The sequence below is a fragment of the Phascolarctos cinereus genome, unplaced genomic scaffold (assembly GCF_003287225.1).
Source record: "Phascolarctos cinereus isolate Bilbo 61053 unplaced genomic scaffold, phaCin_HiC Scaffold_4;HRSCAF=312, whole genome shotgun sequence".
NCBI lineage: Eukaryota > Metazoa > Chordata > Mammalia > Diprotodontia > Phascolarctidae > Phascolarctos > Phascolarctos cinereus.
Window position 1 is genome coordinate 119,682,380 of NW_027555847.1, and position 144,179 is coordinate 119,826,558.

General features: G+C 37.9%; 2 protein-coding genes and 3 pseudogenes across 4 annotated transcripts in view; 3 read left to right on the forward strand and 2 right to left on the reverse strand.

Moving 5' to 3' along the window:
• Positions 1-4,522: 4,522 nt before the first annotated feature.
• Positions 4,523-80,808, forward strand: PLGRKT (plasminogen receptor with a C-terminal lysine). Of its 2 annotated transcripts, none has more exons than XM_021006315.2 (5): positions 4,523-4,625; positions 9,796-9,882; positions 76,193-76,323; positions 77,958-78,067; positions 80,403-80,808. In XM_021006315.2, exons 2-5 carry the CDS (start codon positions 9,802-9,804, stop codon positions 80,522-80,524), a joined length of 444 nt encoding a protein of 147 aa, XP_020861974.1. In that variant the 5' UTR covers positions 4,523-4,625; positions 9,796-9,801; the 3' UTR covers positions 80,525-80,808. The 2 variants fall into 2 exon arrangements, with proteins under 2 accessions (XP_020861974.1, XP_020861973.1); XM_021006314.2 differs by lacking the exon at positions 4,523-4,625 and adding an exon at positions 4,919-5,063.
• On the forward strand, positions 50,513-51,413 carry LOC110221608 (F-actin-capping protein subunit alpha-1 pseudogene; annotated as a pseudogene).
• A 21,754-nt stretch (positions 80,809-102,562) lies between the features above and the next one.
• Positions 102,563-117,156, forward strand: LOC110221609 (prorelaxin-like). The gene is made up of 2 exons (XM_021006313.2): positions 102,563-102,964; positions 116,517-117,156. Exons 1-2 carry the CDS (start codon positions 102,736-102,738, stop codon positions 116,849-116,851), a joined length of 564 nt encoding a protein of 187 aa, XP_020861972.1. The 5' UTR covers positions 102,563-102,735; the 3' UTR covers positions 116,852-117,156.
• LOC110221629 (kinesin-like protein KIF2A pseudogene) lies at positions 107,818-110,745 on the reverse strand (annotated as a pseudogene).
• Positions 117,157-129,860: 12,704 nt separating the features above from the next.
• Positions 129,861-144,179, reverse strand: part of LOC110221638 (tyrosine-protein kinase JAK2-like) — a 47,009-nt pseudogene continuing 32,690 nt past the window's right edge. Inside the window, exon 12 of the transcript XR_013485590.1 lies at positions 129,861-130,238. The product of XR_013485590.1 is annotated as a tyrosine-protein kinase JAK2-like (transcript). The remainder of the gene's footprint in view (positions 130,239-144,179) is intronic.

Here is a 144,179-nt window from a genome sequence, read left to right on the forward strand (position 1 = left end):
TTTTTTTCCTGTTCTGTCATTAGCCACACTGATAGGTGTGATGTGGTACCTCAAGAGTCGTTTCGATTTGCATTTCTTTAAGCAATAGTGATTAAGAGCATTTTTTCATGTGACTATAAATAGCTTTAATTTCTTCCTCTGAAAAATGCCTGTTCATATCCTTTGACAGTTTATCAATTGGGGAATGATTTGTATTCTTATCAATTCGACTCAGTTCTCTATATATTTTAGAAATGAGGCCTTTATCAGAGACACTGGTTGTAAAATTTTTTTCCCAGCTTTCTGCTTCCCTTCTAAACTTGGTTGCATTGGTTTTGTTTGTGTAGAAACTTTTCAATTTAATGTAATCAAAATCATCCATTTTGCATTTCATAATGTTCTCTATCTCTTGTTTGGTCATAAATTCTTCTCTTCTCCATAGATCTGACAGGTAAACTAATCTTGTTTGTTTATAGTATCAATCTGTATTTCTAAATCATGTACCCATTTTGACTTTATCTTGGTATAAGGTGTAAAATATTGGTCTATGGGGGCAGCTAGGTGGTGCAGTAGATAGAGCACTGGCCCTGGAGTCAGGAGGACCTGAGTTAAAATCCAGTCTCAGACACATAATACTTACTAGCTATGTGACTCTGGGCAAGTCACTTAACCCAAACTAAAAAAAAAAGTTGGTCTATGCCTAGTTTCTGCCACACTATTTTCCAGGTTTTCCCAGCAGTTTTTGTTAAATAGTGAGTTCTTAACCCAGAAGCTGGAATCTTTGAATTTATCAAATAGTAGATTACTATAGCCATTAACTGTTGTGTCTTGCATATTTAACGTATTCCACTGATCCACCACTCTGTTTCTTAGCCACTACCAAGTAGTTTTGATGACTGCTGCTTTACAATACAATTTAAGATCTGGTATAGGTAGGCCACCTTTTTTTGCATTTCTTTTCATTAATTCCCTTGATATTCTGGACCTTTGGTTCTTCCAAATGAATTTTGTTATTGTTTTGTCTCTTTAACATAATTTTTTGGTAGTTTGACTGGTATGGCACTGAATAAGTAATTCAATTTAGGTAGAATTGTCATTTTTATTATATTAGCTCAGCCTATCTATGAGCAAATGATGTTTTTCAAATTATTTAGATCTGACTTTATTTGTGTGAAAAGTGTTTTGTAATTGTGTTCATATAGTTTCTGGGTTTGTTTCTGGAGGTAGACTCCTTTTTATAATTTTATAATGTCTACAGTAACTTTAAATGGAATTTCTCTTTCTATCTCTTGCTGTTGGGCCTTGTTGGTAATATAGAAATGCCGATGATTTATGTGGTTTTATTTTATAGCCTGCAACATTGCTAAAATTGTTTATTATTTCAAGTAGTTTTTTACTTGATTCTCTAAGTATATCACCATATCATTTGCAAAGAATGATAGCTTTGTTTCTTCTTTGCTTATTCTAATACCTTCAATTTCTTTTTCTCTTATTGCTAAAGCTAACATTTCCAGTACAAAATTGAACAACAGTGATGATAATGGACATCCTTGTTTCACCCCCTATCTTATTGGAAATGCTTCTAGCTTGTCCCCATCACATATGATGCTTGCTGAAAGTTTTAGGTAGATGCTATTTATTATTTTAAGGAAGACTCCATTTATACCTATGCTCTCTAGTGTTTTTAATAGGAATGGGTGTTGTATTTTGTCAAAATCTTTTTCTGCATCTATTGAGATATCATGTGGTTTCTGTTGGTGTTGGTGTTGATATGCTCAATGATGCTGATAGTTTTCCTAATATTGAACCAACCCTGCATTCCTGGTGTAAATCCTACCTGGTCATAGTGTATTATTTTTGTGATAAGTTGCTGTAATCTATTTGCTAATATGTTGTTTAAAACTTTTGCATCTATATTCATTAGAGAAATTGGTCTACAATTTTCTTTCTCTGTTTTGACTCTTCCTGGTTTAGGTATCAGCACCATATTTGTATCATAAAAAGAATTTGGTAAGTCTCCTTCTTCACCTATTTTCCCAAATAGTCTATATAGTATTGAAATTAATTGTTCTTTAAATGTTTGATAGAATTCGCTTGTAAATCCGTCTGGCCCTGGAGATTTTTTCCTAAGGAGTTCATCAATGTCTTATTCAATTTCTTTTTCTGAGATGGGGTTATTTAAGTATTTTACTTCCTCTTCTGTTAATCTGGGCAATTTATATTTTTGTAAATATGTATCCATTTCACTAAGACTGTCAAATTTGTTGGCATATAGTTGCGTAAAATAGTTTTTAATTATTGTTTTAATTTCCTCTTCCTTGGTGATAGATTCACCTTTTTCATCTCTAATTGCTAAAGCTAGCATTTCTAGTACAATTTTGAAGTGTCACACATCAGAGTCACACAGCTAGTGAGTGTTATGTGCCTGAGGCCAGATTTGAACTTAAGTCCTCCTGACTCCAGGACCAGTGCTCCATCTACCTGACCCTCTCTAGCATTTTTAATAGGAATGGGTGTTGTATTTTGTCAAATGCCTTTTCTGCATCTATTGAGATAATCATTTGATTTGTTAGTTTTATTGTTGATATGGTCAGTTATGCTGATAGTTTTCCTAATATTGAACCCAGCCCTGCATTCCTGGTATAAATCCTACCTGGTCATAGTGTATTATCCTTGAGATAAGTTGCTGTAATTGTTGTACCGAGAAATCAGCGAGTGAAACCCAGATGTAATATAAGATGTGGATTTATTAGTGCGCGGCTGCCAGGGGAATGCACATCCAAATCAAGCAGCCCCCATCAGGGGTCGAACTAGGGTTTATATAGAAAAGAACATGGGAAAGAAATGTGAGGAACACTGATGAGGTAATCCAAAGATGCAGGTGTCTTTGGAGGCTATGGATGGGAAAGTACAGGGAGTATACAGGACAGGGAGGGGGATAGATCTTTGAAGTCTGGCAAGAGGAAGAGTTCTTGGGCTGGTCAAGGACACCCCTCTCCCTCTGTCTTGATGAGAGAATGATCTGCAACAAGGGAAAGCTTTCTTACAACACAGGAACTTACTGAGGAATTGGGAGGCTTCCAGAGACATGATCTGAGGGCTGGAGCCTGAGCAGCCCCAGCTCTGTGTAGCTGTACCAGGGAGAGAGATAAGGATCATGCTGAGGCCCATGCATGAATAACTGCTAGGCACAGTGTCCTTGGGCTGGGGAATGGTTGTTAGAGACAGTGTTTCTGAGACTAGGGAGAAATTGGGGCACAAGTACAAGCGCAAGCACCTAAGCACCCCATTATTACAGATCAGAGATCACACAAACCAGACCAGGTGTCCTGGTCTCTGGTATAAACATAATTATCTAAAGCAATTATATTGCAAGCTTTCTTATCCATTTGCATTGGAGGTACCGGCTATGCTGAGCTATGCCAGAGTACATTTCACTATTGTTTAGATTTAGGAGGAAAGAGGTCTGGGGTAAGATTAAGCACCAACTTTTGCTTTCTATGGCTTAAAGGGCCCTACTACCTAAATGGCAAAATAATGTTCTGTATTACATAATCTCTTTGCTAATATTTTATTTAAAATTTTTGCATCTGTATTCATTAGAGAAATTGGTCTATAATTTTCTTTCTCTGTTTTGGCTCTTCCCAGTTTAGGTATCAGCACCATATCTGTATCATAAAAAGAATTTGGTAAGACTCCTTCGCCTATTTTCCCCAAATAGTTTATATAGTATTAGAATTAGTTGTTCTTTAAATGTTTGATAGAATTCACTAAAATTTTAAAAGTACTTTAATCACAGTATGTTAATGTTGAATAGTAGCAGAATGGTATAGTGGTGAGTCCTGGGCTTAGAGTAAGGAAGATTATTTAAGGATCCCTGAAAACCACTGCTCATGTTACTGGGCAATAGGATTTGGAGCAGAACCCAACCTAAGGCCCTGATTAGATCAAATTTTGGATTTCTCTGTGAGATTTTGATGGAATGGAAGGGCAGTAGACCTATTAGCAGGGGATCTAGGTTTGCTTTCCACGGGGGGCAGAACCTGTGACCTTTGAACAGATCTTGAACAGACTGAGTAATACGACTTTCCGGTTTCTTTATCTGTAATGTGGTACAGTGAAAAGGGCAAGAGTGAAAGGTCAGCATTATAAAGTAGATAAGACTTCCAGCCAAATGACCTAGGTTTGAATCTTGACTCTGCTAGTTGTAACCTGTTACCTCTGGTCAGATACTTCAATGGATACAGTGCCGGGCCTAAAGTCAGCAAAACCTGAGTTCACATCCCACCTTCAGACACACGCTAGCTGTGTAACCCTGGGCAAGACAGTTAACCTCTGTCTGCCTCAGCTTCCTCAACTGTAAAATCCAAGATTAACAGCACCTACTTTACAGTGTCTCAAATGACGTATTTGTAAAATATTTAACACAGTGCCTTGACATACAGCAGGCACTTAATAAATACTTATTACTGCACTACTTTCTTTAGGCTTCTCATTCTGTCTATGCTTGCCCTAGATCAGGACTTCTTAAACTTTTCAGTGTGATGAACCCTTTTGGCAGTCTGGCTAAACCTACCGATTCCTTCTCAGAGTAAAAATTCCAAAAGCAAAAAAGAAAAGACGTGGGACTACAAAGGAAACCGAAGGTTAGTGAAAATAGAAATGTAATTTTTTGCCCATCCATGTTCACAGACTCGTGAAATCCAAAAGCCAAGACTCTAGCCCCATCTCTCTTGAGCTCTGGGTGCTCGTATGCCAGTCAGCTCCCCTCCTCACCACCACCCCAGGTGTGCTCTGGTGGAGGTGGCAGTTACAGCCGCCAGGGGAATAAGGGGGAGCTGGCAGCAGGGCTGGCAGGCTATAGCAACAGAACTGGGTCCAAGAGGGTGCCTGTTCCTTTAAGGAACCCCAGGCTGCGCGCTGATTGGCCATGGGCTCACAGAATGCCTTAGCCACTCACCGGACCTTGCTCAGGCGGGGCCCGCCCGACTCAAGGCCGCCTCGGAAACTCGTCCACAGCCCCGCAAGTGCCCTAGCCACCTTCCCGAACAAGGAGAGCAGCTCCTGGGAGCCTCCTGTCCTCTGTAAGCGTGCCCAGAAGCTTTGGGAGGGCTCAGGGAGAGGGCGGGGGTGAGAAGGAGCAAGCAGGTCCGGGAGCTCCCGGCGCGGGGACTGCAGCGCAGCGCTCCCCCTAGGATCACTAAGGGTCCAGTGTCGGGGCACGTGCCCTGGCGGGCGGGCGGGTGGGTGTCTGGGAGCCGGAGCGCGGGCTGGAGTGGGGTGGGGTGCGCATGCTCCTGCATGTCCAGCGGAACCTGGCCACGCCTGTGAGGGACTGGCTAGGCTAAGTAGTGGCGTGGCAGTGAGGTTGGAGGTCTGCTTGGGTTAGCGGGTGACCCTGAAGAAGTCGCTTAATCCCTCTGAGCGCCCATTACCTCCTTACCCAAACAGAGGGGTGCAAGGGCACTGGCCTAGGTGACCTCTAAAGGCCCTGTCGACTCTAAATCCGTGATCGAATGTAGATTACGTGGTACTGGTGGGTAGTTTTGTTTCAGCATTACACTAACTACCCTCTGAGGTAGGGAAGGCGTTTTGACCCAGAGAGCTCGGATCATATTCAAGGTTTTGTGGCAGAGGAGGGACTCTTTTAACACGACTTCTGACAAGTGCTGTCCCTTACAGCTCACATAGAAAACAAACACAATAGTTAGCATTTATAAAGCCCTTTATGGTTTTATAAAGCACTTTACATGCATGGTGTCATATTTTATCTTCTTAACAAACTCATAAAGTACTTTGCTGTTTTACAGGTGAGCAAACAGGAAGGGGGTCACTTAAAGTCACAGAAACAGCAAGTGGTGTAGTTGGGATTCAAGCCTAAGGCTTTTGACTCCAAATCCTTTATTTTAGTTTAGTTTATTTCATGCTGTTTTTATTAACAGAATAAACAGTAGCTCTCATTTATGTAGAGTTTTGCACCTTCCAGAAGTACCATTTAAGTAAAAGCTGTTTGGTGAATGTTTTCCTGAATTGAAATGGACTGAGATTAGTTGGAGAATGCTTCCTGGAAGCAGTAATTGAAGGAGGAAGAAAGGAGACACCCAGGTCTTCTGACTCCAAATGCAATGCGGCCACCCATGCTACTGTTGTGTTGTCTTTCACTTAAAGACCTAGATAGCTCAGACTAATCTTGAGCATTCTCCTCTCCTTAGATCAAGGCAAATGGGTTTTACCATTAATAGGCAATTTCCTGGGATTGTCAGTAGGACTGGGGCTGTTACTCTGTCTGACAGTACCTGCCCTGGGCCATAGTAGAACTCAATTCTTGTACCTTCAAAATGGATTTTAGGGTACTCAGGGCAATCCCATCTACATCCAAAAGGAGAAGGGAATGGAACATGCATTTATAAAACTGCCTACCTGCCACACACTGACCTAAGTACTTTACAAATATTATATCATATGATCCTCACTACAACCCTGGGAAGTAGATGATACTCTAATCCTCATTTTAGAACTGAGGGAACTGAAGCAAACAGGTTAAGTGACTTGAGTAGGATCACACAACTATTAAGAATCTGAAGCCTGTTTTGAACTCAGCTCTTCCTGACTTTATGCCCATTGCTCTACTGACTGTGCCATCTAGCTGTGGGGAATCCAACAGTGTAGATCTGTCTTCCTTTTTACCCAGTCACTTTGTAGGCACACAACCAAGGATCCATACTGTTACTTTTCACTTTCATTCCTGGATCCAATAATAGCCAGTCAAGACTGAAATGCCCTGTTCAAGGGTTCAGAACCCCCCAGGTAGCCCACACTCTTGCTTTCAAAACTAATCACTAAGCATCCACACTGGAAGGCATAAATTTACAGGTCAAGATTATCCTGCTTACACGGAAGGAGGCTGTTCTAACTCACACATTAAGCAGTAGAGATGGCTTTGACATTCCATATTCAGAGGCATTTTCTGCCTATATTTACAATAAATAATCAATGCCATACAATTCTCATTGTCCACAAGCCCCTTCCACCTTCTCAGGGGGTCAGCTTGCAATACCTGTTCAAACTTTAGGTAGGGAGGCATTATTGCCATTATAGGACAACCATAATAGTCTACCTCACCCATCAGGCCTTTCATAACTAACTCTTTCCTATCATATTTATGCCTTCAGAAGAAAAAAGGGGAACAGTTTCAGTTTTATACAATTCACTCATTATATCCTTAAAAAAACAAACAACTTCATATCCATTGTTTCATTTTTTAAAACTCACACAAGCCTAAGGACAATGAACAATTTTTAAAAAATTTCTTTGTGTTTTTAAAACAATCAATAACAAAAAATGGCAGAGTGGTTTTGTGTTTTTTCCCCAAAGTAGTTTACTCCTTGGAGCAGGTTGGTGGCGCAGTAGATAAAACACTGGGCCTGGAGTTAGGAAGACTGATCTTCCTGAGTTCAAATGTGGCCTCAGACATTTACTAGCTGTGTGACCCTGGGCAAGTCTCTTAACTCTGTTTACCTCAGTTTATTCATCTGTAAAATGAGTTGGAGAAGGAAATGGCAAATCACTCTTTGCCAAAACAAATCTTTGCCAAGAAAACCCCAAATGAGGTCATGAAAAGTAGGACCCAACTGAAAAATGACTGAAAGTTTACTTCTTAGTTGTATCTATGGTTGTGTTTTCACATTTGTGGGCAAAGCCACTTACCTACATGATATCTTTGGGAGTATGATTCCCATGGAGTAGAGTGTGAGCGGCATTACTTCTTTCCACTTATTACAAATCATTCCCATCTCTTCTTTAACCTGTTAGTGCTGTACAGTATAAAGAATCCTAGAATGTTAGAGCTGGAAAGAACCTTAGATTATCTGATCTAAACTGTTGGTATTACAGATAAGGAAACTGAGGCCCAGAGTGGTTAAGATATGTGCCCATGGCCATGCATCTAGTTACTGGCAGAGCTAGAACTCAGATCTTTTGACACTGCCCAAGGCGCATGGGTAAGACGATAAAACAAGCATATGATAATACCTAGGAAAATTAAGAAAAAAAATCTTTTAAACTTTTCTATTTTTTGCCCTTTTAAGAAATCATTTAGGAAAATCTCCAGTGTTCCAGGACTCAGTACAATCAGCACAATATCATCTACAAACAGAATAATCTAGCGAACCTGACCATTTCTGTTCTGTTCTGTTTGGAATGCTTGTTGGAAGCATTCTACTAAAATGGCAAACACATATCTCCTTGGCTTATGCTTCAGTTGATACTAGTAATCATTGGGTCACTGAATAAAAGTTATCCTGTCTGTTGCATCTCTCAAGGAATCTACTTTGATTTTGTCACATATATAGGAAACCATCTATTGGGTCTTTAAGGCGTGTTTTGCTCTTTGGAATCTCATGCTTTAAAAAAAATCAACAAGGACATAGGAATTATATATTCTCTATACCTTTGGAGCAATTTTGTGATTCTTTGGCAGAGTATCATTTTCAAAAGACTTCAAGTTCCCTTTTCAAGCCTTCAGCAAAGTGTATTTGTAGATTATGTAGAAATGGGAAAAGTAAGACGTCTGAATTCATAGTCATTAGCATCTTACTTCCTTGGGCAATATTATGCCAAATGAAGAATGGCTTATTGTTCAGATTATGGTTTACATTTGGACAGATTGCCCACTAGTTGGAACAGACACTGCAGATAGAAAATGAACTAAGCCCAAAATTGAACACAAAGTAGAACATATGTGTAGTTGCCTTTGGGAAATTGAGTCATGTTTTTCAATGATCCTGAACCTATCCCTGAAAACCTGCCACATATACTTTTTATAATATTTAATATCATACAGTGATGCTGTTTGGGAGAAAGTCATGTAATACCACAGTGTTCAAAGAAATACAGTGGCAAGTTACCCAAAGAGCAATGGAGAGACATATGGTAGACATGAGCAGACTGCAATATATTCTTAATGAAGAATTGGGAGAAGTGCCTCCCCCCCAAAAAAAAAGTCATACAAGAGTGCATGACCTGAAAAAGAGGTGAGTCATAAACGAAGAGCAAGGGATAATAAATGGACAAGCCTTATGCTTCCTTTGTATGCATGTCATATGCATAGATTTTAGAGGAATTCCCCCTACCCAGGATGCTGAGCAATCCTCCTATGGAAGATGTGAAGGAGCATTATATAGAATGAACATGAAAAAGTAAGGATGAGTTGGAATATACCATCGGAAGAAGCATCCAAATCAGTGAGAGCATAGATCCATCACAGTTATTTTGCTAGGACAGCTAGGTGGCACAGTGGAAAGAGCTCTGGCTTTGGAGTCAGGAGGACCTAAATTCAAATCTGGTGTCAGACATTTGACACTTACTAGCTGTGTGACCCTGGGCAAGTCACCTATCCCCGATTGCAAAAAAAACCTATTGGATATAGGGAGAGAGGGAGAGGAACAAGCATTTGATGAGTACCTGCGATGTGCCAGCTAAGTGCTTTTTACAAATGCTATTGCATTTGTTCCTCACCACAACCCTGTTAGGGAGGTGCTATTATTACCTCCATTTTACAGTAAAGGAAAGTGAAACAGACAGAGTTTAAGCGACATGTCTAGAGTCACATGGCTAGTGAGTGCCTGAGGTTGCATTTTAACTTGGATCTCCCTGACTCCAGGCCCAATGATGTTGAAAGAAACCCAAAAGATTTTTGAAGTTCTTCGGTTCCTTAATGTACATGGAGGAAAAACTAGAAACCAAGTTTATGATTAAATGCAAGAAATATATAATGCTAGAACAATTGAATACTAAATAAATATCTTTTCATTTTAGATCAAAATGGGATTTCTTTTTTCAAAACATATGAGTGAAAACATGAAACAGCAACAGGAATTTATGTTCATGAATGCTCAACTTCAGGTATGATTTCATGTGTCAACTTCATTAAATCATTACAATTTAAAATTTTGCTACAGAAATGGCTGAATTGCTTTACATTCTGTACTGCTTAGAAAAAATTAAAATACACATGTGGCCAATCTATCCAACTGAAGTGAAATGGATAGTTAGTTATCTGGTGACTTTGGGACTTTCTAGATACCTGATCTAGAGAAGTAAGTAAAAATGTTCGTGTTGGAAATATGCTAAACATATATCTGTTTCTCAGAATTTCAGAAGTTTCTATCATGTTTCTACTGTGGCCACATCTAAAATATTAAAGCAAAGCAACCATAAATAAAGGTTGTCAAGATGCAGAAGAAAAAAATTAGGGAACAAAATCAAGTGTTTAAAAATAAGACCAGAACCATAGCTTCATAAAATCCAGCTCACTGAGCCTTGTTAGCCCTCTGGCTTTAATAGGTGGGCACTCAAAAGAGAAGACTGTTGAAAGTGAAGAAGAGCAGGAGTTGAGGGGATGGGTAGATATTTATTTTGGAAGGAAAAAGAAAGTTGTTGATGTAAGAGAAAAGTAGATCAATTTTACCAAGAATAAATTAAGGATTTAAAACTGAAAATGAAAAAATGGAAAGTATTCCATTTGGTGGGGAAATTTGGGGAGCTATTCATTTAAATTTATAATCTTACTACAGACAACCCATGTTTGTCAAGCTGATAATCTTTACTCAATGAGGAGTGACGTGACAAACTTGTGCCCCTAACACAAACCCAGAACAGGTTTGATTTTGATTTTAAGTAAGTCCGGACTGCAGCCAATCCAAGGAATGCATTTTTGTCTCCAACAATCTGTTGAGTTCTTAACCTAAATTCTACATCATTCTGTCTTACAGACTCTGTTAAGATCCGGTAAATTTCTCAGCCTTTTTGGGGATTAGATATGCTTTTGTGAGGTGAATTCATTTTGGTCTAGGTTTCGATGAGTCATATCCCATCTGAGAATAAATTTAAGCTGCTATAGTTAGATGGGAACCAATCCTATCATGCAGAGGCCATTAAGATTCGGCATCATATTTGGAATATAACTGACATTAGGGACAGGCCATTGATTTGTAAAATGAGTTGTCCTTTTCCATATTCCATTCTGATATTAGTTTTCCTGGTTGAGTAGAGTAAAGGGTTAAGACACCCACTTAAATCCTACTTCATTATTCCATGGAGGTAGCTGTGGTCATTTAAAGGCAGTATCAGCCAAGTGCCATCCCTGTCGGGAACTACCAAGTTGAGCCAGTAAGACTTTGTGCACAGGCCTGTTGATGGAATACATACCACCGCATGGATAGTGATGAGATTCGACCTTGCCTGAATTCGAACCAGAAGTTTGGCCAAGAGATCAGAGTGGTTTTTGTTGTTGTTGTTGTTGCCGCATTAACTCAAGAAGACTGTCTGTTAAGTGGCAGAGATCATATTAGGATCATAGCCTAGAGCTGGAAGGGACCTCACAGTAAGGCTGTCCAAGCCCCTCATTTTATTGATAAGGAAATCAAGGCATAGGGAGGTTCAGTGACTTACCCAAGGTCACACAAGTAGTAAGCATCAGAGAAGGGATTTCAGTTCACATCCTCTGACTCAAGAGCTCATGCTTTTTCCAGCATCTCATGCTGCCTTCCTAGATGTTTTATTCTTCATCAATTAAAGGGGCAATATCTACAATGATGAAATCATCCTTAAAGTATTGAAGAAACTATAAAGACTTGGTTACCCATTCTTGACTTGTGAATGTGCCAGTCAATTTTCCCTGTCATTAGCATTTCCATAAGGAGGTTAAGCAGAATAAATGCAATGGTAAAACTTTGAATAATTGGAACCAACTTGAATCTTCTCCACCATTTTTTTCCTGTGCTCCAATTTTAGACAAATCTCACCATAACGCTGTCATGCTAAAAATCTTCTTTTAAAACATCGGCTTCCAGAGGTGGTCTTGAGTAACTGTGTGCTCTGTGCTAGTCATAGAGTAGATTGTTAAATCAATAGGTATTGGATGAATGACTTCTGCCCAGTCTCCTAAATCTTTATTTACAGTGCTACCCAATTACAGTTATTGTTATGTTATCATGACTTTGGGATACTCAAAGATCCTGAGCCAAAGAAAGATTCAATTATATTCAAGATACTTTACCAGTACTTTTTAGAATGATTCTCAGTAAGGTTTGAAACCAGAAGAATTTTCAGTTAGCCCTTACTTAGCAACAACAATAACAACAACAAATTAACAGACATTCTGATTAATTATGACTTTGTTAATAAAAGAAAATAAATCTGAAACTATTCAAACTAGGATCAATGGGTGGAAGTCATAGAAAGGCAGATTTCAATTCCTTGTAACAACAATACCAACAACAAAAAATACTTTCCCAATAATTAGAACCGTCCAGAAATGCAAAGAATTTCCTTAATAGTAAGATGTACCTCAGTAGAAGTTTTCAAATAGAACTTGGATGAAAACTTGTCAGTGATGTCATATTCTTGTTCAGGTAGGGATTGGACTAGTTTGCCTCTGAGACCCCTACCGACTTTATAATTCTTTGATTCTATGAACTTACATTTTTAAAAAATATCTTTGGTAAAAGATTTTAAGAGAGAGTAGAGTAATATTACTTTGCTAAAATGCAATGTTGAATTATCTACAAGTATCAGTTTCTCATGCTGTCTACCTCCCTGCTACCTATGGATAACTAATTGGCTGTAGAAAGAGGTTCCCAAACTTATTTGGCCTACTCCCTTCTTTTAAAAAAAATTACTTAATACTTCCCTGGAAATCTACTTTTTTTTTTTGGTCGAGGCAGTTGGGGTCAAGTGACTTGTCCAGGGATACACAGCTAGTAAGTGTTGTGTCTGAGGCCAGCTTTGAACTCAGGTCCTTCTGACTCCAGGGCTGATGCTTTCTCCACTGCACCACCTAGTTTCCCTGAAATCTACTTTCTTTAACCCCTTTAATGGCTTTTTAAAAAATTTACATCATTTCAAAAAATATAGTTTTTTTAAAAAATGATGCATCTTAAATTTAACAATTTATTATAAATTTATGGATTTTTTCTTGCATTGAAATTTTGATGACACCATATTGCACCATGTAACCATACAGTATTGTATTATAAACAAGTTGTTACACACACATATTCCTGCTGATGCACGCTGGACTTCCTGACAATGAGTGACACACTTGCCTGCCAACACTTGCTTATTAAAACCTGTTGGTGCACTTGACCGCTAATGAGTTACAACTTGCATTTGTCTGTTTATTTGGAAAATAATGTAATCATTACAACTTTGACTATGTTACACAACAGATGAAACATGTACCAATGATTTTTCAAAATTTTCTTATAGTTTCTTCTTTTCTTATGCTTCCACTGCCCCATTATTTTTATTCAATACCTTCTGCCTCAGTTGCACTGAAGGCTACTAACACTCCCCCGCATTGTTCCAGCGCCCCTGAGAGGGCAGTATCACCCACTTTGGGAACCTCTGGGCATACTCAAGCATTGAGCTTGATTTCACTCAGTTAAAAATTAGTACTTTCTTCCACTGTCACTAGAGGGCACCACTATCCTTTGTTTCTTTCTTTCTTTTTGGTATCTTGATGTCAAATGACAGAAATGGATTGAGAATTCATTCTGGTATTATAAATAGGATCAAAACTGGATTGTAATAACTGGAAGAGGAAAGTGAAGCACAAAGAATGAGCCAGGAAAATCCACAAGATCTTAATGTGTTACAGTGCTTTATAGGTTTCCTTCTTCTATAAAGGAGAATTCTTATTTCCTTTTATAAAGGAGAATTCTTAACCAAACAAGGAAAAGAGGCAATTATGAAAAATGAAATCAGTCATTGTGACTACAGGAAATTTAAAAGCTTCTGAATGAACAAAAGCAATGAACAAAAAAAATTAACTTTTATTGAATGAATATTCATTGTATGCAGAACAGTGTAATAAAAGTTGAACATTAAACAGAAAACTACTCCTTTTTTCTGTATTCCTTGTTTTATGGCAGAGTGTCAATCAACTTATGACTTCTGGTAGAGGATATAATTAAGGTAAATGAAATAGGCACATTTTATACACATAACTACTATTGTATATAAATATAATATTATGTATGTGATTAATGAATTTGGTTAATAAGTAACCTTGAATTAGTAAACGTTTCTCGTATTCTAAACATCTTAATCTTTAGATTTGTGAGGACATGTAGAACATTGAAGAACTTTTCATTTTTTTTAACCACAGACTGTATGGTGCTGTAGTATAAGCTTTTCATCTAGGATTTCAAGGTAGGGAGTAATTAACAGTGTTGAATAGTATTCTCAGGTTAAGAAAAATGAGCACTGAGGGAAAAAATTGATCAGGAGATGACTGGGGAGAGAGAAATTTTCAGTATTATTACAGGGGCAGAAACCATAACGTAAGGAATTTAGAAATGGATTGGTGATAAAGAAATAGAGGCAAGGTATATAAACTAGTCTGTTCAAGACTTTGGTTTTTAAGGAAAGGAGAAAATTAGGATGATAGCTCTAGAAATAGAAGAGTTAGGGGAGGTATTTTATTTATTGGTTTGAGGGAGACAGACTCCAATTTGGTTACAGAGAGAAAAGAAAATATAAGATAATTAAAGCCTCATAGAGGAAGCAAATGGTGGGCTCATGTTCATAGTTAGATGAAGATTCAGCCCAAGAAAGGAAGAGGAAGACCTCTTCCTGTGTGATGATAGGGGAAGAAGAAAGGATGAATGAGTTACAAAGAAATTTATTAAGACTAAAAAAAATTATTGACTGAAAATGAAGTCATGTCTGTTTCATTTTTCAATTTCTGTGGGCTGGTGTTATTGCCAATGTAGAAAGTACATAAACTTTTCTAGTAAATATAATTTTTTAAAGGTGAGAATGCACTACTATTTTTTGACATAGTTTTAGAAGTTTTAAAGAGAAAAAGAAGTCACCTATTAAAAGGAAGGCCCCATAAACACCAAAATACTTATAGCCACATTTTTTTTGGTGGTATCACAGAATTGGAAACAAAGTTGGTACTACTTGATGGAGGAATGGATAAACAAATTATGGTACATGCATATTAAAGTAACATTACTGGATTGTAAACAGAGCCAAAAAAATATTATAGCCAGTAATACTATACCCAGTACATGTAAATTGAAATAACAATCACCACAAACTAATCAAAATTAATGTTGCAAAGTGACAAAGAACAAACTTGGCCAAAAAGAAGAGATAGGAAAAAACCCTCCTCCTCACTCCTTTTCTTTTAAAAATGCTTTGCTGGGGGGCAGCTAGGTGGCGCAGTGGATAGAGCACTGGCCCTGAAGTCAGGAGGACCTGAGTTTAAATCCAGCCTCAGACCAAACATTTGACATTTACTAGCTGTGTGACCCAGGGCAAATTGCTCAAACCGAATTGCCTAAAAAGAAAAAAAATGCTTTGTTAACTGGAATGGGAGAAGGGAAGAGATATAGGGAAAGTTAGATTATGAAAAAAATCTATGATTTATTTTTTAAAAAGAAGAAAGACATTAAAAACATAAATATTTGAAAAAAGAAACAAAATTATTCTTGTTTGCAGATGACATAATTGTTTATGTAGAAAACTACAAAGAATCAGTGAAGAAACTGAGACAATAGTTTTGGTAAAATAGCACATACGAAATAAATCCACAAAACAATTAGCATATCTAAATAGCAATGACAAAATCAAAGGGAAATGATAGGAATAATCCATTGAAGATACCTACAACATGCAGAAAATATCTGTAGTTAATCTGCCACAATATACTTAGCATTTATGTACATACGATTATAAAACATTCTTTTAAGAAATAATGACTTCAGTAATTGGAGGGATATTAACTGTTCCTGATGATATTACCTAAATTAATTTACAGATTTAATGCTGTTCTAATCAGATGAGGTACTGATTACTTATAGAGGTATTTCATAGAGCTAAACAAAATAATAATAAAATTTATTTGGAGGAACAAAAGGTCAGAAATTTCAAAAGAAATAATGATTTTTTTAATAGTAGGAATGAAGATGAATAGTGAGCATAACCATACATGGAATATTATAAAGCAATAATTACATCAGAACTATTTAGTACTGGCAAAAAGGCAGAAAAGTAGACCATTGGAACAGACTAGGCAAGCAAGCACCAGAAACATTCAATAATTCAATGTTTCATAAACCTAAGAGTATAAAATACTCAGTGAAGTGTTTTTAACAGGAACTACTGGGAAAATTGAAAACCAACTAGGCAAAAACTAGATTTAGACCAACATTTTATACTGTTTATCACAATAAGATTTTTAAAAAGTATCCTGACTGTAAAAGATCTCGTGAGAAAAAAATTGAAAGGGAATGATATCATGTAACTTTCACAAGTATAGCTGGGGGTGAGTTCTTACTCAAACAAGGGAAAGAAGCAATTATGAAAAATAAAATCAATCATTTTCAGTACAGGAAATTTGAAAGTTTTTGAATGAACAAAATCAGTGCAATTAGGACAAAAAAGTGTACCTATGTTTTCCTGGCATAGCCTATGAGAATCCATAGCCACCTCTATGCCGTGATGAGGTATCTGAGTAGTATTTTGTAGAGAATATTTAGTTATATAATAAATTCAACTCTCACTAAGAAAACTCAAGGTATTTTTCGTTTTTCTTGGTGGTTTAAAAAACCCCCCACAAAACTTAGGTAATATTAAAATTACGCATAACAGATTTATTCATGTTCCTGTGTAATGCTATGTAAAGGTCCAGTATAAAATCGGAAGGCGTCACTTTTTTATGTACTCTAGTTGTTGTACTAATATACTGGGATGGCAGACACTGGAAATAATTATCTCAAAAACTGTATTATTGAGGCATTTTTAATTTTATGATTTGTATGGTTCTAGCAGTATTAAGTTTTCTGGTGACAAAAGACAAATATTACCTAATGTGGCAGCATATGTGTGATTGTAAGGATCATAAATTATTTGAAGTCAAGAAATACATGTAGGATAGTAATTCTGGTGAATTACCAGTTTGTTCAGTAATTCAAATAAGATCTCCCTCATGAAAACAGAGTTGAAGTTATATATAAAAGAATTTTATGTAAAGTTTTTAAATCCACAAAATAATAATTACTACTAAAAAAGTGCTGGGGATACAAGAAGAAGCAGAGACAATCGAGGGTCATCCACTGCCTCCTGCGCCATCGCCAGTTGTCTTGACTTTTGTCTTACCACTGGACTTTGATGACTCTGTAAGAGAGAGAGGCTGTGGTTCTGCAGCTCTACCTCACTCAAATCCAGTTCACAGACAAGGCAAGATATCTCCCATACCTCAAAATCATGGTGTCATTGGTGCTCTTTGAAAACAAAGGACAAGCAACAAAAGACAACACTTGCCCTCAAGGAACTGACAATCTAATGAGGGAGACAAGAAGTAAACAAATACCATACAAACTATATGTAGGATAAATAGGAAATAATAGAGAAAAAGCACTAAAATTAAGTAGAGTTGGGAAAGGCTTCCTGTAGAAGATAGGATTTTAGTTGAGACTTAAAGGAATCCAGGAGAGCTAGTAGGCAGAGATGAAGAGGGAGAGCATTCCAAAGTAAGGGGAGATAGCTAGAGAAAGTGCCTAGAGCTGAGAAGTGGAAGGTCTTATTTGTGGAACAGTAAGGGGGCTAGTGTTACTGGATTGAAGATTGTCGATAGGGAGTTAGGTGTAAGAAAGCTTAAAAAACTAAGATGGGGTTAGGTTATGAAGAGCTTTGAATGCCAAACTAAAGATTCTGTGTTTAATCCTGGAAGTGATAAGGACCTACTGGAATTTATTGAGTGGGGTGGGGGTGGGATGTGTGTAATATGATCGGACCTGAACTTTAGGAAAATCATTTTAGTGACTGATGGGAGGCTGGATTGGAGTGGTGAGAGACTTGATGCAGGCTGACTGTAGGCTGTTGCAGTAGTCCAAGTGTGAGGTGATGAAGGCCTGCACTAGAGTGGTGGCAATGTCAGAGGAGAGAAAGGGATGTATGCAAGAGATATTACAGAAGTGAAATCAACTAGCTTCAGCAACAGACTGGATATAGGGGTGGGCAGACGGTGTGTGAGAGATAGTAAAGAGTTGAGGAGGACTTCTAGGTTGTGAGCCTGGAGGACTAGGAGGGTGGTGATGCCCTCTACAGTAACAGGGAACATATCAGGTATTGAGGAGGGGAAGGGAAAGTGTTTAGTGGAAAAGATAACGAGTTCAGTTTTGGACATGTTGAGTTTAAGATGTCCACTGCACATCTGCTAGGCAGTTGGAAATGTGAGATGGGAGGTCAGCAGAGAGGTCAGGGCAGGATGTAGATTTGATAGTCATCAGCATGGAGATGGTAACCATGGGAGCTGATGAGATCACCAAGAGTAGTATAGAGGGACAAGGCCCAGAGCAGAATCCTGTGGGACACCTAAGAATATAGGATCACCTATTTAAAATCTGATAGAATCCTAGAAAGTCTCTAGTTCAATCTATTTTATAGATGCACAAACAGGCCTATAGAGGTGAAGTGACTTGGCTAAAAACACACAGGCAGTAACAAGTGGGATTTTTGCCTATCTCTTCTGACTTCAATCTAATGTTCTTTCCACGATGACATGCTTTTTTTTTTTCTAAGGCAACATTGTATAGTAGAAAGAGCACTATGTTTGGAATGAGACGTTTCATTTCCTGGCTCTGCCACTTAATTAATTGTATGAACTTGGGCTAATTACCTAATCTTTCTGGTTTGCACGTTAATAAAATGAGAGGTTAGACTAAATGTCCCAGTCCAGCTCTTTAATCTTGTGACCTCTATGATACAGTTTAACTGTGGTCATCATATACAGCTGTTCTATAATGCTGTCATGTTCCTCCTCCTCCCACTAGAACCTTAGACTCAGCCCCTGGGATCTTTGACCTTCATAAGAGTAACCCTACCTTCTCTTGTCTGGTATCACTTCCCAGCCGTCTCTGTTCCATGCCATCTAGAATAGATGAAGATAGATAGACATGCCACACGCTATATACATACATATGTAAGTGTATATATATGTGTGTATGTATGTTCCTTAAGGGAAGGCATTACCTTGCTTCTGCTTATATTCCCACTGCTTAGTACGGTGTCTGACACATAGTAAGTGTTTAATGAATTCTTGATCTATCAACCTACCTACCTATCAACCTCACTTTAGTGTAGTATGGCATCGTATAAGGATTTTTAAATGAGTCGTGCTCTGAAAGGCCATTGTAACTAAGAAGCATGAGTTGTGCATCTGATGACCAGAGAGAACCACGGAACAGATGATTTATCTGGCTTTGTTTTTATTTTTAATTTTTATTCAGTTATCTCATTTCCTGTCAGCATGTTACAAATCTTCATATTCTTTGTTCTAGTTAATGTCAGTGCTTCAAACTTAATAAGTAGATGTAATTTATGTTTTTAGAATTCGCATTAGTTTCTAATTATGACTTTCCAACTATTGATATCTACCTTAATTTGTAATATTGATCCTATACAATTTCATTGATGCCATGTCCTTGAAAGAAATGTTTTGTTTTAATTGAATAATTCACATTACATTAATTAAAAAGCCAGAGGAGACAGAAAAGTAGAATTTGGGAACAAATTGGTGACTCTTCCCCAGGACCACCATTTTATAGGCTGATCCCAATCATACTGTCTCTTACTGTTACCTGGATTGTCTCTGTGCTCCTCCTTTTTATCTTTACCTGCCAAATTTATATGTGAGAAAACTCCACCCTGGGACCCTCCTCTCTTCGTTGATGACTCCCCATCCTTTTTAAGGTTTTATATACACATACACACACAGACACAAATGCACACATATATGTGTATATATACACATATTTATATATTATATATACACATATATACATGTACATGTATATGTATATATATATATATATATATATATATAGAGAGAGAGAGAGAGAGAGAGAGAGAGAGTCTTCTCCCATTATAGTATAATCTCCTTGTCTTACTTAATATTTGTATTTTTATTGCTTAGTAATGTGATCCACAGGAGGTGCTTAATAAATGCTTTATCCATTTGTAACTCTACCCTTAGAGTGACTGAAGCTGATAGGGATCATAAATTTAGGAACTAGAAGAGACTCCACAGATAATTTTGTCCAATAAACTTCATTTTTTTAGATGAGAAAACTGAGACATAAAAAGTTGAAAGCTTACAGTTACAGCTGGTAAATAGTGAAGCTGAGATACAATCCCAGTTCTTCTGAATCCAAATCCAGTGTTCTTTCTACTGTACCATGCATCTCCCTGTAACAGTTTAGAAAACTAAAGAAGGCAGTGGGTCCCCCAAACTGTTCTATCCGCTGAGTTTCATGAGTGTTTTTTTCTGTGCTATGCATCTCTATTCAACTTTTACTATGATGGTAAAAAAAAAAATTCTGTACAGTGAAACTCTGAAAGTCGTCTCTTCCTCTGTTGTAATATTGAAAGCAGGCTGCTTTTTGTCCATTGACATGAAGAGTTTTTGAAGAAGCATTAAAGCCAATACCTTTACATGAGTAGCATTGATGACACATTTTAAGTCTAAAAGAAATTTTTGTTTGAAATATGCTGCTATTTCTTTAGCAGCAGAGAGTGTAACCATTTATTTACATGGTGACTTCTCAAGTAGAGAAGGTAAAGAAAATAGAATGAAAACAATGAATAGGAATTAGAGGAAGTGATGGGCAGTAGGTAGAGGAAACAGCTATGAAAACCATATTGCTGATTCCTAGGCAGCTAGGAGGCACAGTGGATTGACCAGTAGACAAGGAGTAAGAAAGACCTGAGTTCAAATACTGTCTAAGACACTTAGGAATTGTGTGACCCCAGACAAGTCACTTAACCTCAGTTTGCCTATCTGTAAAATGGGGATAATAATAGCACCTACCTCCCAGGGTTGTTGTAAGGATCAAATAAGATTTGTAAAGCACTTTCCAAACCTTAAAGCACTGTATAATTATTATTCCTGTTGAGAATAAAAGGCTAGTGTTCCCATCTATGACTTCCCTTCTGCACCTCTTACTTATAATGTCTTTCCATAAGCAGAAGTACACAGAAACATATACATGATTATATACCTAGATGTACCTATACACAGATATATACATATATGTGGATGATATGATTCTGGTACTTGATATAGCAAGGGAAAGGTGACTATTTCCACTTAATGACTTCTGCCGCTATTGTTTTTGAAAGATCTCATAGAAATATCTATATGTAAATATAAATATGTATGAATAAATAAATATATAAATAGATGTATGTATGTGTGCATGCATGTGCATGCACACGTGCGGGCGCGCACACACACACACACACACACACACACACACACATTTAGAACTGGAAGGGACCTTAGAATCATCTAGTCTAAACTTCATTTTGCAAATGAGAAAACTTGGGTCCCAGAGGTGATCCCACTTCTCCAAGGCGCACAAGTTAGTGGAAGAGCCAGAACTAGCACCCAAGTTTCCTGGTTTGTTTATTTTCTTCTCCTACCTAGACTACCACTGCTATGTGCAGGGTGAAAATAGGTATCTTGGTCACTTGACTAGGATGGTGATGTGGATGTTGTATTGGCCTAATTTTCCCTCAGTACCCTCACATTGACTGAATGGCATTGTATAGACCAGTGTCCAAAATGGAAATCACCATTTTTCCCTTTACGTCTGTGCCTTCTGCAAACTTTTTTTTTTTTGTCAAAGGCATATATCCTTCTGGTTCATACTTTTGGAGTTATCATTGATTCTTTGCTCCTTTTTCTCCTCACTATATCCAGTTAATTACCAAGTACTGTTGACCCTACCTCCATTGCATATCTTCCACCCTTCCTGCTTGCCACCCAGGTTCAGGCCCTCATTACCTTTCACCTATGAATTGCTTCCAGTCTCTCCCATTTTTGATCTGTTCTCCATACTACGGCCGAAATAATCTTCTTAAGGCACAGGACTAACTATTTTACTCTTCTGCTCAAAAAATTGTCAGTGGTTCCCATTTGCTTCTGAAAGAAAATACAAATTCCTTAGCCAGGTGATTTTAGGGCCTCCACAGTCTGGCGTTCTGCTTTCTTAGTCTTATTTTCTCACTGTATATACCACATACTCCCAGATACCACGTTCCAGCCCAAATAGATCGTTAATTCTTGTACGTACAAACTTGACACTTCCATATCCTGCCTCTTGGTACTTGTATCAATCAATCAACAAGCATTTATTAAGCACCTGCAGTGTTCCAGTACCTTAAATGTATCTCCTACTCATCTCTACCTCTTAGAAAAGACACGTTTTGTGTGTGTGTGTGTGTGTGTGTGTGTGTGTGTGTGTGTTTGTTTGTATGTATGTATCCTTCAAGAGCTCGCCTCAGCCTTTAGGCTGAGCTGTGATATGATGTTAGCTTAGAACAGTAAGTTCTATGTTTAACAATAAGGCCTATATTTGACAAAGGATGGAAACAGCCATAACTACTAGCTAACGAATATGCCTCTAGCAAAATGAACTATGAAATACGTTAGTAGCAAGTGTAGGAATTCAGTACCCAGAACAAGAGGGGGAAAGGAGATGACTTCAAGGTTAGTACAGGCCCACCTGTATTAACCTTGTAAATGGTAATGTATGGAAATGTAAAGAGCACTGAGTTTGAAACCAGAAAACATGGATTCAAATCTCTGCTCTGCGGCTTACTACATGCAAGACCTTGGGCAAGTAATGTAACCTCCCTGCGCATCAGTTTACTCATCTATAAAATGAGGGAGTTAGACTAGATGACCCTTCAAGGTTATAATCCTGTGGTCTGTAAGATCCCTTTCAGCTCTCAATACTGTGATATCTATGCTCTCCTCAGGGGTTCATGGCAGGACCCACAAGTAGCAATTGAAAGGACACAATGTGCAGCTTATGACAAGAGGTGCCAGCCTGGAGACCACATCCTTACATAAAACTAGGAAGCATTAATTAATGGTCTGGAAAGGATTAATTGTCCCTTAAGTCTTGGAAACAGTGTGAACCCAAATGTATATACCTTGGGCTTGAATATCATTGTTGATCCTAGAGGCTAATTCAGAAATTTATAGTTAGCAAAACTCTTCCTTGTTTACTGCTTTTATCGATTTGGTTACCTTTTTTTTTCCCCCGAGACTGGAACTTCCAGCCTCATCTGGGCTGGGAATGCAATGGCCTCTCATTGGTCCCAACCCAATGTAGAACAGGATAGTAACTTTAACCTGTTCTATTTTTTCCAGCCTGGGCTGATTCTCCCTTCTTTAAGCATCCTGGTGACCCTCTACTCCTGGGGACTCACCATACTGATACCAGACTTAGTTTTGACACTCAATCCAGCTTTAGCCCTGCTGCATCACAGAAATCCCAAACTCAAGAGATCCACCAGCCTTAGCCTCCCCCATTATTTGTCTTTCTTAAGAGTTCACATATTGGGCAGCTAGGTGGTGCAGTGGATAAAACTCCGGCATTGGAGTCAGGGGGACCTGAGTTCAAATGCAGCCTCAGACAGTTGATACTTACTAGCTGTGTGACCTTGGGCAAGTCACTCAACCCAGATTGCCTCACCAAAAACAAAATGGAAGAAAAAAGTTCATATATTAGAAATAGACTTGCAAGAAATAATGAAGAGCAAAATGAGCAGAACAAAGAGAATGTTGTACACAGTAACAGTAATATTGTTTTAAGAACAACTTTGAGTGACTAAGTCATTTTGATTATTATAAATACCCAAATTATCTACAAAGGACATATGAAGGAACACACTACCAGCATCCAGAGAAAGAATTGATAAACAGAAGTATGTATAGAATGGTTTTACATCTATACGCATATTTGTATCTATTGGCAGCCATCTCTTGGGTGGGATAAGGTGGGGACAGGAAAGAATGAAAAGGAAAAAAAAGAAAGTTACATGATAACTTTATTTATATTTAAGAGAAATAGCAAGCTGTACATAATAGATTTGCAGTTTCACGTACAACCATCTTTTCTATATTCTACTATGTTATGAAATATTTGTTTTAATTCTTAAGTTCAGAATAAAATAAAATCTTAAAAATACTAATCTGTTTTTTGGGTTTGTCTGGAGAAATAGATGTTTCCTACTTTCATAAGTATAGATGTGGAAGCAGGACTCCTGGTTTTCATGTGTAGGGTGGTGATAGCAGTGACATTGGACCAATTTCAGAGCTCCATCAAGATTCCAGGAGCTATTATAGAGAGCGTATGGGAACAAAAGCGGAAAGTAGTTAGGGTATAGCCATTCCTGGAACATTTTTCTTTCTGGGCCATTCACTCACAGGGCCCACAAACCTGGACTTGCTAAATTACCTTCTTTGTCTTCCCATGTTATAACCTGGTATGTGATTCTGTAGCTAACCAAATCATGCTTCTTTGTTCCTTTCATTATTTCCTATTCAAAGCTGCATTTCATGCAACTCTCCACTCTAATATCATGGCAGCTTGCTAGGGGGAAAAATCCATTAAAATTCCTAAATTTATAAAATTACTAAATGTGTGAGGTTTTTCCTGTTTGTCAAGAGAATCTCAGAAAATTGGCAATTATAAAAGAATGGAAATTTCACTTGGGCTGTTGGGATGTCAAATGTTTCTTTAGTCCATGATTTGATAATATTCTCCCTCTACACTAAGTAGCAAGGCAGCAAAATATATTTTTTTAAAGCACGTAAAAATGGTGGTGTCCCAGTTGTTACAAAGGACACTGATGAATTAGTGGTGGCCAAAAAGACTTTTGAAATGTGACTACCATAGAGTGTTTTCAAGTGTTTATGTATTAGATTTATCTAGAATCCTTGATTCCTGACGTGTTTTTGGGTGATGCCGTTTCTAATGGTATTTGATATAACATATTACAAATTGAGTAAGACCATTTATCTTTGAAAGCAACAGCAATATATGAAATGTAATCATTTATTGTTCAACAAAAAAGAAAGTTATCTGAATGTCATTGCCTGTAAGATAAAGGCTGAGCCATTTGAAGAATATTAAAAGGTCCTGTAAGCCTAAATTCTGTCAAGTTATCATGACTGTTGAAAGTGGAACATATCTTGTTCTCAGGTCAGAAAGTCCCACAAAGCTATTTAGAAATGAGCTGTCCTTTTGTGGACAAAGATGACAGCATTGACCCACAAGTTGCAGAACACCAACCTTAGGTTCATGGTAAATTTGTAAGAATCCATCTATAGTTTTTTTCTTGGCCCCCAATGGCACAAATTTTTGGAGGCTTGAAGAATTGGAGAATAAGAAGGTATGTGAACCTGATGAAGATGATGTACAAATTCTACCAAGGGAGAGGTAGAAGGTAGTGAGGCCATATGGTCTGGGGAAGAATTTTGACAATTCTAGAAATGGAAGTGCCCTAAGTGATAATGACATTTAAGTTGTGTCCATACTGATGGGGGTTTTTTTGTAAATTTTCAAATTTTATTTTAAACTTAAATACAAAATAAGAAGAAAAAAATTGCCATGTACACAGCAGACCATGAGAGAGGATTCAGTAGAAAACAATAAATTCCATTTCAAGAAATCCTACATAATAAAAACTACACATTGTTTTCAAAGCTGCCCAGCTTTTCTTTGCATCCTTATAGGTTTTCTTTTGTTCTCTGCTGTGGACTTTTTGCTTTATCTCCCTCCCCCATCACTCCCTAAAAAAGGCTACAATCAAGAGCAGATATAGATAGATAGATAGATAGATAGATAGATAGATAGATAGATAGATAGATAGATACACACATGGCTGTCTAGAAACATACATATATACACTCATACACACACACAGACACACACACACACAAGACTGTGCTATGCTTATTTCCACTTGTCATCTGTTTCTCTGAAGGTGGATAGCATCTTCCTTCATAAGTCTAAGTCCTTCCATATTTTTCTAAATCAACTAGTTCATCATTTCCTACACTAAAGCAATATTCCAACCCAGTCACATCCTATCTGAGAGATTATCTGTGAAAGTTTTCCCCCCTGTTTTCTGCATTCCTTCTATTCTTGGCTGTATGAGGTTTTATTTATACCAGAAAATTTTAATTTAAAGTAATCAAAATTATCTGTTTTGTACTTCAACAATTCTCTTACCTTATAATATAATTTAAGGTCTGATACCACTGAATCTACTTCCTTTACATCTTTTTCCCCTGGTTTCTTTGAAGTTCCTGACCTTTTGTTCTTTCAAATCAACTTTGTTATGATTTTTTCTAACTCAGTAAGATAACTTCTTAGTAGTTTAATTGGGTGGCATTAAATAAATAGATTAGTTAAGTAAAATTATCATTTTTTATTATATTGGCTTTATCTACTCATGAACAATAAATATTACTTCAGTTATTTAGATCTGACTGTATTTGCATAAAAAGTGTTTTATATTTATGTTCATGTAGGTCCTGTGTCTGTTGTGGCAGGTATACTCTCAGGTATTTTATACGGTCTAGTTATTCTAATGGTCTAAAACAATATTGAATAATATTGTTGATACATAATATAGTTTCCCCATTTTTCTCTTTTGATTAAATCTATTTTAGCTTTAACTTTGTTTGAGATCATGATTACTACCCCTACTTTTTTTTACATAGTAAATTCTACTCCTGACCTTTATTTTACTGTTGTATGTATCTCTCATTTTTATAGCAGTTCCTAAAAGCAGCATGTGGTTGAATTCAAATTTTTAATCTGTCAGTTTCCATTTTAATGAGTAAATTCATCCCATTCACATTCTCAGCTTTAATTGCTTGTGTATTTTCCTCTTTTCTATTTTTCTTCACTTTCTCACCCTTTTCCTACCCCGTCTCACCCTACTGCTTTACTTCTAACCACTATCTTGCTTTCCTATTCCTTAACCCTCTAAAAGCCCCACCTTTATCCTTTCCCCTGTCCTATCCCCTTGCTCTCTTATTTCTTTTTGAATTTAGAAGACTTTTATACTCTTCTAGATATATATGTTGTTCCCTCTTTAACCCATTCCTGATGAGAGTAAAGTTCCAGCATTACCTGACCTTTCCCTTACTAGCTTCTTCTTTATCAGTGTTTTCTTTCTTTCTTTCTTATTTGGTGAGGCAATCCGGGTTAAGTCACTTTCCCAGGGTCACACAGCTAGGAATTGTCAAGTGTCTGAGGCCGGATTTGAACTCAGGTCCTCCTTCCAGCCGCCCCCCAATGTTTTTTTGTTATGCCTCATTTGTAAGAGATAATTACTCCTTTTTATCTTTCCCTACAGTTTTATTTTTTTAAATCACCACATCATACTCAGCTCAGTCCATGCTTTTCTTTCAAAGTACCCAAATAATGATGACGGTGATAAAAGTATTGGTATTTTCACATATGAGAAGTAAACAATTTGACTTTATTGAGTCCCTTATAATTGGCCTTTAATGTTTACGTTATACTTCTCTTGGATGGTATATGTCAAATTTTCCCTTAAATTCTGTTGTATTTGTTACAAATACCTGAAAGTCTTTCAGTTCACTAAATGTCCATTTTTTCATTCAGGATTATGCTTAATTTTGCTGAGTAAGTTACCCTTGGTTTAACCCCAGTTCTTTTGCTCTACAAAATATTGTATTCCAAGACCTGTAGTCCTTCAACATAGTAATTGGCTATGATATTCCTATATATTTTCTTCCTGGGATTTCTTTCAGGCAGTTATCATCAGATTTTTTTCTATTTCTGCTTTGCCTTCTTGTTCTAGAACTTCAGGGCAGTTTTCCTTGATAATTTCTTATAATATTGTATCAAGATTTTTTTTATCATAATTTTTAGTAGTCTGACTATTCTTATATCATTTTCCTCAATCTGTTCTCCAGATCAGTTGTTTTTCTGATGAGATGTTTCCAATTTTTTTCTATTTTTTCATTTTTCTGTTTTTTGTTTTAATTATTTCTTGGTGTCTTAGAACTTCCTTAGTTTCCCTTTGTTCAATTCTAATTTTCAAGAAAGTATCTTCTTCCTTAAGGTTTTGATTCTCTATTTCTCAGGGGTTGACTTTCTTTTCATAATTTTCTTGATTTTCTTAGATTGCTCCTATTTTTTTTCCTAATTTTTCCTTAATCTCTCCTATTTGATTTTTAAAATCCTTTTTAAGTTCTTCCAAGAACTCTTTTTGTGCTCGGGACAATTTGACGTTTCTCACTGAAAAAGAAGTAGCTTTCTTAGCTCCATTATCTTCCTCTGAATGTGAATCCAGATTTTCTCTTATCTATCTATGGTTGGGTTTTTTCCCTTTTGCTTATCCATTTTTATTATTTTGTTTTTAGCAGCTATTAGTGTAATCAAGTTCTACTCCTGAGGTATGAAGAATAATGCCCCAAGCCTCAGGTCTTCTTTTCTGAGGCCTGTCCCTGGTGCTCAGCTTTATGCCCCAGCCACACTGTCCCTCAAATGATCTTGCTCCCTGCAGTCCATCTGGTGGCTGCAAACAATAGCTGTCATCTCTGTCCTGGAACTGAAACCGGGGACTCTGAAATCCTGCAAAGTGTCCACAACCAGCAGGGTCCCTGCCCCTCTGCTATCGCACTCAACAGGCCTGTGCTAGCAGCTCCTTCTCCCCCTTAAAGACAGCCCAGCCTGGGAAGCCTCTGGTTAGCAGAGCTGTGCTTGGCATCTCTTGACAGTGGAAGGCCCTTTAATCTTCTACTCAGCAATCCGACCCCTACACTGTCAGTGAGATGAAAGTTTTTAAGAATGAGACTGCCTCCAAACCCCAGATGCCCCAGCACTTGTTGTTTGTTGATTTGGCAGAGTTGGCCTAAAGGGGTTTGCACTTCACTCAGGTTGAACCTCTGCTCCTGGAGGTCAGGTCTTTTCTGGGGTCTTCCTACTCTGTCTTAGAAGACCAACTGCCTTACCTGACTTTGTTTATTTCCACTGCTCTGCGTTCCCTCTGAGGTGATGTTCTACCTTTTTTTTGAGGAAGAAATTTGGAGAGCCAAGTTTTCTGACCTACTCCACCATCTTTTAGAATCCTTTTGTGATGAATTGTTGAGTGAAAATGGATCTGGGCATTTGAGGAATTCTGAGGGAAATTTGAAGAGTAATTAACATAGAAAACTCATCAACGACGATGACAGGGGATGGCGTAGAGAAGACTATGAACTATCTTAGAGCACCTCAAAAGAGATGTGTTATATTAACAAATTATGATTAATAGCTACTGGGTTGATATAGTTTCAAATGAAGTTTAATCAATAACCAGGCACAGAAAGACATGAAGTGTGTTAAAAACCCACAAGATGTTTCCAAATTTAATTTCAAAAGTAAATTGGTATAAAATTCCTCTTCTCTTTAGTGATTTTATGCACTCTATCATTATTGTAAAACTATAATATACATTTTTCAAAAAATCTTACTTTATCAATACCTATGTTTTTACTTTGCCTTCATTTCCAGATATATCACTCTCCCACTCCTACCCAGTGAGCCATCCCTTTTAGCTAAACATTTTAAAAAGAGAAAGAGCATTTTAGCAAAGCAAACTACCTGATCAATGGTGTGTAATAGTATGATATGCAGTATCCCACATCTCCACCTCTGCAAAGAAGACATGTGCATTTTCTTAACTCTTCTGAAGCCAGGGTTAGTTACTATCATCACAATGCTCAGGGGGTTTTTGGTTTTTTTGTCTTTCCATTTATAATGCTGTAATTATTATGTTAATAGTTTCCTGAATTTTACTTACTTCGTTCTTATCTGCCAATATAAGTGTCTCCTTGCTTCTCTGAATTCTTCATAGTTGTCATTTTCTTACAACAGTGCCATTATAGTCATGTTGCACAGTTTGTTCAACCATGTAATGTACATAAACACAGATATTCATAAGTAGAAACCACTTGTTTTTGAAGACTACACAGTATTTTTAATGTTTTGAATTTTATATGTGCCTGTTGGTTAAGTATTTGAAGCTGAGCAGAATTAACCTTAGAGAGAAACAAAATTGTGAAGTGGAAAGAGCATTGGACAGGTCTTTGGAGTTTGAAGGTTATCTAGTTCATCTAGTCACCTAAGTCATCTAGTTCAGCCTTCACATTTTGCAGAAGAGGAAACTGAGGCCCAGCGTTGAGGAGTGACTTACCCAAGATCTTCAAGTAATAAATAGAAAAACCAGAATTTGAACCCAAGTCTTATGATTTTCCACTTTCCACTATGGTACACTGCTTCCAGGAATGAAAATAAAGAAAAGAAGGAAGGAAGAGAAAAAGAGAGGGAGAAAGGAAGGAAAGAAGGGAGGGAGAGAGCAAGGAAGGGAGGGAAGGAAGAAAGAAGGAAAGAAGGAGGAAGGGAAGAAAGAAAAAGGAGTAAAGAAAGAGGAGAGGAAGGAGGAAGAAGTTTTCTATGTTTATAAATAAAAAAGAAAGAAAATGAACGAAGAAGAGAGGAAGGGAAGGGAAGGAAGGAAAGCAAAGGAACAAAAGGAATAAGGTAAGGAAGTGAGAAAAGAAAGAGGAGAGGAAGGAAGGGAAATAGGAAGAAAATTTTCACATCTCTAAAGAAAAAATGAATAGGAGAGAAAAAGAAAGAAGGAGAAGAAAAGAAAAAAGGAAGGAAAGAAATATGAAAAGGACAGGAAAGAAGGGAGAGAAACAATGGGGAAAAGCATTTCTTTGGTGTTTACTGTATGCCAGGAACTGTGCTAAGCACTGGTGATAGGGGAAGACAGCCATAGAATTGGAAATGGGGCTAGGGGAGGATGGAAGGGTACCTGAAAGGCATCCTGGTTTAGGATTAGTGAGGACATGTGGGATGGTCTGGATCCCAGGAAAGGTAAGGCAAAGGGCTATCAGAGCTCAGGGTCTCAGAATCCCAAGGTCACAGTCCAACTTCTGGGGAGAGGAGGGTAAGGAGGATGCCTGCAATGGAGGCAACATGGTTTGAAAGTGGCTAGGAAGCAGGGTCTCAGTTTGAATCCTAGTTATTTTGCTATTTGTGACCTTGAGCAAATTATTTGACATTTCTGAGCTTCAATTGCAAAATGAGAATACTGATATTTGTCTTTCCTTTTAGATTTCTCCTAATAAGGCAGTGAGGAATAGTAGAAGCAGATACCTATTCTAACTCTTTTTCTGCCCAATAGTAAGAACTAGGCCCTGTGGTACAATCGATAGAATACTGGGCTCAGAGGACACCTGAGTTCTTGTTCCATATATGCCACTTATTAGCTGTATTACTTATTTCACCTCTCTGAACCTTAGTTTCTCCATTTGTAGACTGAGGGAGGTTGAACTTGATCTTCTGTAATGCCTCTTTCAATTCTTGCATTCTATCCTCTCCAACCAGTTTCAACTGAAGGAATTATACAGTAACTAAAGGGGAAATGAATGGGGTGTGTGTGTGTGTGTGTGTGTGTGTGTGTGTGTGTGTGTGTGTGTATGCTTATTAAATTTTGGATCATTTTTACATATTGTTTGTAGTAAAATTTCTTCAGAATCTTAAAGCAGGAATTTATAAATAATTTTAACACTATTTTCTCAAAACCACATGATACTCTGCAGTTTCTTCTATAATTTGAATAATGTTACCCAACAGTAATCAGACTTCTTTGCTGTTAGATGCATTACACTTTAGGAATATTTGTATTGTAAAGTTAAAGGCCTCTGGGGGAATTGTAGATTAGTATGATTAATAGATCTTTTAAAAATGTTTTTATTATCTTTTGTTCTCTTAGTTTCATGAAAATGATTTGTATTTTCTGCACCTTTTTTGATATGTGTGTTCTCTTAACAAGCTAATTATAAGGAGCAGTAATCACAAGGAATGAGACAGTTTCCTGTCTCATTAATGATTTGTTGAATTGAAATAAAACTCTAGTTACTTTTTTGCAGCATTTACAGTAAGCTAAACATCTATTTTAAAGAGCTGCCAAAGATGGAAGTAATAAAAGCAAATCAGTGATAAACTTGTACATTCATGGACATGAATAAGATACAGTGAATTATGGTTTATATCCAGGGTATTAATGACATCAGAAGAGAAGCTTTTGAGTTATTTTATAGTGGCATCTTTTTTTTTAAGGCAATTTGGGGTTAAGTGACTTGCCCAGGATCACACAGCTAGTAAGTGTCAAGTGTTCGGTCTGAGGTCAAATTTGAACTCAGGTCCTTCTGACTTCAGAGCCGGTGCTTTATCCACTGTGCCACCTAGCTGCCCCAATATACTGGCATCTATTGTTATCATTTGTCAGACTCTACAAATGCTGGACTAGTCTAATATCCGTTATCTGTCAGGGAGCTTTTTTACTAGCTTCTATGAATATAGATGCCTTTTCTAGGAACATGACAATAATTTTAATCATTCCCCTAGATTCTTAGGTAAGTTACCCAAAATTATTATTATTACGTAGACTACGCCACACCTTCTGATGGATTTTGAAAGCATTTCAGTTTTAAGTGGGAAGGATAAATGTATAACATCCCTCATTACTATGGAGGAATGATATTTTCTACCTTCTGAATATTTATTTGTTGAAGTAACATTTGACAGTTAGTTAAAAGATATGGCCATCAACTACCTAGGAAGGCAATAACATTCTCTCTCAGGAGGTTTCTGAGAGCAGGTTACAATAATCATCTACATGACTTGGTTAGATCATTCCAATGCTTTTCTCCTGGGAGAGGGAAATGAACTAGAAACTAGTCAGGCCTCTCAGCACAATTTTTCATAATTCTGTAATTGAACAGGGAATTTTCATCTGGGTTTTTGCAAAAAAAGAAATTTTTTATCAATCCTTAGTAGTAAAAGTAGGGGTACTTTCTCTACCATAATTTTTTTTGGGGGGGGTTAGGCAGTGGGATTAAGTGACTTGCCCACGGTCACACAGCTAGAAAGTGTTATATGTCTGAGGTCGGATTTGAACTCAGGTCCTCCTCACTCCAGGGCCAGTACTGTATCCATGGTGCCACCTAGCTGCCCCCTCTACCATAATGTCTGAGCAAATATATCACTATCCTGTGAAATAATCAATACTTTGCCTTGTACCTTAATTACTTTATTTGTATATAAATGGAATTTTTAAAATATAAAATTTGTACTAATGGAAGACAGCATAGTACAATGTACTGGCTCAGGACACAGAGGAGCTAGGTTTAACAACTATATCTGACACTTAATATCTCTGTGACCTTGGGCAAATCACTTAATTTCCCTGAGCCTCAGTTTCTACATCTATAAAAACAGATTGGACTAGACGGCCTCTGAGATCTCTTCAAGCTGAAGATCTATGATCTTATGATCCTACTTAAATACCATTTACACATTTGAGAACATTTTTTTCTCTCCAGTGCATTTTTTTTAAATAGAGAATTCGTTAGAAAGAATAATAAAATGAGAAGAAAAATGGTTTTGCCCTTTGGGTGAGCTGTGCTCAAATGATAGAAATAAAGTATTATTTTGTCACAATTTTATAACATTATCGGTCTAAGTAGACTAAATGAAACCAAGCCATGAATGGTTCCACAGTGGCAACAAAGATTGAAACAATATATCTCACTGGAGGAAGACAATTTGTTATATAGCAAGTTGGAGGATCTTACATTGGACAGAGTTCTTAAAGTTGTAAATGTTGGAATGATTCATATTTCATGAAGAGAAACAAAGGAAAATGGAGTGTCTTTCTTTGAAATGAAATAAAAATAAATAAAATAAAGCCAAGTTTGACCTACAAGGTAAAAATTTGATTCCACTCTCATTTGCTTTACTGAGTAAAATGGAGTGAGTTTCATGGTCATATCAGTATGAATGAAGGACAGATGGCACAAAATAATGGTCTTCTTACCAGCAATAACCTCACATCAGAGGTGAAATAAATATGCCTTATCATTAGGTAAGTTCCACAAATTCATAGGATCAAAGGACTTAAAGTAGAAGGAACCTTAAAATATGCTAATCCAGCCCTTTAATTTTACAGATGAAGAAACTAAAGCCCAGAGAAGTTTTAAGTAGCTTGTTCAAGTCACCCAGGTAGTAAGTAGTAAAGGTAGGATTCAAACTCTAGGTCCTCTGACTTTAAAGCTACTGCTCTTTCTACTGTATGATGTTTACCTTTTGGCAAGGTGAAGGAAGTGATGGGCTAGGAATGACTTGGGCTTACCCGAGGAAGCCCAAAGTGGTATAAGAGCTTCTAAATACAAACCTTGGGCCTGCTAGCAGAGGCCTAAATGGGGAAGGAGTGAGAGGAGTGGAGGTGACAGTTATGAGTCAGAGAGAGTGAGAGGTGGACAGTTATGGCAATGTAGCCCAGAGAGGCAACAAAGGGTATAATGCGGGAACATAGTATTGACATGGCATCATAATGATGTCAGATGAACTCAGCCATCTTCCTTGTTGTAAGCAGTTGTATGATCACTTTTTGCCATCCTCTTCTCTTAGTCCCAAGGCTTCCTGGGGTACTAAAAGAACTTGGTGCATAATTGGATGTTACCAGAAGTTCCAGCTCCTTCGGTTGCAGAGCTAGAAGCGACCTTAGAAATCATCTAGTCTACTTAACAAAGTAGGTAACTGGTGCTCAGGGAGCTGGAAGGTGTCTTATCTGAGGCCTCTCAAAGAATAAGGAGCAAAGTCAGGATTTCAGCCTAGGTCTCCTAACTCTTCTTTCCTCTGTACTATGATGCCTTCACTACTAGCTCCTTTGGGAGATTTTCACCTCCCTGAACTTCCTCTTCTGTCATCATTTCGTTTATTCAAAGTAAAGTTGATGGGGCAGCAGTTGCACCTTTCTCTCTGTGTCTCTTCATATGTATGTATATGTCATATACCTGTCACATATATTACATTTATATAATGCTTAAGGTTTTAAAACACTTTACTCACAAGAACCCCATAAGATAGATATTGTGAGTATTTTTTCCCCATTTTTCAGTTGTGGAGCTGAGGGGATAAATTATTTGCTCATGGGCACATATGTCACACAGGAGACCTAGATGGCACAGTGGGTAGGGCACTGGGCTTGGAATCAGGAAGACTCATCTTCCTGGCTGGCCTCAGATACTTAGTGGCTTTGTGACCCTGGACAAGTCACTTAACCCTCTTTGCCTCAATTCCTCACATGTGAAAATGAGCGGGAGAAGGAAATGGCAAACCACTCCAGTATCTTTGCCAAGAAAACCCCAAATGGCATCTTGAAGAGTTGGACGTGACTGAACAAAAACAACACAAGTCACACAGGTAGTAAGTAACAGAGCCAGAATATGAAATCAGGTTCCATATTCTTTTTTATTAAGTGCCTTCTCTGTGCCAGGCACTGAGCTAAAGTTGGGGATACAAAGAAGTAAAAACCAGTCCCTTCTTTCAAGGAATTTATAGTCTAATGGAGCAACAATGTGAAAACAACTGTGTACAAACAAAGCTATGTACAGGATAAATTGGGGTAGCCTCCAAGGGAAGACATTAAGATTTAGGAAGACTCAGAAAGATGTTTTGCTGAAGGTGGGACTTTAGCTGAGGCTTGGAAGAAGCCAGGGAATCTAGGAGGTAGAGATGAGGATGGAGATTCCAGGCATAAGGGGCAGCCAGTAAAAATACTCAGATTCAAGAGATGGGATGTCTAGTGCAAGGAGCAGACAGTAGGCCTTTGTAACTGGATTTTAACATATGTAAAAGGCAAAAAGGTATGAGAACACTGGAAAATAGGAAAGTGCCAGGTTATTAAGGACCTTAAAAGGCAAACAGATTTTATATTTAATCTTGCAGGTTTTCAAGAGCTACTGGAGTTTGTTGAATGGAGTGTACTGTGTGTCTGTGTGTTTGTGTAGGGGGGGTGTTGCAGTGATATTGTCAGGCCTGAATTTTACGAACACTAGTTTGACAACTCAGTGAAGAATGGAGTTAGAATGGAGAATCATGAGACAGGGAGATTAAACAGCAGGCTGTATTCCAGGTGCAGTACTTCAGGTGTGTGGCGGTAAGAGCACGCACCAGAGTAGTAGCAGTGTCAGAGGAAAGAAGAGGGTGTATACCAGAGATGGGATGAAGGGAGAGATAACAGTACTTGACAACAGATTGGATATGGTGGGGATGGGAAGGTGAGAGCCAATGACGTTGAGGATGACACCTAGCGTGTGAGCCTGGGTGACTAGGAGGATGATGGTATCCTTAATGGTAATAGGGAAATTAGGGAGAGGGTACGGTTGGCAGGGGGGAGGTAATAGTTCTGTTTTGGACATGTTGAGTTTAAAATGTCAGGAAATCCAGTTCTAGATGTCTAAGAGACAGTTGGAGATGTGAGACTGGAGGTCAGGAGAGATGTTAAGAGCTGAATAAGTAAATATGAGTGTCATCTGTGGAGATGGTAATTGAATCCATGAAGCCAATGAGATTACCAAGTGAAGTAGTACAGGGGAGAGAAGAGAAAAGGGCCTAGGGCAGAACCTAGGGAGATCCCACAATTAGCAAGTATAACTTGCATGTAGATTCAACAAAGGAGACAGAGAAGGATCAGTCAGACAAATAGAAGGAAAAAAAAAACAGGAGAAAGAAGTGAGAGAAGATGATCAACAGTATCAGCATCTGAGAGGTCCAGAAGAATGAGGACTGAGAAAAGGCTATTAGTCTGGCAATTAAGAGATCATTAGTAACTTTGGAAAGAATCATTTCAGTTGAATGATGAGGTGGAGAGCCAGCCTGTAAAGAATTAAGGGAGTGAGAGGAAAGGAAGTAGAGGGACCTTTTCAAGGATTTTAGCCACCAAAGAGAGGAGAGTTATAGGATGACAGTGGAGACAGATGGATCAAATGAGGGTTTGGGATTGTGGGGGAGACATTGGCATGTTTGTATACAGTAAGGGAGTATTGAGGTGGTCGGGAGTGATGGAAGATTAGTCTAAAGGCTAAAGTCTAAAGGCAGGTCATTTCTTGAAGGGTTAAAGGCTCAAAGAGGTAAGTATCTAAATGGGGGTAGATTCATTTTCAGCATCAAATGTTTATTGTTTGCTGTGTTTAAGACACTGTTCTGGGAGAAACAAAGAGCAAACAACCTAATGTCTATCTTCAAAGGGTTTAGCATTTATTGAGAGATATCAGTTAATTTGGAAGTATTTGGTGTAGCAGGGAATTCTCATGGGAAGAGCCTTGAATGATGGAAGAGGGGAGATTTTTGAGGGGATAAAAACCACATCAAGGGGCCTGAGACTGTAGTTCAATTTAACATTTACTAAATCCCTGACTGTGTATAGAGCACCATGCTCATTTTGTCTTAATTGAAAGCTTTGTTATTTGATTTATGTTCCTATTCCATTGGTAGAGAATACACTGGACAGAGCCTTTAACTATGTTTGCAGGAAGTGCTGACAATTGCAGTTTTGCAATAGCCTCATAAACATCAACTTAACTGGTGGCACCCCAAATATGAGGTATTTTTTGTTCAGTGACAGATTCATGGACATACTATAGGAGGAACTGAATCATTTCAATCCTGACATTCTCATTATAAATCAAACTTGGAAACAACTCAGATGCCACCAGCTCCAGGAATTGGGTATTCCTGATAACTCAGTTTGGTAATGACCTTCCTCCTCAGATCTTACATGGTTCTCTTTTTCTTTTTTTCGTACTTCCCTAATACATTCATCATGCAATCTTGTATATTATAGTTAACTATTAGTGTCTTGTTCTCATTCTAGATGCTAGGTGCTGTGAGGGCAGCTAGTGCCTAACACAACATCCTGTTAAAAGAAGCTACTTAGTAAATGTTTCTTTCATTGTGTCCTGTTTTGGAAGGGTAAATGCTTAATTATACATTTTCAGTTTTCTGAAGTAATGAACATATCCATATTCTTAAATGGACCTGTAGTCTCATTTCTGTAGTATTCCTTCCACCTATATAAATCACAGTCCACCCATTACTACCCAGATTATGCATTTTGTCAATGTCTTCTCATAAATTTACCATGGGATATCTGTCTGCTGTGCTTAGGGTCTTCCTCACATTCTTTTGATGTTATGAGGATGATAATGGAGCATGTATCAGTCATCACTCATCCTTACCTACTGACTGGTCCATCTTCTTGTTTGTTCATACATTCCTTTGATGACATTACTGCTATGGAATCCCTCATTGGTAAAGTATATGAGCAGATAATAACTCACATTTGTAGAATGTGCTAACATTTGTATCTCTATTAGTTTTTATTTAACCCAGGGAGAAATAGGGAGACATAAAGAGATCAGATATGTCATTGGTAATTATATAATTGAAAGCTCTAAAGCCCTAGATCTGAGTAGGTGTTTTTGATATTTGGGTAAAGATTCTAATTAGAGGTCATTTCTGTCTTGGTCTAAACCCATGTAGAGGGATAGGTTCTAGATGTCTGTAAAGGATCGGAGGCTTTGGAGTTAGGAGGGACCTTAGCAATCACCACCTAGCTCATCCTTCTTACTTTATGGATGAGGAAATTGAGCCTTAGAAAGGTTAAGGAAGGTGGGGAAGCTAGGTGGCACAGTGGAGTGAGCACCAGCCCTGGAGTCAGGAGGACCTGAGTTCAGATCCAGCCTCAGACACTTGACACTAGCTGTGTGACCCTAAGCAAATCACGTAATCCCAATTGCCTTAACTCTGCCCCCCGCCAAAAGAAAGGTTAAGGAGCTCACCCAATGTCACACAGGTGCTAAGTAGGTCAGGATTTGAACCCAGGTCTTTTCAGTCCAAATCTGTAGTAGTGCTTCCTCCACTACAACACACTTCCCTTGGATAAGAGCCATGTTGTATTGAGCCTTAAGGATTAAACTGGTTATACTGCTATGTGGTTTCCCTCCCAAGATACCAGTAGATGGTGGTACTACAGACATAGTTTCACTTTACATTTTGCATTTTCTTTTCTCTAAAAACCCTCTTAGTTACTTAAAATGAGAAAAATGTCTATTTCTGTCTAATTGAATACTACCATTTTCCTCCTGCACTGACTCACTTTCCTTAGTGCCACCTGGCCACCATTTGACATTTGGGCAGATGGGTTGTTTATATGTCGCTCAGCGTGCGGTGTATGCTATATTCACATTCTGAGGATAAGATACCTCTGCAAAAGTTACAAAGGGTAAAGAAGACCTTTTAAAAAATATGCTTCATAAGATGTGGATCAGATAGATTTTTTTCCTCTTAATATCTTGTCCTATAATGCAGCTACGTGGTACATTAGATAGAGTTCTGGGCCTGGAGTCAGGAGGATTTGAGTTCAAATCCAGACACTGATACTTATTAGCTGTGTGACCCTGGGCAAGTCATTTAACCTTCTCTGCCTCAGTTTTTTTCAGCTGTGAAATGGAGTTGATAATAACATCTACTTCACAGAGTTGTGTAGGTGTCAAATGAAATAATATTTGTGAAGTGTTTAGCACATTGCCGGTCATGTATAGGTGCTTAATAAATGCTTATTCCTTTTCCTATCTTAATTGTCCTAAAGTGACAAAGTACCTAAAAAGAATAGTAAGTTTTTAAAAATGTTTTTCTGTAACAGTCTCGGGTTTTTCCTGAAATATATAAAGAAAAAAAGATTGATGAAACATTGAGATTGTGATGATGATAGCAAGATACTCATTTTAATCATATGAACTTCCAAAAAAATCGGTATTTTCAATTTTTATGCATAGATATAATTAAGAATGATTTTATATTGGAATTTGGCATCCAATCCATGAATGATATGATTTTAAAATCAAACCGCATGTGAGTATATATAACAAAAGTGTTAGGATATTTAATGACGTAATGGTATTCAATTTATATCATTATCCTAATTGAATAAATTTCTTAATATAATGATCCACAGATTTCTAGTAAATCTTCAGTGAATTGCTTAGACCAGATTTGAACCAAACCTTTTGGAAACCCCAATTCTTCTCTATTGAACCATGCATCAAAAGTGGTGTTACTCTCAAAGTCCCAAGGGAGTCAATATGAACAATAATTGAACTTATAAAGTTAGATCTGAAAGTTATTGAACCAGAACTTTTAAATCATCTCAAGTACAACATTTCATCCAGTTGAAATCACCAACTTAAACATTCATTTGAATGAATGCAAATGTGAATGCAGTCAGGTTTGAGCATCATTATATAGTGTACAACTGTTTATTTTCATTCTAATGTATTCAAATCCCATTCCTTGCACTGCTTTGTGAGTTCATTATTTGCCTTTTAGGGACAAAGATAGAAGTTATTTCTTAAACTCGTAGACACGAAATAATGCATTAAGTTTATAGAACAGTTCCTCCACTGAAATCTTTTCTCAATGGCTTATTACTCTTTGGAGGTAACTCCAGGTTAAGTCCTAGAGAGTCCACCCAAACTAGAACGATTTGAAATAAGTACCTGAAAATGGAATATATATATATATATATATATATCTGTTGTCCAAAGGACATTGTCATTAGCTACAAGCATTTATTAAGCACTTACTGTTTGCCAGGAACTGTGCCAGGCATAGGGGATACGAAGAAAGGCAAAAACATGGTCCCAGCCTCAAGGAGCTCACATTCTACTGGGAGAGGTAACATATAAACTGTTTACATACAAGATCTATATAGTATGAATTGGAGGTAATCTCAGAAAGAAGCCACTAATAATTAAGTTTTAGGAGGTGGGTATAGAGAGGACAGAAAAGGCCTCTTGCAGAAATTAGGATTTGACCTGAATCTTAAAGGAAGCCAGGAAAACCATGAAGTGGATATGAGGAGGGAGAGACTAGTTAAATGCAGAGATTCTTAATACTAAAGGATTTGCCACTCACAGATGCATTTTTTCATCCATAGCAATTCATAAATCTTTCTACCAAGGCATAAAGTAGGGTACAGTCGCCAATGGTGTACTTACACTGATGAAGTTATATATCCCTGTAATTTTGAAGTAGATTTATGAAATAATGACTCATAATTATATTTTTGATATTGCTATTATAATGACTACTCAAGGGTGGTATGGGATCATTTTTTAAAGGATAACAACAAATATAATAATTGGTAGTGTTAGTTATATCTGTTAACAAATTTTAAAAAAAGAATTAAAAGACCCTTAAGGTTTATGAAACAAAAACTTTTGAAATGCATATCATATTGCTTAAGTAGGAAATTGTATGAAAATACCAGTGCAGTTCAAGATCAAAGAATATTTTGAACCTATTTTGTTCAAGTTTAGTTCTTTAAAAAAAATATAGATAGATTTTGTTAATAATTCAAACTAGTTGACTAGCAGTTTTTATTTGAGGAAAAAAATGGACAGACAAGTACATGTAGTAGACTTAAAATTTCTCTTGAGGAAAAAAATCAATGTAACAAATAAAGACATTTTGATTCTGTTTTGTGGCATATATGTAAAATAGCATTTTATTGTTATACATATAATATAACCTTATATTGTTACAATAGCATTAATGGCTAGCCCAAGTAAGAGGTCATTGCTTTTGTACATGTATATACTTGACTAGGCAGTGAGGCACAGTAGATTACTAGTCTTAGATCCAGGAAAATCTGGGTTCAAGTCTCACCTCTTGACATATAGAGGTTGCATGACCCTGGGCAAGTACTCTTAGTGCTCTGTGCATCACTCTAAGATTTTAAGTTGCAGAGAAAGTACTGACCTGCACTGGTAGAGGGATTTGCTGCATGTAGGAATTCCCTATAACCATTGACATCACAGGTCCAGCCCCTATCCTTCTATACTTGAATACAGTAAGGAAGATGTAAAGAAAAGCAAAAAAGGGGTAATAAAAATGGTCTAATCCACAAACATTATTATGTACTAGAGGAGTCAAGAAGACCTGAGTTCAAATCCAGCCTCAGACACTTAATAGCTATGTGACCTTGAGCAAGTCACTTAATCTCTGCCTACTTCAATTTCCTTGTGTGTTAAATGGTATGAATAATTAAAGCACCTATGTTCCAGGGTGGTAGTAGTATTTGTGAAGCACTTTGCAGACCTTAAATTGCTAGCCATATAAATGCTAGTTTTTTGTTGTTGTTATTATTATTATTACTACTACTACTGTTGTTGATGTTGCTGTTAAAATAAAAAGAAAAACTGTCTGGCCCATAAGGAACTTACATTTCTTGTAAGGGGAAGACAGCTCATAAAAGGAAGCTGAAAAGGAGGTGGGAAAGAAAGAACCCATGCAGAGAGAAAGTACAGGATGGTAGAGAAAGTCTGGAGAATCTAGAGTGGAGAGCCTGAGATGTAAAGACGTGGCTGTGACCTGGACCAACTCTTCCCTTAGTTCTGGGAAGAACCAGCCTTGGAGAGGAAGGGACCACAGGGTTGACTTGTTCTTTCATTGTGAAAAGTCCAGGGGCTGAGTGACCTTCCAGGGTGGAGGGGTTGCAGGGGTATGGGACAAAAAGTCCAGAGAGTCAGAAGTAACTCCTGGAGAGGGATGAAAAGAAAGAGCAGAGCTGAAAATACATGCAGAGAAAGGAAAAGATAGCACAGGAAAAAGAAGGTAGAGGAAAGAAAGGGGAAAACATTGGCCTTTAACCGTCCTAGCTTTGGGCAGTAAATACCAACCAGAAGCTTTGTCTTCCCTTAGTCTGCAATCCTAGCCTGTCCAGCAATGTCTCTGTGCCATTCTTCTGGTCACTCCTTGCCAATATAACAAGAGTGTTCCACCATTTGGATATGTGATCAAGATCAACATCATACTCCTTGTTGAAGCAATCCATAGATTAGAGATATATAGAATTATCACCTTGAAACTCTGGAGGTGACCAAATCTGCCCTTCTGTTTTACAGATGAGAAAAATGGGTCCAAGAGAGGTTGGGTGACTTGCTGAGTGTCAGCAGGTAATCAGTTAATGGCAGAGCTGGGATTAGAGTCTAGGGGTCCTGACTCCCAGTCTTCTTTCATATTTTAATTCAGTGGGTCTGCATAACAACCTAGTGAGGTAGGTACAAATGAAGAAACTGAGGCTAAGAAATTAAACAACTCATCCAGAGTCACACAGCCAGTAAATGTCTGAGGCAGAATCTAAGCCCGGTCTTCTGGAACCCAAGTAAAGCACTAAATCCACTACACTATCTAGCTGCTCCAATCTTCTTTCATTAAAAAGCATCTACATTAAGCTACTGTCTCTTTCAATGACACACAGTTTTTGATCATTATCACAATTATATATAAATTATTTTAACATTTAAATTTTGTTAGATTATGGAGGAGAAACTAACCTTTTCTCTAAAAAAATGTTTTGGTTTTGCAGTTCATTTAAAAATAGATGTTCATCACATTTAGGTTATGTATGGCTGAACAAATTTGTATCATTGATTCATGCCAATTTAGGGATCATAAAAGTACTTGATTTTAAGTAGTAATGTTGTTTTGTCTTCTCTTTTTAATGCACGAAAAGACCTGTAGAGTCTACATTATCCAGTGATGAAAAATACAGCCAGTTCTGTTCTTGAGGAAAAGATGGGGAGCATTAAATAAGTGCTACCGTATTTTAACTCAGATACTCAAAAGAATCTGTGATCTCATCAGCTCAGAAGTTCTCTTTAGCAATGCAATAACAGACCATGCATGTCTGCCTAAACTGTGCAGTTCTTCTCTATGTCCTTCTGAAAGTCTCTATAGTGGGTCTAACCAGCGCCTCTGTGATTTTTTTTTCAAATTAATAAGCATTTATTTTCCCCTCCTCTCCCCATTCATGAAAAATTTTTAAAAAAACCTTTATAACAAATATACATAGAAAAACAAACATATTTCCACAGTGGCCCTGTACAAAAATGTACATCTCATTCTGCATCCTGAGTCCATCACTTGTATTAGGAAATGGGTCACATGCTTCATCCTTGGTTCTCTAGAATTGTGGTTGGTCATGCATTGATCAGAATTTTTAAGTCCTTCAGAGTTGTTTTTATGATATTGTTGATATTGAATAAATTATTCTGGTTCTGCTTACTTTATTCTGCACCAGTCCACACAAGTCTAACCAGGTTTATATGAACCCCTACCTTGCAGTCAATCAGTTAGCATTTATTATGTATCTGCTGTGTGCCAGGCACTATGCTAAGCACTGGGAATACAAAAAGAGACAAAAGATATTCCCTGCCCTCAAGGAACTTACAATCTGCAAACAATATATACAAAGCAAGCTATATGCAGGATAAATAGGAAATAATAAATGAAGAGGTAGAACTAAACTAAGAGAAGCTGGGATAAATGATAGGATTTTAGTTGGGACTTAAAGGAAGCTAAGGAAATCAGTAGGCACAGTTGAAGAGGGAGAACATTACTGGTATGGGAGACAGCCAGAGAAAATGCCTGGAGCCAAGAGTTTCTTGTTCATGGAACAGTGAGGAAGTCAGTGTCACTGGACTGAAGAGTACAGATAATAACTGGAACCAAGAGTACATAAAGTGTAGGAAACTGGAAAGGTAGAAGGGGCTTAGATTCTGAAAGGCTTTGAATGTCAAACAGCATTTTGTAGTCGGTCCTAGAGGTCATCATTTCTTATGGTGCAGAGCACTCACCACATGACCAGTCCATCTTCTCTTTTTGTCATTCTGTTCCTTGATGATATCTTTTATTCCTATTCTTCTCAGGAGTTTTTCACTGTTGCAGCCAGCTCTTAACCAGATTGCACCTTTCCATTGCCTCCTGTGTGATACTTGTTTTCAGTTCTTTAGAGATATTGGTGTTCCAGGTCTTGCTGCCATACAGCAAGGCTGGTAAAATGTTTGTCTTGAAAAGATAGGCTATTGATGTTATGAAAACTATTAATTTAAATTACTCCTTTCCCCGCCCCAGATCCTGTGCAACATTCTGTAAGAGTTGCTAACAAGGGGCTCACTTTAACGGAGGGTTAATAAGAGGTGAGTAGGAAAAGTAAGGATGAATTAATGCAAAGAACCAAACATCTGACCACAACAGACCATCTTAGTAATTTAGATGAAGTTGTAGACAGGTGTAAAATCTGGGAGCAAAACTGACTGGTGTTTCACTTCACTGGAAATGTTTCCTTTTGAACTCCACTAGGATATAGCTTTGTTACTAAGTGTTTATCCCTGAGATAAAAAGTTTCCATACATTTCGTTCTCAATTAATACCATGTATATGTAATTAATTAATAACAAATAACTATACATATAAGCATCGATCATTTTTAATCATTTTTTGTCAAAATGCATATGTGTGGGTTTTTTTTCCCCCTTTGGGTTAACAAAAACCTGTCACTAGATACACTAAGTAGTCATAGCTGTAAATGTGAATGGGATGAATTCACGCATTAAAAAGGAAGTATAGAGCTGAATTCAACAATGCTGTATGTTGTTTACAAGAAACACACTTGAAGCAGGAAGACACACAGAATTGAAATAAGGGACTGGAACAGAATCTGTTATGCTTCAGTTGAAAAAAAAAGGGAGGGTTAGCAATCATGATCTCAGACAAAGCAAAAGCAAAAATAGAGTTAATTAAAAGAGGTAAGAAGGGAAAGTACATTTTGCTAAAAGGCACCATAGTCAATGAAGTAATATCAACACTACATATATATGTACCAAATGACATAGCATCCAGATTCTTAAAGGAAAAGTTGAATGTGTTACAGAAGGAAATAGTAAAGCTATTCTGGTAGGGAACCCTCAATTTTATTCTCTCAGAGCTGGATAAACCTAACCATAAAATAAATAAAAAAGAAATTAAAGAGATGAAGAGATTTTTAGAAGAGTTAGATATGATAGTGCTCTGGAGAAAATTGAATGGGTACTTTTTTTTCTCAGCTGTAGATGGTACCTTCACAAAAATTGACTTTATATTAGGGCGTTAAAAACCTCACAAACAAATTCAGAGAAGCAGAAATATTAAATGCACCCTTTTCGGGCTATTATACAATAAAAATTATATTCGATAAGGGACCATGGAAGATATATTAAAAATTAATTGAAAACTAAATAATCAAATTCTAAAGAATGAGAGGGTCAAAGAATAAATCATAAAAACAATCAATAATTTAGTTAAGAAGAATGTCAATAATGAGACAACATATCATATTTTGTGGGATGCAGCCAAAGTAGTACTTAAGGGAAAATTCTTATGTCTAAACACATAACATCAATAAAAGAGAGAAGGAGCAGATCAGTGAATTGGGCATTGAAAAAAAAACCTAGAAAAAGAACAAATTAAAAATTTCTAATTAAATGCCAAATTGAAAATCCTGAAAATCAAAGAAGAGATGAATAAAATTGAAAGTTTAAAAAATGAACTAATAAATAAAACTAGAAATTGGTTTTATTTTTTAAAAAAACAGTAAAATAGATAAACCACTGGTTAATTTGATTTTAGAAAGGAAACCAAATTGCCAGTATCAAAACATGAAAAGAGTGAATGCACCACCAATGAAGATGAAATTAAAGCATTATTAAGAGTTATTTTCACAATTATATGGTAATAGAATTGAAAATTTAAGTGAAATGGATGAATATTTATAAAAATATAAATTGCCCAGATTACCAGAAGAAGAAATAGAATGCTTAAATAAATCTTAGAAAAAGAAATTGAACAAGCCATCAATGAGTCCCTAAGAAAATATCCCCAGGAGCAGGTGGCTTTACAAATGAATTCTGTCAGCCATTTAAAGAACAATTAATCCCAATATTGTATAAACTGTTTGAAAAAGTAGGTAAAGAAGAAGTCCTACCAGATTCCTGTTATAAACAAATATGATTTTGATACCTAAACCAGGGAGAGCAAAAACAGAAAAAGAAAGCTATAGGCCAGTTTCCCTAATGAATATTGATGCATAAATTTTAAATAAAATACTAGCAAGGAGATTATAGCAATGTATCACAAAAATCATACACTATGACTAGGTGGAATTTATACCAGGAATACAGGCCTGGTTCAATATTAGGAAAACTGTAAGCATAACTGACCATATTAATAACATAGATGAAAATCTTATGATTATTTCAATAGATGCAGAAAAAGCCTTTCACAAATTACAGCAGTCATTCCTATTAAAAACAGTAGAAAGCATAGGAATAAAGAGAACTTTTCTTAAAATGAGAAGTTGTATCTATCTGAAACCAAGAGCAAGTATTATTTGTAATGGTGATATGTTAGAAGCCTTCCCAGTAAGATCAAAAGTGAAACAAGAATGTCCATCATCACCATAATTATTCAGTATCGTATTAGAAATGCTAGCAATAGCAATAAGAGAAGAAAAGAAATTGAAGGAATAAAAAGACAATGAGGAAACAAAACTGTCACTTTTTGTAGATGATATGATGGTATACTTAGAGGGAATCCCAGAGAATCAACTGAAAAACTAGTTGAAATAATTAACAACTTTAGCAAAATTACAGGAAATAAAATCTATACAAACCATTAGCATTTCTATATATTACCAACAAAACTCAGCAGGAAAAGATGGAAAGAGAAATTCTATTTAAAATAACTGAAAACGTTTACCTGCCAAGACAAACCTAGGGCCTTTATGAACACGACAGAACATTCACATGCAAATAAAGACAAATCTAAACAATTGGAGAAATATTGATTGCTTATGGGTAGGCTGAGTCAATATAATAAAAATAACAGTGCTACCTAAATTAATTTATTTATCTGGTGCCATACAAATCAAATTACCAAAAAATTATTTTAGAGCTGGAAAAAAAATAATAAAATTCATCTGGAAGAACAAAAGTTCAAGAATGTCAAGAGAATCAATGAAAAAAAAAATGTGAAGGAAGGTGGGCTAGCTTTACCAGATCTCAAACTGTATAAGAACCATTCTTACTAGATGAATGGTCAAAGGATATGAACAGGCAGTTTTCAGAAGAAGTCAAAGCTATCAGTAGTCACATAAAAAATGCTCTAAATCACTATTGATTAGAGAAATGCAAATTAGAACAGCTCTGAGCTACCACCTCACACCTATCGGATTGGCTAACATAGCAGAAAAGAAAAATGGTAAATGCTGGAGGGGATGTGGAAAAATAGGTACACTAATGCACTGTTGGTAGAATTGTAAAAAATTTGGAATCAACCTGAAGAAATTTGGAGTTATGCCCAAAAGGGCTATATAACTCTGCATACCGTTTGACCCAACAATATCATTCCTAGGTGTGTATCCCAAAGAGATCAAAAAAAGGGGAAAGGACCTAAATGTACTATACATACATACATACATATATACATACACACACACACACACACACATACATACATACATACATACATACATACATACATACATATATATCAGTTCATGTTGTGATGGTAAAGAATTGGGAATTGTGAGGATGCCTATTAGGGAATGACTGAACAAGTTGTAGTATATGGTTATGATGGAAAACTATTATGTTATTTATAAGAAATAATGAAGTGAATGTTTGTAGAAAAACCTGGGAAGAATTATAGGAACTGATATAAAGTGAAGTGAGCAGAACCAATAGAACCTTGTACATAGTAACAGCAATATTGTAATGATGATCAACTGTGAAAGACTTAGATACTCCAATCAAGAAAATGATACAAAGGACCCATGATGGAAAATGCTATCCACCTCCAGAGAGAGAACTGATGAACTCTGAGTGCAGATTGAAGCATACATTTTTACTTTTCTTTATGTTTCTCGTTTTTTATTGTTTATTTTTTGCAACATGGTTAATATAAAAATATATTTTGCGTGACCTCACATGATTGCTTGCCTTCTCAATGGATAGAAAAGGGCAGAAAGGATGGAGAGAATTTGTAATTCAAAATTTTTTTTAAATGTTAAAAATTAATAAATAGGGGCAGCTAGGTGGCACAGTGGATAGAGCTCTAGCCTTGGAGTCAGGAGGACCTGAGTTCAAATTTGACACATAACACTCACTCGCTGTGTGACTCTGGGCAAGTCACTTAACTCCAATTGCCTCACCAAAAAAAAATGTTTTTAAGAAAATAAATAATAACAGTTTATGGGGGGGGACTTATCATTAGATATTTATTTTAGTGTAATATGGATAAGTATTGATCCTGTGATTTCATTGGTAGAGGAGACTTGCAGATGAGGAAACTCCCTCTACCAAAGCAGATTGGCACCTTCTATGCAGCTTGAATTCTTAGAGCCTGAAGTCTAAAGAGCTAAAGTATTTAGAGCTTAATGACTAAAGCCCTGAGAATGACTTGCTCAGGATCATACAGGCAACATGTGTCAGAGATGGGACTTGATTTCAGGGCAGCTCTCCACGCACTATCCTATTCTGCCTTTCCGTTAGTGAAATATTAAGCAATATTATAGATGTATGCCCATATGCCTCATCCTTTGTGTCATTTGATAGAGAGAAATGCTTCACAGAAGTATCTTAGTAGTTACAGAACCACCGGGGAGGGGATTGTAGGGAATTTCTCCTCTGAGGCTTATCCAGGAAGGTGATTTACCCAAGCTTACAGAGTAAGTAGTATTAGAATTTGGATTCAAATCCCAGTCATCTGATTACAAACTCAGTGTTCTTTCCACTGTGCCCTATCACTGAAAAGAGAAGCTTATTTCCCACTAATTAATAAAGATATTACAAATGACAGACCTCTATATATCTCTCTGCCTTTAAGGACAAAGAAGTGAGTTTGGGAGGCTAATATGATACTGTCACTGATTTCCAGGATATAATTTTCCATAGGAGTGGGAGTGATTTGGTCTGATTCAGAGTCAGGGTGAATAAACCCATTAGATGACTGCTTTATACCGGGAAGCTAGTTTATTCGTGCTGGTTCGTGCTCATAAGAAGTCCATCCTTATTATAAGTATGGTATGTCTTATAAATCAGATATCCTAGAATCATAGATTTGGAACACAGTAGGACATTAAAAATCACCTAGTTCAACCATCTTGTTTTACAAATGGAGAAACCAAGGCTCTAAAAGGTTAATTCCCAAGATCACCAAAAACCTATTTGTCAAGTTCATTTCTTAAACTTATTTTCGTAATGTTTTTTATATTAATAGATTCTCTTATGAGGGTATTTTGATAACAATCATCAGTAGACTGTGCTATTAGGTAAGGGAGGTGCTTCTGCAACCAGTCTTGATGTTTTTGTGTCCCTGTTTATTCCTAAACCATTTTGAAGGGGACAGTTGTTCAAGTATCCTTTCCTTAGGGTAAGCCTAAATATCCAGGTCTATGCTTGTCATTGTCAAACCTTTTAGGAAAAAAAATTGCATGAATTTCATTGAAAGGAGTAATTCCTCAGTAGCTTCCTATTTACAGAGTATTTTTTAATCCTTGTTTTATTGATGATAAAACTGAGCAGGAAAAACTGAATTATCCAAGGAAACATGGCTAGTAGGTGGGAGAGCCCAGACTTTAAATTAGATATTTGGACTCATATAGCCATAGTTTTTTCCACCCCTACTGTGCTGCCTTTAAAGGAACATTTAACATATATCTTTGGAAGTAGACTTTTAGATATTTGAACTTAGATTTGTACTTCCTTTTAATTGAGTCAAAGGAGTACACTGTCTAGGAGTACATTGTGTAGTTGACAGGTTTTGTATCTTGACGTATGGTTTATCACTTCAAAAACCAAAGTGTAGCTTAAGGCAATTAAAACTTTGGGCTTGGGGCTGGGCCAGAGAAGCCCAAGATGGCTGACTTTGAGGATTGGGTGCTGAATGAGGAGAAGGTACAGATAGCTGCCAAGTTCATCACTCATACTCCCCCAGGAGAATTTAATGAAGTGTTTAATGATGTCCGGTTATTACTTAACAATGACAGTCTTCTCAGGGAAAGGGCAGCTCATGCATTCTCCCAGTATAATATGGATCAGTTCACTCCAGTGGAGATAGAAGAGTATAATGATCAGGTCTTAACCATGGAACATGGTGACCTGGGTAATGGCAGATTTTCAGATCCAAGAAATAAAGTTTCCTTTAAGTTTGCTCATTTACAGAAAGAAGCAAGTGACCCCCAACCTGAGGACTTAGGTGGAGCTCTGAAGTTGTAGAGGGCATCCTGTGACAGTGCATTAAGAGCCCATGTGAAAGATCATTATTCCAATGGCTTCTGTGCTGTCTGTGCTAAAATTATAGATGGGCAGAAGACTATTATTGCCTATATTGAGAGCCACCAATTTCAGCCTAAAAACTTCTGGAACAGTCGTTGGAGATCAGAATGGAAGTTTACCATCACAGCACCTACAGCTCAGGTGGTTGGAGCGCTAAAGATTCAGGTCCGTTACTATGAAAATGGCAGTGTTCACTTGATTAGTGACAAAGTTGTACAGGTTCAGTAGCTGTTACTGATAATGTACAAACTGCCAAGGAATTTATAAAAATCATAGAACATGCTGAAAATGAGTGTCAGACTGTGATTGGTGAGAACTGTCAGACATTTCAGACAATACATTCAAGGCCTTGTGCCAGCAACTTCCAGACACCCGCACCAAAATCTACTTGAACAAGATACTCAGCTACAAGATTGTTAAAGAAATGCAAAATGCTTAGGGCTGGATATGAAATTCTCCATTTGTAACATGCAAAAAGAAAAAAAGAAGGAAAGGAAAAGAAGATTCAAAGTATTGGTCTTAGAAGTAGGTGATTCATAAACAAGTGCTATACTTTGCTAGGGCTTTCAAAGTTAACAGGTTTTCTAGCCACTTGGAATACTATTGAACCAATAGCATTGTCTTGATGTTTGTGTGTGTGTGTGTGTGTGTGTGTGTGTGTGGTCCTTGCCATGTAGCTTCCTATTGTGACTGTATCTACTTGTAGGATTTTTTAAAATTCAGTTATTTTTAACATTGAAAAGAGAAGGAGTTATGTCCTGGAATTTACATACTGGTTAGAAAGTTTCCTAGCCACGAAGGCCCTCTCACAAACAGGCAGGTAATATTTTCAATACTCTCCCACCCTTATCTTTTAGTAGAACTTCTGGTCCATCCATGGTTTTTACTGATCAACCAGTAGATTCTATGCTGCAAGATATATCTACAGACATCCTTTTTTTTTTTTAGGCAGTTGGGGTTAAGTGACTTGCCTAGAGTCACACAGCTAGTAAGTGTCAAGTGTTTGGTCTGAGGCCTGATTTGAACTCAGGTCCTCCTGACTTTAGGGCTGGTGTTCTATCCACTGTGCCACCTAGTTGCCCCTATCCTTTCTCTTCTCACTGCTGATTGCCACTTAATGGCCTCCTGCTAGCTGTAGATTTTTAAATATTTGGAGTGGGGTTTTTAAGGTCCCTTTGGTGGAAAAAAATGGGTTTTCTGGAAATTCCCATAATGACCAGCTTCTCTGGGGAATTTGTTTTTTATTTTTTAATCCAAAGACTTGAACCACATTCACTCCAAGTGAATTTGTTTGCTTTCTTCCTTTTCTGAAAATTCCCTTCCCCCTAGTAACATGGTTGTTATAGGCATCTGCATTTTTAGAATATAACTACCCCATTTGTATGTATTTTTATATTCAAGAACTGCTGACATAGTCAGAATGTAGAAGAATCAATATTAAAACTTGAAAAATGCAGATGCCTACAGAATAAGAGGCATATTGTGCTTTAATGCTTTGTGGCAGGTGACTAGAGTAGTGTTTAAGTGTATGAATCAGACAAGTGCATAAATCACAAATCAAAAGAAAAAAGATTCGTACCAAACTGAGAAGAATAGCTTCTAAGCAGTGTCTTTCTATTGTTACCTGTTTCTTAATGTACTTAAAGGGAAAACTGGCAATTCACTCTAAATGGTTTGTAAAACTTGTTTGACATTCTTCGGTCCTGCAAGCCAAGAACTCAACTTAGACTGTGATGCAGCAGCCCTTCTGGGAGGGTGAGTGAAGGTATGTGTTTCATAGCTCTCAAAACACAGAGACACCACAGATTTGCTATAGCTAGCAATCAGAACTATCTATGTATGGTGAATTCATTCTATGTTGTTTACACTTAGTTGACCAGGCCTTAACATGAGGTCATTTTGGGGTTTTTTTTTTAATTTATTTTTGGTTTTTTGAATTTTTAATTTTTTTTATCTTCCTTTTTTAAACCGAGTGCTGTCTTCCTGTGTCCATCTACATGTTGAAGAGAAGAATGTGTGTGCTTAAAGTGGCATTGTTTTTGTTCATTAACATGGATTAAGCAGGAGTGTTTCCAAAGTATTATGTAAACTTTTTTCCCAAAATAAAGCATATTTATATTATTTGCCATTCATAATACCCATCCGTATAACAAAATCCTCTGTAGTAGAAATACAATGGTTTTGTTCTTAAAAAAAATTTGGGCTTATCTGTAATATACTTGAGGATTTTTAATCAACATTTGTGTTCATTTAAGTTAGAATTTTCTACAACTTTGTAGAAATGTGGACATTGATAATTAGGAGTCAGTCAAGTGTCAAGTCTGTGTTGTTATTTCATGTAGTTATAGGTTTATTCCTTACTTTTCTCTCCCAGTAACATAACCAGATCTAGATTAGTTGATATTCACATCACTTATGTGAATTAATAAAATTATTTGTTTGGTGAGAGTTAGGCTGGTAGGTTTCTCACTTCTCATTTCCTTCCTCTCCCTCATATCTCATTTGTTATTTGGGAATACAGGAAAACAGACAAGTTCAACCTATAAAGTATGGGTGTTTTTAGGGAATAATCTCTCTGTGTTAATAGGTGAAAGCAAGGGATATGAACTTTATGTCACTTGTCCTGTACCATCCATGTTACTTTGATCCTGAAGAAGGACTTTCTCACTGGCATCAGAAGGTGATTCTGACCTTAGCCTTGATTTTGGAATTATTCTTTGGGGGAAAATATACTACAACATTTGTAGAGTTTCTTTTTGGCTTTTAGCTCTCAGACTTGGAAGGACTTATTAGAGGAAGAAAAGAGGAAATTCAAACTTTTATGAATCTTATAAAGTCCAAGCCAAAGAATTTGATGTTGATTTCTGGAATTAATATTTGTTTTTGCATTTTTAGAATTTTAAAGGATTGGTTAGTGAACAGATAGAAAAGTAAATGGTGATAACAGAGAGGCAGCAATGTGACTTCAACAAACGTAGGTCATTGCCAGATTATTACCAGACTTACCTTATTTCCTTTGTTGATAGGATTATTAGTCTGGTAGATCAGGGAATGCAGTCAAAATAGTTTCCCTTGATTTTCACGAAGTATTTTATGAAATCTCTCACAGTTTTCTTGTGGAAAAGATGGTGAGATGTTGGCCAGATCATCACACAGTTGTGAATTTAGAACTCCTGGAATGGCTTGACCAAAAGTTCGTGTTTTGATACAGACTTGAAAGTAAGTCTTTACTAGAACATCCCCCAGTTTCTGTAGTTGATCCTTTCTTGTTTAACATTTTGTCAGTGAAATGAATAAGGGCACACCTAGCAGGTTTCTCAGCTGTGCCATTGACTAAAAGGTAGGGGATAAATGTAACATTGTAGTTAAGATTCAAGAAGATGTTGACAAGTAGCAACATTGGACCAAATCTAATAAGAGAGAACTTCATAGAGATGAACATAAAGTCCTATGCTTGAATTTAAGAGCTCAACTTCATAAGTGAAAGATGGAAGAGTTATGGCTGGACAGCAGTTTGCAAAAAAAGAGATTAGGGGGCTTTAACCAATCTAGTCAACAGTGTAAAATGGCACCCAAGGAGGATAAGGTGATCCTAAGCTGTAATGAGAGAGGCGTGGTGTCCAGAAATTAGAGATTGGTAGTTCCACTGTCTTGTGCCATATTTAACATTTAGAGTGCAGAAGGAGGTCTGTGGAATGGTCTGCTTACACTAAGAGAAAACTGTGTTATGTTTAGTTCAAGGAACTATATTTTTAGAATGATATAAATAAGGTGGAGGAAGCAAACCAGAGGGTGATGGTCCTCAAGTTCATGCCGCAGTGGGATCGGTTGAAGAGACTAGGATTGTTTAACTTGGATAAGAAAATACTTGAGAAAGGGGCAGTTAGGTGGCACAGTGGATAGAGCAACGGCTCCGGATTTGGGAGGACCTGAGTTCAAACCTGGCCTCAGACACATAACACTTGGTAGCTGTCTGATCCTGGGCAAGTCATTTAACACTATTGCTTAGCCAAAAAAAAGAAAAAAAGAAAGGAAAAGGAAAATACTTGAGAGGGAACATGATAGCAGTCCTCAAGGGTTTAAAGGGCCATTAGATGGAAGAGCTATTAGAATTGTTCTTTGTGGATCTAGAGAGCAAAACTGGGAACAATGGGGAGATACTACAAAGAAGCAAATTTAGTTTTGATGTAAGGAAACACTTCCTGACAGTTAGAGCTATCCTACCTGGTATCTAATATCCAGTAGGAAAACTAGTGGCTTTCCCCTTTAAAGGGAGCCATTTCTACCCCAGATGATCAAAATATCTAAATTGAATCAATCAGTCAAAAATAATCCAGGTTGTGACTAAGTCCTTAATCAATTTGATAAGTCATTTATTTTTATTTTTTTATTTAATTAAATTAATTAATTTATTTATTTTAAGTCATTGGATAAAAGCAGAGTTGCCACATAGGAAATATCTTGTAATTGTTAATTCTCAAAGGACTGAAATTTAAGAATGCCTCAAAGATTCAAGCTTTCACTTTGATAGAGTACATTTACACATGTTGTTGTCATTGTTCACTTGTTTTCAGTCATGTCCAACACTTCATGACCCTATTTGGGATTTTCTTGGCAAAGATACTGGCATGTTTTGCCATTTCCTTCTCCAGTTCATTTTACTGATGAGGAAACTGAGGTAGACAGGTTTAAGTGATTTGCTCATGCTTACACAGCTAGTAAGTACCTGAGGCCAGATTTGAACTCGGGCCTGGCACTCTATCAACTGTGCCACCTAGCTGCCCTACATTTATACATACTAGGGATTATAAAATGTTTATTTCAAAGTAAAATTATGATCTTTGTTAATAATTATTTGTATTTAAAGTACATTTCCACAGATAGGAGAAATTATAGTAAATTATAATAAAAATATATTTTTTTAATTTTAATTTTAATTTCTTTTCCATATGCTTTTGAGTTGAAAATTTTTTTCTCCCTTTTTCTCCCCCCCCCCTCCCCAAGACAGCGCACAATCTGACATAGGCTTTACATTTACATACCCATTAAACATATTTTCACATTAGTGAAGTTGTAAGTAAAAAATTAAAACCAATAGGAGGAACCATCAGAAAGATGAAACAAAACTCAACTGAAGGTAAAAATAAGTAAGAGCGATTCAACTTCCATAGTTCTTTCTTTGGATGTGGACAGCATTTTCCATCCCGAGGCCTCTGGAGATGTCTTAGATCCTCATAATGCTGAGAAGAGTTCAGTTTAACATTCTTAGTCATTGCATAACATGGCTGCTATTGTATACAAAGTCCTCTTGGTTCTGCTCACTTCACTCAGCATCAGACCATATAAGTCTTCCCAGGTTTTTCTGAAGTCAGCCTGTTCATTATTTCTTATAGAGCAATAGTATTCTATTACATTCATATACCACAACTTGCTCAGCCATTCCCCAATTGATGGGCATCCTCTCAATTTCCAATTCTTTGCCACCACAAAAAGAGCTGCTATGAATATTTTTGTACGTGTGGGTCCTTTTCCCATTTGTTTGATCTCTTTCGGATATAGCCCTAGAAGTGCTATTGCTGGGTCAAAGGGTGTGCACATTTTTGTAGCCCTTTGGGCATAGTTCTAAATTGTTCTCCAAAATGGTTGGATCATTTCACAACTCCACCAACAATGTATTAGTGTTCCAATTTTCCCACATCCTCTCCAACATTTATCATTTTCCTGTTTTGTCATGTTGGCCAATCTGGTAGGTGTGATGTGGTACCTCAGAGTTGTTTTGATTTGCATTTCTCTAATCAGTAATGATTTAGAGCATTTTTTCATATGACTATAGATGGCTTTAATTTCTTCATCTGAGAACTGTCTGTTCATATCCTTTGACCATTTATCAATTGGGGAATGGCTTATGTTCTTATAAATTTGTCTTAATTCTCTATATATTTTAGAAATGAGGCCTTTATCAGAGAGACTGGTTGTAAAAATTCTTTCCCAATTTTCTACCTTCCTTCTAATCTTAGTTGCATTGGCTTTGTTTGTGCAAAAACTTTTCAATTTAATGTAATCAAAATTATCCGTTTTGCTTTTCATAATGTTCTCTATCTCCTGTTTGGTCATGAATTCTTCTGTTCTCCATAGATCTGATAGGTAAACTATTCCTTGTTCTCCCAGTTTACTTATGGTATCAGCCTTTATATCTAAGTCATGAACCCATTTTGACTTTATTTTGGTATATGGTGTGAGATTTGGGTCTATGCCTAGTTTCTGCCATACTCTTTTCCAGTTTTCCCAGCAGTTTTTGTCAAAGAGTGGGTTCTTATCCCAGAAGCTGGGGTCTTTGGGTTTATCAAATAATAGATTAGTATAGTCATTGAGTACTGTGTCTTGCATATTTAACCTATTCCACTGATCCAACTCCCTATTTCTTAGCCAGTACCAAGCAGTTTTGATGACTGCTGCTTTATAATACAATTTAAGATCTGGAATTGCTAGGCCACCTTCTCCTGCATTTCTTTTCATTAGTTCCTTTGATATTCTGGACCTTTTGTTTTTCCAAATGAATCTTGTTATTATTTTTTCTAACTCTATAAAATAATTTTTTGGTAGTTTGATTGGTATGGCACTGAATAAGTAAATTAGCTTAGGTAGGATTGTCATTTTTATTATATTAGCTCGGCCTACCCATGAGCAACTGATGTTTTTCCAATAAAAAATATTTTTAAATGCTTGCATCAATAATTGATGTAATTGAATGTGCTTGCTCCTTAGTATCCGCATGGGATTATATATAAATACAGCAAGCTCGTTTGGATTCTGTCAGTCAAGTAATTCAATGGTAAAGGACTCTTTAGAGATGATGGGGTAAAATAGAAGGGAGAGCGTCTTCTTTCTCCAGTGCTCTCCTTTTGATTAGGTGATAGCCTTGTGAACTTGAGAAAGGTTGGAAGATCTGTAGCTCCTATGAAATGTCCACCAGAGGGGAAATGGCTGATGGCAGCAGGGCAGAGAGACATTCTTAAAGCAAACTAAACTGACAGTGGAAAGGCAGCTTCAGGATCCCATAAGGCCACCAATCTCAGGGACCAACAGAGATTGTCTCCTCAACAAGATTGTGTTTCTTTGGGCAGCTAGGTGGCATAGTAGATAGAACACTGTCCCTGTAGTCAGGAGGACCTGAGTTCAAATCCAGCCTTAGACACCTAACACTTACTAGTTGTGTGACCCTGGGCAAGTCACTTAACCCCATTGCCAATTGGGGGGGAAAAAAGATTATGTTTCTTAAGAATAGGGATAGTGAAGGGCAGCTAGGTGGTGCAGTGGATAGAGCATCTGCCCTGGATTCTGCAGGATCTGAGTTCAAATCCGGATCAGACACATAACACTTACTAGCTGTGTGACCCTGGGCAAATCACTTAACCTCATTGCCTAGCCAAAAAAAAAAGGAAAAAAAAGAAAAAAAAGAATAGCGATGGTGTTAAGTTTCTTGGTATAATATTCCTCATAATACCTCACTTAGTTCTCTGTATATAGTAAGTACTAATTAATATTTGTTGATTCAGCAGACCTTCTACTTAAAACTGTTTTATTGCCAAAGACCAGATGCTTATGCAGAGAGTCTGTGAATAACCTTTGTAACTTAGAGGCAGCTGTGGAGGGCAGTGGATAGAGTGTTGGATCTGGAGTCAGGAAGAACTGAGTTCAAATCCAGCCTTAGACATTTACAAGTTGTATGACCCCAAGCAAGTCTCCTAACATCAGTCTGCGTCAGATTCCTCAATTATAAAATTGCGATAATAACGGCATCTACCTCCCATGGTTGTTATGAGAATTAAATTAGGTAATATTTGTAAAGCACTTAACATAATATCTAAAACATAATAGATACTTAATAAATGCAGTAAGTGAAAGCTCCTTCCTTTTTTTCTTTCTTTTCTTTTTTTAAATTTTGTTAATTTATTTTGATTTATCAACAATAATCTCCATATGCTTTTGAGTTTAAAAATTTTCTTCCTCATCCTCCCCACACCCTTCCCCAAGATGGCGCACAATCTCATATAGGCTATATATTTACATTCCTATTAAACATACTTTCACATTAGTGAAGTTGTAAGTAAAAATTAAAACCAATAGGAGGAACCATTAGAAAGAGGAAACAAAACTCAACAGAAGAGAAAAAAAAATGATAGCAATTCAACTTCCTTAGTTCTTTCTTTGGATGTGGATAGCATTTTCTACCACAAGGCCTCTGTAAATGTCTTAGATCTTCATAATGCTGAGAAGGGTTCAGTTTAACAATCTTAGTCATTGCATAAAGTGGCTGTTGCTTTGTATAACATTCTCCTGGTTTTGCTCACTTCACTCAGCATCAGACCGTATAAGTCTTCCCAGGTTTTTCTGAAGTCAGCCTGTTCATCATTTCTTATAGAACAATAGTATTCCATTACATTCATATACCACAACTTGCTCAGCCATTCCCCAATTGATGGGCATCCTCTCAATTTCCAATTCTTTGCCACCACAAAAAGAGCTGCTATGAATATTTTTGTACATGTGGGTCCTTTTCCCATTTCTATGATCTCTTTCAGATATAGCCCTAGAAGTGCTATTGCTGGGTCAAAGGGTGTGCACATTTTTATAGCCCTTTGGGTATAGTTCCAAATTGTTCTCTAAAACAGTTGGATCATTTCACCACTCCACCAACAATGTATTAGTGTTCCAATTTTCCCACATCTTCTCCAGCATTTATCATTTTCCTATTTTGTCATGTTGTCCAATCTGATAGGTGTGATGTGGTACCTCAGAGTTGTTTTGATTTGCATTTCTCTAATCAATAATGATTTAGAGCATTTTTTCATGACTATAGATGGCTTTAATTTCTTCATCTGAGAACTCTGTTCATATCCTTTGACCATTTAGCAATTGGAGAATGGCTTATAGTGTTATAAATTTGTCTTAATTCTCTATATATTTTAGAAATGAGGCCCTTATCAGAGAGACTGATTGTAAAAATTCTTTCCCAATTTTCTACCTTCCTTCTAATCTTAGTTGCATTGGCTTTGTTTGTGCAAAAACTTTTCAATTTAATGTAATCAAAATTATCCATTTTGCTTTTCATAATGTTCTCTATCTCCTGTTTGGTCATGAATTCTTTTGTTCTCCATAGATGTGATAGGTAAACTATTCCTTGTTCTCCCAGTTTACTTATGGTATCAGCCTTTATATCTAATCATGAACCCATTTTGACTTTATTTTGGTATATGGTGTGAGATTTGGGTCTATGCCTAGTTTCTGCCATACTCTTTTCCAGTTTTCCCAGCATTTTTTTCAAAGAGTGGGTTCTTATCCCAGAAGCTGGGGTCTTTGGGTTTATCAAATAATAGATTACTATAGTCATTGACTACTGTGTCTTGCATATTTAACCTATTCCACTGATCCACCCTCTATTTCTTAGCCAGTACCAAGCAGTTTTGATGATTGCTGCTTTATAATACAATTTAAGATCTGGAATTGCTAGGCCACCTTCCCTGCATTTCTTTTCATTAGTTCCTTTGATATTCTGGACCTTTTGTTTTTCCAAATGAATCTTGTTATTATTTTTTCTAACTCTATAAAATAATTTTTTGGTAGTTTGATTGGTATGGCACTGAATAAGTAAATTAGCTTAGGTAGGATTGTCATTTTTATTATATTAGCTCGGCCTACCCATGAGCAACTGATGTTTTTCCAATTATTTAGATCTGATTTTATTTGTGTGAAAAGTGTTTTGCAATTGTGTTCATAGAGTTCCTGGGTTTGTTTCTGGAGGTAGACTCCTAAATATTTTATAATGTCTACAGTAAGTTTAAATGGGATTTCTCTTTCTATCTCTTGCTGTTGGGCTTTGTTGGTAATATATAGAAATGCTGATGATTTATGTGGGTTTATTTTATAGCCTGCAACTTTGCTAAAGTTGTTTATTATTTCAAGTAGTTTTTTACTTGATTCTCTAGGATTCTCTAAGTATATCATCATGTCATCTGCAAAGAGTGATAGCTTTGTTTCTTCTTTGCCTATTCTAATGCCTTCAATTTCTTTTTCTTCTCTTATTGCTAAAGCTAACGTTTCCAGTACAATATTGAATAACAGTGGTGATAATGGACATCCTTGTTTCATCCCCGATCTTATTGGAAATGCTTCTAGCTTGTCCCATTACATATAATGCTTGCTGAAGGTTTTAGATAGATGCTGTTTATTATTTTAAGGAAGGCTCCATTTATACCTATGCTTTCTAGTGTTTTTAATAGGAATGGGTGTTGTATTTTATCAAAAAAGCTTTTTTTGCATATATTGAGATGATCATGTGGTTTCTGTTGGTTTTGGTGTTGATATGCTCAATGATGGTGATAGTTTTCCTAATATTGAACCAACCCTGCATTCCTGGTATAAATCCTACCTGGTCATAGTGTATTATTCTTATGATAAGTTGCTGTAATCTATTTGCTAGTATTTTGTTTAAAATTTTTGCATCTATAATATCATTAGAGAAATTGGTCTATAATTTTCTTTCTCTGTTTTGATTCTTCCTGGTTTGGGTATCAGCACCATATTTGTATCATAAAAAGAATTTGGCAAGACTTCTTCTTTACCTATTTTCCCAAATAGTCTATATAGTATTGGAATTAATTGTTCTTTAAATGTTTGATAGAATTCACATGCAAATCCATGTGGCCCTGGAGATTTTTTCCTAAGGAGTTCATCAATGGCTTGTTCAATTTATTTTTCTGAGATGGGGTTATTTAAGTATTTTACTTCCTCTTCTGTTAATCTGGGCAATTTATATTTTTTGTAAATATGTTTCCATTTCACTAAGATTGTCAAATTTGTTGGCATATAGTTGGGCAAAATAATTCCTAATTATTGTTTTAATTTCCTCTTCCTTGGTGGTAGCTTCACCCTTTTCATTCTTGATACTAGTAATTTGGTTTTTCTTCTTTTTTTTTAAATTAAATTAACCAAAGGTTTATCTATTTTATTGGTTTTTTCATAAAACCAGCTCTTAGTTTTATTTATTAGTTCAATGGTTTTCTTAATTTCAATTTTATTAATTTTTCCTTTGGTTTTCAATATTTCTAATTTGTGTTTAGTTGAGGATTTTTAATTGTTCTTTTTCTAGTTTTTTTAGTTGTATGCCCAATTCATTAATCTCCTCTTTTTCTATTTTATTTATGTAAGCATTTAGAGATATAAAACTTCCCTAAGAACTGCTTTCTGCATCCCATAAGTTTTGGTATGTTGTCTCATTATTATTGTCATTCTCTTGAATGAAATTATTGATTGTTTCTATGATTTGTTGTTTGACCCAATCATTTTTTAGGATTAGATTATTTAGTTTCCAATTATTTTTTAGTCTATCTTTCCATGGCCCTTTATTACATATAATTTTTATTGCATCATGATCTGAAAAGGATGCATTTAATATTTCTGCCTTTCTGCATTGGATTGTGAGGTTTTTATGCCCTAGTACATGGTCAATTTTTGTGTATGTGCCATGTACTATGAGAAAAGTATATTCTTTCTAATCCCCCATTCAGTTTTCTCCAGAGGTCTTCTAACTTTTCTAATGTTCTATTCACCTCCTTAACTTCTTCTTGTTTATTTGTGGTTAGATTTTCTAGTGCAGAGAGGGGAGGTTCAGGTCCCCCACTAGTATAGTTTTGCTGTCTATTTCTTCCTGTAACTCCCTGAACTTCTCCTGTAAGAATTTGGATGCTATACCATTTGGTGCATATATGTTTAGTAATGATATTACTTCATTGTCTATGGTGCCTTTTAGCAGGATGTAGTTTCCTTCCTTATCTCTTTTGATTAGATCTATTTTTGCTTTTGCTTTGTCTGAGATCAGGATTGCTACCCTGCTTTTTTTACTTCAGCTGAAGCATAATATATTCTGCTCCAGCCTTTTACCTTTACCCTGTATGTGTCACTCTTTTTCAAATGTGTTTCCTGTAAAAACATATTGTAGGATTATGGTTTTTAATCCATTCTGCTCCATTTTATGGGAGAGTTCATCCCATTCACATTCACAGTTATGATTACTATCTGTGTCTTTTTCTCCATCCTTTCCCCCCTTTATGCTTTTCTTTCTCCTTTTCCTTTCCCTTCACTAGTGTTTTGCTTTTGACCACCCCTCCTTCAGTCCCTCCCTTTTATTATCCCTTTCCCTTTTCTTCCCCTTTACTTACTGCTTCTTCCCTCCCTTCTTTCCCCCTCTTTTCTTTTCTTTCCCCTTTTCCCTCCTACTGCCTATAGGGCAAGTTAGATTTCTATACCTAACTGATTATGTTATGCCCTTCTTGAGCCAAATCTGATGAGAGTAAGGTTCAAACAATGCTCCCCCCCCTTCTTTCCCTCTGCTGTATAGGATTTTGTGTCTTTTCCTGTAATGTAATTTACCCTTGTCTGCCTCCTCCTTTCTCAGTACATTTTCTAAGATCAGATTGATCCACTTATTTGGATCCATTTAACCCACTTGATTAGATTTTTTTTATCATTACATCAAAGTCAACTAATATCCACCCTCTTTATGTATACTCCTTTAACATGGTGTAATAACAATACAGTTCTCAAGGGTTGCAAGTGTCATATTCCCTTGTAGGGGTTTAAACAGCCCCCTTATTAACAACATATTGTATCTTTCTGTCCCATTTACCTTTTTATGTCTTCTTGAGTCCTGTACTTGAAGATCAAATTTTTTGTTGAGCTCTGGTCTTTTTATCAGGAAAGTTTGGAAGTCTCCTATTTTGAATATCCATCTCCTCCCTTGAAAAATGATGCTCATTTTTGCTGGGTAATTGATCCTTGGCTGCAAAGCTCCTTTGCCTTATGGAATATCATGTTCCATGCCCTGCGGTCTTTTAATGTAGAAGCTGCAAGGTCCTGTGTAATCCTGACTGTGGTTCCATGATATTTAAATTGTTTCTTTCTGGCTGCTTGCAGCACCTTCTCTTTCATCTGGTAATTTTGGAATTTTGCTATTATATTTGGCATTGTCAATTTGGGATCTCTTTCAGGTGGTGATTGGATTCTTTCTATGGTTATTTTCCTTCTGGTTCTAGGACTTCAGGGCAGTTTTCCTTTATGATTTCCTGAAAGATACTGTCCAGGCTCTTTTTTTCATCATGATTTTCAGGTAGTCCAATAATTTTTAAATTGTCTCTCCTGAATCATTTTCCAGGTCGGTTGTTTTACTGATGAGGTATTTTATTTTCATCTATTTTTTTTTTTTTTGTTTCTGTTTGACTGATTCTTGCTTCTCATAGAGACATTAGTTTCCATTTGTCCAATTCTAGTTTTTAACAGATTGTTTTCTTCTGTTAGTTTTTGTACTTCCTTCTTCAATTGGCCAATTGTGTTTTTTGGGACTTGTTTTCTTCAGTGTATTTTTTTTTCCAATTGGCCAATTGTATTTTTGAAGGACTCTTCTACCTCTCTCATTTGACTATTAAAATCCTTCTTGAGCTCTTCTAAGAAGGCTTTTTTGGGCTTCAGACCAGTTCATATTCCCTTTTGTTGTTGCAGATGTGGGTTTGTTGACAATGTTGTCCTCTTCAGAATTTCTGTCTTGATCTTCACTCTTCTCATAATATGAATCTATGGTATGTTTCTTTTTACTCATGGTGTTTCTTTATTCCCTGGCCTTTAAAGAGATTGAGCTCTCCTGCTGGGGAACAGAGGGCACTGACCCAAGCTTCTTGTGTTGGGAGCCTAGGTCTTGGTCACTGGCTTTGTGTGCTGGGGCCTCTTATGTTGGCAATTGGAGCCTGTAGGTTTCTGGCAGCTTACCTCGTGTTGGGCTGGAATCAGCAAGGCTGGAACTTTCAGGCAATTCTAGGTTGCCTGCTTTTCCTTTCCTTTAGCTTTCTTCAGCTCCTTTTAGATGGGTGCTGCAGGGTGTTTATCTGCCTGGGGCCCCTGCAGTGTTGTCTCCCTTTTCTGCTAATGCACTGGGAGATTCCTTTGTGGTAGAGTGCCGAGGCACCTGGTGGTTTTCTGAGCTGGTCCACGGTTCCCCCTCACTGAGGCACTCGGAGGTCCAGGTGTTGGTGTTTGCCTGCTCTACCACCTGGGCTTCAGGATTTCTTCACAATTGGAGGCTGCAGGGCTGACTCACCTGGTGTTGGGTTGGAATCAGCAAGGCTGGGGCTTTAGGAAGCCTTTAGGTTGCTTTCTTCACCTCCTTTCAGATGAATGCCACAGGGCACTTATCCACCGGGGGGCCCCTTATAGTTCTGCCTCCCTTATTTTTGCTGAGGCACTGGGAAACCCATTTGCTGGGCTGCTGCACTGCTGCTGCCTGTCTTTCTTCTAGTTCAGGTGTTCCAGGGTTTTTTTTCTGGGGTGATATTTTCTGGGTTTTTCAGAGCTGGTAGGGCAGTGAGAGCGACTACCTTTTTACTCCGCCATCTTGGCTCCCGGCAGCAGAAGTCTTTTCTTTTTTTTCTTCCCCATATCTTGTGATATGATAGTGAGCATAGACAGTATTGTTTTCAGGAACTAAAGTTTCTCATTCCAACTTGGTTATTAAATAATAAATTAGGATTTAAATTTCAGTGAGAAGAATTCAGTATATATGAATAACTCACAGTATAAATATTATTGTAACTCTTATAAGAACAATGTTCAAAGAAGCTTAGAACAAAAATATTTCTTGGGTAAAGCTATATTATTTAAGTTTGAATATCTCTTATGGTCATATCTTCCTTCTTCTTGGTAGTTATTCGGGCTTGTTTTTAATTAAACATAAAAGATTTGTTTCTTCTTACAAAGATTAAACAGTAAAAAAAAAAAAAAGGAAAGTATGTTGTCCAGCCCTAGGTTAGATTCACCTTTCTGTAGATACATTATATCTCTGAAAATGAAAGCACAGACATATGAAAAATTATTATGTTTCACTTTCAAGAAACTAAGTTTGTGGCTTTTAATAATAATGAGGTAATGTTCCACCACTGACATCTGCTTGGTAGCATGAATATGGAAAAACTCCCTTTCTCAGAAATGACTTAGTGATTAATTCTTCAATGTAATGACTTCTTCTCAAGATAGAAGTTTTAAAAAATTGGAAATGGGTGTAGATGAGAAATCTTTGATTTAAAGGCTTGAATTTGCATGATCTAAATTATTATAAAAACTGTCCATCTGTACACACACACACACATTTATAGTCATGACTGTATGGGTTCTTCTGTTCCAGCAGTGATCTAATAATCTTACCTATTATTTTCAAAATACATTTGTGTCTGTAGAAAGTGTTTGCCCACGTAAGCCAAGACTTTGCCTTGGAACTTTGAAATAACTAGAAAACTGCCATGGTGCAGACTCCACATCTTTAAGAAAAATAGTTAGGCACAGTGGATGGAGTGTTGGACTTTGAATTGTGAAGACCTGAGTTCACATCCAGCCTCAGACACTTATTAGCTGTTTGACCCTGGGCAAATCACTTAGTCTTTGTCTTCCTCAATTTCCTCATCAGGAAAATGGGGATGATAACTAGCACCTGTTTCCCAAAATTTTGAGGATCAAATGAAATAGGAGTTGTAAAGCAGTTGGTGCTTGGTTAAGTTTGTAAGGCATTATATTTAATGTTATTATTATTGTTCTTATTAATAAGTAGCTATAAGAGATGAAACTGGCAAAGCCCTGAAAGCTGAGTCAAAAGACTTAGGTTTAAATTTCAATTCCTTATTCTCTAAATCCTAGCATAACTGTAAATGTTGGGTCCCAGATAGCGGTTCCCATTCATGATCCATATTATATTAGGTACTGAGAGAGTGATAGAAATATTGGATGAAGCCCTTGGCCTGAAGGAGTTTACAGACCAATTCTTGAAACCAGACTATGATAAATAGTGGTAGATACTGGACAATTACGTGCCAGTAGTGTGGTACAGAGCATAGGAAGTCTAGAGGAAGGGGAGGCAATGATGTGTGAACTAACAAGGAAGTAACTTCATGGAAGAAGCAGGATCTTGTACTGGACCTTAAAGGGTAGGTAGTGTTTGGTCAGCTTAGGGAAGCTGCATGAGCAATGGACTGGTGAATTTTTGAGGTGGAAATGCACTAAGAGATCTTTTGGTCCAGGGTATCCTATCTCAAACTATCCTGCAGACTGATAAAATATCTAAATTTCGCTACCTTGAACTCTCTTCCAGAGGCCAGGGCTTTGCCCTTCAGGAGCTCAGGAGGTAGGGCCTTTATACTGTGGAAAATAAAGAAGCTAAAGATACAAGGAACAAGAAGGAGGGGTCATTTTGTTAAGTTTATGAGCTTTAAAAAGTAAAAACTTTTGATAGCGAAAGTTTATCGGATCAAGGGTTTGCAGACATAGTTATAAAACCCTCTCATTCTACAGATGAGAATACTGAAGTTAAGAGCTGGAGTCACAGTTAGGTAATGGAGACTAGGGGTTAGAATCTCAACATCCTGCTTCTTAGTCTAATGTTCTTTCTGCTGCCTACAAGTTAGACCCCAGTGGGAGGCTTAGGCCCACGTGCTTCTAGGACTGAAGAAATGAAGGGAACACAGCAGTCTTACTAGAAAACAAGAGAACTTGGTTATAAGCAAGCATCTTTTGTTCTTTTGTTTGCTGACATCTGGAGAGTAAGAAAATTTATTATTTGAAAGGCAGATAGTTTTTGTTGTTGTTTTTAAGGTATTATTAGGTAAACATTATTAGTCATCTTCATCCCTCTCCAGGCAACATTAGTCATCTCCACAGGACTTCTATGCCATACCATGGAAACCTCTTTACCTTGGAGGCTTACTCCACCCCTTACTTCTCACATTGGGGTGTATAGGGTACTCAGGGGGGACTAGCACCTTTGGTGAGGGGGTTTACTGAGCCCTTTTCAGGGCTGCTCATGCACCCCTGGTGTCTACCTATCACCCATCTCTCACCTGTGGCTCCAAGAATCTATAGCATGCGCAGTGGCCGCACTGCTAAAACCATCTCACCAGGTGGGCTAAACCAGGTTGAGGGTAGCCTACAGGCTTTACACGTGTTGGTGAGTTAGGGAGATGCTTCCCCCAAGCATGTGAAGACTTCTCCCAGTGGAATAGGTGGATGAGAACAATTCGTTCCAAAGGCTGTGAAGGTGGCTAAAACAAGCACTGTGAGATGCTGTTAAAAACTGCACTGGTAAAGCTTGGTCAGACATGGAAGATGCTAAGATGATCCACAGCATCTTGGGTTGTCCCCAGTATCCTGACTTTGGTTTTGCCGCTGGACTTAGATGCCTCTGGAAGAGAGAATGTGACTGATGATTTTGCAACCCTGTCTCATTTAAATCCAATTCAGGGACAAGGCAAGACATCACTCATTCCTGACGTCGCTGGGATTCTTTAAAAGGACAAACAACGCAATTTCTCAAATTGGATGTACCCTCCACCCCTGTGGCCTCATCTTCTAATTGGCTGGTTCCTTCTAGCACCTCCAATTTAAGGAGGAGGCCCAGGCCTAAGAGGTCCTTATGCTCTCCAGGCTTTTCAGTGCTCTTCTGTGTGTCATCTTCCTCATTAGCGGTGTACTTCCTGAGGGCAGGAACTGTCTTGCTTCTACAGTTTGTATTCTGAGAGTGTTAGCACAATGCCTGGCACATAAGGGTTCTTAATGCATTTTTGTTGACTGACTGAGACAGAGGTTGAAGAAATAGGTCTTTCTTTGGCTGTCCTTTCACCTTTTAATCTTGAGAAGTTCTACTTTTGCATTATCTTTTAATGTCTTAATAACATATTTATTCAATATTTTACTTGTCCCCAATTACATATAAAAACAAAATTTAACATTTTTTACAAAGGCCTAAAGCAGGAAGTGCTACTTGGCATCCTCTTCCTTCCTGAAAGCATCCACTCCCTTAACATGGAAGGCTTGTTGCATTAATAAGTCAAACAAGTCCTTTTTGCTCTGTTCATCCATCTTTGTGTGAAGCCAGTGGTTTCCTTTTTTTGTTTTTTTTAATTTTCTTTTTTGGCTGGGCAATGGAGTTAAGTGACTTGCCCAGGGTTACACAGCTAGTTAAGTGTTATGTGTCTGAGACAGGATTTGAACTCAAGTCCTCCTGAATCCAGGGCCAGTGCTCTATCCACTGCGCCACCTAGCTGCCCCCAGCCAGTGGTTTTCTAAGAGGTTTTCAGCTGATATTCATGTAGAGCAACAAGCACTTAGAGGTGTGTGGGTAGCTAATGGAAATCCTATCTAAGGCGGAACATTTCTGTATCAGAGCTGTGTTACCCTACACTTTCTGCCCACTCTGTGCTGGAAAAGTAGAATCCACTCAAATAATGCCTTTTTAATTGTATCCTCTAGTGTGATAGCTGTAAGACAGTACTGTATTATACTTCTGTGAATGTAAAATATCCTATGCCTGCTTATGATACGTAGTAATGATCGTGCTATAGCAGAGCTGTTTTTAATGACGTTATTCCAGATAGACTTGTTTTTTCCAGATGATGATTGAGAAGCTTATAAAAGGAGCCAGGTACTACATCAGTAACAGAATGCTGTTTTTTCTGGGATTTTAAAAAAAACAAAACAAACAAAACTTCTTTGTGGGAACAGGGCGATATTTTCAGGGGGTTTTGTTTTGGAAACAGTGAGCTGAAAGTCTAATGTGTTAATTTTGTTCAATGATTGCAACACCTGGAAAGGCTGTTGCTGCTATGATGCCTAGCAAATTGCTATTGGTTATCTTTTTATATAAATATATATACATAACTTGAATTTTTGGAAACTTTAGCTGTGATGTTAACTTTGGAAAAAAGTATCCCATTTGTACTGTGTTGAGTTGGCATTGTATAGAAATTAATAACCATAATGGTCTAGAAATGTTAAACTTAATTTTTTTCCCCATTTGTACAAGGGTAATACACTGTATTAAATAGGTAAGGTTTTATTACAGAAACTAATAAAATATTATCGAAATTCTCTCTTTTCCCCCTCCCCTCCCGTCTCATTAAGAAAGCAAGCAGTTTGATATAAGGTTACATGTGTACAGTCATGCAAAACATATTTCCATATTAGTCATGTTGTAAAAGAAAACACAGACCCCAAAAAAACACAACAAGAAAAATAAAGAAGTTTTTAACCGTATGTTTTGATCTGCATTCAGACTCCATCAGTTCTTTCTCTGGAGATAGCATCTTTCATCATACATTCTTCAGAATTGTCTTGAATCGTTGTATTGCTGATAATAGTCAAGTCGTTCACAGTTGATCATTGTACAATATTACTGTGGACAGCATTCTCCTGGATCTTCTCATTTCACTTTCCAGGTTTTCCTTTCTGATCATTTCTTATACAATAGTATTCTATCACAGTCATGTACCACAACTTGTTCAGCCATTGCCCAATTGATGGGCATCCCCTCAATTTCCAATTCTTTGCTACTAAAGAGCTGAATATAGAAATACAGAAAAGAGCTGCTACAAATATTTTTGTATATATAGGTCCTTTTCCTTTTTGTTTTTGTTTTTTTTCATCTCTTTGGCATACAGATCTATAGTGGTATTTCTAGGTCAAAGGATATGCATAGTTTTATAGCCCTTTGGGCATAGTTCTAACTTGCTCTCCAGAATGGTTGAATTAGTTCACAACTCCATCAGTAATATATTAATATCTCAGTTCTCCTATATATGCTGAACATTTGTCAGCTTCCTTTTCCATCATATTAGCTAATCTTATAGGTGTGGGGTGGTACCTCAGAATTGTTTTAATTTTCATTTCTCTAGTCAATAGTGATTTATAGCATTTTTTTATATGACTATAGATAGCTTTGACTACTTCATCTAAAAACTGCCTGTTCATATCCCTTGAGCATTTATAAATTGGAGAATGGTTCTTACTTTTACACATTTGAATCAATTCTCTATATAGTTGAGAAATGAGTCCTAGAGAAATTTGCTGTAAATTTTTGTCATAGTTATGATTACTGTGTATTTCTCTCCATTCTATTCCCCCTACCCCATTTAGCCAACTTTCTCTTTTTATCCTGTACATGCTCAAAAGTGTTTTTTCCCTTTCATCAACCTGTTCTCTTATATTCTCTTATCCCCTTCCCGTCCTACTTTCATGTAGATTAAGATAGATTTCTGTACCTGAGTGTGTATGTTATTCCCTTTGAACCAATTCCAGTGAAAGTAAGGTTTAAGTACTCTCCCCTCCTTGTCCCCCATCTTCCCCCTCACTGTAAAAGCTCTTTTATGTGAGATAATTTACCCCACTCTAACTCTCCCTTTTCCCTTCTCCCAGTTCATTCCTCTTTCTCACTCCTTGATTTTATTTATTTTAGATATAATCCTATCATATTCAACTCACACCAGTACCCTCAGTGTGTGTATATATCTATATATCTATATATATACACACATACACTCACACATATACACATATATACATGTACATACATACATATATGTGTGTGTATACACACACATATATATACATATATATACACATATATATGTATGTGTGTGTATATATATACATATATATATATATACATATATATGTATATATATACATACATATATATACATATATATGTATATATACATATATATGTATATATATATATATATGTATATATATATATATATATATATATATACATACACACACACACACACACACATACTCCTTCTAACTACTCCAATGATGATAACATTCTTAGGAGTTACAAGTATCAACTTCCCAAATGTGAATGTAAATAGTTAAACTTATTTGAATACCTTATGATTTCTCTTTCCTGTTTACCTTTTTTCATGCTTTTCTTGAGTCTTGTATTTGAAAGTCAAATTTTCTGTTCAGCTCTGAACAGAATTTTCATCAGGAATGCTTAAAAGTACTCCTTTATCAAGCTGTTGACTCTTTTTTCATTATTTTCTTGCATCACTCTTATTTTTTTTTCCCAGTTTTTCCTCTGCCTCTCCTACTTGATTTTTAAAAATGCTTTTTGAGCTTTTCCAGGAACTCTTTTTGGGCCTGAGACCAATTTACATTTTTCTTTGAGGCTTTGGATGTAGCAGTTTTGCCTTTGTTGTCTTCTGAGTTTGTGTTTTGAGCATCCTGTCAAGATTAACTTTCTGTGGTCAAAGTTTTTTGTTTTGTTTTGCTTTTTGCTGTTGTTGTTGTCATTTGCTCATTTTTTTCAGCCTCTTTCTTGACATTTAACTTGACGTTAAAGTTGGGCTCTGCTTCTAGGGTGGAGGGAACATTGTCCCAAGCTTTAGGATTTTTTGTTCAGCTGTTTTGAAAGCTAGTCCTTAGGGGTTTGTAGGTTTTTCAGTTCTTCCAAGGTGGTATGATCTAAGGAGAGCTGCATTTACTATTCTTCTGTTCTATGTTCTGGCCTATAAGTGACCACAAGCACTCTTTTCTGTCCCAGTACTATGACCACGGACCCCTCTCCCCAAGTTCTGGTGTGCTAATGCTCTAGTGCTCCCCTTCATCCTGGATCTGTGACTCAGGACTCTGACTTGGATCCATGTATGACAGTGCAACACAGTCCTGCACCCAGTGCCAGCAAAGGGACCTCTGTAATCTTGAACCAATTGTCTGCTGCCTTACCATCTATGGGCTGAGAGCTCTGGAAGCCATACCACAGATGATGATTCAATCACCCTCAAGGCCTGCTGCTGGTTTGCTGGGGTACAACCTGCTAGACTAGAATGTGCTCTGTTCTCATCCCAGTACAACATACTTTTCCTGCCAATCTTCTAAGCTTTCTTGGGCTGGAAAATTGTTTTATGCTGTCCTTTTGTGGGTTCTGTCACTCCAGATTCATTCTGAGACATTATTTAAAGTTGTTTGGAGGGGAATTTAGGAGAGCTCAGGCAAGCCCCTGCCTTTTCTCTGCCATCTTGGCTCTGCCCTGGCCACAATATCTTTTAAGTAATGAGTCCTTAATATGGATAATTTTTCCCCCTCCATTGGAAATCCTTATTCTTTTTGCCTATGGTGACACTTTCATTGTCACTAATGCCCTCCTTCCATGAGTCATCATGGCATAGGGATAACCTAGACTGAGTTCTGCAGGTTAAACCAGTGAAGTATAAGCTTTGGCAGGTCTAACCAAGCTGAAAAGGCTTGGTGGCACTGTTTCTCCTGAAGACCGCTAGAGAAACTTATCAGCAGAGATTTGGTCACCTGATGATGATTTTTTTCAGACCGCACAAAGGTACAGTAGAGGTGAATCTCTATTGATGGAAGGAATATAAATCACAGCTCTTTTGAAGACCTTTTTATTATAAAATCATTTCTTGACTTTTAAAAATAGTGTTAGATTTAATGATGTAATCTGAAATGCCCAATATATGGGAAGATGTTGTTTTCTGACTTTTTAAGCTGACACAAGGTCCTATTATCATGATTATTATTATTGTTATACTTGTATGTAATTGTTTTGTAGTTCGATGTTGAAATGTGCTAAATTCCTTTTTAAAAGCTTTAATTTGCTACTTGGTTCTTTTCCCAGACTCTTCCCAAGCTACTTAAAAGGTTACAGAACAATTGAAAGTAGGAAACAACTGAAAATGTCACATGCCAACTGCTATCTTTTCTTCTCACCTATGCAGTTTCTTTCTACCAAAAACTTGAATTTTGGCTTCCATTTGGGTTCTGCCAGTTTTCCCTGTACCTTTTATGTGCTTCAAGAAAGTGAGTAGGGGGGAAGCTAAGTGGCGCAGTGGATAGAGCACCAGCCCTAGAGTCAGGAGGACCTGAGTTCAAATGCGGCCTCAGACACTTGATACTTATTAGCTGTGTGACCCTGGGCAAGTCACTTAACCCCATTACCTAGCCAAAACAAACAAAGGAAAAAAAAAGTGAATAAATAAAGGTTAATATGACCTATTAATTTTTCTAAAACAAAAAAGTTTAAAATTTATTTATAACTAAAGATATAAATTATCTTTTTGCTCAATCAAATGAATACAGAGACAACTCTATCATCACATCTAAATGTATTTTGCATAAATGAGAAGATTAATGGGATGAAAACACTAAGAGGAATTGATTCATCTTTGGGCCATGCTGGTTTTCTCTCTCTCTCTCTTTTTTTTTTTTTAGGATAGGCAGTGGGGTTAAGTGACTTGCCCAGGGTCACACAGCTAGTAAGTGTTATGTGTCTGAGGCCGGATTTGAACTCAGGTCCTCCTGAATCTGGAGCTGGTGCTCTATCCCCTGCGCCACCTAGCCCCCTGCATGCTGGTTCTCAATAGTTACATAGACACCAATTAAAAAACCACAATGAGGATTTGTATACGATGTTGTGCTATAGGTACTAAAAGGAAACCTCATTATTTCTTCACTATTAGAAGTGGTCTGTGGGCTTTTGCATAATTGCCACTTTGGAAATTCAAGAGATGGGCCAGTTATTGATGGCAGTCAAGTAGTAGTAGCTGTCCATAATAAATTCAATTGGGCCAACTGAAGAGTAAAAGTTCAGTGCACAGAGAATCCTACATAATAGCTTTGTGAAGGTGGAGAGAATGTAGTTTCTCTTCCTGTGTGCAGTTATGAAGTCTATCCCTCCTACTTTGGTTTCAAGCTATCACAGAACTACAATTATTTTTGTTATCTAGCATCAAATAAAAACAGCAACATCATCATAGTTTAAAGACAATAAGGAGCAATTTAATTTCAGATTGTTCCCAAGCTAAATCAACACTAATGCTCTGGACAATAGAAGAGGGAAAATTATTACCAAAAAAAATTCATTATGTTTATTTAAAACAAGGTCACAACAGGATAAAAGAGTTAGGTACTTCAGTGTTTGAGTTAAATGTTCTTAAAGGGCCTTATGGTAGACATTCTCTTTTAATCTTTTTGTTGTTGTTGGCAATGTTTCAAGAACAGGAGATGAAAATGTAGGTTCTACTGACATACAGGATTAAAACTGGGGGATTAATAATTTAATTAGTATATTTTTCCATTGGTTTTAATCATTATAAAATTGTGTTAAAATAGTTTGTGGATCAGTTTTCTTTGATAATGATAGGTGACTGTGTTTTGTTCTATGATTAAGTAAAATTTACCAAGGGATGAGAAAGCTCATAAAGTTTCATATCGATTAAATTTACATCATACAATTTAAGAAAAGTTTCCTTAAAGTTCATTACTTATGGAAAGCTCAGCATTTGCACTCTAAACTTTTTTACTGTAGGCTCTCAAAGATCATCACAGACTTATTGAATGTCAAACCTTTCTGTGGAAGTTAGGTAGCAACTTAACATTCTCCCTCTTACCAATAGGAAATAGCAGCACAGAAAATATGATTTGTGCAAAGTTCTACAGAGAGTCATTGTTGAATCTAGGTTTATAACTAAGATGACATACCTAATTTAATTATTCCTCACTACTTGTCACTTTTTTCTCCTTTTTTCCTATATTATATTAATACACAGAAAGGATTAGTCATTTACCATTTGTCACATGTTGGATCCACAGCTGAGTTAAAATCCAAAGTTTTGAGTCTCTAATTCTTAATTAGGATTGAATACACTAACTGCCTAATAACACAGCCTCTTAAGATATTTTATATACATTATTTTAACATAATGGACCATCCAGAAATTTTCCATTGTAAATAATGATGCTTCTAGATTTCAGAAATATGCCATGGACTTTGGGAAATGGATTTTGATTTAAACTCTAGGTGGATCTGAAAGATAGAGTGGTTCCAAAATGAGGTGTAACAGCTAGCAACAGACTATATGACTGTAACTATTAAATTCTCTGTATGCACCAGATTTTGTATAGTTGTTTTTTTAGCTTCTAATTGGAGCCCAGTACTCTATAGCTGTAACCTAAGAGCATGAAAGCAAAATCTCAATGTTCCATTGTCTACACGATCAAGGCAGATATCACTTCCAAGATTAGGAGTAAAAGGGAAGGAAATAAGTGTTTATTCTATGTGTCAGGCACTGTGCTAAGCACTTCACAAATTTTATCAACAACATTATGAGGCAGGCAATGTTAGGTGCTCCATCCACTGTGCCACCTAGCTTCCTAGCCTAAGGCATTATATAATTGACTATGATTAGATTTAATGCATTGCAATATAGGATTACTTAGTCTGCAGTGAAGTATACTGAGATAAAGGAACTATATGGTAAAATGGGAATTGAGACCAAAAATGTCTTTTTCAAATTAGTAGCATTAACAATTGCACTTATTTTAAAAGATAAATAACTACATTACCTTTTCTTCTCTCCTCAGCTGGAGAGGCAATTAACAATGCAAAATGAAATGAGAGAAAGGCAGATGGCCATGCAGATTGCTGGGTCAAGAGAATTACTCAAGTATTTTGGGACATTTTTTGGCATTGCTACCATGGGTCTCACAGCTGGGTATGTTGTTTGCTATTTACCTAGAGATGTTTATTTTATGGTTAAAAAAAGTCAACTAACATCCAATATTTTCTTTTCCCTCCCCCTTTGTCATTACCATGCTTCAGATATTCAGGAGACCTCCAATTTTAGCACTGTAGGTACTCCCTCCACAGTGCATATTGCAACACCTCCATGATTTGGTATACAGATTCCTGAGTGGCTGTGGCCAAAAAAATCAATCATTTGATAGCCAACAGTTGAGTGATACGCACTCAACTAGGCTGGTTCTTGGATGATAGAAACACTGTCTGTTATAGGATCAACATTAGAAGCACTCTCAGCTTAGTAGGACTTTCTTTCAAGAGCTGAGGATCACCTCTGCACAGTGATGACTTAGTGCCAAAAAAAAGATGGAACCTTACTATCACATTGTCACAAAATGGTTAAAGTGGAATTTAGTTGCAAAGACTGAATATGGAACGAAAACATCCCCTTATAGGACATTCCTTTGTATGTGATCTATATGGAGGCTACAATATGATCTATATTGTTAAGTTAGAGGAACTGGGCACATGTTATGCTTGTGATACTTAACATCTGTGTGACCTTGGTCAATCACTTATCCTCGCTGAGCCTCAGTTTCCCCATCTGAAAAATGAGAAGATTGAACTAGAAGGACCCTTAGGATCCTTCCAGCTCTAAATCTATGGTTTTGCCTGTCCTTTCCCTTTCCTTTGTTGGTGTCAACTTATTAACAACACTATAGAACCAGGGTAGTCACATCATTAGGGTTAGCCTGCATAATTGTCCAATTCATAAGTGAGAGATGGTGCTGTTTTAAAATCAAGAAGGAAAGATCTCTGAAGATGTGCTGGGAGTGGGAGAAAACTACCTCTTATTCCTATCCAGAAATGAAAGAATCCTTATTAGATATTTTCATTATTGCAGCAAATTGTATAGTGGGATCCCCACATACAGCCAGTAGCCCTCTACAGCCATGACAATTGAGTCATCTCGGGATTCACTGCATCACTCTTTTGCACAGGTCTCAAAGACAGAGAAAAGTGAGGCAAAAATCATGTTGCTTTTCAGGGCAGAGATCGGCCTTTTTCCTTAGAAGAGACTCTGGGAAGGGTCATAAGAAAAACTTTTTTTCTCTTTAGAAGACACACACGGATCACAAAGGCAACTCATATAAGAAATCAGGCTCATCACTAATATGTTAAATGTGCAAATTCTCTTAATTATGGTGGTGCCAGAGATAAAAGGAACCGTTAGAAGTAAAGGCTGAATTTGAAAGTCCTTGTTATTATTACAATAGTTACTTATCCTTCAGAAGACCTATGGTCTCATTTGAAATAGAGAGCTTTCTTTCTAACAACCAGATGAATCTTTTGGGAGAGGCTAGAGACAATTGTTCCCCTTAAAAAGATGGTCTTTAGGGGCAGCTAGGTGGCGCAGTGGATAGAGCAGCAGCCCTGCAGTCAGGAGTGCCTGAATTCAAATCCGGCCTCAGACCAAACACTTGACATTGACTAGCTGTGTGACCCTAGGCAAGTCACTTAACCCCAGTTCCCTAAAAAAAAAAAAATTTAAAAAACAAGCAAAAAACAACAAAAAATGGTTTTTAATATTTGTTTTTGTTTGAACAGAGCAATTAAAAGAAAGCAACCAGGCCTCTTCCTTCCTGTCATTCCATTAAGCTTTATCCTTGCTTATCAATATGATATGGGCTATGGAACCCTTCTGCAGAGGATGAAAGGTATGTTATGTCCCCGACAAATGAATGTTTATATAGCCTCATTTCCTTTTTAATACAGGTAGTCCGAATCCATGACTTGGGAGCAACATTTTTGTAAGAAGGCCAGACTCTCTGCCTCCCCTCAAGAGTGCTGCTACCTTCCTTTTAAGAAACCCCATCACTGCTTCCACTTCAGGAGCTGGAGTTGCCACCCAAAGAGACAATGACCTTGCTTGTCCTTTCCCCTACCCCAGCCCCTTGGCAGACAATGGCAGCTGCCTCACTCTGATTCTCTCACCTGCTCCTTTAGCTGGGGATTTTTAGAGGCTAGAGGTAATTCCTTAATTAGGCTTTGGTGTGCTGGCCTGGGTAGCTAACCAGCCTTTATGATACTGAGTCTTTGGGAAAATGTCTAAGTTCCAGACAATGTATTTTCATACTTTTGAAATACAGCCTGTTCATAATTTGGGCACTATCTGTATGAGCAATGACGTGCTGATTTTAAAAAGACTGTACTTGTGTTAAACCCCATTTCCATTACCAACTCAGTTTCATGTTGCTCATCTCCTTGAGATCTCATGGGATAAGAGATCTCATGAGTCGAAGACTAAACTGTCTTATTTATATGTAGGTTTGAACCCAGACTGTCCCCTAAAAATAATGTATTATCTAAAAGAATGTCAAATTAATTTTACCACATTCATTGAACTTTGTGAGTAATGAAGGAGGAGTTTATTTTCTAGGAACAGGGTTGGATATGGATATTTTTAAATTTGTCATAGATATGTATTTTAAAGAATAAAAGTTTTTAAGCTTGAAAAAATAAAGTCCTGGCAATTCACAGTAAATTAAATACAATTTTGCATTCACCAAATTAATGTCTATCAGGATGATTAGTTTTCTGGGAAATTTAGGATGTAGTAGTATGTATATGTATGTATATATATGTTTGTATGTTTGTGTATACGTATAATAAGTTACATTGAATCATGGCCTTTAGTGGTCGTAACTAGCTGTGTAATTTTTTTTAAGTGATCCTCTTTAATTTAATAATTGAACTGAAGTCAGTAAAAAACGTTTTTGGATGGAACATTTCTGAAATGCTCCAATACCAGTCTTATTATTTGGAAATGATAGCATTGTCCTATAGAGTTTTTAACAAGATAACAAACTGCTATCTTGAGAAGCAGCATGCATCTTAGAGCTGGCAGGAACCAAAGAAATCATTCTAGTCCAGCCCCTTCATAAGGAAACTGGAGGCCAGAGGGACAGTATGGAGGAGAGAACCAGGCAGTAGGCCTACAGTCAGGAAACCTGGACTCAAATCCCACCTCTGCCTGGTATTAGCTCTGTGTCATTGCACATCACTACAAATCCTCCTGGGCTTCTATAAAATAAGGGATTGAGCAGCTAGGTGGCACAGTACCAGGCCTGAACTCAGGAAGACTCATCTTTAAATCTGACCTCAGACACTTACGAGCTGTGTGACCTGGGGCAAATCACTTCACCCTGTTTGCCTCAGTTTCCTCATCTGTAAAATGAACAGGAGACGGAAATGGCAACCACTCCATTGTCTTTGCCAAGAAAACCCCAAATGAGATCACGAAGAGTTGGGTATGATTGAAACAATTCAAAAACAACAACAACCACCACAAAACATGAGGGATTGACTAAATGACTTTTAAGTGCCTTTCCAGTTCTCAGTCTTAATTAGGCTAAATGACTCAAGGTCACACTAGTGAGACAAAAATCCAGGCAAGAAACCTGTTAACCTTACTTCTTGTCCAATGGTCCTCCTACTGGATCATACTTCCTTTATATCAAGGTGATTTTAGGAGAGAAGGAGTGAAAATATGGAATTTCTAACTATTGCATCATTTCATTTTATTGTAGCCAGTTGGTCTGGGCCTTTAGTGCAAGGCATAAGGGACCAAAAAGGCAGTTTCCAAAATTTATCCTTTTTTTTTTTTTGGATAGTATTTATCATAGTTTCATTTTGTTTTGAGGCAAAGTCCTTTAATGTGCCAAAGGCCTGTACCGGGACTTTTTCTTCTGGAGGATGGGTTTCCAAAGTGATGGCTGAATCCTGCTAAACTGGAGTGCCTTCAGGCATCAAACTTCAGAAGTGTGTCTAAGGACCACCTACCTCAACTTGTAGAGGCTTATCACCAAGCTGGCTTTGGAGCTGGTTTGACCTTTGAGGTTATCTAGTGTACGCCTTTCATTTTATAGATGAGGGGAATTGAGGCCCAGAGAGTTGAAATGACGTTTTGTTTCTGTAACCCAGACCAGAAGTTCTGGCCGTCAAGTCCTTCTCCCATCATGTCATTGAGATCTTTCTCATGCTTTATTTTAGGGGAAGCAGAGAGCATACTGGATACAGAAAATAACAAACTGCAGCTGCCAAGAGGAATGATCACTTTTGAAACTGTGGAAAAGTCCAGAAAAGCACAAAGCAAATTCTCCGTAGAAAAATGAAGGTGGATTCTCTAGGCTGTATTCAAAGCACAAAATAACTCGCTTGAATCATAGGGTTTTGTGTTTAAATTTTTAAATGGTACCAATATTTTGGATATAATGTGGTTTGTAAAAAAAAAATTAAAACTTATGTCTAAAATACATCCTGCATTTTACTTCAAGGACAGTATCTCCTTTTTTCACATTTTTCAGGCACATGTGCTAAACCTGTGGTGATACTTAATGTGGTTCATAACTTTCCCAGTTGCCAGCTGAGTCTTAATAAATCGGTGGTTTCAAAACTGTTTTGGTTGTGTATTTGTCATTAAAAATTTTGAACATGCGCTCTCAATAGGCATATACATGTATGTGTACACATACACATTTATAAAGCTTATACATGTACTCCTATACCAATATATTATATACATTGCAAAACATATCTAAAGTAGAAATGTAAAAAAGATTAAATAAATATTTTTAAAATAATGTTTATTTTGTTTATTAACCTTGACAAAACTTTTTGCCCCCATTAAAATATTATTCAGGGGAATTATTATTAATGATATTTTAGTGATAGCAGTATTATTGAATATGCTTTCTTATTTTTTTAAAATCTTGGCTGAACACTTTGAGAGATGGTCACACAAAAGTCTGGTTCTTAGCTTTTTTGACAGTTGGTTTTGATGAATGGCTGCCATGGCTGCAAAAGATACTTTGTAATGATACATAGATCCAAATGGAGGAAGTATATCAGAGTATATTATATGTCAGTGACTCATTTTGGTAGCTAGCACATGTTTGTCTTCTCTGATGTCATTCTATTGTTCTTGCAAATTACTTGAAAAGTGTTGCAGATATTTTTTAAAAATAGCTTCAGATATTTTTTAAAAATAGCTTCAAAATCTACTGAAACTCTTTTTTTTTTTTTTGCTAGGCAGTAGGGTTAAGTGACTTGCCTGGGGTCACACAGCTAGTGTTATGTGTCTGAGGCCAAATTTGAACTCAGGTCCTCTTGAATCCAGAGCTGGTGCTCTAACCACTGCACCACCTAGCTGCCCCATGAAACTCATTTTTAAACAGGTTAGAAAAATCTGTTCCCAAGTTGTTGGGTTTTTTTAATTTTTTTTTTTGGCCCAAGTTGTTATTTTTTTAAAGTGTGCAAAGATCATAATAAAAAATAAGAATGATGTATTGTTTATGTAGTGCTTTAAGATTTACACATTTCTTTTTTTTTAAATTTTATTAATTGATTTTGATTTATCAACAATCACTTCCACATGCTTTTAAGTGGAAAATTTTTCTCCCCCTTCCTCCCCCCCACCCTCCCCAAGACGGCACACAATCTGATATAGGCTTTACATTTACATTCCTATTAAACATATTTTCACATTAGTGAAGTTGTAAGTAAAAATTAAAACCAATAGGAGGAACCATCAGAAAGATGAAACAAAATTCAACAGAAGGTAAAAATAAGTGATAGCGATTCTACTTCCATAGTTCTTTCTTTGGATGTGGACAGTATTTCCATCCCGATGTCTTAGATCCTTGTAATGCTGAGAAGGGTTCAGTTTAACAATATTAGTCATCGCATAACGTGGCTGTTATTGTGTACAAAGTCCCCTTGGTTCTGCTCACTTCACTCAGCAAGGATAGAGAAAAAGACACAGATAGTAATCATAATTGTGAATGTGAATGGGATGAACTCTCCCATGAAACGGAAACGGATTGCAGAATGGATTAAAAAACACAATCCTAATGTTGTTTACAGGAAACACATCTGAAAAAGAGTGATACATACAGGGTAAAGGTAAAAGACTGGAGCAGGATATATTATGCGTCAGCTGAAGTAAAAAAAGCAGGGGTAGCAATCCTGATCTCAGACAAAGCAAAAGCAAAAATAAATCTAATCAAAAGAGATAAGAAAACTACAGCCTACTGAAAGGCACCATAGACAATGAAGTAATATCATTACTAAACATATATGCACCAAATGGTATATCATCCAGATTCATAGAGGAGAAGTTCAGGGAGTTACAGGAAGAAATAGACAGCAAAACTATACTAGTGGGGGACGTCAACCTCCCTCTCTCTGCACTAGATAAATCTAACCACAAAATAAACAAGAAAGAATTAAAGAGGTGAATAGAACATTAGAAAAGTTAGGTGTGATAGACCTCTGGAGAAAACTGAATGGGGATAGAAAGGAATACACTTTTTTCTCGGCAGCACATGGCACATACACAAAAACTGACCGTGTACTAGGGCATAAAAACCTCATAATGCAATGCAAAAAGACAGAAATATTAAATGCATCCTTTTCAGATCATGATGCAATAAAAATTATATGTAATAAAGGGCCATGGAAAGATACACTAAAAAATAATTGGAAACTAAATAATCTAATCCTAAAAAATGATTGGGTCAAACAACAAGTCATAGAAACAATAATTCAAGAGAATGACAGGAATGAGACAACATACCAAAACTTATGGGATGCAGCGAAAACAGTTCTTAGGGGAAGTTTTATATCTCTAAATGCTTACATAAGTAAAATAGAAAAAGAGATTAATGAATTGGGCATACAACTAAAAAAACTAGAAAAAGAACAACTTAGAAATCCTCAACTAAACACTCAATTAGAAATATTGAAAACCAAAGGAAAAATTACTAAAATTGAAATTAAGAAAACGATTGCACTAATAAATAAAACTAAGCTGGTTTTATGAAAAAACAATAAAATAGATAAACCTTTGGTTAATTTAATTAAAAAAAAGAAAACCAAATTACTAGTATCAAGAATGAAAAGGGCAAAGCTATCACCAAGGAAGAGGAAATTAAAACAATAATTATGAATTACGTTGCCCAAGTATATGCCAACAAATTTGACAATCTTAGTGAAATGGATACATATTTACAAAAATATAAATTGCCCAGATTAACCGAAGAGGAAGTAAAATACTTAACCCCATCTCAGAAAAAGATTTTCACATTTCTTTACCAGTATTATCTCCCTTGATCCTCACAAAACCCTGGGAGTAGGTGCTATTATTATCCTCATTTTACAGATGAGGAAACTGAGGCTGGCAGAGGGTAAGTGACATGCCCAGGGTCACACAGCTAGTAAAAGTCTGAGGCAGGATTTGAACTCAGATCTTCCTGAGTGATAGATTCAGCACTGTGTCCTATGAGAGTGTTATAGCTGATATACATCATTTTCAGCAACAAAAACTTAGTTTTTAAATGTCTTACTAATCATGATGTCATATTGTCATCAGTATCTCAAGGCACAACATATACTTAAGTTGAGGCTCATAATCAAAGTGGATAGAAGAACATTTTTCAAATAATCTTAATAATTTTTGGCCAACTTTTTGGGTCCGATCTAATTTGACCCTCACTGTTTTTCCCTCAGAATGTGGGCAACAGAGAACTCTCACTATGAGCAGAAGGCTCAGGATTGCCACAGTTTTTCACCAGTGTTTGCATTATTAGCATAATTTTCAATCTGCAGTTTCTTTGCAGGAATATTTTCAAACCATTTATTCACTTAGTTAAAACTCAACAAAATAAATGATCTAGAAATCTTCTGCTGAGCACATGTGACTACAATAGGTTGCAATTCACTGAAAATGTATCAACAGTGAGGAAGATGCTCCTCTGCGTTGGAAGCACCTCCTCTTTTCCCAGAATACTTTGGGAACCATGTGTAACATCTGACTTTCTGACATAGGAAACAAATGTGGATTTTGATCAATCTTTTTGTTAAATATTAACTAGGCTTAATTTTTTTCTTTTTTTTAAAAGAATTAGAAATTTATAAAGAAGAATTAGAAGTTCTAATTTCTTCTTCCTGAAGCATAATGGATCATCTTTTTATCAATATGGAGACTACTGTTTTAAGTAAATTATCATGTTGTCTACAAATAGGGATAGTTTTATCTCCTCTTCCTGAGGAATGTACCTTGTATGTATGGTTATTTATTTGTTATCTTCCTAAGTAGAATGTAAGGTCCTTGAGGGCAGAGACAGTTTTTAAAACAATTTCCTTATATCTCTAGCTTTCACCACAAGGCCTGGCATATAGTAGGTGCTTAATAGGTAAATGCTTGTTGACTGATTGTACATAGTAGGTATACAATAAATAGATGTTGACTAATTACTGCTCAGAATCTAAAAGTAGCAGTGCCCCTTCTACTTCATAAGAATGAAAACAATTTAAAATTGTGGGAAAGTGGAAAATCTGATTAGAATTTCTCTACTGTCCAAAAATTTAAACAAATGGAGATATGGATAATTAGCTCCTACACATGTGTCCCAGCAAAACTGTCTTTTATTTATTTTTGTGTCATTGTTCTCACCCACTAAAAACAAAAACTAAACACTGAAACTCTCAGTGTAAACTGTGCTTCCATTTACTCATTCCAAAAGCAGTTTGAATGTGTTAGGACAGTTCTGGATCTCAAAGAACAGAAATTCAGCTCCCTCTCTGCCCCCTTCCTCCTAATCTACCTACAGAGTTTATTACTAGGAGGCAAACCACTGGGAAACTCTCAACTACACTGAACAGATACAGAAATATTTTCCTGCTTTACTACCATGACTGGATCCCAGTCCTGGTCTAACTCATGAAAATGAAATTGCACATATAACTGGAATCCTGTTAATTGCTTCTATCCAAACTATACCAAGAATGGGCAAGGCCACATGTGGCCCTCTAGGTCCTCAAGTGTGGCCCTTTGATGGAATCCAAACTTGAAAGGGCTGCAGTTGAGGACCTAGAGGGCCACATGTGGCCTTGAAGCCACATGTTCCCCACCCCTGGTATAGACCAATTCAGAGTAGCCTAGTATTCAAATGATTACTTTTTTTAAAAAGATCTTTGAAATCTTCAGTGTACATAGGACAGCATGGAACACCATGATCTCAGAAGAATCAGTGGCCCATAGGCCAAAGAAAGGTGGATCATAGGCCTAAGTAGACTGCATAAGAAAAAGGCCAGAAATGGCATTATCCAAGATGTATACAACTGGAAAAGGAGAAAGATTGGTCGTATAAGGAGAATGAGGCAGAGAAGACAAGTCCCCCCAGGGTACATTGTTAAACACAAAACACTAAAAGAGCCAAGGGAGAGTCTCTTTGGAGGACTTATGGTGAGATATGGACAAGAATTACCCAGGCTAAGAAGGTGTAAATGAATTCTGAACTATATCGATGGAAGAAGGACTGAGCTGTTGGGCCACTGAAGCATCGTCTTTCATCATAGTACTTGAAACTTTTAAATACATGTAATTTGTTAGCTGCTATCCAATTTCAATTTTAGTTTTTTGTGCTTGACAGTATAGCCAGGCAAATGTGGAGATTCAAATCTTAACAACATGGTACAGTGTAAAGATTGGACATAGAATCCTGATTTTGAATCTAGGCTTCTAGCCTTATTAGTTGTGTGACTCTGAACAAATTACTTCATCTCTCCAAGCCTCAGTTTCCTTATCTGTAAAATAAGTATGATACTTGCACTACCTACATCACGGGGTTGTCATGAGGAAAATGATTTGTGAACATTAAAGTGTCATATAAATGTAAATTATTAGCAAGTAGTAGCTATTCAAAATCTAAGCAAATGGTACAAACTGTGGGCAACAATTAGGTTAAAAAAACTTTCTTAATTTACAAAAGAGTTTATCTTCCAAAAGTTCATTTATAAGCAAAATAACCTATTTTTTTTAGTTGTGAGCAGAGAACTCACCCATTCCCATCAAATAGGTATCTCTCCTGCTTGCTGTATTATTCTCTGAAATTCCTGTAACTGGAAATAAAGCCTTTCATTTTATAAGTAGAAAAAAAAAAGACTTAAAAATACAAATACCTGGGAGAGAGTAAACTTTGGTATAAATCTTATGTTCTTAACCTTTTTGTATTATGGATACCTTTATTGGTCTGATGAAGCCTGTGAACAATTCCAAATAACTTTTTAAATGAATAAAATAAAATTCATAGCATCACAAAGGAAAACAAATCTATTTAAATACAGTTGTCAACATATTAAAAAAAAAACCAAACCCAAAACCTCACAGATTGCAGGTTAAGAACCCCTGAATGTTAGTTAAAATGTGAGCTGTGTCTAGTCTTTTCAATTTGGTTTGGTAGAGTTGAGGAAGTAGAGTGGTATTAGGTGAGGGAGGGAGGCTATAAAACTGAGGGAGAAAGAGGGTGCCTTTAGACAATAAAGATAAACTGCCAACTTCAAAGTTTTGCCAAGAAAAGACTGATTTAAATTTATCTTCCTGTAGAGCAGTCTTAACATGGATTAAGGAGGCTTTTGAGGTCTTTGGGACTCTATGTCACTTGTAAACATAGTTCTTGCTAAGATGATATGCAAGACTTAAATTCATGCAATTTATAGCCTACATATAATCAGTAGTCCATAGAGTGAAGTGTATCTTAGCAGGAACTATGTGTATGAGTGACATAAATCCCCAAAGCCCTCAGAAACCCCTTTAATCCATAATGTATCATAGATGAACTATGGTACTACCCTGTTTCTGGTGCTTGTTGCTCCTGCTGGGATCTGGCAGGGTACTGAGAGGGTTTTTTCTGGGGCCGCAGCTGGAAGGGACTCCCAGCCTTGGAGTTCAGAAAGAAACCTGGTTTTACTTACCTATGGATTCCCATTTACAAGGAATTCTGAATTCTACAAAGCAGTTCTTTCACAAAGACCCTGGAAGTTAAAACAAGCACAATCTCCTTTGCAAGTGACTTCTTAGAAACCCATTCATCATTATAACACCTGATAATCTGAATCAGATTATTTGGTGAAACATTCATCCATTCACTCAACAAACATTTATTGGGGCTTTGTGGGAAAGTGACTTAAGACACCTTTTCCATTAAAAACCATAGTTGCTGATTTTGTCTCAATAAGCCTTAGCTAGATCAAAGGAAGCAGGAATTCATGAGGTTATTTCACAATAGCTGGGTCTCTGGATTATGGGGCTACTCTATCCATATGTAACTGGGGCCTAGCCAATTAAATTCAATTCTCAGAGCACATGCAGTATGCTAGCTAATGGAAGAAGCTTGAGACTGATTCCAGAAAGACATACTAGAATTTAATGAAAGCACCCACTCCTCAATTTGGAGCTTGCACAGACATTCTGTTATTGGTTCTGCTCTGCTAACCATGAGCTGAAGACATGGATTGTTGATTCATTGCTTAACTGGAAATGGAGTACATTTAAGAGGTGCCAGCCAACCAAACCAAGAGTCTTCATCTTCCTCCCTAGCTGCTGTTTGGATGAGAGACATAATTCTATAAGCTTCTGAGTGGGGAGTTGCCTCAGACTCTCCTCATCTCAGATGGCCCATGGATATGGGCTTCTCTTCACCTTTTTTCCATTTTTTTCTTTCCTACTTTTAGTATTGAAAATAACTACCTCCCGAGGAGCGTAGACAGGGCAGAATGGCAAGGCACAGTAAGTTCAGGAGCAGGGTCCATGCCAGAATATGCTGGATAGTGAGGATCAAAGAGAGACACCACTTGATCCAACCCAACAGTAGCGGAGAGGAGCTATGCTGCGCTGGGAAGTGTTCTTTGGTAGGGGGTAGGGGAGGAAGGAAAGCAGGGAGCTATGTAGAAACTATGCTATATCTGAACCCACTCTCCCCAGGGATTGATGTTGTATATGGGAGAGTATACCCCCAAGTACTGGAGAAAATGTTTGTAACTTCTGTTCCTGCCTTATCTTCTCAGTAAATATCTCTTTATAAAAGCTAATGGATGTTAATTGGTTAAATGAAGCTGAGATTCCAGAGTGAAGTCAAGATGATAGAGCCCTCTTCTCCATACCTCCCACAACTCCTCCTCCAAATACATTTAGAAAACACACTAGACTGAATCTTGATTAGGCAATCCAAGGAAAAAATTATAGTGAAATTATAAATCTCATCATGAAGATTTATTAGTAAAATTATAAATTAAAAATCATAGGGAGACAGAGAGAAAGGTCTGCAGACTCTAGGAATGGGATCTAGCCAGAAATGGCTACATTTCGGATAAAACTCACTATTTCCCAGCAAAGATTGCTGCGAAAACTAGAAAGCAGTCTGGCAGAAACTATTTATAGACCAATATATTACACAGTTTACCAAACACCATGGACCATAGTCAGGATCACACAGGATTTAGCAGCCATTACCATGAAGGAGCTGAGAGCTTGGAGTGCGGTATTCCAGAAGGCAAAGGATATAGGCTTACAATCGAGAATAATTTACCTGGAAAAAGTATAATCCTACAAGAGAAAAAAAAAGTTATCTTTGATGAAATAGATCTTATGAAAAGATCCGTACTGCATAGAAACTGTGAAGCACAAACACAGGAATCAAGAGAAATATAAAAAGGTAAACATAAGGGAATAAGCATAAGGGACTAAATGAGGAAAAAATTGTTTCCAATCCAATATTGAGAGATGATACATGTATCTTACAATTCTATCATCATGAGAAGTCATAAATGGAACTCAGAGAATGGTTCTGTTATGTCTTAATGATCTGTATTCAGACATATCGCAACGAGAAGAAGCATCTACCTAAAATCATCAGCAAGTATTATTTGCAATGGGGATAAGCTAGAAGCCTTCCCAATAAGATTGAGAGTGAAGCAAGGATGCCCAATATCATCAATATCATTCAGTATTGTGTTAGAAATGCTAGCAATAGCAGTAAGAGTAGAAAAAAGAAATTGAAAGAAATCAATGAGGAAATAAAGCTACCTCTTTTTGCAGACAATAAGATGGTATATTTGAGAGTTCTAGGGATTCAACTAAAAATTAATTGAAACAATAATTTAAGCAAAGTAGCGAGATATAAAATAAACCCATATAAATCATCAGCATGTCATATATCACCAACAAAGCCCTGCAAGAAAAGATAGTAAGAGATATTTCATTTAAAATAACCATAGACAATGTAAAATACCTGGGAGTACACTTGCCAAGACAAGCCCAGGAACTCTATGAACATAATCATAATTTTTTTATACAAATAAAGTCAGATTTAAATAAAAGGAGAAATACTAATTGTTGATATGTGGGTGAAGCCAATATAATAAAAATGACAGTTCTACCTAAACTAATTTTCCCAATTAAACTACCAAAAAAAATTTTATTGAGCTAGAAAAAATAACAATTCATTTGAAAGAAAAAAGGTCAAGAATATCAAAGGAATTTAATGGGAAAAGATGTAAAGGAAGTCTAGCAGTACCAGATGTTAAACGGTATTATAAGGTGGTAATTATCAAAACTATGGTACTCCATACCTAGAAGGTCCTTCTTCTTCCTTACGTTCACCTTTCAGAATCTTTCTCATCCTACAAGGCTCAGCTCAGGGGCTCCCTCCTCCATGACACCTTTCTTGATTCCCTCTCCCCTATAACTATTCACTCCCTCGTCAAATTGTCTGGCATTGCCTTTATGTGTTATAAACACTGCCTATTGGGCATTCCGGAATCATGGCTCTGAACTATCTGAGGAACAAAAAGAGCCTGCTATAAAGTATTCCCTTGGCAGCACTCTCTCTTTTTCTCTCTTTTTTTTTGGGGGGGGAGTTGGCAATGGAGTTAAGTGACTTGCCCAGGGTCACAGAGCTAGTAAGTGTCAAGTGTCTGAGGCCAGATTTGAATTCAGGTCCTCTTGACTCCAGGGCCGGTGCTTTATCCACTGTGCCACCTAGCTGCCCTGTTGGCAGCACTATCAATTCAAATCATAATAATAGCTCACATTCTTATAGTCCTTTAAGATCTACAAAGCACTTCTCTCACTATAATCCTGTGTAAGGTAGGTAGTACAAATATTATCCCCATTCATAGATAAGGAATAAGTATAGGAATCAGGACTCAAACCCAGTTCTCATTTAATCATTGCCCGTACATTTGTCAAGCACCTAATATCTGCCAGGCACAGTACTAGGAGCCAGGAATGCAGAGACACAAATCGAGCAGTCCCTGACCTCAAGAAGCTTGAATTCTACTTGGAGGGAAATAGCTGTTGTTCAGTCATTTTTAGTTGTGTCTGACTCTTCATGACCCCTTTTGGGGTTTTCTTGGCAAAGATACTGGAGTGGTTTGCCATTCCTTTTCCAGCTCATTTTATAGATGAGGAAACTGAGGCAAACAGGGTTATGTGACTTGCCCAGGGTCACACAGCTAGTGTCTGAGGGCAGATTTGAACTAAAAAAAGGTGAGTCTTCCTGACTCTAGGCCTGGCACTCTATCCCCTTCACCACCTACCTGCCCCAAGGGAATATCCACATAGAAAATTAAGTATAAAATACATGCAAAGTAATTTCAAGAAAGAGAGTACAAGCAACTAGAGGAAACCCAGAGAGACTTCCTGAAGGATGTGGCACCTAGAACTGAACTAGTTTTACTTTACTTTGTCTGGATCTGTGATTTCATTGGTGTAGGAGGATTTCTAGTGGGAAAACTGCCCAAAGAAGCAGATCTGCAACCAGGCTGGAATTTGCCCTTTTAGAGAGTTGCTCAAAGGTGCAGGCACTTGAAGGCCCTTCCTCAAGATCACAGTCAGTATATATCAGAGGCAGGACTTGCACTTCTTCAAGGTCTTTTGGACTCCAAAGGCAGACCTTTCTCCGCTCCACCATGTTGTCTCTCTATACTTGTTGATATATATGACAAGAGTGGATTTCTGGCCTTAGGGCAGCTAGGTGGTGCAGTTCATAGAGGGCTGGGCCTGGAGTCAAGAAGACCCGAGTTCAAATTTGGCCTTGGACATTAGCTGTGTGACCCTGGGTGAGTCACTTGCCTCAGTTTCCTCATCTGTAAAATGAGCTGGAGAAGGAAATGGCAAACCATTCCTGTATCTCTGCCAAGAAAAGCCCAAATGGGCTCATGAAGAGTCAGACAGGACTGAAAAGACTTAACAACAAGAAAAGACATTGGAAGGGGCCTAAACTCTGCTTTGGAGTGACTGGCTACTTCTTGGAATGTTTGGATTCTGTCATTATCCCACCCACGCAAAACCAAAAGAGATTGGATTAATTGGAAATTTGTGTTTTTCACAAGTCAACCTCAAAGTAGCAGCTTTTAGGTATATCACATAACATGTAGCTATAACATCCTATATTCCCTGAGTTTAAGCCTACTGTTGTTTTATTTTGATTGTTTCCTGGATGATTGTAAGGCTACGATAATGAATCTGTTGCTTTGATTTGGTCATTTAAAGTAGGAGTTCAATTATTTCTGTTTTTTCTTTATCTTTATTCAAGACTAATTTCCAAACCTTTCTGGTTGTGGTAAACAGCTGCTAGCTGTTTTTGAAACATTTTAGCTCTCAGCCCAGACTAAATAAATGGTGGATTACTAAAAGATGACCTGTCAGGCCTGCACATAAAAGGTTGATTTAGAAGTTATTTGACTTGTATAACAATTATCTGGCCTTCAAAGAGTCACAGCACTTCTGTTTCCCCATGCTTTGGAGATGAGGCAAAAGTAACAATATTAAAATGTGATGTGAAGCAAAGTATTGGGCTATAAATAAAGGTATTGAGATTTTTTTCAAGGCATCCTCAAATCACTTCACTCCCCATATCTGATTAATTATCAAACCTTGTCAATTCTCTGACAGAAAATTGTTAATACCAAATGCTACTTGCCTCTCCCTCAATGATCTTTGTAATATCAGAATTTCATCAGTCTTTACATTCCTGCTCTAGAGGTATTTTACTCTTGATTAGACTGAACCTCACCCTAAATCCTACCAAGAGATTTTACCTCATAAAGGAATCTAGCTCAAGCTGGATCTCAGCCGCTAATGTCCTTGCCCCCTTCTATTGGGATTCATGGCTTGAAGGACAAAATAGCCAGAATGAAGTGGTTTTCCTTGCCTGGATTGCCAAGGGCCATTTGGGTCTCTTGACCCCATGACTTGCTACCTCATACTACCTCCTTCCCCTTTCCTCCTCTTTTCATGGGTCTCTTAGTTTGGAAACCTACTGTGCTCTGCACTCATGGAACATCCCCCAGAGTGGCAAGTTTGCTACCCTGATATCTCAGTTAAAGATGCTTTATTATGCAATGAATGGCTTTGATGTATTTCAGGAATTGACATCTCCTTCTACAGTACATTCCACACGTATCATCTCTCTACCTACCCTGTATTACCTCTCACCTGATTTATTTTAGTAACTTTTTCATTGATCTCACTGCTTCAGATGTCTCTCTTCTCCAATCCATTCTGCCAAATTCTGCCAAACTGACATTGCTAAAGCACAGGATTCCACTCTTCCTGGATACTCCTCCTGGGATAAACCCAAACACTCCTCTCTGGCCTTTAAACCTCTTTACAATGTGTCTCTATCCTAGTCTTCCACATTACTCTCCTTTACAAACTCAATGTTCTGGTCACACTGGCTTGCTTTCTAGCTCCTCTTTCTATGCCTTTGTACAGATTGGCCCCATGCTTAGAGTGTACTCCTTCCCTCCCTCCCTCCCTCTCTCCCTCCCTCCCTCCCTCCCTCCTTCCCTCCCTCTAGCGTCCTTCAAATTTCAATTCAAACACCACTTCTTATATAAGATGCCTCCCCTGCTCCCCAGTTGCAAATGCCCTTCTGGAAATTATTTTGTATATATTTTCATATTTAATTTTCTATGTATGTGTTGGTTTTTCTCAATAGAATATAAGTCCCTTGAGCATGGAGGCTGCCATTTTTGCTTTTGTATTGTCAATGCCTACTGCCTTTGCCTGGCATATAGTAAGTACTTTAAAAAACTTGTTGCTAGGTGTGTAGGGGGAGAGAGCATGTTGTTAAACAGAGGACCAGAAAGGCTGACCTAGTGGAGGGAAAGTGTGTTCCCATTACGGGTCTAAAGGACACAGTGAGTACAGTAATACTGCATGGAATCTAGGGCATGCATCCATAATAGCTCATAAATCCAGGTCTATAAATGAATAGTACAAAGATCTTATTACATGTGTTTGAGGAATTGGACCACTAGAAAGAACAGTGATTCTAGGATATCCTATCACAGTAACTTAAAGATAGAGTGAACAGCCTGATTTCTAAAATTTTGCAATGCCAAAGAAATCCTCATTTGCTTTTGAAAAGAATATTCTTCAAAGATAAACAGATTCAGGGGCAGCTAGGTAGCCCAGTAGATAGAGCACCAGCCTAGAGTTAGGAAGAGTTATCTGTCCAAAGCTGGCCTCAGACACTTATTAGCTGTGTGACCCTGGGCAAGTCACTTAACCTTTTTGCCTTCCCCTCCACCCCTTCCCCCCAAAAAGATAAACAGATTCAAGTAATGATAACCAGAATTTTCCATGTTAAAGACCATATACTACAATTTCAAAAATGAAGATTATATAGTCCCTGGAAAGGAAAGATGTCAACTTCTTTTATTTTCATTGGCAAAAGGGCTACATGAGGCGTTCTTAATCTTATTGATGTCTTAGATCCTTTTGGCAATCTGGTAAAGCCTTGGGCAGCTAGGTGGTGCATTAGATAGAACACCTAGAGTCAGGAAGACTCATCTCTCTGAGTTCAAATCTATCCTCAGATACTTACTAGCTATAGCTGTGTGACCATGAGCAAGTCATTTGACCCTGTTTGCCTCAGTTTCCTTATCTGTAAAATGGGCTGGAGAATAAATGGCAAACCAATACAGTATCTTCGCCAAGAAAACCCCAGATGGGGTTATGAAGAGTCGGTCATGACTGAAACAACTGACCAACAACAATAACACCTAAGAACTCCTCAGACTGATGTTTTTAAATGCCTGAAATACATAGAGTTACCAAAGAAACTAGTTATACTGAAAAGCAGTTATCAAAATCTATTTTTTTTAAACTAAATTCATGGACTTCTGGTATAGAACCCCTGGTCAACACTCAGCATTCTGTGTCACTATTCCTTATGGAATGTGATGAGTGGGAAAAGTACTAGATCATCAGTTAAAGGACATCGTTTTGGATCTTGACTTTACCGCTTGTTAGCCGTGTAAACTTAGGAAATGACCTCCTTTCTGAGCCTTGGCTTCCACACTTGTAAGGGAGTTGGCTTAAATAATCTCTAATTTCTAGCTCTAAACCATATACCGTTCTTCCAAAACAGGACTGGGACTGGGGCTGGAGTCAAAACGCGTCACGTGCCTTAGAAGAATATCAGGCAAAAAGAAAGAAAAGCGTAGTGGTAGCAGTAGCAATACAAGAAGAAGAATGACAGTGGTAAGAGCCAGACAGTGGCAGCCTCAGCAGAGGCACAGGGATAATAGAGGAAAGTGGTATTTCTCAAGAAATTAGATATGTCTGGTTTGGAAGTGTAAATTGATATAGGTGCTCATCATAAAGTCAATAAATGTCTTATTAAGAATGAACTATGTGCCAGCCACTGGCACATATGGGATACAAATAGGAAAAGGAAAGATAATCCCTGTCCTTAAGGAGCTCACATTCTAATCGTGGAGGACACCTCACAAAAGGAAGCAAAAAAGTGGGAGTGGGAGGGTATAGGAAAGGTAATGGGTCCAGGGAGCATAATGGAGATGTCCAAAGAGTGCACTCAAGTGGGAAATGAAGAGGTGGGGAAGGACACATGAGCACAGAATAAATGATAATGGGGCCAAGCTCATAGCTTCAGGTACATATGGGCCAGCTGGCTTTCCTCTGTTCAACAGGCACAAACTGGAGCCCTAATCCCAGACATCTTCCAAATGTTTACCATTATATTGATCTTTTGCATGATCCAAGAGATTGTGGCTAGTTCAGAACAAACCCATCATCATTCATCTATACCCAATAAAAAACTGAATGTAGATGGGTTCATAGGGATTAGAACAAGAAGGGACCTTTGAGAGTATCTAATGCAATAACCTAATTATTCAATAATCTAACCGTTTAGTTAATACTGTGCCCTTTTTTGTTGTTCAGTCATTTTTCAGTCTGTCTGACTCTTCATGACCCCATTTGGGGTTTTCTTGGCAAAGATATGGGAGTGGTTTGCTATTTCTTTCTCCAGCTCATTTTACAGATGAGGAAACTGAGGCAAACAGGGTTCAATGACTTGCCCAGTGTCACACAGCTAATGTCCAAAGCCAAATTTGAACTCAGGAAGACAAGTCTTCCTGTGCCACACAGTTGCCTAACACACTTTATAGAGCTAGAACTAATACGGTGACATGGAACTCCTCTGGAATCTGCCTTCCCCATAACCTGAATAAGGATAAAGTCTACCCCTTCTGGGGGATGGAGCGTACCTTTCTAATATGACTTCACCTGGAGTGGAACTATTCTCTGCACTATAGAGAATGCTTCCAAGCCCTACACCCCCCTCCCCCATACATACATACATACATACATACATACATACATACATACTCTCTACTGCTCAATAGAATTTAGATCAGTTATAGCTATGGGTAATTATGGTTCTGCCTTTCTTCTTTTGTTGATTATCTAGACGTAGAGTGATAAAGAAAATGTTAATAATGTAGATTAAATTTAAAAGTTCCTGTGTACATTCCTACCCCCCCACCACCACCAGAGAACTGATTGTTAAACATTTACCAGGGCATTGCAGTCCAACTCATAAATGAGATAATATAAATGTCTGCTATTGTCATCATTATTTTTCCAGTTGGGGAAACTGAGACTCAGGGAGAATGAGTGACCTGCCGAAAATCATACAAATGATAAGTAGCAAAGCCAGGATTTCAACCCCATTTGGAGAAATGGATTGGACAGGTGACAAAGAATCTAGTTCTCCCATGCTGTGATCCATTTGTTTCCTATATGGAATCGAGTTTAGAGAATTCAAGTTTATTATTTTTCCATGCTAGGGCAGCACCAACACCCAGCATAATGCCTTGGGCATAGTAAGCACTTTCTATTGAATTGAATTGAATTCTGCTGCCAAACCCTATCTTCTCCTTCAGTGGTATGACAGCCCCATGGAAGCCTTCCACTACACCACTTGCTTGCACATGCTTTACTGATCTTAGTGGGCAACTAGTGTCATCTTTCTTTAAGGAGAGTTCAGCTTTGTTAGGGATCCATAAAGCGTGAAAGTGCTTTAGATACACTTTGTTCTCTAAGCCCTTTATTATCTGAGGACGTCTTACTCAGTAGTTACACAGATAATGCTACTCTTGACAACCACATAAAATCTGAATGACAGACATAGTCATCGCAGAAAACTCAGCTTTTTGTCAGGCACAGAAAAATCATCTCTGCTTACACATTGTACCCTATGCTTTCTGCTGATGGCCTTGCAGAGCCAGTATGTCAGAGACATTATTAACCTTGTCTGCTAGCATTCTTCTGATTAAACAGCACAGGACAGTCAGTATACAAAATTACCACATTATACTTCATTATTTCACACACACCTCCTTTTTTTCTTTCTTTTTTTTTTTTGGTAAGAATGTTGCCTGATCCACTAAGCCCCATTGTCTTTTGACAGACTGAGTGGACAGGCCACAAAGAACCCAAATTAATTCTTCCATATAATTGTTTCCTATAACAGAAGAGAGTGAAGACAGTAAAGTTTATTATTTCTTTTGCCCTTGGTGGAAAGAAACAATTGCTATAAAATTAAACTGCAGTGCTCATGTAAAAGACACATTTCACAAGACTCCAAATAAAGTCTTTACTTTCATTTTAAGGTAGTTATGTCCCACTGGAGGAAAATCAGTGAATATTTAAAATACTTCATTGACTCTTTGGCCGAAATAGACCATAGTTCCCTTACCTATAGTGTCATCTCTCTTTTCATTTTCCTTTAAGTTGAACTCAAATATTATCTCCTCCTCCATGAAAGCTTCCTTGATTTTCAGCCTTCTTGTCCCAAGCAGTATTCACCTTCTCTTTCACATTACTTATAGCACTTTACTTAGTACCCTAATGTACTTATAATTTTTAAAAATTACTTATAAAACAGTTAATATTGAACAATAGAACTAACTATACTTGCTAAGTAACTATTTATATTTAAATCAATTAATTTCAATGTGCAAAATAACCTAAGAACTCTTCTGTGAGTCTACTCTATGTCTCCACCAGGAGACATTATTTATCCATTATTCCCCATTTATTTTCCTTTTTTTTTTTCATTGTTTGTAGTTAGGGTGTGTATTCTTCTGGTTTTGCTTTTTTTTTTCAATTTGCATTATTTCATAAAGAACTTTTCTAGATTTATTTATGCTCTTAGTTGTCAGTCTTAATTACCCATTAGTATTGTGTCGCATTTTTAATGTACTTTTCATGTGGTGTTTTATATATTAGTCATCTGTATATATTTTTACACCAGACTGTGAGCACCCTGAGGGCACAGATCATTTCGTATTTGTACCAATGTTTTACACAAGGTAGCCATTTACATGTTGTCGAATAAATGAATGAAATACATTAATATATAAAATTATTGGTTCCTTTTATCTTTTAATTGAATTTTTAAATGTCATTCTGACATTTAAAAGAAAGATGAGAAATATTTAATTCTTGCATATTTTTTTCTTAAGTTGAGAAGCAAGAAAAGGTTCTCTCAATTGAAAGGTAAAAGTGTAAAAAGGGATTTCTGGCTCTCAAGATCGAAACCTGTGCCTATGCCATGCCATGCCATGCCATCTTATCCTTTTTTTCCTGGCTGCTTACAATATTTTTAATTTGACCTGGAAACTTTGGGTTTTGTCATGAAGTTCCTGGGAGTTTTCATTTTGGGTTTCTCCCAGGAGGTTCCTGGAGGATTCTTTCTAATCTTTACTTTGCCCCCCCCCCCCGATGATAGTAGATCTGGACAATCTTCCCTCATAGTTTCTTGAAATATGATAGCCAGGCTCTTTTGGGGATGGTAGAGGGTAGCTCATGGCTTTCAGGTAGACCAGTGATTCTAAAGTTATCTTACCTTAATCCATTTTCTAAGTCGTTTGTTGGTGTTGGGTTTTTGTTTTTGCTTTTTTGTTATTGATGTAAACCCACGCACCATAGCACTCCAGGCCCTTCTATCCTCCACTATCTCTTGAAGTCTGTCCAAGCTCATGTTCATTGTTCCCATGACATTATCCATTTCACCCTCTGCCATCCCCTTCTCCTTTTGCCTTCAATCTTTCCCAATATCAGGGTCTTTCCCAGTGAGTCACATCTTCTCATTATGTGGCCAAAGTATTTCAGCTTCAGTTTCAGTTATTTGACTTTCCATAGAATAGTCTGAATTAATTTGATTATCGATAGATATGATCTTATTGTCCAAGGAACTCTCAAAAGTCTTCTCTAGCACCACAATTTGAAAGTGCAAATTCTGTGGTGCTCAGTTTTCCTTCTAGTCAACTCTCACAGCTATATGTTGCTACTCGTATACCATGGCTTTGACTATAAAGACCTTTGTTGGCAAAGTGATCATGCCATCTTATCTTTAAATTTTTACTGACCCCTAGGCCAAAGGTGATAACAGTTCCTCAGGAAGAGTGGAGAATCTAGATACACCTCCTCAATGAGGGTCCTAGGAAGAGAGCTCTCACCAAGAGCAGGAAACTCTGAGATAGAACTGTACATACACTGGAATACAGAACTGGGATCCTATTCCTTCTATTATCCTGCTTGCCGTATGGAGAATTGAGACTGGATAGCTGTTGGAGACCAGCCTGCACAGGCATTAAGATTCTGGAACAGAGGAAGGGGCCAGAGTAGAGGTCAGGAAGCCAGTTTGTATTTAAACTGCTTAGTACTTCTTCTTGAAGTCCTGCCTCAAGGCAGTGCAGGGGAATAGCCTAGAGGTTGCCGACTGAGCACCCTCTGGTGACAAAAGAGAATAACGAAGCTTTTGGTGGAAGAAGTCTCAATCATGTGCTAGACAGGACTAATTTCAGAATCCGTGCGTTCGAATTGTGGTGCTGAAAGTCCTTTGGACAGCAACGAGGTCAAATTAGTCAACACTTAAAGAAATTAATTTAGACTATCCATTGGAAGGACAAATACTGAGGCTGAATCTTAAATACATTGGCCACATAATGAGAAGACAGGGCTCATTGGAAAAGACCCTGACTTTGGGGAAAATTGAAGGGAAAAGGAAAAGGGGATGGCAGAGGGTGAGATGGATAGATAGTGTTATGGAAGCAATGTCCCAGTCATAGAGCTTGGACAGACTTTGAGAAATAGTTGAGGACAGAAAGGCCTGGCTTGCTATGATCCATAGGGTCATGAAAAGTTGGACAGACTGAAAAATCTCTCAAAGAGTACACCTCCTAGTGGATAATTCAGATATTACACTGTTTTGCTGGATAATTAATGAAGGCAACAGCAAGCTGATTTGGACCTTGCCACCAGCACCAGTCTTAGGTGTCATGTGGGAAACACACAGGAGTCACAGGATGTTTGGAAACATGGCTTCTTTTATAATAAGGACTTAATTCACTTTAGTACCCTTTCTCTTATGTAAATATTATATCTTTCCCATTCAATTTTACTCATTCTCTCAGTTATTCTCTTCATATTAAAGAGGGCATATTGATTTCTTTAGTTATAAAACAAAAGACATCAATACGTTCGTATTTTTTGTTAATGAGAGGCCATTTACTATATTTACAGCAGAGCGCAACCTTAAAAAGAGGTTTGGAAAATCAATTACCTTTCCCCCAAATATTCTCCAAACTTCAGAATTTTCAAAAGCTTCCTCCAGTACTCCCTGATGCCAAAGGGAGAAAGCATGGGAAGGCAATGAAAATGAATGCCCAGCAGCAATCAGCTAGCATTTCCTGAGTATCACACATATGTCTAGCATTGTAGGTGCTGAATAATGGAACGGAAAAAGAATATTAGTATGCAATTATATATATTTATATATATTTATTTGCCCATCCTTTCATATCTACCCTAATTTTCTCAGGGTCTCTTCCTGTGGGAACCCAGATAATTTATACACACACACACACACACACACACACACACACACACACATATATACATATATATACACACCTATATACATACACATATATATATACATATATATATGTAGTTGCTGAAAGTTTATAGCTGAAAGGAACCTTAGAAATCATCTTCAAGCAGAAAACTGGGAAAGAATTTTTACAACCAGCATCTCTGATAAGGGCCTCATCTCTAAAATATATAGAGAACTAAGTCAAATTTATAAGAATACAAGTCATTCTCCAATTAATAAATGGTCAAAGGATATGAACAGGCAGTTTTCAGAGGAAAAAATTAAAGCTATCCGTAGTCATATGAAAAAATGCTCTAAATCACTATTGATTAGAGAAATGCAAGTCAAAATGACTCTAAGGTACTACATCACACCTATCAGATTGGCTAACAGGACAAAACAGGACAATGACAAATGTTGGAGAAGATGTGGAAAAATTGGAACACTAATGCATTGTTGGTGGAGTTGTGAAATGATCCAACCATTTTGGAGAACAATTTAGAACTATGCCCAAAGGGCTATAAAACTGTGCATACCCAGCAATAGCACTTCTAAGGCCGTATCCCAAAGAGATCATACAAATGGGAAAAGGACCCACATGTACAAAAATATTTATAGCAGCTTTTTTTGTGGTGGCCAAGAATTGGAAAATGGGGATATATCCACCAATTGGGGAATGGCTGAACAAGTTGTGGTATATGAATGCAATGAAATACTATTGTACTATAAGAAATTATGAGCAAGTGGACTTTAGAAAACACCTGGAAAGACTTATAAGATCTGATGCTGAGTGAAGTGAGCAGAACCAGGAAAACCGTTGTACACAGTAACAGCCACGTTGTTCCATGACTAACTTTGATAGACTTAGCTCTTCTCAGCAATGCAAAGATATAAGATATCTCCAAAAGTCTCATGATGGAAAATGTTATCCACATCCAGAGAAAGAACTATGGAGTCTGAATGCTCTTTTTTTTCTTCTGTTTTGTTTTATTTCTTCTTTCTTGTGGTTCCTCCTTTTGGTTCTAATTCTTCTTTACAACATGACTAATGTGAAAATATGTTCAATAGGAATATATATGTAGAGCCTATATCAGATTGCATGCCCCAGAGAAGTGGAAAAAATTTAAAACTCAAAAGCTTGTGAAAGTGATTGCTGAAAACTAAAAAAAAAATGTATTTATTAAAAAAAAGAAAAAAGATTGACAAAATAAATCTTTTCAGGAAGACATTAAGAAAGAAAGATACTCGATAAAGAAAACTCCCTTCTCATCCTTTTCTGCCTGAGATTCTAGGGTCCCACTCACTTCTTAGCGCTCCCTAGGCATCTCTGACAAGTAAAAAATGTTAGGCATAGCAACTGCAATTCTACAGAAATACAAAATCTCCTTAGTAAGCCCCTGAAACCGTCCATATAAATGAGTTGACAAGATGAGGAACCCCAAGGTAGCTTTTCTAAGACAGTAGGGGAGTGAGTATCCCCATGAGAAGTTTTCCTACGCTAAAGAAATCACAGGTCTGACCCGTCTTCTCTCCTCCACCCCCCCCGCCCCCACTCCCCCCCAAAGATGAAGAGAGGAAGGAAAATAAGAAGTAAGAAGCAATCATGTTTCTGCATTCATCACTGGACTTCACTAAAGTCACTGTTTTCTCTTTCCATTCTTCCAAAGAAAAATCACTGAGGCTCCCAAACCAAGCCGCTTAGCAGGGGGCACGCAGTGGGCACGCAAGATGCTTGAAGTCATCCTGGTATAGGGCAAGAATGTGGTTGAAAGAACTTGAGCTTGAAGGCTGCCTCTGGCGGCTTCATTTTCCCCCTCGGTAAAAATGAGAGGGATAGACTGAATAATCTTGAAATCGTCTTCTAGTTTTAAACCGCGTGCGCGCGCGCTGTGTGTGTGTCCTTTTGAGACACTAGCGTCCACCAAGAGAAAGATGTGTAAAGAACAGAGAAGTTAGAGAGGGATGGGCTGGGGAGGGGAGGGCTGGAGAACAGAGGGTGGGCTGGAGGGGACGAGGAAGGGGAGGGGAGGGGAAGAAGGGAAAGGGGGAGGGGTAGAGAGACTTGTTAATTGTGGAATGGAGTGGTCAGCCTATAAAAAGAGCGCTCAGAGCAAAGAGAAGGCAGGGACAGGTAGCCAGAGAAAGCGGGCTGACCGACGGACTCAGCGCAGCCCTGCCAGAAGCTCAGGCGACCCAGAGGAAGGGAGGACTGACGGCCAGAGGTGGTTCTAGCCGAGAGGACCAGGAGGCAGGATACGGCTGGGAGCTTGCCACCGGACAGCGCGGAGATGCTACTGAGTCTGATCTTTTCCCACCTGTTGGGAGCTTGGCTGCTGCTGAGTTTCTACCCCGGGGAGCTCAGAGCCCAGTATATCGACGACGTCCCGAGGAAGCTATGCGGCCGCCAGTTTGTCCGGGAGGTGATCAAAGTCTGCGGAACCACTGGGTGGAGAAGTGCCATCATAGCGAGACATATACGGCAGGAGCCGGGACAGATGTTTGTCTCCCTTGAAAATGGTGAGTGCCCAGTCTTGGGTTCCGGGGATTTAGAGCTGGAAGGGAACTTAGGGAGAGTGATCCCTATCCTGCTCTCTTAATCACCCTTCATTTTAGGGAGATCATAGATCTAGACTGGAATTGACTGCAACGGCCATTTAGTCTATCTCCCTCATTTTACAGATGAGGAAACTGAGACCCAGAAAATCTAAGTGACAGGTAGAAAGTGTTCAGAGGTGGGATTTGAAGGCAAATCCCCTGAGTTCAAATTCAGTGTTTCATCCTCTGTACCATATTGGGAAGAGAATCATCCAAGTTCACAATGTATGTAGCAGAGCTGGGATTCCAACCACTGGGGTTTTTTTTTGTTTGTTTTTTTTGTTTGTTTGTTTTGACTTAGGGGACTTCTTAAGGGAAAGCTGAACTTCTCCCGAGCCTGCCTCCTTATTTTCTCTTCACATAGGTTAGTAGGACAAATACTATGTTAGCGGGGCTATGGAGTATAGTTACCATTAATATCTGATCTCCAGCTAAATCTCTTCTCTAATTTACAGAGCGGGAAGCAGTTACCTTCCCTAAATTCACTGTACCCAAACTGCCTATGTGGCCATGCAAAGTTATTAAACAGAGAGGCCCCACTGGAGAGTAAGAAATAGCATGGTAGAGGCTGTTCCTGGTTCTCTCAATTTGACATTTCTCTTCAATTCCTTCAAAGCTGTCTAACACCTGTGCTTGAGTTTAGACTCAAACTGGAAAACAACTGTAGAGGCCATCTAGTGCAGGGCTTCTTAAACTTTTTCCACTCTGTGACCCCTATCAGTGCTTCTTAAACTGTGGGTCTCTGATTCTTAACCTTTTTTTGAGTCTTGGGCAGCTTTGTCTGTCTGGTGAAACCAATGGGCCACTTCTCAGACTAATGGTTTTAAACATAGGATTACAAAGGAAACCATTACATGTGTATAGATAATCATATGTATATGTAATAATATGAGTATACACACACACTAGTAAAATAGTACAATATAACTGCACTAGACAGATGCAAAACAAAAAAAAACTTTGGGGGTGGGGAGAAGGCTTGGAAAAGTGCATTTTAGTTTTTCTACAACTTTTCTCTTAAAATTGGCATCATGGGGGAAATAATACTTTCAGTTTACAATTAATTTGGTTGGAACTCATCCTTTCTGAATATCAAGAGTAGGGATAGGGATGGGACTGGACTTATGATGTCGTTGGTATGAAGGGATAGCTGTACAGTCTCTCTGTCTCTATTTCTCTCTCTGGTGCTCTGTCTCTTTGTCTCTCTGTGTCTCCCTCTGTCTCCGTCTCTGCCTCTGTCTCTCTTTGTCTCTTTATCTCTCCCTACCCTCACTCTTAGTGTGTCAGCAGTCTATAAACTGGAAGGAGAGACCTGAAAAGATGCACTACAGTAGGACCCTTATAGCTGTGCTTAGCCCCTTCTAACTTCAGGAAGAGCCCCTTAATAAGGGCAGGAGTTTGAGGAATGACTAGGTCTTTGTATGGGGAGAGCCTTGTGGTGAGGGGATGAGACTTTCTAACTCAGACAAACTTGTAGAAAGTTTTTCTACTTCCATTTACCAGTATTACCATGACCCCTTTCCAACAGTGTAGAAGAGAGGAGGCAACTCAAAAAAAGCTTACCTTTTGAGATGAATGAAAGGTCTGAGAGATAGTTTCTGGGTAATTAATAATCAATTTATTAATTAGGCCATCTGATAATCAATAAATTGATGGTTAGTGGTTTGTCTCAGTAACCAAAGACATCCAATGGAGATAATGAATGCCTTAGTCTACTTTTGGAAAAGGGGGTGCCCATGACAGGTGAAAATCAACCCTGATTGGTGAACAGTTAATGAGGGGGTAGATTTTCAAATGAGGAGGTGAGCTGAAAGTTCTCAGCCCCTCCTACCGAGAATGTGGTTTGATCTTGAGACTCAGTCACCTCTAGAAATCTGGATAAAGAAATCTATCTCCACCCAGACACTCCAGCTGGTTTTCTCTTTCATGAGTGGGGTCACCCTAAACTCCAGTGGGGATGAGGGGAGGCTGGTGCACAAGGGCATGGATTTACTGTTTTAGGGCAGGAATGTACCTACATTAGATTGTTTAGCCTTTAAAGTGTTCTCAGAGGATTTGGGCAATCTCATCTATCAGAGGTTGATGGACTTACAAGGCCTGTTCCATAAGTGAGGAAATAGAAAGAAAAAGCCTTAATCCTAATTTAATAATTGGTTATTAATATAATAGGAAATAATAACTTCTCTCACTTTCATCATTTTGAAATTATCTCACTTGATCTTCACAATAATCCTGTGATGTAGGTGGTATTCCCCATTTTACAGACGAGAAAACTGAGAGAGTGACCTTTTAGAGTCAGTGTTTGAGGCAAGATTTGAACTCAGATTTTCCTGACTCCAGGTCCAGCACTCTATCCATTGTGCCACCTAGCTGCTCCTGTAATTCCTGTCCTAAGATACTTAAAAGAATCCATCAGCTTTTAAAGATAATTGTAATTCCTGAAATTTTGAAGAAGCCTGTATAATTATATAAAAACAGGAAAAGGAGGGAACGTGGAAACAAAGTCCTCTGTTAGCTTTACTTCCATATGCAATTGATGTTAATCATAAAAGTAAATTTTCTAATGCTTAGAAGACACTGTAATTGGAAGGAAGCAATACACACAGCACAAAACTTTGGAAGAACATCTTTACAGATTAATATTAATATATGCAAATTAATGTAATATGAACAGAATATTTAAGTACCAAGTAGATAAACACAATTCATTTTTGGAAGATTTTCTAAGGAGATGAATTTTGAGCCAGGTTTTGAAAAAATGAGATTTTGAATCAATGGATCAGCAAAAGAACAAGGGGAGGGGAACAAGCATTTAAATACCTACTATGTACCAGGTACTGTTAAGCACTGGGCAGTGAAAAAAAAAAGTGAAGCAGTCCTTGCATATGTGAATATATGCTTAAAATAATCGGAGGTAATTTTGGAAGTGCATGTGCTAGCAACTGTGGGGAGGGGCAGGGGAGGGGAAGTAGGTGGAAAAAAGCCAGGCTGATAAAGCCAGAAAAGTTTTTATCTCTACATATGTATACAATAAACTCAAGCTAAATCTTGAAGGAAAATAGGGAGCCCAAGAAGCAGAAGTGAGATAGAAGTGCATTTCAGGAATGAGGGACAGAATGAGGCATGGAGACTGGAGATGAAACATTATATTCGAAGAACAGCCAATAAGCCAGTAGGGCTGAATCTCAGAGTGTGGATGGAAGTAGTATGTTAAAAAGATTGCAATAGTAGTAGGCTGTAGTTGTAGGTCAGGTTGTGAAGAGATTTAAATGCTAAACAGGAGTTTCTATTTGATCCCATAAGTACATAGAGAGCCAAAGGAGTTTATTGAGTGAGGGGGGTGGTGATAAAGTCAGACCTGTACTGTCAGAAATTCATTTTGGTGGCTTTGTGGAAGATATTTTGGATTGGGGACAGGCCTGAGTTAGGGAGACCAAGTAGGAACCTATGGCTATAGTCTAGGTGAGAGGGAATGGGCACCTGAACCAAAGTGGTGACCATGTGGATGGTGAGGAGGGAAGGTATGTGAGACATTAATGGAGGTAGAATTGACAAGATTTGGCAACTGATCAGAAATGTTGGGTGAATAATGAGGAAGAATTGGAGATGATGGGCCATTTTGAAAAGAGGTAAGATGCATGAATTAACTGAAAGGGTAGGAGAGAGCTTTTCAAGTAGAGGGGATGGTAGAAGCAAAAGCATCGAGGTGGGAGTAAGCAAATTTGCAAAAGAGATTTGCTCAGCTGGAGGGTGAGATAGGTAGATATAAGTTATTGAAGACCCTTAAATGTTGGACTGCAGAGTTATGGTTTGAAATGATAGGTGATAAGTGGTAAGTTCTGGAGAAGGGGAATGCCACGATGAAAATGGAGTAGGAGAAAGATGAGATGTAGAAAATGTGTAGGATAGATTAGCAGGGAATATATTGCAGGCAGGGACACGAGCTAGGAAAGCATTGGGGGCAAACTAGGCAGTGGCGTCACCAATCCAATGCCCATCGACGTATACCTAGCCCAGAGATCAGTGGTGTGAGGCGCTGCTCTGCCTCTCAGGGCCCCCGATGTTTGAACATGATCAAGTAAGGAACTAAAGGGTTTTTTTTAACCAGAGGAGTAATGTGCAGATTTTTGCATAAATAATATTTGGCATGTAGGTCTAGGAAAGATAGTTTGAAAGGGAGAGAGAATGGTGGCAGGAAGATCTTTTATGAGCCTCGAGCAATATCCAGGCAAATTGTAATGGGGGCCTGTACTAGGTTGGACACTTTGAAAAGAGATGTGGGAAAGATGCAAGAGATGTAGAAACGGAGTCATTAGGACTTGGTTAACTGATGGGCCTTAATTTCTGGGATCACTGAAGAAACTTTGTAATTTCCCCCAAAGGCAATCCAGCCTGCTACCTTCCACTTCTTTAATTCTGTGCCCAACCTTTTTATTTGCAACATTTCACTGCTGCGGCCTAGGGGTGCTGGGAACCCCAAAATTCAAGGGCAGAAGATGCAGGTCCTGCCTTGAAAGAATTTGACTCCAGCCTTCTTTCAGTCAGAGAGAGGGTTTATTAAAACACTGACTGAGGTGGGCAAGATTTTAAGAAACTGCCCTTTGGTAGATGAGACCAACTCTTTTTACAGGAAAAAAGATTTGTGGGAAGATCTGGATGTGATTCAAGGAGTGGCCAATAACTTGAGGTAACTGGGAGGTAGAGAAGGGGACTAGAAGGAATTAAGAGTGGGAAGTGGTATGGAACAGTTCAGGCAAGGAAGGGCTGGGCTGGTTTCAGCACATCTTTGGAGATTTTACCTCTGTCTCCTGCAATCCCACAATTTGAACTTACTACTTCCCAACTTCTAACACTACCAATTTTGTCTTCCTAGTAAGCAAGTCAAATACTTTTCCACTATAAATTTCAAAAAAGGTTGGATATACTTGAAGTTCTAACTTCTTATAGTTTGGTTTCTTTAGCATTAAAAAGACATCTCAAGCTGCTAGTGCTTTACATTAGATCCCTTTAGATTAGAACAATCTTGGTCCTTTCCTGAAAAGTCATCACCCATATTGTGAGTTTTCCACTGCCTGTTTGACCATAAGCAAAACATGTGGCCATTTCGCCTTTCAAATATGGTTTCTACTAATGGTCTAGAAATGGTCAATAAACCATTTCTTTAGGAGCTGAGTCATCGAAGGCATAATCAAAAGGAAATGTTTGGTTTTCTAGGTACCTTGTTAAGTCCACTTTTTTGTTTTGATTCATGGACCATCACAACATCTCTATTAGGGATTGTGATCACATCAAAGTATTTCATTACTGTTTCTTTTTAATTGAGCAGCCCTTGCCTTAAGCAAACATATATCCTGAATTTATCAATAGGATGTGCTGTTGTAAGTGGTCTATAAGCCAAGCTTTCTCTAAAGTCTCTGATCATACATATGATTTCCTAATTTGGGTTTGTAGCATCAGCAACCCTGAGTTCTTTTTTTCTGTAAGTTCTTGTTGCTGTGGCCTCCATTTCTCACATTTTTCTTGCGATTTCTCTACTTCCTTCACATCATTGGATTTTCTAAGTGCATTCCCTTGTGTAGAGAAAGACTGCTCAGGAAATTGACCAGGTCGTGAATGCTGAGAACCAACCACCCTATTGTCTCTTGCAGGGGGTCATTCTTAATAGGGGCCACAGTGCTGAGATTCTTCACAATTTTTTTTTTTTACTTTGGCTGAAGGCATAGGAGGTAGAGGTATTTCTGGGCTAGGTTCAATTTCTTCATCAGGTGCAAGGTCAGGGTTAAGTGAAAAGATCTCCAAGTTGATCTCTTTGCCTTTTGGATTTTCTATCCATTCAACAGTTACACTTAATCATTATCTCCATTTCATGGAGGTTTAATGATGTATTAGACCTCGCTCTTTTCTCTGTATCCTTAGTGCCCACCTAGCATACATAAGGCATTTAATAAAGGCATGTGGTTGATTTCACATCACAGCCAACAGACACTCTCTGTGTCTCTGTCTCTTTGTCTGTCTGTCTTTGTCTCTCTCTGTCTCTGTCTCTCTGTCTCTCTCTGTCTCTGTCTTTCTGTCTCTGTCTCTCTCTGCTCTCTGTCTCCATCTCTGTCTCTGTCTGTCTGTCTCTATCTCTGTGTCTGTCTGTCTGTCTGTCTCTCTCTGTCTCCCCCCCTCTTTCCCCCCCCCCTTTACATTGCTGCGCTTGCTCTCCACATAAATCACGATGGATCTTTCTAAAGTTGGCAGTTACCACCATGGCATCAGGAGAAGAGGCCGAGGACAGGGATGCTGGAGCTGGGCTTGGGAGAAGGAGAGAGGAAGGATGGGGAACAGGGACCGCGAGGGACAGCGAAGGAGATGGTCCAAGCAGAGCCCGGGGGCCCCAGTGGGCGGGCCGGCCCCGCGGCGGGTAGGTGATGGGGAGGGGCCGAGCTGCCAGCCTCTTCTGGGATGAAACGGTTATTAAGTTTTAATAAAAATTAGAAAAAGAAAGTATGCTTAAGTGTGAGTGAGGGCCAGCAGCTAGTGTGGGAGAAGCAGGTTAGAAATTTAAGGCAAATATAGATTTCCTGGAGGCCTTAGGGAGGGTAGGATCTGTACTGGGATAGAGGCTGTACTCAGATAAGTACACAAAGCTATTCAGACTCAAAATACTCGCAAGTGAGGCTTATGTCCTATAGGCTGAAAAAGAAAGCTACTCAGTGTACCTGAATTTCTTACCTGTGCAGAGTTTACAGGGATAAGGGCCAGACCTGTGATTTCATTGGTGTAAGGAATTCCCAGAGGAGGAAGCTCTTTCTACCAGGTGCAAATCTGCACCTTCTGTGCAATTTATAGTCTTAGAGAGTTGCCTAGAGCCCTGGTCATAACGCTGATATGTTGGAGGTGGAACTTGAACCCAAATTTTCCTAGCTTCCAGGCATATCTGCTACAATACTCTGCACCTCTTATGGTTTATTTATGCCTTCATAAATCCTTGCTACTTGTAAGGAAATACGTTTTTGTACTCAACAGAATTCACCTGAGATTGTGTTGCTATCAAGACCTTACTCAAGGAGGAATAGGAAAGATGGTATGTCTTTGTTCCTCCAACTATAGCAAAAGGCAAAGATCCCTAGACATGAGTTTGATAATAATATAATAAATAATAATATTAATAATTTGTTAACTAATCTTTGTTTATAATTAATATATTGGTTTTTAAATTATAATAATAATAAAATGTAATAAAAGTTGAATTATTACAAAGCTATTGCATTAGACATTTGAGGGACACCCTTCTTTGCTGCTACCCTCACACAGAGTACAAAAATATCCCCAGTTGTATTGCTAAGCTAAAGCCTGGCCTATATTCTACCTTCAAGGAGCATATATTCTAGTCGGAGAGACTAGTGACTTTAAGACAGAGTGATTGTATGTTGAAGGGAGAAATAAGCATATGGAATATGATTGTTTAAATATATAGTACAAGTATACAGGAGATTGGAGGCAGAGAGGGTACAGATGGGGTATGTCCACTCTATGTTGGCTCCTTTTAAGGGGCAGAGGCAAGGTTAGAAGCACTACTGAAGATGTAATCTTTGCCAAGGCCACCAGATGGCACTCAGAGCTTGCGCAGCTCCAGCAGAATTTAACCCCACAAAAATGCCAAGTCCTTGTGCACAGTCAAGGATGGCCCCTGATGGGGCTTTTCCTGTTAGTGCCATGGCCTGGGTTTCTCCCTAGTCTAAGGGTATGAATACATGCCAGACTGTAATCTATAACTTCTCTGCTTCCTGCTCAGCTTTTGTGTTATTGGGATTCTAATCTTCTTCCCAATTTATAGGTGCGCATATGCAAAAGATAGAAGGACCCCCAGAAACTATCTAGTTCAAGTCTTTTGTTTTACAGAGAAGAAAATTGAGGACCAGGGAGATTAAGTGGTTCACCCTAGGTCACAAAGGTAGAAAGAGCCAGAACTAGGGTTTGAACCCAGATCCTTTGACTCCTGTATTCTTTACACTACCATGATACCTCTGCCCTTGTGTTTCTTTGATGGTCAATTAAAAATGAAAAGAAAGGGGCACCTAGGTGGTGTAGTGGATAGAGCACCGGCCCTGAAGTCAGGAGGATCTGAGTTCAAATCTGAACTGAGACCAAATACTTGACACTAGCTGTGTGACCCTAGGCAAGTCACTTAACCCCAACTGCCTAATTAAAAAAAAAATTTTAAATGAAAGGGAAAGTAAAGAGTTATCATAATTAGGTGCTACAGTAGGATTTTAAACTTGAAAAATGAATAGATGCATTCAATAAAGCGTCTCTACTTCAAAGTCATTGGGGGAGAAAAGCCAGGTCTGAATTAGTAAAATGTCTGAAAGGATAAATTATAAAACATTACAATTAAATATAGTTTCAGTAAGTTAAAGGACAGTTAAGCTAGTCTAATAAAAATGTTGCCTAGAAAAGCCCCTTAAGGGGCTAATTTTAATGACTTGATAAAAATGTTTCTAATTAGCAAAACTTTAAAAGGGCTTAAAACAGCTTTTCTTAGGTAGTTTGCATGCATTTACATAATTAATTTGTGGGGGTGGGGGGGAACTTTTTTTTTAAATAGAAAGTAGAGGTGCAAATGGGCAGCTAGGTGGCATGGAATGTCTTCCATGAGCACCTTCTTCTTCTTCCCTAACCAAAATCCAAAGGCAAATCCAAAAGTTATTGTTATTAGGGCCTCATTGGAATTTGCCTCTAGGCAAGTCACTTAACTCTGTTTGCCTCAGTTTCCTCATCCATAAAAATAAGCTGGAGAAGGAAATGGAAAAACCACTACAGTATCTTTGCCAAGAAAACTCCAAATGGGATCATGAAGAGTTGGATATGACTGATCAAAGAGGTACTAATTACTGAGTCTTGCACCAAATTAGTGGACCAAAAATGAATGTGGTTTTAATGTGGTAAAAATATTTTTAAAAACTTTTTATGAGATGATCCTTTGAATTCATGACTAGATAGAACCCTTCTGGAATATGTAGAAACCAGAATTTATGTGGGATGTTCTTGGAGTGGGCTCAGAAGAAAACAATGGATATGATGAAAGAGTGGGACAAGAAAGCCTACAAGTAAAAGCTTCAGAAATTAAAATCATTTGACTTGGAGCAAAGTTGTATGAGAGGTTATTCAATTAGCTTTAAGTATATTGTGAAGGGTGGAAGATGGTTACATTTAGTCTTTGTTAGGTGGGAACCAGAGATAATGAGTTAAAGCTACAGTATGACAGATGTAGGTTAGATTTAAGGAAGAATTTTATGACAATGAAGGTTGAACATTAGAATGGGTTACTGAGAAAAACTGGGGAATCTTTCTTTAGAGGGCTAATAAAAATCAGGATAGATTTGCATTGGTCAGGGATGGTTTAAGATCTGGGGTCTGAGGCAGCACACTAAGGCATTTCTCTCTCAACCCTAAAAACCACATCCTATATGCCTGACCATCAGCTACTTTGGATTTTGGTTGGGGAAGAAGAAGGTGCTCATGGAGGGCAGACCAGGAATCTTGCCATAAAACTCCTTGGAAACTGGACCAGCCACCATGCTGTCTGTGTGGGGTGCTTCAGGTAGCAATTACATGACAAGAGATTTAAAGGAAATAGGACTGTTCCCTGTCTGAATGAACTTCCTGTGTGGAGTCATAGTAACCTGAGGTAGTATTCAGAATCCAAATTGAGTTTAGAAAGAAAACCCAGTTCAACTACTTCAATTACCTATTGGGGCATCATTCAATATGTGGATCAACTGTCATCCATATTATTATTTTTTTCTCTTGGAAGTTTCTCTCTGACTGCCAAGCAACTTTAACACCTTCCATCGCTCCACAGATATTCTGTAATCAGTAAATGGGAACACACTTAGAAAATAAAAATAATTGGGAAGAAAAGGGAGCAGAAGAGAGAAGAGGAAGGAGGAGAGGAAACAAAAGGTGGTGATGGACCTTACAGCTTTGCTCTTCCCATCATTTCACTCGATCCTACTCCTGATATTCTCCCAGTCGTGGTTTCAATGAATAGTAAAAGAAAGGAAAATTAAAGGAAAAGAAGTGAAAACCTTTTCTGCTACTCTTCATGTGGCTTCCCAGTCCCTACTTCACCAAATCAAGGACTCTTGTCTCCTTTTTTTCAAATTCCTTATTGCCTCTCTTTTCCCAGACACTGGTCCAGAAAGGTATCCCTAGCATGTAGTTGTGAGGATAAAATAAGAATATATGTGTATATATATTCACATACACAATAGATATATGCCTATATGTCTACATGAATGTATATATATATTTTTGAACTTGCAAATCTAAAAACACCATATGAATGTAAATTATCATCATCATCATCATTTTTATTGTTATTAGGGCCTCATTGGAGACCCTGTCCTCAATCCTCACTCAGCTCCTAATGTATCAGAATACCTGCCACAAGGCAATAAGCTACCTCCAGCTGCCTGGAAGAGAGAGAGATATCCTCCCTACTACTGGCTGGGAAAAGGGAAAGAATTTGAGGAAAGAGAATTCTTGTGTCTGTTGCTAGGATTGAGGGAATAGAGGATGGGGGAGGGCAATAGTGGTGTTGAGATATGTTCCTGGCTTCCCCAGTGGGAACTTTTGTTTTGTTTTGTTTTTTTAATTTTTAGGCAGTTGGGTTTAAGTGACTTGCCCAGGGTCACACAGCTAGTAAATGTCAAGTGTTTGGTCTGAGGCCACATTTGAACTCAGGTCCTCCTGACTTCAGGGCTGGTGCTCTATCCACTGGGCCACCTAGCTGACCCATCCCAAGTTGGAACTATGAATTCATTTTTTTTTTCATGAAGACATTGTTATACATGATGGTTATGTAATATAGAACATTATTTTGCCATTTAGGTAGTAGGGCCCTTTAAGCCATGGAAAGCAAAAGTTGGTGCTTAATCATGCCCCAGACCTCTTTCCTCCTAAATCTAAACAATAGTGAAATGTACTCTTGCATAGCTCAGCATAACTGGTACCTCCAACACAAAAGGCTAAGAAAGCTTGCAATATAATTGCTTTAGATAATTAAGTTTATACCAGAGACCAGGACACCTGGTCTGGTTTGTGTGATCTCTGATCCGTAATAATGGGGTGCTTAGGTGCTTGCGCTTGTACTTGTACCCCAATTTCTCCCTAGTCTCAGAAACACTGTCTCTAACAACCATTCCCCAGCCCAAGGACACTGTGCCTAGCAGTTATTCATGCATGGGCCTCAGCATGACCCTTATTTCTCTCCCGGGTACAGCTACACAGAGCTGGGCTGCTCAGGCCCCAGCCCTCAGATCATGTCTCTGGAAGCCTCCCAATTCCTCAGTAAGTTCCTGTGTTGTAAGAAAGCTTTCCCTTGTTGCAGAGCATTCTCTCATCAAGACAGAGGGAGAGGGGTGTCCTTGACCAGCCCAAGAACTCTTCCTCTTGCCAGACTTCAAAGATCCATCCCCCTCCCTGTCCGGTGTACTCCCTGCACTTTCCCATCCATAGCTCCAAAGACACCTGCATCTTTGGATTACCTCATCAGTGTTCCTCGCAATTCTTTCCCATGCTCTTTTCTATATAAACCCTAGCTCGACCCCTGATGGGGGCTGCTTGATTTGGATGTGCATACCCCTGGCAGCGGCGTGCTAATAAATCCGCATCTTAAATTACGCCTGGATCTCACTCACTGATTTCTCGGTACAACAGTTAGACTATATGTTCCTATTAGTACTTTATTTCATCTACATTACAGATTAAATAGGCTTTTGGGGGCTAGCCTAGCACTTTAACCACCATGTACAGTGTTGTTTCTATGAGAAACTGTATTCCAAGTTCCAAACAACCAACTTACAAATGAATTTTTGTAATACAACTCGTTTGTAAGTTGGAACTTCCAAATCATGGCTTATATCTTTTTTAAAAAGTCTTATTATATATTTTTTTCTCAATTGCATGTAAAACATTTTTAACATTTGTTTTTTAAAAGTTGGGTTCCAAGTTTTTTCTTTCCCTCCCTCCTCTACCCTCTCCTTGAAAAGGCAAAGGGGGCAGCTAGGTGGTGCAGTGGATAGAGTCTGGCCTTGGGGTCAGGAGGACCTGCTTTCAAATCCAGCCTCAGACACTTGACACTTACTAGCTGTGTGACCCTGGGTCAGTCATTTAACCCCGATTGCCTCACCAAAAAGCAAAAATAAAAAAAGAAGGCAAGCAATTTGACATAGATTACACATGAGAAGTCATTAAAACATATTTGCATATTATCCATATTGCAAAAAACAGACAAAAAATAAGAAAAATAAAGAAAGTTTAAAAAGTAAAAAATAAAAATAAAAATAAAAAACCAAACCCAAGGTAGACTATGACTTATGAAGGTAAAACTGGAACAAAATGTGAGGCTTTTGAGGACAGAGACTACTTCTTACAGATTTCTGTGTCTTTCACAGAACCTAATATAATGCCTAAACCAGAGATCACCAAACTGTGATCCATGGTGCCCTCACAGGAGCATGGTTGGATATTTAAAATTCTCAACCTAACTAGTTGATAAAGAGACTGTTAGGATCTAAAGGGGTCATGAAAAGAGTTACTGAGATACTAAGTGCACCTCGAGTGGAGAAAGTAGTTGGCCTAGACAATAGGAGATGCCCAACAAATGTTTGCCAAATGATTCAACTGAATAACTATTAAAATGTGTAATCCATTTCAAAAATATAAAGGATTTGGGTACCAATATTGCATAGTATCTTCACCATCGATACCTCCATCAACATGGATAATGGAATTATGTACAAATTCCTAGGATGCACCTTGTGTTATTATTTCTCCTTAAAAAAAAAAAGACCAATTTTGTACAGGCTGTTCCTGACTTTTAAAAAGCACTCATTTAGAAGGCCAAATAAAACATAGCATGAGGCAACTGGGAGGGTTAAGGGGGAGGCAGGAGGAGATGGAAAAGGAGATGAATTGTACCAAGGGTATGGTTATTTACAGTATCTTAAGGTGCCTGACTTAAAATGGGACAAAATGTTGTTCATCTTGTTTTACTGTTTTGTTATTCTGTCTAACAAAAATGCTTCCCTGCCCCCTCCCCCTCTTGACCCCATGTAGGTTTTAAAAACTTTGACTTATTTGCTGTTCAGTTGTTTTTCACTTGTGTCTGACTCTGTCATTTGGGACTTTCCTGGAGGAGATACTGGAGTGGTTTGTCATTTCCTTTTCCAGCTCCTTTTCCAGATGAGGAACTGAGGCAAACAGTGTTAAGTGACTTGTCCAAGGTCACAGAGCTAGTAAGTGTTTGAATCCAGATTTGAACTTTTGAAGATGAGTCTTTCTGGTTCCAAGTCTAGCTCTCTACTCACTGTACCACCTAAGCTGCCCCTTGACTGATTTAGGTTGTTGTAAAAATGTTTCCCACTTCATGACTTTTTTCTCTCTAACGTAACAGAATCTTTCTCATTCTTTATTCACACAGATGTGGACAATGGAAAGCTAGATGCAGAGGTCATTTCTGGCTGGAAGGAGGGGCAGATTCCTCTGTTGAAAGGAGGCCAGGATTTGAAGAATGTACTTAATTTATATGGTCACACTGAAGACTCCATCCCCACAATGGAAGAGTTCATGATAGGTTCTGATGAATTCAAGGAAGCTATTGAAAAAAACAAAAATGAAATCAAAGCCATCAGTCCTTTGAGACAATATGACTTCATGAGGGGGACACATCCCCGGATAAGGAGAGATGAGTTCAATTTATTAACAAAGTGTTGTCAAAGCTCTTGTACCAGAAGAGAGCTTAGCACAGTGTGCTAAGAGGAAGAAATTGAATATCTCTACTTTAGATATGTATTCTCAGTGTCAAGCTCACTGGTGCTTCAGGGAGGCACAACATGTTGGATTGACATGAAAAATCACTTTATTTACTTTACCTTTTTTCCCCCTGTGATCTCCAAGACTATGGTAGTTTGTATGATTGAGGCATTTCTTAAAAATTGCTGGTTGTTATTCTCTTAAAGTAAACTATCTTCTCTCTTTTGCTACCAATACAGCTACATGAATTGCCTTTTCATTTTGTTGCTGATATTTTGTTGTAGTAAATAAAGCATTCATTACGTCAACCAAGCTTGTTAATTTATGCCACATAGAACCTAATCTCATGCCATAAACAATAAATGGTTTTTAATGTCATAATCCTCTTGGGTCGTATCTAGGTAGAATAAGTAAACCTGAGATTTTTTTTCAGTCCATTCCGCCTTTTTGATTGCATTATTAAATATTTGTGGGCAGTCCATCTGATGGAGATGATCCAATTTAAACATTATATAGCCCCAAACACAAGTTCAGTTTCTCAGATAAAGGTCTCATATCTCAAATATATTAAGAACTTTGTCAAATCTATAAGCATATGAGTCATTCCCCAATTGATAAGTGGTCAAAGATATGAACAGGAAGTTTTCCAATGAAGAAATTTATAGTTATATGAAAAAAATGCTCTAAACCATTATTAATTAGAAAAATGCAAATTAAAACAACCTTGAGATATCATTTTACACCTACCAGATTGGTTAAAATGATTGAAGGGGAAAGTGACAGATGTTGGAAGAGATGTATAAAAATTTGGACACATTCATTGTTAGTACAGCAATTTTTCAAACCTGTGTCCTTCATCATATAAGATCAGGAACATACAAATGAGGGGGAAGGGAAACTATACACAGACTTGATCAAGCAGGAGCAGCGACTAGTACCATAGCAACTGTGTAAGCATGTGAATTTAATACAGCCAAACCAGAACTCACTATCTTTCTCTCTAAATCTATACAAACTTCTCTATTTTTGTATAGGGCACCATCATCCTTCCATTCCTTCTGGTTCACAACTTTGGACTCAACCTCCATTTTTCACTCTCTCCCTCAACACCCCTCTTCCACCCTTCCATGTCCAATCAGTAACCATCTCTTATCTGTGCTCATGTTCAATCAATAGCCATGTCTTATCTGTGTTCATTTCCCTCCCTCCAATCATTTGATCACCGTCCTAGCTCAGGCTTTCATGATCTTTCACTTGGATTATTGTGATTCTCTCCAAATTGAATTCCTTTCTCTCATCCATTCTTCATCAAGTTGCCAAAATAGTCTTCCTAAAACACAAGTCCAACTATGTCACTCCCCTGTTCCTGAACTTTCAAGTGTTCCTTATTACCTCTAGGATAAAATAGAAACTGCTCAGCTTGGTATTTAAAACCAATTATAATCTGGCTCCAAGCTCTCCTTTCAGGACAATTTCTTTTAACTCTGTTTCATTCACTCTGTTCCCCAAACTCAGCATGACCTCTCCTACCTTTCCCCAGGCTATCCCGCATGCCTCGAGTATATTTCTATCTCCTCCAACTGGCACCCTGGAGGACACACATATACTAGTTATTGGAAAAGAGAAGCACCCTTGGTAGGTGATATCCTCTCATCTTCTTTGACTCTGTCTGGAAAATGGGTTCAGTTCTGAGTGACACATCTTAGGATGGATATTGGTAATTTATAGTTTATCTGGAGGAGGGCAATGAAGATGGTGAGGAGCCTTGGGTTTATGTCATACAAGGATTAATTGAAGGGACCAGGTATATTTGGTAAGGCGAGGAGAGAATTTAGCTTGCAGAATAGCTTTATGAAGCCTTCTTATATATTTGATGTATCTACAAGTAATGGATGGTAGCTTCAAAGAAGCAAATTTCTATTTGGTGCAGGAGAAAACTTCCTAACAATTTGAGCTGTCCAAATGTGGACTGAGAGGCTTTGAGAGGTATGCTACCCTTCCTCAGAGATCTACAAATAAAGGCTGAATGACCATTTGTCAAATATGTTGACAAGGGAAGAGTTGAACTAGAAAGCTGGTCACTGAGGTGCCTTCCAAATCTGGGACCCTATGAATTATAAAGTTGTGTCTCTCTCTCCCAAAAAAAGTTATTACAGAGCTAAGAAATGGCTCCTTGCTTTTCCAACTGACAGTGCAGAATTAATTTAAATAGAAAGCTAGTTGTGCTGAAAGATTATTTGATTAATATAATTTGATTAATATAAGCATGATTTATAGCCAACTTTTCTGGAAAGTATCAGTTGGTGAAATGAGATTTTCTTTTCTTTTTTCCTGGGCCTGTGATTTCTTTTGTGTGGAGGGTGGTCCCTAGGAAGAACTCCCTCTACCCTGATTAGTACCTTCTCTGCATTTAGAGTCTTAAGGAGTTGCTTGGGCTCAGAGAGGTTAAAGAACTTGTCCAGGTCACATAGCCAGCATGTGTTTGAGATGAGAGTCTGACCCCTTCCTCTTCCAGGCTCCAAGGCCATATCTCTCTGCAGGGTCTCTGTCACTCTGCAGGTAATTCTTATAACTATCCTATGAAATGAGCAAACTTCCATAGAATTATAGACCCAGAAGTGATTTCAGAGATCAGCTAGCCCAGCTCATGACTGAGCAAGAATTTTGCCCACAATTATCCTCAAGTATTCATCTAATCACACACTTTTGACTTGAGAACCTCTAGTCACAAGTTATCCACAGCCTTCAAAGGCAGCAGGCCATTTCCCTTTCCAACAGCTAGTAAGAGGCTTTTCCTTAAACCTAGCTGAATTTGGTATCTTTACAATTACCACTCCTTGTTCCTAATTCTGATCTTTGGGTCCAAGCAAAACCAATCCTTTCTACCAGAGGGGGAAATTTTTGAAGTCTGACGTTTATAGTTTAGTTCAGTTTTGTTCACCTGAAAAATTCACTGATAGTACTGAATATTCCAGCCCCATATTCCTCCCAGTTTTCCTTCCCAGATATCAATCAATCAACAAACATTTATTAAGCACCTATTATATTCCAGGCATTGTATAAGTCAATTCAATTGTTAAAAAGAAGACAGGATGGTATATTGGGGTGGGGATTTGGAGTTAGAGGACCTGAGCTTTGATCTTGGCTCTGCTATTACAGAGCAAGGAGGTCAAATTGGTCAATGCTTAAAGAAATTAATTCAGGCTAGTCTCTGGAAAGTCAAATACTAACATTGAAGCTGAAATACTTTGGCCACATAATGAGAAGATGGGATTCATTAGAAAAGACCCTGATGTTGGGAAAGATTGAAGGCAAAAGGAGAAGGGGATGTCAGAGGGTGAGATGGATAGATAGTGTCATGGAAACAATGAAAATGAATTTGGACAGACATTGAGAGATAGTGGAGGATAGAAGGGCCTGGAGTGCCACGGTTGATGGGGTCATGAAAAATGAGACAGCTATCTACTACCTGTATGACCTTGGGTAAGTCCTAACACCTTTGGGCCTCAATTTCCTCACCTATAAAATGAGGACATTGAATTAGACGATCTTCTATGGTACAATCTTATCATTATGGATTTACAATAGAAAAATACTTCATTCAATGGCAGTAATAGCTTTATTTCCTTCATTGGAAATATGAGGGTCATTCTCTCAAGTAGGGGATAAATCCATAAATAATGCATAGGATTATCAAATAGCATGGAGAACCCTAGAATGAGAGTAAAATAACTTGCAACTTTTGGTCTTCTCCTTGAATATTAAATTGAATTAGTCTATTGTTTTGTTTTTCAATCTGAAAAGAAGAGTATACAGGGAAGCCAAATTGACCAATTGTCAGACCTTAGAGGCAGAATGGTATATCAGACCATATTTACTGAGTTGGCAAAAGGGAATCCCATGTGGAATAATATCATTGTTTTAAATTTGTTTGTCTCAGCTATAAAATGAGGACATCGACATTAAGTGCCTACAATATAGAGAGGCATAAGCAGCATAGTGGAAGAAATCTTTCAGTATGACCCTGGACAAGAGATTTCATGGAACTTGATTGACTTGGATATTTTCTTTAAAGTTTATCAACTCTGATAAGTATAGATATGCTGTTGTGATTGACTTCACTTGTAGAAATCTTTTGTGAATTATAAAATGATTAATTAGACACAACTTCCTTAACCAGAACCAGGACTAGGGCTTGGCAAGTTACACAACCTTCTACAGTACATGTGTGTGCATTTGTGTGTGTGTGTGTGTGTATGAGAGAGAGAGAGAGAGAGAGAGAGAGAGAGAGAGAGAGAGAGAGAGAGAGAGAGACAGAGAAGAGACAGAGAGAGACAGACAGAGACAGAGAGAGAGAGAGGCACTTTCCAACTCCTCAATTTTCCTTCCCTCCCTTTCATCCCCCCCCCACATATAATCAAGAAAAACAAATATAAAAATATCTCCAATATAAATGTAGGAAACAAGAAAATATAACAAATACAAAAATGTCTCAACTTGTACCCTGTTTCTATTACCTCTTTTATCAGGAGGTGAGTAGCATGTTTCATCAAGAGTCTATAGAATTGTGGTTGGTCATTGTATTGATTAGAATTCTTAAATCTTTCAGAGTTTTTCTTTTTCTAATGTTGTTATTGTGTAAATTATTCTCCTGATTCTGCTCACTTCTTTCTGCATCTGTTCATGCTAGTCTTTGCAGGTTTCTTTGAAACCTTCCCCTTCACCATTTCTTACAGCATAATAATATTCCATCACATTCATTTACCATAACTTGTTAGCCCATTCCCCAACTCATAGGTACCCACTCAATTTCCAGTTCTTTGCCACTGCAGAAGAGTTGCTATTAATGTTTTTGTACAAAACTCTTTCTTTGGTCTCTTTGTGGTATGTGCTATATCTATTTTTCCCCCCAGATTGCATTCTCTCCAGTTTACCCAGGAGTTTTTCTTTTTAATCAAATAGTCCCTCCTTGGAGGGAAGGGGGAGAGCTAAATTTTGGATATATTGTGAGATATAGGTGATATATTGATTAATTTTGCTAAATTGTTTCCTCTTTTATTAGTATTTATTATATTATGTAATATATGTATATGTTATATATATTTATTATATGTTATTATTTAAATGGGATGACTCACTAAGTAAATGAGTGGGAAGTGACATCAAAGTCAAAAATCATAGTGATATAAAAAAGATATCAATAAAAATTTCTAAAGTCAAAAAAGAAACAAATCATCAAATTTTAATACCTTTATTTTACAATTGAGGAAATTGAAATCTGGAGTTAACTGGCTTGCACAAGATCATGCAGGTAATAACAAATAGCACAGCTGGAATTCAAATCCAGCTCCTCAAATTCCAAGCTCCATGCCTCTTTTCACTATACAATGCTACCTCTAGTAAGCATTAAAAATATTTTAAATGATTTTTTAAAACTCATATTAACAATATGACAAAATTACAGAGTTGAGTTTTTTCTCCCTCACTTACCACAGCCCCTCACCCCATAGTTAATGGGAATGATGGTAGAGAATAAATCTTATACTTACAGTACCACAGCAATCCTTCTGTGTCCCCTCTCCTTGCGAGGATGGAATAGTTTTTTTTTTCTCTAACTGCATCTCTAGTGGAAATGGCTTCCTGCTGGAAAGCAGTCACAGGATCATGAGATTTAGGGGTGAAAGTGACCTTAGAGTTCAACTCATGCAATCCCCTTCTTTAACAGAAAAAGAAAATGATGCTTAGACTGAGGAGGTAACTTTCCCAGTGTCAGTGGAACTGAAATTTGAACCCAAGTCTTATGAATCTGAATGGTGAAGATTTTGTTACCACCAAGTGAGTGGGCAGCTATGTTGTATCGCCATAAGATTGAAAAAAAAAACCCTCCAGAGAACTCCCTTAATTCTAGGACCTTCTGACTTTTGTTTATTTCCAATTTATTCAGTGTATAACTTGTTTGTAAGTAATTGTTAGCATGTTTTTTCCCTCCTTAGACTGTGAGTTCCTGGAAAACAGGGACAATCTTTTGCCTCTATTTGTATTCCCAGAATTCGGCACAGTACCTGGAACATAGTAGGCACTTAATAAATGCTTACTGACTAACTAACTGCCTGACTGACAGAGATATGGTCAGCAGTAGTAATAATAAAAGCTCACATTCATCCAGCACTTGAAAGGTTTGCAAAGTGCTTTATATACATTATCTCATTCAATCTTCACAACCTGGGAGGCAGGTGCTATCATTAGCCTCATTTCACAGATGAGGAAATAAAATGAGGTTCAGAGAAGTTGATTTGGGTCCTGTCAGACACACAGTATCTCAAACAGGGTCTGAACCCAGGTCCTTTTTACTCCAAGCCCAGGGCTCTCTGCACTAAACTCTCTGCTCTGCTTTGAGCAGTTGAGAAATTATTATAAAGTTTCTCAGTACAGGCTTTCATAAAATATGAAATTATTTGTCCCCAAACACCAACAATCCTATTTCAGTCAGATTTTATTAGGTCTGTAACATATTTCAATTTATTGCATGGTACCTTTTGAAATTTTCAAAAATGAAATCAGAGGGTGTTTTGGTTTTAAAATTTAGCTCTGGTTTCACTGACCCCAGCAGTTAACAGTGTGGTTGAGTGTGCCCACTTCCTACCATTGAATGGTAAGTGTAAGAGTCTAAGCCCACAGGGACCTCTAGAACAGAGTGGCTTTCATAAGTGACTTTATAATACCTCCTAATCCTTGCAAGGCATTAGGTTTTATAAGGCAATGAAAGTTAGCTAAGGGAAAGTCTATTCTTTGATTTTCCCCATAGCTAACTTTAATTGGCTTATAAAGTCAAATGTCTTGCTGAGATTAGGAGGCAACAAGGTTACTGATTCTCATTCCACTGTCAAGAATTTGTGGTCACTGTGAACTGAGAAACTATTTTTAAAAAATTATTTAATATTTTTTTTCTACAAGTACATGTAAAAACAATTTTTAACATTTGTTTTTTAAAATTTTGAGTTCCAAATTCTCTCCCTCCTTCCCCTTCCCCTCATTGAGAAGGCAAGCAATTTGATATAGGTTATACAGGTGCAGTCACACAAGACATTTCCACACTAGTCATGTTGTGAAAGAAATCACAGACCAGGAAAAAAAAACCCAAGAAAAATAAAGTTAAAAAAAATGCTTCCATCTACAATCAGACTCCATGAGTTCTTTCTCTGGGGAAGGATAGCATTTTCATCATAAGTCCTTCAGAACTGTCTTGGATCATTGTTTTGCTGAGAAGAGCAAAGTCATTCATAACTGATTATTGTACAATATTGCTGTTGCTGTGTGTAGTGTTCTCCTGGTTCTGCTCATTTCACTTTTCAGCAGTTCATGTAAGCCTTTCCAGGTTTTTCTGAGAGCATCCCGCTTGTCATTTCTTAGAGTATAACAGTATTCCATCACAATCATATACCACAACTTCTTCAGCCATTCCTTAATTGATGGGCATCCCCACAATTTCCAATTCTTTGCCACCAGAAAAGAGCTGCTATAAATATTTCTGCACATACAGTTCCTTTTCCTTTGCGTTTTTTATCTCTTTGGCATACAGACCTAGAAGTGGCATTGTTGAGTCAAAAGAGTATGCATGGTTTTATACCCTGTTAGGCATTGTTCCAAATTGCTCTCCAGAATTGTTGAATCAGTTCACAGCTCCACCAACAGTGTATTAGTGTCTCAATTTTCCCATATCCCCTCCAACATTTGCCACTTTCCTTCTCTATCATATTAACTAATCTGATAGGTGTGAGGTAGTACCTCAGAATTGTTTTAATTTGCATTTCTTTAATCAATAGTGATTTAGAGCATTTTTTCACATGGCTATAAGTAGCTTTGATTATTTTGTCTGAACTGAGAAACTCTTAAAGTGCAACAAAGAGGTAGGGATGAGCAGACCTGAATGAGGATAAGTGACTATGTGAGAGGAGAGAAGGGGATAAGAGATAATCCTGCAACACAGCGGCCAGCGAGGTCTAGTGGAAGGAATGTAATACAACACATTATAAACAAGGAATTCCAAAGGAAAAGTTGGATGGTGGACTATCACCAAAGGAATGTATGTTTTAAAAAAGAACAATGGTGATCACATGGTAAGAGTAAAGGCTAATGGAAAGACAGCCTCCATCCTCCATTAGGAATGGAAAGAACTCAAGAAAGGCCCCATCACATGGAGTGGACACCTGTGGGAACATATGCAAGGACATGCCCAAGAGTCAGCAGGATAGGCAGCCACCAGGGGATTGAGAGGATCTGCAACATTGGAGAGAAGATCACATTTTATTGGAACCTTTTTTGTGTTTGGTCAATGTTCCTTTCCTGAAAATCCAGTGTCTTTTGAGGCTTTCTGGGGGTGTTGCTTCTTGCTAGTTCTGAAAGGAACTTCTCTCTCTCTCCTATCTTCCCAGAAGTCTTCCATTTAGTTTTTTCAAAATTTATTTCTCTTTTAAAATTTATTCCAGCTCCAAATGGGCACCAAATCATTTATTTCCTCACCATCCCTTTGGCTCAAAGGAGAATGGAAGCTTTTCCACCACCCTTTCAGAGAGATAAGCACACATCAGTGTTATCTAGTCACTGGCCTGCTGTCCTTATGCTGTAGAGTGCCATTCTATCCATCACTTTATAGGATGATAATAGATTCAAGGACCAATTGCCTCTTTTTACAGATGAGGAAACAGAGAGTTAAGAGTTTAGAGATGTTTAAGAGACTTGCTTAAGGTCACACAGGTAGTAATTAGCAGAACCTGACCCAGGGCCTCTGATTCCACATCCAATGTGCTTTCCAGCATACTTTACTATCTTTTACTTTGAAAACTAATACATCTTTGCCTACCTCTTGAAGGAGATTCATGAGACCAGGCTAGAGGAAAGTGGCTAGAATAGCAAGCGTGGAGTCAAGAAGACCTGATTTCAAATCTGGCTTCAGACACGTATTAGCTGTGTGACCTTGCCAAGTTCCTTAACCTCTGTTTGCCTCAGTTTGCCTATCTGTAAAATGGGAATAATAATAGCACCTACCTCCCAGGATTTTTGCGAGGATCAAAAGAGACAATAATTATAAAACACTTAGCACAATGTCTGGCACTTAGTATGTGTAATATAAATGTGAGCTATTATCATTATTATTATTACCCTCATTTTTATTCAATCTGTCTTTCATCATGTTATCACTAAGGTTACTGGCACCTTAGTTCAGAAAATAATTTTTCACAGATGGACTGTAATGCCTACTTTTCTTTACTCTTCTTCTAAGTTCTATTGATGTATTTTATTTCCTTATTACAAACATTTACAGATTATCACCATCCCATGAGAACTCTCTTGTAACAAAGGAAAATGATTAAGCAAAACCAACGATACACTGATTTCACCTGAAAATACTAGCAATAGTCCACACCTGTAGTCTCCCATCTTTATTTTTTAGAGTTTAAAAGGAGCATGAATCTCTCTTCTACCCCCTACCTCACTGAGATAAAGGAGAAAAGAAAAACAAATTTCTTGTAATGTGACATGCACAGTCAAATAAAACAAAACTTCTGGAAAAGAATTTGGAATTATACAGATAGCAAAAGGCTTCCTGTTGATGATGGCAGCTGAGTTGAGTTTTGAAGAAAAATAGGGATTCAAGGAGGTAGAGATGAGGAGGCTATGCACTCCAGGCAGGGGAGGTGGCCTGTGAAAGGATAAGGAGATGAGAGATGGAGTACTATGGATGAGGAACAGCAAGAATGATCTGCCTGGATGGGTATAGCGCATGTGAAGGGAATCAATGAACAACAAAGCTGGTGAGAGAAGTGATTACTTTTCTATTATGTTAATAACCAGTTATTAAATTAGGACTAAGCGTTTTCCCCCTTCATTTCCTCATTTAGGGACCAGCTCTTGTAGACCAGTCAGTCAATCTCTGAAGGGCATTGCTGATAGATGAGATTGCCCCAAATCCTCTGGGAACATGCTCTCTAATCTTGGGCAGGATCCCACCCAGCTAGGAGACCTTACAAACAGAATCTAATCTAGGTGAATTCTTGCCCTTAGGAAACAAGCCCATGCCATTGTACCCCTCCAGAGTTTAGGGTAACCAGCTCATGAAGGAGAAAACCAACCAGAGTGGTCTGGGTAGAAATGGATTCCTCTGGTCAGACTGCTGGACCAGGTGGCTGAGTCTCATGATCAGGCAACATTCTCTGCAGGAGGAGCTGAAGACTTTTAGCCCACTTCCTCATTAATGTGTCCACCCCCTCACTAATTGTTCACCGATCAGGGTTGATTTTCATCTGTCAGGGGCACCATCTTTTCCTAAGGTATTTAAGCATTGAGGGATCTCCATGGTTTTATCTTTGGTTACTGAGAGAAACCACTGACCATCAATTTATTGATTATCAGCTAGCCTAATTAATAAATTGATTATTAATTTCCCAGAAATTCTGTTTCTTGGACTTTTCATTTGTCTCACTGGAAAGGAAGTTTGGGGCCAGATTGTGAAAGGTTTTCAGAGAAATTTATATCTGATCCTACAGATAAGAGGGAGGCATTGGAGTTTATGGAGTAGGGGAGTGACATGTTTAGAACTGTGCTTTAGGAAAACCAATTAGGCAATCTTGTGGAGGATGGATTGGAGTGGTGAAACCAATTAGGAGGCTAAGTGTTCTAGGCAAGAGGACTTGAGGATAGAAGCTTTCTAAGCAGAATGGATGCAATCATGTAACCCAGAATGGTTAAGAGTGGAAAGAATTAGGAATTAGGAGACATTTGGATTCAAATCCCACCCCCTTAAATTTGCTTGCTCTATGTCTCTGAACCTTATCTGAAAAATGGGGATAATGATACCTAGATCCCCACCCCCAACTACCATAGTGTAGTTTTGAAGACAAAGTGAAAATGGATGTAAAACCATGGCATATCTTTAAGTACTATACAAATGTTCATTTTGATTATTCTTTCCAAAGACCTTTTCTTTTTTCCTCCCATGTTGGATTGTGCATATACTGTGCTACCTCCCCTGCACACAGCTTTTCCTCCTTCACAGCTATGAGTCCAGCCATTTTATCTCAAGTGATTTCGTTCTTTTTTTTTTTTTTTTGGTGAGTCTATCAAAGGTAAGTGACTTGCCCAGGGTCACATAGCTAGTAATTATCAAGTGTCTTGAGGCTGGATTTGAACTCAGGTCCTCCTGACTGCAAGGCCAGAGCTTTATTAACTGCTACACCTAGCTGCCCCATGTGATTTCTTTCTTACAAATGTAAAAAAAAAAGTTCTTCCTAACCTTATTCCTCTTTTCTCTTTATCAGTTAACTCTTATCTTGTTTGGGAAAGGAAAAGAACTTATTTGCTTGCCCCTTCTCTTTCATTTATGAACCACAAAATGACCCAAACTATGGCTGATTAGAGTGTTAAGGACCTATCCATGTAGAGAAAGAGTGTCACACATTTTTAAATCAAGTTCAAGCATAATCAAAGGAAGTTCAATGACATAATCCAGAACCAGTAGCAGTTCTAGGGACATCTAGGTGATTCAGTGGATAGACTAGTGGCCTGAATTCAAACCCAGCCTTAGACACTTAGTAGCAGTGACCCTGAGCAAGTCATTTAACCTCTGTCTGTCTCAGTTTTCTCATTTGTAAAATGGGGATGATGGCATATCTCCCAGGATTGTTGTAAGGATAAAATGAGAAAATATTTGTAAAGTACTCCATAAACTTCAAAGCACTTTATACATGCTATTAACTAAGTGCCAATCTCTGGGCTAACCATTGGGAATATAAAGAAATGTACACACACACACCCACACACATACCCACACCCACACACACACCCACACCCACACACACACACACACACACACACACCCCAATCTCTGACTCCAGGGAGCTCACAAGTGAATGTATTATCAATCTCAAAAGCCCCTTTCAGCCTTCCTTTCCAAGTACCTATTTGCCTTATCCATCTCTAATTAAGTCTACTTCCCCCTCAATCTCCAGTTTAAGAAATCAGAAGAAGATTAGCTTCATTTTTGTTTTATTGAACTATTGTTGTTTACTTGTGTCCAATTCTTTGTGACCCCATTAGGGGTTTTCTTGGCAAAGATACTGGAGTGGTTTGCCATTTCCTTCTCTAGCTCATTTTACAGGAAATTGAGGCAAACAGAGTTGAGTGACTTTCCCACAGACAAACAGCTATTAAGTGTGTGAGGCTGGATTTGACCTCAGGTCTTCCCGACTCCTGACCTATTTGTCCTTTTATTAATTATTAGTGTTGTACTAATTATTTTCTATTATTTTTTTCCTGCAGAGATACTGTTATTTTGGTTACAATATGAATTAAATAGACTTTAATGGGCTGGTCTGAGGAACTTGTCATTTATAAAATTGTTTCTATGGCTCTGTAGACTTCAAGAATAACTAACATCTTAGAATCTTCCTACCATTCCCCCACCTCCGCCCCTCTTCACCTTTCTAATTCTGTATATTTCTCTTTATAGCTGGTTTTCTCCCTCCCCTTTTTCTCTCTCCATTTCCTCCTTTTTCTTCCTTGACTTCTCTCCCTTCTATATTCTATAATATAGAATTGAAGACTATTTTAAGGATTTGTTTAATTACAGCTAATAAGGAGAATTTTGGCATTTTTGATCATCTAGAATTTCAAGTAAGCTTAACAAAGAAGTGTGGAGAAAGTCAAGGAAGAAAGGTCAAGAAGACAATTATTGGAAAAAAGCCTAACCTATTTTTCCTCTAGTGGAAGCAGTTGGGAAGCGCAAGGCCAGCAGGCAAGTATTGATGGGATACTTGCAGTGGGGATGCAGTAGAGTCTCATACTGCCAGCTGGGACCCCCAGGTGACATAGGCGAGACAGCAGGAGTCTGGAGTCGAGAAGCCTGATTCTGCCCCAACCAGGCTCCTAATACTGCCCCCCAAGCAGCCAGAAGAGTACCTGGGCAGACCTGGGGGTGGGGACCCTTTCAGACTAGCGGCCTCAGCTCTCCTTTAATTCAGACAAGGGGGGTAGCGGCGGCGGCGGCGGCGGCGGCAGCAGCAGCCTTAGTAGCGGCGCCGGGAACTGAGGCGGCGGAGGCGGCGGCGGCAGCGCTGGCGGCGACCGTGGCGGTGGCGTTGGCGGCGGCGGCCCCGGGCCAGGCGAAGGGGTAGGGGAGGTGGCCCCTCCGCACGGCGGCGGCGGCGCGGGGGGGCTCGCGCTCGGGCTGATGGCGGCGGCCGCCACCCCTGGGGCCGTGCTGTCCCTGCGCCTGTGCGACAGCGGCTACGCCCGGAGGCCTGTCCCCGAACGTGAGCGAGGCCGAGAGCGGGGAAGCCTCGGGCCTGCAGGGTCCCCGGGCTCGTCCCGCCTGGGGAGCCCCCAGCGGCGGCCCCTAGCCCAGGGGGACGCTAGGCTTCTTGGTGCCGGACGGATCGGAGTACCCCGGAAACATGTGCAGGCGGGCAGGGTCCAGGGAGGGTCACTGCAGGTCCGAGTTAGGGCCACAAGCTAGTGAAGTTCAACCTCTCAATGAAAAGTCCGGCCCCAAGCTGCCAGCGACCCTGGAGACTGAGAATACGAAAGAGGAAAGGGAGGCCCCAAGTTAAGAAGACGGACTTATCCTGCCCCACTGCCCCTGTGGGTCGTTACTGAGTGATTTTTTAAACTGCCCCCCTGCCCAAAACGTTTTCAGAAAGCCCCATGAACCCTAAAAACAAAGTCTTCCTTGTTCTCTGATCCCACTTAATTTATCCCCACTAGGGCGTCCCAGACTGGTTTCTCTTGTCTTTTAAGTATGATTTGATATATACTTGAGGCCCTGGAGATAAGTTTCAACAGTTCGAATTGCTGCCCAGAAATGACTTTTTAGTAAGTTTTTTCCCCCCTTTTTTGTTTGTGGGATTTGTTCAAGTGTGGATATTAACTCGGATCTTAAGTTCACTGTGAAGAGTTTTGAAGCTCCTGGATGATGCAGCAGGAACTGCAAAGTGGAAAGTTTTTCTAACTAGTTATATTTTTGGAGTGTCCACAGGGATGAAATCACAAATCCATTGGAGTATTGAAGTAACTAGTAATTATTTTAAGCTATCAAATTTACATTGAGTCGCTAGTTTACTGGACAAGTTAATACCGTAAAACAGGAAAATAAACTAATTCAGGAGACCTTTTTCATTCAAGACACCTTCTGTTTTACTCCAGAACTTTGTGCCTCTTTTTGAAAAGAGGGAATTGATTTATTCTGTTTGGACTCGGGGCAGATCTAGCAGAAGCATCGAGCGGAATTTACAAAAGGGCAAATTTAGATTTCATTTTAGTAAAAACTTAGAAATTTCCAAAAGTGAAATGGATTGCTTCTGGAAGTAGTGGGTCTTCTTTCATTGACTGTCTTCAAACAAAGTCTGGATAACCACTTGTGGGATTATGTTGTGGGGATTTTTTTTCACATCCTTTTTATGAGAGCAGTGGCTCAAATTGCAATGAAAATTGTTCCTAAAAATATGAATAGCTTTTTTCATTATTCATTGTAAGTACAACATTTTACTCGATCCTCAACCATTTGAATTAGGAAATTCAAGTATTATAATCCTCACATTACATATGATCTCAACACAGCTTAGGTATAGAGTCAGCCTCTTGAGTCTGTAAGACCTACTTCCACCTCTAACACATGCTAGTTTTATGACCCTGAATAAGTCACTTAATATTTAAGAGAGTCCAGCGCAACTTTTTTAGGTTATACAGTTGAGTATCAGATGCTGATGTTTTCAGACTAGGAGTTCCCTGTGCAATGAAATCTAAGATGCAGTTCCTTCCTCCCCTCAGGAAAAAAAAAAAAACGAGAAGAGGGTTCATAGTTCTGACTTATCTCTAGCTAATGACAGAACTGAAACTTCAACTGTGACAGTGATAGATCTAAATCCAAAGTACTACATTGTCTCCACACTGTGATGTAAATGCTGCCTATTTTAATTTCATTTTTGAAATATTTGTTTAGATTTTCAGAACTGTGAATCTGAGCCAACATTTTTCTTTTTTTTAAAAAGTAGACTAAAAAATAAAAAAAAATTATTACCAATCTTGGAAAAATAAACCAGTCTTTGACAAAAAATTAATAAAGTATATGTTGAAAATAATACAAAAAATGGAAATAACATAAAACCATAGGAGCATTTTGATATTTCTGACATAATTTTTATTTGCATTTTTTTCCTTGAGTGGATTTTTTAAGTACAACTCGGAAAATAGAGATTTTCCTATTTTGCAAGGAGGAAGAACTAAGGACACAATACGAATTTTAATATTTTTAAATGAAAGGACAGAGAAAATATCCAAATGAACATATATAATGTTAGAAGTTAAAAATATTTTGTAGCTTTAAAGTCATGACTGAATGTTGAAAGAAAAGCAAATACTTTTAAAAGCTCATTTTGAGATCTAGTAAACAAGTTGAAATACAGCAGTCACACAATGAACAAGCACTTACTATATATTTCAGGCTAAGTGCTAGGGATACAAAGAAAGGCAGAAACACAGATCCTGCTCTCAAGGAATTACCTTCTAAGGGGAGAGCCAGCCTGTAAAAAACGATGAGCTAATAATAAGAAAGCCATCTCAGATTAAGAATGGTATATGTCACCACTATATGGATTTGGAAAATGTCTTTTTTTTTTTCAATTGGAATTCTTTTACTTTGGAACCATGATTTCATTGGTATGGATATTCCCTCCACTCATAAAGATCACAAATCTCCTGAACATTCCTAATGTACTTCTTCTGGCTCTTCTAAGATCTCAGTAGTACACTTTTGATTTTCACTATTATCACTGACCTGCCACCTTTTTTAGTTTTTTAATCTTTATATCTTTTATAGCATTTTTACATCTTGGTAATATTCTGTAGCCAACCTTAAAACCACCAGCAAGATCTTCATTGCTCTTTGAGTTACTTGTAATTTTTGTTTTTCTAACTTTGTGGTGTTGCATGATTTGCAGTTATATAGCATCATCAGGAGAATAATGTACGATGCTTAAGAGATGCTAGATTCCAGCATCCAAACTTCACAGAGCAAATCTCCTTAGTAAAAGGATTTGTTCTGTGAAGTTTGGATTCAGTTAAAAGGATGGACTTGAGGACTTAAAGGGCCACGTGTGGCCTCAAGGCTGCAGATTCCCCACCCCTGTCAGCTGGAATGACATCTGCCAGAAGAGATCAGGTCTAGTCGTATTTGGAAAACTAAACAGCGCTTTATTTTTAAAAATAAGTTTTTATTGATTTAGTTTGTTTTTATATCATTTACTTTTCCCAATGGGTCTCTCACCCTTTCCAGAGAATCATCTCTTAAAGGGGAAAAAAGTTTGACAAAAGTAGCCAACAGATGAAGATAGGTAGCTATAGGGTAGTGCCATCCACAGTGGCAGCAAGTGCTTTGTGATTGTTGAAAGCACTGCTCATATATGAGAAGACATTTCCATATGCTTCTTTCTAATGATGGGGAACCATGAGTATGGAACACTATGTAGATGTCAGAATGTGCCGGCACTGTGCTAAACTCTAGAGACACAAATACAAAAATGGAAAAACAGCCCCTGCCTTCAAGGAGCTTTCAATCTAAGACAACATACAAAAAAAAAAGCTGAAACTGGGAATGGAGAGGTAACACATGGAAGCATGGTAAAGAAGTCAGAGAAATCTCAAAAGTAGTCAGCCAGGTGGAAAATGAAGAGAGCTGGTTGCAGGTTATCTCATTTGACTATCACAGCAACCCTGGGAGGTAGTTGGTATTATTTTCCCTGTTTTACAGATACAGAAACTGAGGCAGACAGAGGTTAAGTGTCTTGCCCAAGAGTTATAGTATATATCTGTATATATCTGAGGCTGTCTTTCTGATGCTAGGTCCAGTGTTCTATCCACTGTGCTACCTATCTTCATCTGTTGGTTGGTTTTGTTGAACTTTTTTTCCTCTCTTTTTAAAAAAATTATTCTGGGAGTTGTAGAAATGAAGGATCCTGTGGGAAAAGTGGTTGATAAAGAAATAAATCAATAAAAAATAAAGTGAAACACTGTTCAGTTTTCTAGGTATGATCTGCTCAGACTTCTTCCTCATTTCTGGTGCCAGCTAATTGTCCCATATGTGATGCCAGTCCAAAATATGTATGTTGGTATACCGACTTCTTAAAATTTTCATGTAGCTGCTTAGCATAGTCTGGGCCATACGTTACTATGGCTGAACTCTGCTAGGAATGAATTATGGAACAGAGCACGGGTTCTGTAGTCAAGAGATCTGGTTTGAAATTTAGGTTGTCACTAGATGTGTGACCATGGGCATATTACTTGGTATTCTCATCTGTAAAATGGGCGTAACATTTCTATAGCTATGTCAAAGGGTTGGTTTGAAGAAAAAACTTTATATACTTTAGTGCTGTATAAACAGGAGTTCCGGGCTTGCTATGTTAGTACAATGTACGGTGCAGCGATCACATCTGTGAATAAGCATATTTGGCCTTAATAACAAATCTTTTGTTTGGGCTCTGCACAAGACGGTGACATTCGCAAACACCTTAGAAAAGCATATGTAATTCTGTATATACTTTGCTAAATATTAATAGTCAAATCATTGAAGTAGTCTTATTGACTTATGTATGAAAGATACTTAGAGGAGGGTTTTCAAAGCTGCATTTTTTTCTACTGTATTAAAAGCTTTTTGAAAATCAGTAATAGACATAGCTAGATTTTACATTTTATGTATGTCAAATTTGTAATTAGAGAAATGGTTGGATATAGAAGACCATTTTTGAAAGTCTACCTGTACCCTTATCACATTTTTAATAAAATATACTTTTAGTGCCTGCATAAAAAAAAAATACAGACCAGGAAACTGAGCCCTAGAGAAGGGGAGAGAGTTGCCTGGGGTCACTGAGGGAGGAAGTAGCCCTGTCTGGATTCTGATCCCAGGTGTTTCACTCTGTGGACTTCTAGATACCTTCTCTGGATATTTAAGTCGGTCATCTTTAGTCAAACCAAAAGGAAGATTATATTATTTAGGCCAGTTACATCTCAGGGAAATTATTAGCTGTTCACATTAATTTTACCATTTACAAAGTTATATACATATTGCAGTAGCTCCATAAATACAACAATAATGTAATCTTTAAACATTCTTTAAAATTTTTCCCCATGTGATGATTGGGTTAAACAAACATCAAAGTTAGGATTTTTAAAAATTAAAGAGCTTTTTTTTTTGTGGGGGGGGGAATAAAATTCCAAACCTATGTAATTCCACAGGTCTAGAAATATGATATCCAGGCCTAGCTATATGACCTTACAATGTAATGTTAAAATTATGGTTTTCTAAGTTGCAGAGCCATGGTGGCAAAGTCCAGAGAATAAAAGATAGCTGGTCTGGGCCCTCCTTCAGTCATTGATGGATTTCTTTAGTGTCTGTGATGACCATGAGTATTATGATTGCATATAAAAAGGACTAAGGCAGTATGTGTATGAGACCCCAGAAGAGGGTCAGAAGAATCAGGGTGAAATGGTAGCCATTAGCCATTGGGAGCCAAACACCTTTCCCTGGGTGAAGTACAACAGACGAATGCTGAAAAAATGGAATGACTTTATTGGCTCAGTGCTGTGCAATAGTGTGTACCAGCGCTGAGCTCTCAGATTAGTTTTTTTAAAAAAAAATTCTTCATCGTTGCGATGCTTACTCCCATGAAGTGAAAAATGAACGAAACATTTAAACCACTATTTCTTTCCTTGAGGTATGAAAGTTGGATCTTTGCATTCACTTGCTTTGGCTATAGTACCTATACTAATAAGCAGCAAGTGGGAAAAATCCGGCGGTGAAATTCCTCTTTATGGACCTCCATTCTGGACCTGCATGACTGAATTCCCTAGAAGTAAATTAAATTTTCAGTTGCCGAGTTTGAAGACAGCTGAAAACATTAGAGAGTTGTTTGAATATTCTGGAAAAATAGTATGTCTTATTCAAGTATTTTTATAACAAATATAGCTTTTATTTGGTACTGTTAATTACTTTCCTTTATTCAGTTTGAATATGGGGTTGATTTTTAAATAACTGTGTAGCAACATGATTTCCCTTTTAAAAGAGTTTGAATACTGAAAAGGATTTTCCTATTATATCCTTATGACCAAGAACAAAAACACACAATATATTAAATATCATTAAGGTGCTTTATATTGAAATAACTGGTGTTTTTAGCCTTATGAATACTTGTTGATTATCAGAAATAATGGTATTTAGCCTATTATGAAAACTGGTAAAAACACAAAAATAATGATGCATCTCAATTTTTAAAAATCTGTTTCTCTCCCTAAAAAGACACATTCAATTGTACCAAGGTTCACCTGATGTTCAAAGGATTTTGTGGTTCATCCAATCATTTTTAGCATTCAAATCTACTACTTAGAGTTCTTGTTGAAAAGCATTGTATTATACTGGGAAAGGCATTTTGTTCTTGTTCAATTGTTTTAGTCATGTCCAATGCTTTGTGACCCTTTTTGGGGGTTTTCTTGGCAGAGATACTGGAGTGGTTTGCCATTTTCTTCTCTAGCTATTGTACAGGTAAGGAAACTGAGGCAAACAGGGTTAAGTGACTTGTTCAGGGTCACATAGCTAGTACATGTCTGAGACTGGATTTGAACTTGAGTCTTCTTTACTACAGGCCCGGCACTCTAATCCACTGTGCCACCTACCTGCCTTTGGGAAAGGTATTTACCCTTTAAAAACTATTTGATTTCTGGATCAGGGGTCTGGTTGTTCTGTGATGATTTCGGCATAGCCTAGACACTAATAAAACAATATCAGAATCAAATTTATTTTCTAAGGGTCCTTCATGTTGGGGAGTGTCTATGACCACACCAATAAGATTGAATGGTACAGCAAATATTCTAGCCTCAGTTCTCCAGAGGCAGATTAGCCATATTTCCCTTTCAGGGTTCTGGGTATGTGTGTGTGTGTAATCCTGAGGGGTTGGGATGACTCTTCTGTTATGTTAACAGTTTATAACTTCATTCCAGTGTGGTACCTCCCATCTCACTTTCACTTAACCAGTGAACATCAATTATCTTTTATAAAGAGATAGGTGCTTCAAAGACATAGTTGAACAGAAATATAAGTGTTACCTCCATACGTTGGGGGCACACTCTCCTTTATACCCTTCCCTACCCAACTACTATTCCCCTTGGGGAGAACAGACTCAGACTTAATGGAGTTTTACATATCATTGGTCCTTTCAAGTTAATGTCTAAATGTATCATTGATACTTTGATGAGCCCTGTTCTCAGCTAAAGCTGGGCTTGGTCTTAAAGTTGTTGCATGCTCCTTAAGGCCTGAAAGCTGGGCTGGCTAGGGGCAGCTAGGTGGCACAGTGGATAGAGCACCAGCCTGGAAGTCAGGAGGGCCTGAGTTCAGAGGAAACACTTGACACTTACTAGCTGTGTGACCCTGGGCAAGTCAGTTAACCCCAATTGCCTAAAAAAAAAAAAAGCTGGGCTGGCTAGAAAATCCAGCATAGACTTTACTCCTGGACCTCACTGTGGCTCTCTCTCCTGACTTAATGGTTGTAGACTCAAATCTCTTTCACCTAAAAATAAAGAAAAAGTGCTGAAACAAAGAACCAAGGCTTGTATTTACGGGCCACATGTTGGCCTCTCCCCTTACAGCACTGTCTCTTTTTAGAATGGTGCCACTTTGGAAGAAGTCAAACCAAGAGCAAAGATGACATTGACTAGCAAATGTGCCTCCAGTCCCAGTTACTTAACTGCAATTAAACAAAGAAACAACTATTCCCCATGTGGTTAGCCTGTCAGAACCAGTTATAGAATGTCTATGCATGCTCCAAAGTCCATTTGGGAATTCTATCAGCTGAGCACTCTGCATATACTTGTAAGGATAGGATTCATTGGTCATTAAACTACAAATACTGTAATTGGTATTCATATCCCTGTCTGGGACTGTTGCAATCAATCAATCCTTCAATCAACAAACATTTATTAGGCCCTTGCTATGTGCCAGGCACTGTGCTAAGTGAGGCTACAAAGAAAAAGCAACTAGTCAGAGTGGAGCCAAGATGGTGGAATAGAGAAAGAATTCAGCTGAGCTATCCCAAAATTCTTTTCCAAACGACTTTAGATAATGCCTTGAATTGAATTTTGGAGTGGAAGAGCCAACAAAAGGTCTGGTGAGACATTCTTCCAGCCCTAGGCAACAGAGTTCAGAGAGATCTGTGACATAGGGGAGGAGGCTGGCCTGGAGCCCAAGTAGATAAAACACCTGTAGCAGGACTTAGGTGGTAGAGATCTAAGCAGCATCAGCTTCAGGAGCTCTCAGGCCAGAAAGGGTAAGGGCATGTGGCAACTGATCAGAAAGAGATTACATGGTACTCCTGTGGTAGCAGTAGAAGCAGGACTAGATGCTGTTTGGCCATTCCACTGCCTATATCCACTTCTGGGTCATAGCTCAAAGGCAGAGAGGAGCATTTTTGGTCAAGAAGGAATGGAAGAACGGGGCAGCTAGGTGGTGCAGTGGATAGAGCACCAGCCCTGGAGTCAGGAGGACTTGACTTCAAATCCGGCCTTAGGCACTTGACACTTATTAGCTGTGTGATCCTGGGCAAGTCACTTAACCCCACTGCCTAACCAAAAACAAACAAATAAACAATGAAGGAGTGCCCCTCAGGAGGCAATATCACTTCCAGCCCAAAGGCTCCTGAGGAACAGTACTGTTTCTGGTCCCAAGGGAGGAAGGGTCCTCAGGAGCATCACTGATTTAGTCCCAAGGAATCAGATGCCTTTCCTGGTTAAGGACAAGAATGCAGACCAAGAGAGCAGTGACCAGACCTTTCCCCAGGTCATACCACCTTGGAAGCACTGAAAACTTCCAAACCCCCAGAACTAGCTCTGAAAACAACAATGCAAAAAAGTATGAAGCATAAAACAGATCCCCACCCCACCCCCATGCCAGGAACACAGCCCAATTTTAACATAAAGTTTGAAATCAAGAAATAAGGTAGAAAAATGAGCAAATGGCCAAAAAAAAAAAGAAAAAAGAAAAAGAACCTGACCAAAAGAGGTACTATGGTGACAGGGAAAGATTAAGACAAACTCAAAAGAAAACAATGAAGTCAAAATACCTATAAGCAAAGCCTTAAAGGGAAAAAAAAGTGAATTGGGCACAAGCCCAACAAGAATTCCTGGAAGAGCTTAAAAAAAATTTGAAATCAAATAAAAGTGGTAGAGGAAAAATTAGGTCAAGGAATGAAAGCAAAGGAGGAAAATTATGAAGAGACAATTAACAGCTTGGTAAAAGAGGCACAAAAATTCACTGGTGAAAATAACTCCTTAAAAAACAGAATTAGCCAAATGGGAAATGAGGTATAAAGGCTCAATGAAGAAGATAATTCCTTAAAAATTAGAATTGGGCAAGTGAAAGTTAATGACTCAATGAGACATCAAGAAATAATAAAAGAAAGTGAAAAGAAAGAAAAAATTGGAGAAAATGTGAATTATCCTATTGGTAAAACAACAAATCTAGAAAATAGATCAAGGAGAGATCATCTAAGAATTATTGGACTACTTAAAGGCCATGACCAAAGAAAGAGCCTGTACATCATATTTCAGGAAATAATCAAGGCAAACTGCCCTGATATGCTAGCATTGGAAGGTAAAATTGAAATGGAAAAAATCCACTGATTATCACCTGAAAGAGAACCCAAAATAAAAACTCTCAGGAATTTTATAGCCAAATTCCAGAGTTCCCAGGTCAAAGAGAAAATGCTTCAACCAGCAAGTAAGAAACCATTCAGATACCATGGAGCCATAGGAAAGATCACACAAGATTTAGCAGCTACTACATTAAAGGAGCAGAGGGCTTGTAATATGATAGTCTGGAAGACAAAAGAACTGGGATTATGACCATTTTTTCCCCTGAAGGATTATACCCACTTTTGCTAAATAATCTACCTAGCAAAAGTGGGTATAATCCTTCAGGGGAAAAGATGGACCTTCAGCGAAATTGAGGACTTTCAAACATTCCTGATAAAAAGTCCAGAACTGAATAGAAAATCTGACTTTCAAAGAGAAGCATAAAAAGGTAAATATGAAAGAGAAATCTTAAGGAATCAACAAAACTAAACTGTTTACCTTTCTATATGGGAGGATGATAGGTGTATCTTCCAAGAATTTTGTCATTATTAGAGCAATTAGAAGGATTCTACATACAACCAAAATCATATGATTAAAACAATAGTTGCAGAAAAAGCCTTTGACAAAATACAACACTTATTCCTATTAAATATACTAGAAAGCATAGAAGCACTGGAGTCTTTCTTTCTTTTATCAGCTAGGCAATGGGGTTAAGTGACTTGCTCAGGGTCACACAGCTAGTAAGTGTCAAGTGTCTGAGGCCAGGTTTGAACTCAGGCCCTCCTGACTCCAGGGTCAGTGCTCCATCCACTGCACCACCTAGCTGCCGCTTTATAAAGCTGTTTTGTTTTGTTTTTGCTTTTTGGCTAGGCAATGGGGTTAAGTGGCTTGCTCAGGGTCACACAGTTAGGAAATGTCAAGTGTCTGAGTCTGGATTTGAACTCAGGTCCTCTTGACTCCAGGGTCAGTGCTCCATCCACTGCACCACCTAGCTGCCCCTGGAGTCTTCCTTAAAATGATAAGCAATATCTATTTAAAATTAAGAGCAAACATCTGTTATGGGGATAAACTTGAAGCCTTCCCAGTAAAATCAGTACTGAAGCAAGGATGTCCATTATTACCATTAATATTCAATATTTTGCTAGAAATGCTATCTATAACAATAAGAAAAGAAAAAGAAATTGAAGGAAAAAAATAGGCAATGAGGAAACAAAAGTTTCACTCTTTGCAAATGATATGATGGTATAGAAAGCCCTAGAGAATCAGCTAAAAACTAATTGAAACAATGAATAACTTTAGCTAAGTAGTAGGATATAAAATAAACCCACATAAATCATCAGCATTTGTATACATTACCAACAAACCCTAGAATGAAGAGAAAGAAAGTGAAATTCCATTCAAAATAACTGTAGACAATATAAAATACTTGGGAGTCTGCCTACCAAAACAAACCCAGGGACTCTATGAACACAATTACAAAACACTTCATACAAATCAAGACAGATCTAAACAATTGGAGAAATATTAATGGGTCATGGGTAGGCCAAGTCAATATAATAAAAAAGACAATTCTACCTAAATTATTCAGTGCCATACCAATCAAACTACCAATTAATTATTTTGTAGAGCTAGAAAAAAATAATAACAAAATTTATCCGGAAGACCAAAAGGTCAAGAATATCAAGGGAATCAATAAAAAAAAATGTTAAGGAAGGAGGCCTAGTAGTTCCAGATTTCAAACTATATTACAAAGTGGTGATCATCAAAATGATCTGATATTGGCTAAGAAATAGAATGGTGGATCAGTGGAATAGATTAAGCACACAATACACAGTAGTAGTAGATGACCATAATAATCTAGTGTTTGACACATCCAAAGATCCAAGCTTTTGGGATAAGAACTCAACAGTTGATAAAAACTGCTGGGAAAACTGGATAGCAATTTGGCAGAAACTAGGCATAGATCAGTGTCTCACACCATAAGCCAAGATAAGGTCAAAATGGATGAATGATTTAGACATAAAGAATGATGTAAGTAAATTAGGGGGAGCGTGGAGAAATGTGTCTGTCAGATCTATGGATAAGGGAAGAATTTATGACCAAATAACACATAAAGAGGATTATGGGAAGTAAAATATAATTTTGATTACATGAAATTAAAAAGCTTTTGCACAAACAAAACTAATGTAGCCAAAATTAGAATGAAAACAGGAAACTGGGAAAATTTTTGCAGCAAGTTTCTCTCATAAGGACTCATTTCTCAAATATTTAAAGGATTGAGCCAAATTTGTAAAAATAAGAGCCATTCTTCAATTGATAAATGGACAAAGGATATGAACAAGCAGTTTTCAGAAGATATCAATGTTATCAATAGTCATATGAAAAAATGCTCTAAAATCACTGATTAGAGAAATGCAAATTAAGACAACAATGAGATACCACCTTACACCTATCAGATTGCATGCACACCCTTTGACCAAGCAATACCACTACTATATCTGTACCCCAAAGAGATCAAAGAAAAGGGAAAAGGTCCTATTTGTATAAAAATATTTATAGCATCTTTTATTTTGTGGTGGCAAAGAACAGGAAATTGAGGGGATGCCCATCGATTGGGGAATGTCTGAACAAGTTGTGCCATATGATTGTGATGGAATACTATTGTGCTATAAGTAACATTGACGGGGATGGTTTCAGAAAATCCTGGGAAAATTTATATGAACTGATGCAAAGTGAAGTGAGCAGAAGCAGGAGAACATTATATATAGTAAGAGCAATATTGTAGGGATGATCAGCTGTGAAAGATTTAGTTACTCTGATTGATAATGTGATCCAAGACAAGTCCAAATGAAAAATGATACCCACCCCCAGAGAATAAACTGATGGTGTACAAAGGCAGGCTAATGCATACTTTTTTCTATTTATTTTTTATTGTTTTATTTTGTTTGTCTTTTCTTTTGCAGCGTAGCTAATATGGAAATGTTTTGCATGACCTCACATGTAAAATCAAATTGTGTGCCATCTCAGGAAGGGGTGGAAGGGAAGGAGAGAGGATTTGGAACTCAAAATTATTTTAAGATGATTGTTAAATTGTTTTTATGTGTAATCAGGAAATTTCTATAGAAATAAATTTTTTTTTAAAAAGCCTCTTCTCCATAACCTCAAGGAACTTATGTTCTAATGGAAGACAAAACATCTATAAATCAGAACATGCACGATAAATACAGAACAGATGCAAAATAACCTTAGAAGGGATGGCACTAGTACCTGAGGTGGGGGGCATCTTAAGGAAGCAAGGGATTTTAAGTCAGGTGGGGAGAGAGACATACACACACACAGAGAGACAGAGAGAGAGGGAGGGAGGGAGGAAGGTGGTGGGGGAGACCGAAACAGAGAGGGAGACAGAGAAACAGAGAGACAGAGACAGAGAGACTAAGAGAGAGAGAGAGACAGAAAGACAGAGACAGAGAGAGAGATTGACTGCGAACATCCCAGCCATGGCCAGTAACCAGTGCAAAGCATGGATATTGGAGAAGGATGAATTTTATAAAGAACAGCAAGTAGTACAGTGCAGCTAGGTCACAGTATGAATGGAGAGGCATAGGATGTAAAAAGACTGGAAATTTAGTTAGAGACCAGATTACAAATTTATAAACTCCTTTCCACTAGCAAGTTTATATTTGATTCCCCAGGTAATGGACCCACTGGGCTTTATTGCATAGGAGAATGACATAGAACTACACTTCAGGAGAACCATCTTGGCAGCTTAATTAGATCGGATTGGGGAGGGCCTGGAGGCAAGGAGATCAATTAGAAGGCTATTGCAGAAGTCATGGTGGGTGGTGATGAGAGCTTGAACTAGGCCAGCATGAGAAGCAAAAAGGAGACACATAGAAGACATTGCTAAGGTAGAAATTATAAAATAGGCAATAAATTGGATATGTGGGATGTATGAGTGAAGGCTTGAGTGTATCACTGAGATTGTGAACCTGGGTGAGTGGGAGGATGGTGGTACCCTTGATAGTAGTAGGGAAATTTGAAAGAAAGGCTTGAGAAAAAATGATGAATTCTGTCTTGAATATGTGGAATTGGAGATAGCTGTGGGACCTCTAGTTAGAAATGTCTAACAAGGGGGCAGGTAGGTGACACAGTGGATAGAGCACTGGCCCTGGAGTCAGGATCTGAGTTCAAATCTGGCCTCAAACACATAACACTCACTAGCTGTGTGACTCTGGGCAAGTCCCAATTGCCTCACCCCCCCGCCCAAAGTCTAAAGAATAGTAGATATATAATTAGATCTGAGAAGTATTTGCAAAAAAAGGAAAAAAAAGAAAAAGATGATAATCAAGCTCATTGAAGTTGATGAGATCATAAAGTGAGAGAGTATAAAGGGAAAAGAGAAGAGGGACTAGGGCAGATCTTTGGGGTCACGATATGGATGACGAATCAGCAGAGGAGCCCGAGGAGTGGACAGACAGGCAGAAGAACAAAGAAAGTGTAGAGTCATAAAAACTCAGAGAGAGTAGGAAAAGGTGGTGATAAATTGGGACTTAATGAAGTCAACGGGAAGTGATGGTGCTGGGTGAAGGAGTTAAAGGGAGAGTTTAGAAATGGTAATGGGGAGCAAGGAGTATTCCAACTCCACCATGATCAATGAGTCAGGGGTATG

Bases quoted from the DNA above. Each gene is read 5' to 3' on its own strand.
- LOC110221609 (XM_021006313.2), top strand. From the start codon at position 102,736: ATGCTACTGAGTCTGATCTTTTCCCACCTGTTGGGAGCTTGGCTGCTG. The intron at 102,965-116,516 runs GTGAGTGCCCAG...TTATTCACACAG, and splicing joins GTTTGTCTCCCTTGAAAATG to ATGTGGACAATGGAAAGCTA.
- PLGRKT (XM_021006315.2), top strand. From the start codon at position 9,802: ATGGGATTTCTTTTTTCAAAACATATGAGTGAAAACATGAAACAGCAA. The intron at 9,883-76,192 runs GTATGATTTCAT...TTCTCTCCTCAG, and splicing joins TCATGAATGCTCAACTTCAG to CTGGAGAGGCAATTAACAAT. The intron at 78,068-80,402 runs GTATGTTATGTC...GCTTTATTTTAG, and splicing joins CCTTCTGCAGAGGATGAAAG to GGGAAGCAGAGAGCATACTG.